General features: G+C 39.0%; 1 protein-coding gene across 1 annotated transcript; it reads right to left on the bottom strand.

Annotated features, from left to right (window-relative positions):
* Window positions 1–33,597: 33,597 nt before the first annotated feature.
* LOC141912571 (inactive phospholipase C-like protein 2) lies at window positions 33,598–109,815 on the bottom strand. Its single transcript, XM_074803855.1, has 26 exons — window positions 109,588–109,815; window positions 52,690–52,839; window positions 51,933–52,145; window positions 47,723–47,765; window positions 46,496–46,625; window positions 45,739–45,857; window positions 45,323–45,389; window positions 44,966–45,059; window positions 44,286–44,403; window positions 44,005–44,090; window positions 43,016–43,136; window positions 42,421–42,595; window positions 41,822–41,917; window positions 41,591–41,693; window positions 40,993–41,172; window positions 40,396–40,574; window positions 39,789–39,927; window positions 39,207–39,353; window positions 38,935–39,032; window positions 38,442–38,546; window positions 37,678–37,863; window positions 35,351–35,419; window positions 35,110–35,163; window positions 34,699–34,791; window positions 34,483–34,578; window positions 33,598–34,041 (listed from the first exon to the last, which is right to left on the bottom strand). The coding sequence occupies exons 1-26, from the start codon at window positions 109,682–109,684 to the stop codon at window positions 33,967–33,969; spliced, it is 3,033 nt and encodes a 1,010-aa protein (XP_074659956.1). The 5' UTR covers window positions 109,685–109,815; the 3' UTR covers window positions 33,598–33,966.
* Between the last annotated feature and the right edge of the window lie 1,634 nt (window positions 109,816–111,449).

The following is a 111,449-nucleotide window of genomic DNA, read 5'->3' as shown; positions in this document are numbered from 1 at the left end:
CATGTTCTATGATTGTGGTGAGTTTCAAGGTCATTGGGTTTTGAATATGGTCACCAGGAGGCGTTGAATAGTAGAATAACTTAGTATTTCCATATTAAATTGGTAACGAGGCATATTTTGTTATCACAATCAATTACAAAATCGTAGCTGCTGACATGTTCTATGATTGTTGTAAGTTTCAAGGTCATTGGATTCTGTATATGGTCACCAGGGGGCGTTGAATATTGAAATTGTTAGATTGTTGAGCATTTGGAACCACTTCCCAAGTGGGCATGGTGTCCCTGGACCCCTAGTTGATGATATTGAAGTAAATCTGCCGCAGCAATGTATTCGAACCTGTCAAAAATCGGCAATTGGCTGCTTCCAACGCGCCTGGGTTCTGAATCAGGTACTTGTTCATAAAATGCTCAGGATTTTTCTCATCACATGACACCAGAATATCAATTTATTTTTTGCACTCAGATCCATCCAGCGTTGACCTAGTTGTTGATGTATTATTGACGGGTGGATTTAGGGAATGGTCTCGGGGTTCAGGATCCCTGTCTTCCCATTGAGGTTGCCTTTTTCGACGAGACAGAGATCGTTGAAACCTGGCACTCATCCACTCAGGAACTGCAACCTTTCGGATGCATTTCTTCAAAAATATTGAACACTGAGGGCGGAACCACACGGGACCCAAATAGAGGCCTTTGACTTGGCAGCTTTAACCGAGAAATGCCTCTTTTGTTCTGGTCCCCGGCCTTCCAATTATCCACCCCTGATTGACCTACCGTAGTTATTATACAACATATGACGTATTATTATGTAGTTTGCTGCATATAAAACACATTTACTCATTCTGTACTTAATCAAAATGAATTAAATAAATATAGGTTTAGTTTGATCTGTGAATGTTTGTGTTTATTTGTTCGGTGTTGTAAGGCTAAAAATCATTCCTCGTTTCTCCGCTCTGCTGAGCTCACAAGTTGACCCGGCCAGCCGCCTATCTACCCTGTACAGTATTTAGAAAAAAAATGATGATCAAGCTAACAATAACAGACCACACAGCTACAGAAATGACCAGATATTTCACCCAAGAGTTCTACAGTTGTATATAAGTTAACTTCATAAGTGAACCGATTGTAGATATATTTCACCAGAGATTTTTTGCCGTGTTCATAAGTTATATTCAATTTAGTCACATTTTACATGTTACGCATTAATAAACTTCCTTCATTCTGAGTGAATTGTGGTAAATTTACACTGGCGGAAATTGATTTTTGTTAAGTGTGGATGATAATTCCGCCGTGTTAACAACACTGAATGACAAATGAAAAGACTAGTCTAATGAATAAGACATTTTGTATATCTTTTTGGATTTATTTCATCTAAATTCGTGTTCCAACACTCGCATCTAAACGGTTCTTTATCCCGTGAATCATGAATTCATGTTATTACCAATACTGCAAATCTAGCGAATCTAGGTGTACATATCAAACGAGATGTGAACGGGAAGAGAACAACTTGACACGAAAAATGCTTTCCTTTTCACTCGACAATATCTACAAACATCTGCAGGACATCAATAACATACTTGTGTGAAGATCTTATAGATCTAACGAGCTTTAGTTCAAACTCGGCTCATTTGAATGCTCAATTTTATCAAGAAATTATAAAGGAGTTACATGTAAAGAATTGCTGATTATACTGGCCTTACTCCCACGTTGTTCTGACACCTTATAGAAAATTTTGTGACCAATGTACAAACTTCATCGGATATGCCACAGCTGAACACTTTCCTAAATGATTAATCGTTGGTGAGCTACTCGGTCAAAGGCTTTGGTTAATCCCCTGTTAATAATGCCCACCTTCTATTTTATCTTTTACGAAATCAAGGTTGATGCTGGTTGGTCAGTTCCAAGTGCGTCATGATCTGATTTCGGAAAGAACTTATCGAGGTGAGGCTGACGGTCTATCAATACGCATAGAACTGTCTGACACTTTTGCTTTATTTCACCACATACGCATTACAGTAGTTCACTGTTACTGATGTTTTGACTGTTAACTCAGTCTCATTGCCGCGATAGCTGGAAAGCTGCCTCCTTTTTGGCTTCAGGATAGCAAGCTCAGTCTATTTGCGCGTGGTGGTGGCTGGAAAGTTGCCTCTTGACAACAATGGACGTATAAACTAGATCTAGTTTATACGTCCATGGGCTTATAGGTCTAAATTCGCTTTATATCCATGTTTAAATCTGAAGTCGATAATTCGAGTGAGTTCAAACCTCATTCTGGCTGCCCGCTTCAAGACGTAAATGTTTTCTTGAACAATTTCTGATCCGTTTCTCAAAATTTCATTTCCACGAACGGATACTTTAACGTGGTTGATAACGATCGGTTCTAGTTCTACAGTTGTAAGTTGATTTAGAATAAAGTTGAACCCATAGAAGATATTTCACCAGCGCGATAATCTGCCGTGTTAGAAGATTATATTTAATTTAGTTGTACATATTTCATACTTTATACACATTGATAAACTTTCATAAATCCGAGTGAATTATGTTAGATTTATAGTGTAGGAAATTGATTTTAATTCACTGTTAACCGTGGACGAAAATAATTGAACGACAAATGAAAAATAGCTCCATGGATGAGACATCATGAATATCTTTGTGGATTGAAGTTCATTCAAAATTCTTTTTTCGATAATCAGCGACCGAGTACACTCACGCAGAAAGATCCCGTGAATCATGAATTCATCTCGGATGCAAATTGGTCGAACTTATTACAGTTATATCGTCATCATGTCTATAGTAAACCGGTCTGGTAGCTATCGTACGCTGACATTGGTACTTTTGCCTATAGTTTTTCTGCTAGGAGCGTTTGGCAATTCGGCTACTTTCCTGATAATGATAAGTCGCAGATTCCGGGGTTTATCTTACGCTAACTATCTGATCGTTTTATCAGTCAGTGATTTAGTGGTCTGCATAAATCAATCGTTGATGCCTGTTATACAGTTTGTTCTTTCGCATGTAGAAACTGGTCCAATATTTGTTATGAATTCACTGATCAGTTGTCAAATCTACGAATTCGTAATGATACTCGCAGGCTTGAACAGTTCCTGGTTAATCGTGGCTATATCTCTAGAACGTGCGGCAGTTGTTCTCTTCCCGTTCACATCTCGTCTGATATGTACACCGAGATTCGCTAGATTTGTTACATTGATAATTACTGCAGTGAATATACTGATTCTTTATCTTCTACCTACTGTGTCGATGCATTTTTCAAACCAGTCTTTCGGATGTTACTATCAATTATCGGACCAATTAACGCATTTTTTCATTGCTGCCATTCACCTTTATATCATACCTTTAACGTTTATTGTTACATCGAATTCTGTTATAATATTTCAGATATTCAGAGGTTCAAAAATGGTCTCGTCTGACAAGAAAACTACAAAATCAAAACGTACAACAATAATGCTTGTAACAGTTTCACTAGCATTTGCAATATTTACACTTCCAACAACTATTTCGGTATATCTGCCAATCTCTACGGAACGGAAAGATTTTTTATTTGATGTTTTCACTCAGTTCCAACAGTGTAACTATGTGGTAAATTTCTACATATATCTTTTACTGGGACGAGAAATTCGTGACTATTTCTGTATGAAAATCCATTGCAAAAATTCAGTCAAATAACCAAATATCGCAGCATGTATTTGCGCTGACCGTCAGTATAAATTACACATTTATTGTGAAACTCTAAATCAATTGGACTCAACTTAAAACATTCGAAGTGAAAAAACCGCAACGAAAGAATAACCAAATGAGCATTTGACGTTTCAATCAACCCCATTCTATATGGGTCATTTTCAAAAACTGTTTTCGAAAATGGCCCATGATATAAAATTGGGTCGAAACGTCAAATGTTCATTTAGTTTTTCTTTTATTATTGCGGGTTTTTTTACTCCAAATAGTATAACACAGTCACGGAAACCAAATTAAAAGTATATTTCAACGGTCCAATTCCGAAAGGGTTATTTAAGACATTCTACACGTCGCCCAAAAGATCTGTCAGTTAAATTTGAAATTTGCTATAATTTCTAAATCAAGATGCACGCCAATAAAAGTCCAAGGGGCAAAACTTTGAAACGAATTGCCGAATAAAATCAAATTTTTAAGAACTGCTAATTCATTCTTAAAAGGTATCAAAACTCACATTCTTTCAAATTATTAGATCTGCGATCACGCCTTTTTCCTTTTGTTCATTCCTTCCCCCTTTTCTTGCTTTGTAACGTCTGCATGGTGTATGTTTGTGTGTATGTATGTGTTTTTTTAGATATATATATATATATTTACGGCCTTATGAGAATATTAATGTTTAGTGGTTAACTATTTTATACGTATAAGGGACATAATTTGAACAGAGATATGAAAGATGTTACTGAGGGTCTTACTGTTGATTACTGATTAATTTAAGCATTTTCTTTTATATTTCAATGAAATGTTACTAAAAACAATTCCATATGTTACTGATAGCAGTTTTCAGAGGTAGGCAGCATTGGGTTTTTTGTGCATGCTCTTTTCTCAAATCTATTTGCATTCATATGTTTTTCGATTTCTTTGATTTTTTTTGTATGAACTTTTGAATCTGAATTTTTTTGTGGCTTTACCACCGGTTGGTACTGAAAATACCAAGCAGTATTATATTAGGAAATTGTGCACCTGTATGCATCAGTTCCAGTGGCGTTGGAAGTTGCAGCGGTGGCAATAATTTACTGACAGACATTTTTTTTCCTGTGGATACCGTGCTTTTGATGATATCGAAGTAAATCTGCCGCAGCAATATATTCGAACCTGTCAAAAATCGGCAATTGGCTGCCGCGATCGAAAACTGCTTCCTGTTAGAATGTGATCTTATTGCGTAGGCACACTAGATTAGTACGACACCTAGAGTATATGTACTGTACTAAAATTTTATGTATGCATGCACAGTTGATTAATAAAGTTAGTTATTCAGTAGTGTTCATAGAAGATACGTCGTAATTGTTTATCCTCTGCTGATAGTCAGAAATGGCTAATCAAAGTCAATCAGTGACCCAGGCTCATTTGTCTAACATAGTACCGTCAACAGGTTATGGGCCCAGGGGCGAGCCTGGTCGATATGCAAGACTTTGTTTCAGTGGAGAAGAAAAGAATTTTGAACACTGGGAGATTAAGATAATGGGTTATCTCAAGTTACAAAACTTGAAAGACGTCGTTGAAGGAAAAGTTGTGAACGATGATAAAAATGAATAGGCATTTGCCGAGATTAGACAATACCTAGACGACAAGAGTTTATCGCTAGTAATCCGGGATAGAGAGGACAATGGCGAAAAGACTATGGATCAACCTGAAGGTTATGAACAGTTATCCGAGACTGGAGAAAAATTAGTGTGGAAATTAAGAAAGAGTCTCTATGGTTTGCGTCAGTCTGGACGCAATTGGAACTCTTTGGTTCATAGTTATCTGTTAGAAAATGGTTTCTTACAAAATGATGTTGACAACTGTATTTACACTAAGAATGTTGATGGTAAAATCGTATTCCTGTTATTTTGGGTTGATGACGTCATACTTGCTTGTAATGACGAGTCTTTGATGAGAGAAACAAAGAATGTTCTCAAAAACAAGTTTGAAATGAAAGACTTAGGGAAATTGTCTTGGTTCTTAGGCCGATTGAATTTTATCAATCAGATGATAGCATTACGATGAGCCAAAGAAAATATTTGTCAAACGTCCTGGAGAAATTTGAGATGTCAAACTGCAAACCTAGAAAAACTCCCTGTGAGCAGAAATTAGTTTTTGATGACTCCAGTGAACCTTGTAATAATACTAAGTATCGTGAGGTCATAGGTAGTCGTATTTATGCAATGACTTGCACAAGACCTGATCTATGTTTTGTGATTACTAAATTATCACAGTACTTGAAAGCTCCTACAGTTGAGCACTGGACATCACTTAAACATGTACTTAGATATGTAAGGTATAGTTTAGACTTTGTGCTGACTTATAAGAAAAGTCGAGAAAATCTCAAGTTGATAGGTTATAGTGATTCCGATTGGGCCATGGATATTGATGATAGAATCAGTATTACAGGTTACTGTTTCAGTCTCTCAGAGACAGGCCCATTGATATCATGGAATAGCAAAAAACAACAATCAGTAGCGCTTTCCACTTGTGAAAGCGAGTATATGGCACTAGCAGCAGCAGCAACTCAAGAGAGTATATATCTCATCCAACTATTGAATTCAGTTGACACCCAACAGGTGTATTCTTCTGCTATAATTAGGGAAGACAATCAAGGTACTATCGCACTGTCAAAAAAACCCTGTGTTTCATAAAAGATCGAAACATATTGATGTACGTTACCATTATGTTAGAGATTTAGTAAACAAAGGTTTCATAGAAATCGTGTACTGCCAAACTACTGACATGGTTGCTGATATATTTACGAAACCAGCAACACGTGACAAATTGGAGAAATTTAAGCCATTTATTTTTGGCGAGTAGATTGTAGATTTTGCATGTCTTTGTGTTATTTTATATACTGCGTAAAATTGTGTGTATTTTATCTCCATTTGCGAATTGTAGAATTTGTATGTTATTTCGTAGGGGGTGACATTTTACAGCCACACTGAAATAAAAGGTTATTAGGAATTTATGAATAATAGGAAATGTAAACTTTGTCTTTTACTACAGATCATACCAGCTGATATATATTTAAGATAAGGTTGTAGTGAAGTATAAATGAAACTTATTAACGGTTATTTTTGTGGTTACTACATTTTCTGAGAATAACTCATGATAATGTGTAAATTAGTGCAAACACATGTTCTTGAATATTATGTATATCCTGTTTTGTTGAAACTTAAAACTTTTTGTGTGGACAACAAAAACCACAAAATCCGGTACCAGTAGTTTTACTGTGTGAATTCTGTAAATTGCCATTACTCATATGAGACGTTTTTTTTAGGTGCTTCATGTTCACATATATTATGTATAAGTATAATTACTATTAGGTTTTAGATGGAAGATAGATAAGATCAAGTGGGGGTGTTAGAATGTGATCTTATTGCGTAGGCACACTAGATTAGTACGACACCTAGAGTATATGTACTGTACTAAAAGTTTATGTATGCATGCACAGTTGATTAATAAAGTTAGTTATTCAGTAGTGTTCATAGAAGATACGTCGTTATTGTTTATCCTCTGCTGATAGTCAGAAATGGCTAATCAAAGTCAATCAGTGACCCAGGCTCATTCGTCTAACATAGTACCGTCAACACTTCAAACACGCCTGGGCTCTGAATGAGATGCTTGTTCATAAAATGCTCATCATATGACACCAGAATATCAATTTATTTTTTGCACTCAGATCCATTCAGAGTGGACCTAGTTGTCGATGTATTAATCACGGGCGGATTTAGGGAGTGGTCTCGGGGTCCGGATCCCTGTCTTCCCATTGAGGTTGCCTTTTTTCGTCAAGACAGAGATCGTTGAAACGTGTTAATTTGACACTCATCCACTCAGGAACTGCAACCTTTCGGATGTATTTGTTCAAAAATATTGAACACTAAGGGCGGAACCACACAGAACCCAAATAGAGGCCTTTGACTTGGCAGCTTATTCCGAGAAATGCCTCTTTTGTTCTGGTCCCCGGCCTTCCAATGATCCACCCCTGATTGACCTACCGTAGTTATTATACAACATATGACGTATTATTATGTAGTTTGCTGCATATAAAACACATTTATTCATTCTGTACTTAATCAAAATGAATTAAATAAATATAGGTTTAGTTTGATCTGTGAATGTTTGTGTTGATTTATTTGTTCGGTGTTGTAAGGCTAAAAATTCATTCCTCGTTTCTCATTTTTGCTGAGCTCACAAGTTGACCCGGCCAGCCGTTCCTACCCTGTACATTACTTAGAAAAAAGATGATGATCAAGCTAACAATAACAGACCCCACAGCTACAGAAATGAGCAGATATTTCACCCGAAAGTTCTAGTTCTACAGTTTTAAGTTAACTTCATAAGTGAACCGATTGTAGATATATTTCACCAGAGATATTGTGCCGCGTTCAAAAGTTATATTCAATTTAGTTACATATTTTACATGTCGCTCATTAATAAACTTCCATCATTCTGAGTGAATTGTGGTAAATTTACACTGGCGGAAATTGATTTTTTGTTAAGTGTGGATGATAATTCCGCCGTGTTAACAACACTGAATGACAAATGAAAAGACTAGTCTAATGAATAAGACATTTTGTATATCTTTTTGGATTTATTTCATCTAAATTCGTGTTCCAACACTCGCATCTAAACGGTTCTTTATCCCGTGAATCATGAATTCATCTCAGATGCAAATTGCTCGAACTTATCACAGTTATGTCGTCATCATGTCTATGGCAAACAGGTCTGGTATCTACCGTACGCTGTCATTGGTCATCCTGCCAGTCTTGTTTCTGTTAGGGGCATTCGGGAATTCGGCTAATTTCCTGATAATGATAAGTTGCAGATTCAGGAGTTTATCTTACGCTAACTATCTGATCGTTTTATCGGTCAGTGATTTTGTGTTTTGCATCAGTTTAACTTTGATGCCTGTTTTACAGTTTGTTCTGTTGCACGTAGAAACCGGTCCAATATTTGTGATGAATTTGCTGATCAGTTGTCAACTGTATGAGTATGCAGTACAACTCGCAGCCTGGAATAGTTCCTGGTTAATCGTGGCTATATCTCTAGAACGTGCGGCAGTTGTTCTCTTCCCGTTCACATCTCGTTTGATATGTACACCGAGATTCGCTAGATTTGCAGTATTTGCGATAAACGGAGTTAATGCGCTGATTCTATATCTACTACCTACTTTATCCATACATATTTCCGACCAGTCTTTCGGATGTTACTCTGAATTACAAGACCATTTAACAAATTCTCTCATTGGTGTCACCCACGCTTATATCATACCTTTAACGTTGATTGTTACGTCGAATTCGGTTATAATGATTCAGTTATTCAGAGGTTCAAAAATAGTTTCAACTGATAAGAAAACTACAAAATCAACGTACAACAATAATGCTTGTAACAGTTTCACTCGCATTCGCAATATTTACACTTCCATCCACTGTTACTGTATATCTGCCAATCTCCACGGAACGGAAATATTTCCTATTTGATATTTTCACACAGTTCCAACAGTGTAACTATGTGGTAAATTTCTACATATATCTTTTACTGGGTCGAGAAATTCGTGAATATTTCTGTACGAAAATCCGTTGCAGAAATTCAATCAAATAACCTATGATTTCAATCTGTAGTTGATCTGGAGCGGACCGTCAGGAAATCTACACGTTTATTGTGAAACTCTGAGTCACAATCGGACAATTGAAAATAAGTAAAACAAAAACCCGCAATGAATAGCTGAGTTACTGAATAGCGTTGGGCCATTTGTGAGAAGGTTTTATAGATTTTTCGAAAGTGGCCCATAGATTGGGTCGAAAGTTCAAATGTTCATTTATTTTTACTATTATTGTGGGGATTTTACTCCGAATAGTAAAGGACAGTCACGGAAACTAAAATTATGATTTAATCAACAAATCATTGGGTTTTTTACTTTAGCTGTCAATCTTACAAAATACAGGCCGAGAATTGAATCCCCGTATATGTCAGCACTCAACTTTTAAAACCCTTTTTCTTGGCAGGCGTCGATTTGACTCACTGAACCGTAGCTAGTTAATTAGATCAGACACAATCTCACCTTGTACCTTTCATCACATAGAACAGGGTGACACCAAAAATCTGGTTTTATGGGTAATTTCTTAGCCTCCAAGATTTTGGGGGTTAGCATGACAGTGGCCATTGAGGCAAAAATTTCTATAAAGATCTGCAGGACATCACTAACATACTCGTGAGACCGTTTTATAAATTTAATGAGCTAAGTCCAGACTTAGTTCAAACTCGGCTCATTTCAATGCTCAATTCTATCTTTTTTTTAAATAAAATAAAATAGGAGTTAGACATGAAGATGACAGACCATTCTCTAACATCGTTGTTCTGACACCTGATAGAAAATTTGTGACCCATTTACGGTGAAGGGGTTCAAAGGCTTTGTCAATATCTGTGTGAATAATGTCCATACATCTAACTTTCATCTTTCACCTTTCTCAAAATCACGTTGATGCCTGGTTGAACTCCCTTCCAAGTGTGTCATGATCTGATCTCTGGAAAATATTTCCATAACATATCGAGGTGAGGCTAATTGGTCTAAAATCCACGTTTTCGCTCCATTTCCATGTTTTTATCTAGAGACAATATAACCTGAAAGATTACAAACCTGAAAGATTAAAAACCTCATTCGGGCTGCCCACTTCATGATTTAACTGTTTTTCGGAACAATTTCTGATTCCTTTCACAAACTTTCAGTTCTATAAACGGATACATTTACTATGTTTTAATGCCAGATATTTCACCCAAGAGTTCAACAAAATGTATATATAATACATTTATACTATTTCTACTTCACTCATAAATAAACTTTCATCAATCTGAGTGAATTATGCTAAATTTATAGTGTAGAAAAATTTCAATTCTCTGTTAACTGTGGACGAAGCTCTCATCGTATTTACAATAATTGAATGACAAATGAAGAATACCTTCATGAATGAGACACTATGTATATCTTTGTCGATTTATTTCATCTAAATTCATTTTCTCACGCTCGCTCGTAGACAGTTATTCAACCCGTGAATTATGAATCTAACTCAGATGCAAATTGGTCGAGCTTATAGCAGTTATATCGTCATCATGTCTATGGCAAACAGGTCTGGAAGCTTCCTTACGCTGACATTGATCATTCTGCCTATATTGTTTCTGTTCGGAGCCTTCGGAAATTCGGCTACTTTCCTTATAATGATAAGTCGCAGATTCAGAAGTTTATCTTACGCTAACTATCTTATTGTTTTATCAGCATGCGATTGTGTTTCCTGCATAAATTTATCTTTGATGCCTGTTTTACAGTTTGTTCTGTTGCACGTAGAAACTGGTCCTATATTTGTGATGAATTCGCTGATCGGTTGTCAAATTTACGAGTACGCAATAATACTTGCGGGCTTTGATAGTTCCTGGTTAATAGTAGCTATAACTCTAGAACGTGCGGCAGTTGTTCTCTTCCCGTTCACATCTCGTTTGATATGTACACCGAGATTCGCTAGATTTGCCATATTGGTGATAACCGGAGTGAATGTACTGATTCTAAATTTTCTGCCGACATTCTCGATGCATTTTTCCAATCGGTTTCTAGGATGTTACTACGAATTATTTAACCAAATAAAGATTTTCATCGCAGTCGTCATCCACGCTTATATTATACCTTTAACGTTGATTGTTATATCGAATTCTGTTATAATATTTCAGTTATTCAGAGGTTCACAAATAGTTTCGTCCGATCAGAAAACGACAAAATCAAAACGTACAACAATAATGCTGGTAACAGTTTCACTCGCATTTGCAATATTTACACTTCCAACCACTGTTACTGTGTATCTGCCAATCTCTACGGAACGGAAAGATTTTCTATTTGATATTTTCACTCAATTTCAACAGTGTAACTATGTGGTAAATTTCTACATATATCTTTTACTGGGACGAGAAATTCGTGAATATTTCTGTACAAAAATCCGTTGTAGAAAATCATTTAAATAATCATGATTTCAAGTTGGATTCACGCATATTACGGTTACACATTTGTAGACATTTTACTCGTTTAGTAACTTTGATATCCTCAAAACTTAAGTAAACATCTCGTACTCACAATTTGAGCACCTCTACATGTTCCGTGTTCGATTATGACCTATAGATCAATATCCACAGTTAAACTCAACTCACAAGAGATATTGAAACATCGATATTGATTCATGCTCGGACAAATTATATCCAATTCGGTTAAGATTTATATTTTACTCGTGAACATACTTTCACAAATCTGAGTGAATTGTGCTGAATTTAAGAGAACTAATTTTCATTTGCTATCGACAATGAATCTGTACGGATTTATTTCAATCCAAAGTCATATTCCAATACTTAACTCGTTGCACATTTAAAAAAAAATCTGGTTTTATGGGTCGTTTTTGAGCTTTCAAGATTTTGGGGTTAGTAGTGGCCCTTGTCGACACGAAAAATGCTTTCCTCTTCATTTCACAATGTCGACTAACATACAGGATATCACTAACATACTTGTAAGAAGGTTTTATAGATTTAACGAGCTTAGTTCAGCTAATTGAAATGCTCAATTTTATTACGTGATTATAACGGAGTTACATGTTGACTACTGGCCGTTCACCCTCGTTGTTCTGACATCTGATAGAATTTGTGACCAATTTACAAACTCCATCAGATATGGCACAGCTGAACACTTCCTTGGTAATTTATCGTTAGTTACTCGATCAAAGGCTTTGGCAAAATCTCTGTTAATAATGTCCACCTTCATATTTTATCTTTAATCAAGGTTGATGTTGGTTGATCAGTTTGTTCCCTTCCAAGTGTGCCATGATCTGATCCTTGAAAGAACGTATCGAGGTGAGGCTAATGGATCTAAATTCGCTCTATTTCCATGTTTTATTTGAGGTCGATATAACCCCAGTGAGTTGAAACCTCATTCAGGCTGCCCACTTCAAGACTTAAATGTTTTCGTGAACAATTTCTGATCCTTTTCTCGAAATTACATTTCCATGAACGGATACATTAACGTGGTAGATAACGACCGGTTTTAGTTCTACAGTTGTAAGTTGATTTAGAATAAATTTGAACCCATAGAAGATATTTCACCAACGCGATAATCTGCCGTGTTAGAAGATTATATTTAATCTAGGTACGTATTTCATTTTTTGCACATTAATAAACTTTCATTAATCTGAGTGAATTATGTTAGATCTATTGTGAAGAAAATTGATTTTAATCACGAAAATTTCTTCGTATTAACAATAATTGAATGACAAATGAAAAATGAATGAGACATTATGAATATCTTCGTGGATTTATTTCATTCCTGATTCATTTTCAGATAATCAGCGACCGAATGCGCACTCACACAGCAAGAGTTCTTCGTTTCGTGAATCATGAATTTAACTCATATGCAGATTGGTCGAACTTATTACAGTTATATCGTCATCATGTCTATAGTAAACCGGTCTGGTAGCTATCGTAAGCTGACATTGGTACTTTTGCCTATCGTTTTTCTGCTAGGAGCGTTTGGCAATTCGGCTACATTTCTCATAATGATAAGTCGCAGATTTCGGGTTTTATCTTACGCTAACTATTTGATCGTTTTATCGGTCAGTGATTTTATGTTCTGCATCAATTTTGCTCTGGTGCCTGTTATACAGTTTGTTCTTTCGAATGTAGAAACTGATCCAATATTTGTGATGAATTCACTGATCAGTTGTCAGATCTACGAATTCGTAATACTACTCGCAGCCTGGAACAGTTCCTGGTTAATAGTAGCTATAACTCTAGAACGTGCGGCAGTTGTGCTCTTCCCGTTCACATCTCGTTTGATATGTACACCGAGATTCGCTAGATTTGCAGTATTCATAATAACCGGAGTTAATGCACTGATTCTGTATCTTTTACCAACCTTATCGATACATTTTTCAAACCAGTCTTTCGGGTGTTACTATGAATTATCTGATCAATTAACGTATTTTTTCATTGCTGCCATTCACGCTTATATCATACCTTTATCGTTGATTGTTACATCGAATTCTGTTATAATATTTCAGATATTCAGAGGTTCAAAAATAGTTTCATCTGATAAGAAAACTACAAAATCAAAACGTACAACAATAATGCTTGTAACAGTTTCACTCGCATTCGCAATATTTACACTTCCAACCACTGTTACTGTATACCTGCCAATCTCTACGGAACGGAAAGATTTTCTATTTGATATTTTCACACAGTTCCATTCGTGTAACTATGTGGTAAATTTCTACATATATCTTTTATTGGGACGAGAAATTCGTGAATATTTCTGTACAAAAATCCGTTGTAGTAAGTCATTAAAATAACAATGATTTCAAGTTGGATTCACACATATTACGGTTATAACTTATTGATCCATTTCAATTTCCATTTACATTTATTCCTTATTGCTCCAAATTGTACATAATTTTTCGAGCACAAAAACAACAGTCATATACATAGAAATAAGATTTTACATACTTTTACATAATATTTTAACATAAACTGCAAGTTTTCTTATCACATTTCTATCATTTGTGTTGAATAATTTCCTAAATTTGTAGGTAGTTGGGTTTACTGTGAAAAATTCGGGTATATACGCATTTCGCAAGTTAAAAAAGTAGTTACATTCCAAAACATAATGGAATTCCTCACCAATTTTGTTTAGGTTACATTTGGTACATAAGCGATCGCCCCTTGGTATGTTTTGGTATCTACCAGTTTCAATAGGTAGCGGGTGATTAGAGCATCTAAATCGGATAAGAGCCAAACGTAAATCCATTGGTAGTTTAAGTAAAAATTGCTCTGTTCCCCATTCTAATTTAATGCTACGATATGTGTCTAATTTTGAGTAATATTCGAGAGATTGATGCCAATTTTGTTTAAACCATCCTTTAGTCGTTGTTTGACTAACTCCGTTAGATATCGAATGTTTGGGAAGGACTGCTCGTACCAAATGTAACCTAGGCCACAATTTTCTAACGTTGATTTTACGCATGATATCCATTTACTATTATTGCCATTAACATGATTATTTAGCAAAACTCTATACATTTTCCCAGAGTGAGACGACTCATGCATGATGAGATGGCCCCAGAATTTAACCATTTTTATTCTTATTTGATTTTGGATAGGGAATCGCCCTAGCTCTCCGTATACCATTGCACTTGGTGTAGCGCGTTTCAGCTTCGCGAGATACTTACAAAACATTAAATGAATTTTTTCAACGGCATCAAAATTGATAAAACCCCAAACCTCGCTACCAAACTATTGAACCGACTAGTGCATCAAAAATCTGGAACGAGGCATCGATATGCAAACAGTGCCTCTGTACTTGCTGTAATACAAAAAATATACACGGTTACACATATTACGGTTACACATTTAGACATTTTACTTGTTTATAACTTTTAGTACCCTCACAACTTTCACGGAACTTTTTAAATAAATTTTATTAGAATCTTCACGTATCTAGAAATATTGCTGTATTTCGGGTTGAGGAAAATCCGTACCGGCATTTTACTAATCAGACTCGTTTACTGCCAGAGACTGGAGATACTTCCCTGCGTTGACGATAAAAGAATTTGAAAGTTTTCGCGAAAATCTGCTGTAAGAAATACACCAGCTCCAGCGATTTACAAGCCGGAGTCTAGTGCATTTTGTATTGTTCTTTATTTCAATTTCTCTGATATTTCTGAATAGGTCGAGAAATGACACTTTGTTTCAGAATGTTTCACTATGAGGTATGGCGGAAATGAGTCTTCAATACGGTGCGTGTGTATCTTAATATTGCTAGATGTTTTAGAATTGACCGTTTTCTGGGACCAACCCGTGTATTGTATTAGAAATACGCTGAATTTTTTGATTTTATGTATAAACAAATTATAAATCATATTTTTCAGTTCAGAAGTTTACAAGTCGCATGATTAGATCAACGCCCAGCAGCGTCGCGCACTATTAACTAAACCGTGACCGTGACCGGTACGTGTCCAGCTACATTCAGTACAATGGTTATCATACGACACACGGACAGGGCCAAATTTCGTATCTATTCGACTAGTGGTCGCAACTATAACCGAATACGCCTAATTTCCGAACTATTTCCGGAATATAGTTCCGACTAACTGACGGTATTCGGTTTCACTTAGTTCGACTATATAGTTGCCCAGATAACCGAAGTTGGGCCAGGCTTACGTTTTAGTTGTAGCGATTGCGGAATATTAGCTCAAAGCACAGGGCGGGAGACTGGATCGCTACAGTTCACCATCAAACTTCAAATACAATACGAGCCCCGAGACTCAAAGCAGCTGCAACTATGGGATTCATTTTTTGGAATACGAGTTCATCTGAACCATCAACTTATCGTTCACATCTGGATTTACAAAACTGCAACGATCAGTCAAAACTGTTATCGCAGAATACTCGCCGAATAAATGCTGGATTTCGTTGAAGATTGTGAGGCTAAGAAATCTGTAAGGAATAAACTAGTGCAATATCGGGATATAATAATCTGATAGTGAATCGGACAATGCGCGTGTTCAACGGAATAATAATCAAACGCGATCGCTCTTTGAAGTGAAACAGACTTATGTTACATTACGTGCGATATTGATAAGATATGATTTATTTTCAAACCGCGGTTGTAAAGTTGGATTCCTGTTTGTTGTTTGTAAACTGATTCCTGTTTTTAACTCGTACATTTAAACTCATCGTTCACATCTGGATGAAAACTGCAGCGATCAATGTAAGAACTTTGATCATAGAATATAAACGTGTGTATTCTCGTGCGATTATACGTTCGAACAATGTTGATCGGAATGATTTTCAAATGTGATCGCTAATTGATAAAAGCCTTAATGAGAACATGTGTATTACAGCGGAACCTCGTTACAACGAACTCGTATACAATTAAGATTCATCGGATAATAACAAATATAGAATTTTGTCCCTAATTAAACTGGACATAACGAACTATCGGTCATAACGAACATATTTTCCGGTCCCGTAGAGTTCGCTGTAACGAGGTTCCACTAAGTGATAGTGTTATAAGCGTTGACTAGGGTTCATTTATCCTATGATATTAAAACTGTGAGGTGAGTCGGATTCCTGTTCTGTTCGTAACCATTTTCAAAAATAAACATAAATTAATCATAATTGATATTTTATATTGGTTGTTATCATTGTTTTATTCGTTCCGCTCTTATTGTGAGACTCGTAAAGATATTTGATCGGACAATACGTGTTCATCGGAATAATAATCAAATGCGATCGCTCTTTGAAGTGAAACAATGACAATTATCGTGGTGGACTTTAACTGAAATTTATCACAGTTTTACTTCTTCCGTCAACTTCTTCCGGACAACTAGTGAACTAACCAGAATTTATGTGAACTAACTGGACTATTTAGTCAACTAACCGGACTATAAGTGGATTGATACTCATAAAAACAGTCAGTGGTGGACTCCAGGAGGTGTGGAACTCGGTATGTGGATTTGTGGAACTCTGTGGACTACCATTACTGCTAATATTAGATAAGATTAGATTTATATTAGACAGCGGCTAGTGAATGTGTGAGTAGAATTTCTTATAAGTTTCCAAAATATTAAATTTGATTAAAGTGATATTGAAAGATAATTGATTATTCGTTTACTATAAATGTAATTGATTTTTTGGGGTGTAAGGTTGGTAGACCGTTTGCTCAAGGGTGAAATGTTGAGATTCAATCATAAGCTATACACTAACGTGCACTGAGTGCTAACGTGTTTTTAAATAGCCATTAAAACCCAGGTATCGAACCAATAGAAATTAGTATATGCAGCAATCTGTTAATGACCATGGATCCAGCAGCCATTTTCACCAAGAACCTAATTAGTCATGAGTGTCTGATTGATTTTACTGTTCGCTGCATAAAATTGTTGTATCCCGGATTGCTCTATCTCTCAGCTTTAACGGTTCCTGTAAATGTCAATATTACTCAAATCCGGGTTGTTAATCATTATTTGGAAGTTAGCGAAAATTATTGTATCTTACAATCAAAGACTCAGATTGAACTTGATCCACGATTATTGAAAATCAAAATGATCTCATCTGAAAACTGTACATTCCAACAAAATACGATCATTTATAATAAAAGAGAATAGCTTTAATGCTCTGTTTAAAAGTGCGTGTTAATCATATTCAATTTTATAATCACGAAAACTGGTGGTAAATTCTGTAACAATTCCTCCTCGATATTTAAAGTTTCTTCAGTCTGTTCTTCCTCGGAGAAAGAGACCTCCTCCGTATCAACATAGTGACGTCATAGGTAGAGTTAGGCCGCGTATCGAAATCTGGTAGGCAGTCTACATCGATATTGGATCCGTGGGCGTCATAATCAGTGTTTGTATCGACAGTTGGTAGACTGTCTACATCTAAATCAAACTCAGGAAATTCTATGTTTTGTACTGGTGGTAAACTGTCGTAGCCAAAATCATCGTGAATGATAGGACCACCAGCCTTACGTATATCGTTTGGTCAGAAATGACCTTCTGTTTTGTTTAGTCAGTCGCTGCTGGCGCTCCTCCGTCCCGGGCGTGGGGCGTAGAGAAATCCGGATTTCGTGTTCATGTTTAAATTACATTTGAAATATATTTATCGTCTAGATTTTAAGCGTCTTAAAAAGTTGAATAAATGAGTATGTTGTTTTTTTTTTCAAAGAAAGCATTGTATGAATTCCTAGAAATCTAGTGATGTGTACCCCAGTGGTACCGTAGCTGCGAAATTCAAATTTGCTCAGAAACGGACGATTTCAGTCAGAGTCGACATCGTCACGGCGTTTGACCATTGTGGCGTCCGAATGTGAATGGCCGTGGAATATGTTCGAATGTTTTCCTGTCACAATCGGGCGGACCGGATGGCGTAGTCGGTAGGCGACTTGCGTGTCACCGCTGTGGCCCAGGTTCGAGTCTCGGAGGAGGCGGGTCAGGATGTGGCAATGAGCTCCGGTAAGCGGACGGTGGCTACGCGCAGCACTGTCCTCCCTGGAATGAGGTTGCTAATGCGTGAGTCCTACAAAATAACTGGTGTGGGGTAAATTATGTTTAATTCAGTCGTTTCTGGCTGAATTATTTATTTATCCCACAATACCGGTCCCGGCAGCGGAGTAATTCCACCAGGGGCTTCGACTTTTTTACAATATTAGTTTGTTATTTTAAGTTGAGTGGTGAGGGTTTGGGAAACTTTTATATTTATTTAATTCCTCGAACGTAAGAAATCCAAGCGACTATTCGGTGCAAGCAGCGCGCGCGGTGATCAATCACAGTTCTTTCTCAACTGATGATAAAACTTTGATAATTCTTTAACGTCACCAGATTTCAGTTAAAGAAGATGTGTACGCGGCGATGTCTGGTGAACTTGTGTATAAATTCGGATTGAAAACGATTCTATCCAATAGAGAATCACTCTCTGGAGACCTGCCATACGCTCTACTACACAATAGTGCCGCGTCACTGCACAAACCCTTAAGCAAACTTCAATATCCTAAAGCAAAACTCGAAAAAAGTAAAATTAAGCCGGTATTACAGTTCCAAACCAGACTTAAATAGAAGGGAAATCTACACTAAAGTTTGTTGGAGTTTATCTAAACCATTAGATAAAATTTCAGCATACAATTTTAGGCTAAAATCGTAGCATTCGATATTTCTATCTTTAACAATGTGTGCCTCTATGAATAGTCGAATTAAACTCGATGACCTGTAGGCCCCATTGAAAATGTTTGGCACGAATTGAATGGTTCTTGCGGATTAGCGTCACGGACTCGGGTCTGTCACAGGAATGCGCGATCGAGCTTTCTGATTGATCCAATCCGGTCGCATCGATGATGCACCGTCGCTGATTGGTTGACGTAGGTATTAGAAGCGCGGTTCGAGCCGCCCGATGCCAGTCCGAGAACTGATGTCCAGCGATGAAGGTCAACCTATAAGAGCTCTGCAACAAGGCGTGAAGAAAGTGTGGCTTCAAGCGAACAACCAACTAATAAGCGGCTGATGATGTAAGGAGAGACTGGAACGTGAAGGAATTTGTGACGCCTAGCGATTGAGAACGCAAGATGAGACTGGCGGCTGATGGTGCAGATGATCGCAGAGGAGATCCCGATACTGCTGCTGCTGTTACTGGTGTTGCTGCTGCTGTTGATGTCGGATTTCAACTACAAACAGATGACGGCTAATTTGCTGATGAAGACGAGTTGCTGTTGTCGCTGATTTCCGATGTTCTATTTCGCGCACATTCATACATTATGAATATTGTGTCTTTTTAGGGTTAAACCGAAACCAGTTCGCTACTACTGACAACTACATGTACACACAATTCGTTTGTCGCAACGTCCTGAACTAGTCTGCTGCTGCTACTGCTGCTGCTGCTGCTGCTGCATTGGGAACCGCATCAACTCACATTTTGCTGTTTCGGTATCTTTACATTAAGATAAGGTAATTATATTAAACTATACCCATCCGTGCATTTTGCATATTCAATCTTCTTCATTAGCTTGACGATTATCCGATTTGTTTTTCAGCTGGCAATATTTGAGTGACGGCAACATCTTCAAACCTCGAGACGCAGACTCTACCCCGACTACAGAACAATCTTCAAACCTCGAGACGCAGACCCTACTCCGACTACAGTACCATCCTCAAACCTCGAGACGCAGACTCTACCCCGACTACAGAACCATCTTCAAACCTCGAGACGCAGACCCTACTCCGACTACAGTACCATCCTCAAACCTCGAGACGCAGACTCTACCCCGACTACAGAACCATCTTCAAACCTCGAGACGCAGACCCTACTCCGACTACAGTACCATCTTCAAACCTCGAGACGCAGACTCTACTCCGACTACAGTACAATCTTCAAACCTCGAGACGCAGACTCTACTCCGACTACAGTACCATCTTCAAACCTCGAGACGCAGACTCTACTCCGACTACAGTACCATCTTCAAACCTCGAGACGCAGACTCTACTCCGACTACAGTACCATCTTCAAACCTCGAGACGCAGACTCTACTCCGACTACAGAACCATCTTCAAACCTCGAGAAGCAGACTCTACTCCGACTACAGTACCATCCTCAAACCTCGAGACGCAGACTCTACTCCGACTACAGTACCATCTTCAAACCTCGAGACGCAGACTCTACTCCGACTACAGTACCATCCTCAAACCTCGAGACGCAGACTCTACTCGTCATTATTTCGTTTTGCCGCATGTTATAAAAAGTAACGTAAATAAATAAACGTCCATATATATATAAAATGCTCTCTTTAATAAAATCTCTGTCTCGGGCACTTTGCCCCGGAAAGGACTCCGCTTACAACTTCTCACGTTCAAGGAAAGGACAAAGGCAAAGTACAAATCAAAGGATTTATTCCAAATTCAAAGTAGGAATTTGTTACAGCTTGTTTGCAAAAGTAAAATTCAACATTTTATTGAAAACAAAATCAAAATTCAACAACCAATAAAATATTATTTAAAATACGGGGTTTGAACCACCAACCACTGGTCTAGCAGCCCAGCACCCTACCCACTACGCTATAGGGACGTACTAGCCAACCTGCAGGGGAACTCATATTTATCCATTGCTTAAGCAAATTTTATCAAAAAAATAATGCCATCTACCGGGCGAGACAGGAACTAGTTCCTATCACAACCCGGTAGATGGTGAATGAGACCAGAGTGAGGATGAAAGAGTGAGATGAGTATGAGATGAGAATGAGAGGAGGATGAGTATGAGAGATGAGTATGAGATGAGTATGAGAGATGAGTATGAGATGAGAATGAGAAAGAGTGAGATGAGGATGAGTATGAGAGATGAGTATGAGAGATGAGAATGAGATGAGTATGAGAGATGAGTATGAGAGATGAGTATGAGATGAGGATGAAAGAGTGAGATGAGGATGAGTATGAGAGATGAGTATGGGAGATGAGTATGAGAGATGAGGATGAGAGATGAGAGATGATAGAAAGAGACAGAGAGGGGATTGTATATCACCTGAACTTCTATGTTCCTCGTTGTTTTCTATCCGGCAGATTCTAGATGCCGTCAGTAGTTTTAGTTTTACAGTTTTTAGTTCAAACAGATATTTATCCCATCAGCAGCAAAGTCATCACATAGTTAGTCCTCGTGGACATAAAGTTCACTATAACTGAAGTCAAGTTCTCCCAATATTTGTTCGTTTGTTTGTTTATCCTCCCGGTGAGTTCTAACACTGCCAAAACATATTTATCCAGTTCATCTGATCCTGATCATTAAACACAAACTTCAATAATTCCATCCTAATGATGACAAACATCCTAAAAGATATAAATGAAACTTTATAGATTTGAGGCAACCAATCAGTTATACACAGTGTAGAGTTAAGTAAAGTTACTGGTGTATCAGAGAAATGGCAATCTCAGGTAGGCTACTCCCCAAAATGATTGTCAGGGGTCAAATATTTTTTGTCTCCGAATTTTTCGGATCTGAGGCCCAGAAAATGAGAAATTCGAATTATTGGGGGACCCCCCTAAATTTTCAAAAGGCCTTGGACCCCAGAGTTTTCGAGATATTCAAAATCTGATTGCAGATTTGGAATCAGCACCCCTGACAATATAAATGACTGAAATTTCAAGCAAATCGAAGAGTTTCGATTTTTTGGCAAAAAATGGCAAAAATCTAAGGTGTTAGTTAGTCCAGGAGTTTTTTTGGCGAAAACTTTTTTTTCTCTGATTCCTTCGAAATTTGGTAGGAATATGTATTCTGAGGTGTAGATTCCGGATCCGCAATCAGATTTTGAATCGGAATTCATCTTCATGGGCAAATAAGGGTTTTAATGCCCAAAATATGCACCCCAAAAATGGGGTACAAAGTCAAAATATTTTTTTGGCCCAATTTTAATGAAACTTAGTGCAGACGTGTTTTTTGGGGTGCTGACTACGAATATGAGGTTACATTTTGGATCCGAGGCACCTAAAATGAGATATTCAGGATTTCGTGTTTTGAACCCCTTAATTTCGTCACTAATTTTGATGAAATTTGCCTGAGAAATTTGGCCCAAAAACGAATTTTATTCAATGATGTCAAATATTCAATTAATTTTTAAGGTAGAAATTGATGCTCTTACTAAAACCCTGGGCCCAGTTGCACAGTCGTGACTTAAGTCTAAAGGTGGTCTTAAATCTTAAGACTGGTCTTAAGTTGTTAGATTGGCTATAGAACTAAGTTGGTCTTAGACTGGTCTCAAGTCTAAGCCACGACTATGCAACTGCCCCCTGAATTATAATTCCTGCTACACAATTACAGGCTGCTTCAAATAACCCCATTGACAATTCTCATGAAATGCAGTAAACAGTGTTTACAGATAAACTGCTTTCTCATAATTGTTTTGGAAACTTATAACAAATTCTACTCACACACTCACCAGCCCTTGTCTACCAGTAATGGTAGTCCACCGAGTTCCACAAATCCACATACAGAGTTCCACACCTCCTGGAGTCCACCACTGACTGTTTTTTTATGACTCTCAATCCACTTAGGCCCTATAGTCCGGTTAGTTGACTAAATAGTCCAGTTAGTTCACATATAGTCCGGTAAGTTCAATAGTAGTCCAGTAAGTTTACTAATAGTCCGGTTAGTTCACTAGAAGTCCAGCTAGTTTCACTAGTAGTCCGGAGGAAGTTGACTGAAGAAGTAAAACTGTGATAAATTTCAGTTGAAGTCCACCACGTCGAGTACTACACCACAGCCCGACAGAGGAAAACCTGAAATATAAAATTGAAATCACATTAACAGGGAGACTGACTGAGAGGTCGGGGGAGGATGGGATGAGAGATTGAGGGACAATGGGATGAGAGGATGGGGTGAGAGGTTGAGGGAGGATGGGGTGAGAGGTTTGGGGAGGATGGGGTAAGAAGTTGAGGGAGAATTGGGTGAGAGGTTGGGGGAGGATGGGATGAGAGGTTGAGGGTGGATGGGTGAAAAGGGAAGCAAAACAGTACAATTACTCTGACATAGTAAAGGCTTAAGCAAAAGTTTTCAGCAGTTTTCAGTACGGCACTGGATTAACAGATTCTCGTTTTACACAAGAGCCCAGCCTGTGGCAGTGGGAGAAAGCTGGTGTAACTAACTGGTCGAGTCAGCTGGTCTTAACCAGCTGAACAAGATGTGGTGCCGGAGGAAGTTGAAGAACAGTTCATCAAAATTTGTGAAACTATCGCCTGCACCATGTGCATTGCAATGCAAGCGGCTAAGGGTAGTGCGGCCCGTGTAGGCTAGAAAGTAGTTTTTGACACCGAGTGAGGTATCTGTTAGTCTAGTACCTAGCCGTCGTTCCCCAAACAACCCGGAACTCGTAGTAACAACGACTGACTGATTTAGACTAAATTTGAGTAGGTCCCGGCCTCACTGGACTGCCGTGGTGAAGTGTCTGCGAAGTCACTGGAGTGAGCCCCCTTAAGTCTGTGTACCTGAGGACATGAAAATGAAATATCATGTATGAATTCTTATCTTTTTTACGAATATCAAAATTCGTACATTTAAAATCATCGTGGCTTTAAAGTCTTTATCAATTGTTCACTGTAAATAAAGAATTAGCGATTGAATTGAACCCGCTCCACAGTAAAATAGCTCGATCAATTCAATCTCGACCGTCTAGTGCTGCCGCTATGTATAACGATAGCGTTGAAAACGTGAACTAACATAATACTCGCTTGCCAGAGTCTTCGAACGGCTTTAGTGGACGAACTAATTACTGATTTGCGGGCCGGATTCCGCAGAAAATTCTTAAACTCTGAAAACTGCTCTAAACGTTTGAACCAAACAATTTTTCTATTAAAGAATAAGCCTTGAAAGAGTAAATTTGACTCGGGGTATTTTTAGTATGGTCTGGGAGAGAGCGACAGGTGTTTGTATGTTCCCTGATTATTTGCGCGCAATTAGAACATATCGAAGAAAAAATATGGACATTTTGTCAATTCAGATGATAACTTATCAATCAACAATGTAAATGAATCAGTTATTCTGTATATAAATACTATATTAATTGATAAGTAAGTGAATTTTAGTTAAAAAGAATTAAATATGTTAACTAAAAAATAAGGCAATACCATATGAAATTCAGAACGTTTTCATAGTATCATATTCAATCAGAATTAGGCGCCACACTGGTCCGTATTGTACGTAATAAGGAAATTTAAATTCCGGCGGTAAATTTGCGCCACTATTTTAGTTCACAAAAATTCCGCTATCGTAATTCATTGGGGCAGCACTGTACGGTAGATATCTTACTCAGCTTTGCTATCATACTGTGGCATGCGAGTAATAAAGATATTTTTCTTAGCCGAATTTCATTCAATTTTTGACACGATTCCATTGTATATAAATAATCCTACTATCGTTTAAGGTTTTTCGAAGGGGAACATCTTTTTTAAACGAATTTCAAACCATTTTTGATAGAACTCTTTTGTCAGCGGAATGTATTAGCATCCGGTAAAGCGATAGGCTCACATGCCAAGGAAGATTTTCAAGCAAATTAGATTTTATTCTCTAAAATAGTGCATTCAACTACTAATAACACTGTAACCAGAAAAAAATGCTCTGAAACTATTAAAGAAACAATTTTCTATGAAAGAATTAGGCTTAAGAGGTAAATTTGAATCGGGGATATTCCTAGTTTCGTCTGGGAGAGAACGACAGGTTCTAGATGCCACGAGCAATTTTTTTTCAGTTGCCCCGTTTTTAGATCAAACATAGCCAATCGGTAGTGTCACATATCTAGTCCTCGTGCACATTAAGTTCACTATAACTGAAGTCAAGTTCTCCCAATATGTGTTCGTTTGTTTGTTTCTTTATCCTCTCGGTGAGTTCTAATACTGCCAACACATATTTATCTACTTCATCTGATGTAGAGTCTTGATCAACAAACAAAAACGTCAACATAGACATGAAGTTCCTAATGATGACAAACATCCTAAAAAGTATACATGAAACTTAATAGATTTGAGGCCACCAGTCAAACGTACAGAGTTAGAGTAAAGTCTGGTTACCGGTGTATCAGAGAAATTGAAATCTAAGGTAGGCTACTCCCCAAAATGAGTGTCAGCGGTCAAATATTTTTTTGTATCAGATTTCGATGAAATTTAAAATTGAGGTTGAGGGAGGATGGGGTGAGAGGTTGAGGGAGGATGGGGTGAGAGGTTGAGGGAGGATGGGGTGAGAGGTTGGTGGAGGATGGGCGAAAAGGGAAGCAAAACAGTACAATTACTCAGGCTTAAGCAAAAGTTTTCAGCAGTTTTCAGTACGGCACTGGATTAACAGATTCTCGTTTTACACAAGAGCCCAGCCTGTGGCAGTGGGAGAAAGCCGTTGTAACTAAGTGGTCGAGTCAGGGCCGGGCCGGCCTCACTCACTGTGTCGTCACGGACATGTCTGCGAAGTCAACTGGAGTGAGGTCCCCCTGTGCGTCCCTGAGGACATGAAATATCATGAATTCTTATGTTTTTACCGAATATCAAAATTCGTACATTTAAAATCATCGGGGCTTTAAAGTCTTTATCAATTGAGGGAATAGTTCACTGTAAATAAAGAAATAGCGATTGAATTGAGCCCGCTCCGCAGTAAAAATAGCGCGATGAATTCAATCTCGACCGTCTAGTGCTGCCCCTATGTATGACGATAGCGTTTTAACTAACATAATACTCGCTTGCCAGAGTCTTAAAACAGCCGTAGTGGACGAACTAATTACCGATTTGCGGGCCGGATTGCGAGGAAAATTCTCAAACTCTGAAAACTGCTCTGAAACGTTTGAACCAAACAATTTTTCTATAAAAGAATAAGACTTGAAAGAGTAAATTTGAATCGGGGTATTTCTAGTATGGTCTGGCAGAGAGCGACAGGTGTTTGTATGTTCCCTGATTATTTGCGCGCAATTAGAATACATCGAAGAAAAAATATGGACATTTTGTCAATTCTGATGATAAATTATTATTCAAAAATGTAAATGAATATGTTATTCTGTATATAAATACTACATTAAATGATAAGTAAGTGATTTTCAGCTAAAAAGAATTAAATATTTCATCAAAAAATAAGGCAATATCATACAAAATTCAGAACGTATTCATAGTGTCATATTCAATCAGAATTAGGCGACACACTGGTCCGTATTGTACGTAATAAGGAAATTTAAATTCCGGCGGTAAATTTGCACCACTATTTTAGTTCACAAAAATTCCGCTATCGTAATTCATCGGGGCAGCACTGTACGGTAAATATCTTACTCAGCCTCGCTATCATACTGTGGCATGCGAGTAATAAAGATATTTTTCTTAGCCGAATTTCGTTCAATTTTTGATACAATTCCATTGTATATAAATAATCCTACTATCGTTTAAGGTTTTTCGAAGGGGAACATCTTTTTAAACGAATTTCAAAACATTTTTGATAGAACTCTTTTGTCAGCGGAATGTATTAGCATCCGGTAAAGCGATAGGCTCACATGCCAAAGGAAAATTTTCAAGCAAATTAGATTTTATTCTCTAAAATAGTGCATTCAACTACTAATAACACTGTAACCAGAAAAGAAATGCTCTGAAACTATTAAAGAAACAATTTTCTATGAAAGAATTAGGCTTAAGAGGTATATTTGAATCGGGGATATTCCTAGTTTCTCAAATACAATCATTCTGATATAGAATTTTTCAATCTTGGCTACTGGGATTTCTCTCGTCATCATCATACACGGATATTGTGTATCTTCTCGTCTAATACACCAGTTTATTCCTAACAGATTTCTTAGCCATCGTCAGAAATCGAGAATCCATTCTACGATATCATTAGTTCTAACACTGGTTGCTGTAGTTTATCCAGATGTGAACGATGAATTCGAGAATTCCAAATTGTCTTTAATAGTCGAGTAGCGAATTCCCGTTTCAAAAACTTATCTTGGCAGCTCCGGAGTCAATGTCATCCAGATACGAGCGATGGTTTATGATTTTATGCAATTACATTCCACATCTGTGAATTCAGAAAAAAAGCTAATTTCTCGTTTATAAGCTAAACATTTTGTCCTTTTATGGTTCAGTGAAAAACCTAATAGATTTGGCTCGTAGATATTTGTTAATCAGGCGACGTAATTTTAATATCGTATAAGCGGCGACTGAACATATAAAAAAAACGACTGTATGTTTTCTGACCTCGAGGGGCGAGTTTTATTGAGTGGTATCATCTTTAACCCGGGGGCTAACTCAATTCATTTGCAACTGAGTTAACCCCCGGGTTGAAGTTAATGCCAGTCTATAAAACAGGCCCTAAAAATTGATAAATATATATACGTATTCGTTTGCATTAATTCAATAACAAGTTAGACAAAAATTACCGTCACGTTACATTACTGGGATAGAGCTAGGGAAGTTCAAACCGAAGGATATCGATAGCGTCAAAGTTGTAACTGCGAAAGATGTTTATGTTAATGAGCTGCCCGCTTCACTTCGCATACCAGGACCGAACTCTCATCTGGATGATTTGCGTTTCGAAATGTGCTTATTTTCTAATCTAGTCGACACGCGGGTCGGGGATCGTCAAATTAGAGGACTTACAGCTACATCAACATCGACCCGAGAAATGAATCACAATAAACTCAAGGACGTGTCAATACAAGTGGAAAACGACCACATAACGTAAACGAAATGATCTTCAACCTTGTAATGAAGTTATTTCCAAAACCTCGATGTATTGAATTAGGCGGGTGTGGTGGGCTTGTAAGGGACCCTAAATCAAACGAAATCTACCAATTGAATAACTAACACGGTCAATCCGGATTTTAAGATCGAAATGTTCCCTCAACTAGAAAACTGGCGTAGCGGAATACACGCGCTGTAGCGCAAACTTAACAGGTTTATACCGGCTCAAAGGGCTTGATCGTGTAACCGCAGTGATAGTGATGCACCTAGTTCTACAGGTGACATTCGAAAGAAAAGACGCACGAAGACGACGATTAAAAGACCAGTCATTTTTATTATTTAAATATCTGGATTGAGTAAAATTATAAGTTTTCGTAACACCAACAAAAAAAGTTTTTTTTCCATATACTATTCATTCATGGATTTGAGATTAGATATCTACATATAAACAATGTACCATTTATATTGAATTACTACTGGTTGAACGTAGATTGAACAAGTGACATCATTAATAGTTATCGTTATATCTTACATGATGTTTCCATTATTTCTATACGTGAATACGTTTCTCCAGCTTAGAAGACGATGAAATATTATTATCATTAATATTATTATTATTATTATTATTATATACACATAGAATTGTGAAAATTCTACAGCACAGCTGCCACACATGCAACTCCTTATTGTACACACTCCGAGCCTAAGAAACCATTTCGTGTAGAATCTAGTGTCCCAACTTATTAAAGTACGGTCTAGTTAGGACTATTGATGAGCCACGATCACTCTAGCGTTTGACCCATGCTAGATTAGGCCCGGGCTAACCGTTCACACAGGTGCCTGTGTTTGGCCAGGGCCAAAGCCCAAGTGATATCCGTGTGACTGACTGTCGTTGTTTTAGAGTCTGTGGTCGTTTGTACAACCTCCATCACTGGCAGAAAATTAGGCAAAATTTGAGAGCATTAACACGAGGCAAGTCACTTCCAGAACTGATAACAAAGAATAATCTGACCCTCACTTAGATTTAGCACCAACCTGGCCATTTTTGCTTGGGCCAAATTTGGTCAACCAGGCACGGTACCATTTGGTACTAGTGTGAACAATTGGCCTGGGTCTAATCAGGCACACGCTAAACTTGAGCCGGGTCAGGCGATCGCGAATTAGTAAACAACATTTCTCAAAATTAGCCGATAAGAAGCCATTTCTTGTAGAAATCTTTTCCAAAATTAAACAGTTTCGTCGGAGTTGACATTTCCGGAGAATGATGTGTTGGCGACCTGCGGAATACTAAAACTATCACTGCTATTTTAAATACATCACTTTATATACAGAAATACATAACAGTCGAATGTATTTCACGCCCAGTTAACAGCCATCAGAAGTCTAAAAACGAGCAACTCGCCGTTCGGACAAGTGCGGATCACAGCAATTCAAAAAAACGATGAAATTCATATTTACAATGTACACGCACGGACATATATACTATAGCCCTATTTGAGGTGAGGATGAAATTTCAACAGTCCACAATCATCATAATAATCAATATTATTCATAAATTCAACAAAAGGACAATATCATTCATCAATGCCCAAAACATCGTCTAAACATTTCATTTTCAAACAGTAGAACTTTCATCTTTATAGTAACTGTACTACAGCGTAACGGCCTAGGATCAGTCAAACTCGGTATAGTAAGCTTGACTGGTACGTTTTATCCAGTGAATAGTTCCAGGGCAGTCGCAGTCAGTGATCGGTCATCAGTGAATGAACTGCAGTAGGACATTTGAAACATTTTTTCTCAATAGGGGTCCTCGATTATTGGCTGAGATATTCGACTCAGTCTTCTGGACCCAGTTCCACGATTTGTGAGTTAATTCGACTTAAAGCAAAAAAAACAAACAAACCCATCATGAACGTATCGCACATTCATTTACCGAGTCATCTCGTTATCATTTGGGGGGCGCTAGAAATCCTGACAAATTTACGAATAATAAATAATCCTCACGATAAACAATATATCAGCAATAGAATCGCATTTCAAGCGCGAATGAGCGCAAGCAAGTACCAAGAACGTGATCTTTGAAACACCTATAAATCAGAATAAATGTGATACACGACGACTCAGTTCCACAGTTGTTTGATTTCAGTCATGATAAGCATGGGCGACACCAGAAGGGGATCAGAGGTTTTTTTAAGTTCCAGAATTATATTCTTTCACATTCCGGAGATTTCATAAATATTTTGCTGTTAACGGTCCAGAAAACGCCCCTCTCAAGCTTTGACACTATTTCCGACCATTCAAGCGATTTCAAGGATTCAGAAACGTTCTTCTGCGTTCGGCAGATACGCTGCGAAGTATGGCGAATATAGTTCTGCCTGTATCAATTCTGACCCCCTTTAAAAATCCTAGTGGTGCCTCTGTTAATTAGTTAATTGCCGATACTTAAAAAACCAAGGCCCGGTTTTATAGACGGGTATTACCTTTAACCCGGGGGCTAACTTAATTGAAAATGAATTGAGTTAGCCCCCCGGGTTAAAGGTAACAGCAGTCTATAAAACCGGCCCCGAACCGGGTGCAAGACTATAAATACATAAACATACGAATGTATTGTACAAATCTAGCTGCCTATAATAATCAGTTTGACTCTGAAGACTTTCTCTAACATATGATAGTCAAAGCAAATAAATATATATTCATATTTTCTTCTAAAAAAAACTCTCGAAGGTTCTCGCGACCCTCTCGGAGAAAGCGCCAACAAAAAGGGGACGACGAATACACCGTATAAACGTTAAAACAAAAAGCCATTTCATCTGTGAATTTGTACATACACCTACTCTGGCTTGCGGCTTTAAATAATCACAACCTTTTGATGAGTAAAAAGCATAAAACAGTTAAAGCACCCAGTCTTACACAAATAAATATTGAAATAAAACATATTACACCGATCATTTTTTTAAAAGATTATCTAGTAAAAGATGTGTTGGGGGCCGTTCGTAAAGTAGGTAACCGTATCCGAGCGGCTCCTCCCCCCACTCCCCATAACATGATGCTTAAAATTGCGTAAATAGGATGAGGCTGGTTGATGATTAGCAAAATTTTGCTAATTTACATTAATGAATGACCACTTAAAAAGCTTTAAATATCTTACACAGAAAATAAGTTAAAATTTATATCAATTAAAACACCTTACCGATTAACGATTAATTCAATGATAATATAACGATTAAAGATTTTTTTCATAATAAACAGATGATAAAAGCTGCGCTCACGAACGTGTGACTTGATTTTCTGTCGGTAGATTTAATCATTACGTAAAATGATTTAAAAAAATATTCTCAGAAGATGAATAAATATACACGCATATAGAATACGATGCGATGTAAGATTTGTGAAATTATCGAGCACCAAAAACTGTTACAATATTTAAGTTTTAAAGAATGTAAAGATAAAAACAGTAGACTCCGCGGTTAACCCTTTCAGTGCGTCTACACCACAGTGCGGTGTATAAATCAGTGATTGATTTTGCTAGTACATCGCACTGCGGTGTATTGATGTAATTAGTAATTATCTCTTTAAAAATGGCAGCACCTGTCAAACATAGTGAAATACTAGTAACTAACGATACACCGCACCACAGTGTAGACGCACTATAGTGGTATTCCCGTTATTCAACACACAAGGGTGGAATTTAAAAAAGAATTCCAATTATCTCCAGCACTATAGGGTATTAATTAGTCAGCACTGAAAGGGTTAAGTCAGATCCGATCGACTCGGAGATCGCCGCGTTAACTCGAATGATTTTCGAAATATTTTTCCGACCTTATATTTCGTGAACAATTAACCATCGTTCAACTTGGATATGGCACTGAGGTCGTACAAAAATTTTCCGAAAGTTACCAAAACGTTCGATTCGAGCGGAGTCTACCTCAATTACATTTTCGGCACCAAAAAACCGGCGCGATTATCATCTGCGCCTCGATATAGTTAACTATTGGGAATATAGATATTTCATGAAGTTTGACTTTCGACCGAGACCAAAAAGGTTTCTATATATGGAAGAATTTTCTGCATGAATTTTACTAAGAAAAGCGGAGTCTACTAATTTTTGTTGCATCTAGGAGAAATAAAGGAAAACCAGTTCTGCTCTAACTCAGTACTCTGTAGATGTTTAAGTAAATATATTGATACCTGCGATGAATTTGCTCCGCTAAATATTTCAATGCAATAAACAGTAAGTCAATAAACGTCGACGATATCACAAAAAAAAAAAAAACAAAATTCCTCCCGTCGTAAGAGAAATATTTAAAATCTACGTATAAATAATATATATCAAAAGACTAGTAACAATAATGCGTTCAACACACACTCGTGATAGAAACTGGTTAACCCTTTCTGTGCGTATAACTCAGTGATGGACTTTGCTAGTACATCGCATTGCAGTGTATTAATGCAATTGGTAATTAGTTTCTTCCTCTAATGAAAAATGGCAGCGCCGTTCAAACATGTTGAAATATTTATGGTAACTAACGATACACCGCACCACGGTGTAGACGCTATAGCGGAATGCTTGTTATTCAACGCACTGGGGTGGAATTTTTCAACTATTTCAAACTATCTCCACCACTTTGGGGTAGTCTGCACTGAAAGGGTTATAAGCCGCGATACCACAACCCTGTGGCTTCGAATCGCGCTACAGCACAATAAATAAGAACTGAGAGAGTGTGCTGTATGTGAATGTTAACGCTGTTAAAATGCGAAAGGACACAATTTTTCCAGAGCGAACGCGGTATTCACAGTTCACCGAAACGGAATCACAGATACCGTATTCTACGAGATGAAAACCGTTTTCTCTTTAATTTCACAGATGTTTCTCTGTCTCCGTCTGCTTCATTCGTATTGACCCACGATCGATTAAATACGCGTGCATGATGGATGACGAATCTATCCATGATTACAGAGGTCTTCTTGAATTGATTACACCATATTGCAGGTTGGCGAACACAAAATGTGACAGATCCTCAAAGTTAGTATATAATAAACTTGTAGTTATTACTTACTCATTGAAAATGAGAACTACTTTAAACTCAGAATTACCCTAACTCGCAGCGGTGTAACTGGTTACACTTAAATAAAATACCTTGTTTCTCCTAATCGGCCGGTTCACTTTCGCAAACGGCAATAAATTTTGTAATCAGTTCATTTCTATAACTGCTTATTATATACAAATATTCGAACAGAAAGTTTTAGGCTATTTTGCGCGCAGCCAGCACGCCTAGAACCGCGTTACGAATGACTTCAGCTTCGCCCCAATTCGTAACATTTTGCGAGATGAAGAATTGAATCATGTTCCAGTGACACCTATTCATGTCCTAATAATACCCACGGCCAGTTCGAGCTTGCGTTCGCACGTCGTGCAACCCGCAACTAGGTTTTCACCCGTTCATCCTCAGATCACGAGTAGTGCGCGCGGGATATACCGTTAGTTATGACCACCACTGCTACTAGGTGGCGTGACTAGATCAAATACCCGTTTCGAGTTGGTGATGGGTTTTCGATTCTTTGATCAGACCGGTCGACACGGCCGCCTCCTGAACCTGAAAAATATTTCGACCTCGTTGAGAATTTTGGATAACGATTGAAAGGAAAGGATTGAAGAATTCCGATGATTTGGCACCAAACTAATCCTGTTGATGGGAAATCTGGATTAAAATCATATTTTACATACATTTATGTATAATAATATCTGGATTAGACAGGGTTTGATCAAGGGGTAACATCTGAGAGTCTCACCTAATATTTTAGGGCATATTAGTAAGAAAGGGTAATTATGGTAGCAATCTCTTCAGCTGTGATTATAACTTCAGACAAAAATGTGCCTTTGCTGTAGGGAAATTGCCATTTATAGATTTTGTTGAAAAAAGTGCCTCTAAATGAATGGACACTCAAAACTTTGAGGGCAAGTAGGATCCTCATCCCCATCAATGAGGTCAAAACAATGGATACATGTGTGAAAATGCTGTGAAATGTGTAACTACCTGTTGCATGTATTGCTGACATTCTTGTTTTGCCTGCAAAATGAGATCCGCTTGACCTTTTAAAACTCGAATATTCCACGCGAAATTCTCCGTCGCCTGCAGAACAAAAAAATGGCAAATACAATCAAGGCTTTAAAACTATAAAGCAACAGGTTTCCGATTAGAAACTCCTGGTGAATCATATTTAACAATAATAAGGGGACGTCACGAACAAACCTTGTTTAATTTTTTGCCTTTAAGTCCAGCCTGACGACAAAGATTGTCTAGTTCTTCGTACCATTCTAGACCGGCCTGTTGACAATGCATTATCTGTAATGATGAACAAACTATACTTAACTTCTATGTGCAGCCCACCAATGATTTACATTCCCATCTAGACTTAAGTGGTTATATAGTAGACTTGGCCTTGCTCTGTCCCGGTCAACTCGGTGAACTGTTCAAGTCAGGGAATTTTTAATTTTTAATTTATTTGGAAAATCAAAAATTTCCAACATTTCTAACTTGGTATCCAGTGAGATATTTACACTCAGTCCCGACGCTAGAGAATTGGGTGTAGTTTTCTATACGAACACAATTAGAGCATCCGGAACAAGTTTTTCAGCATGAAAACCTGAAATCAACACTTACCCTATGATTGACTGAGTCTGCACTCTGTATGAGATTCCTACATGACGCGACAAGCTAAAAATACATAATTGATTACATGAAGATTCATAATCAGGGATGGATCCAGGGGCTAGATTTGAGAGTCAATGGCAATTCATTAAAAAAAGGTTGAATACCCAATTAGTTTAACAGAAAGAGCCTGGGCCAGCCCTAGTTATTGAAGTATTATCATCTAACAATAAAGATATCCATAATTTGTTACCTCGTCGAAAGTGATAAGCGGGCGTTTTAGTATTTCAGGAATGCTGCCTTGCGCCTCTAATGACGGGTACTGAAACAGAACAAATGATCATCCATGAATACGCATCTATTACATATCTATCTCAAGAAATGATGATTAATTCATTAAGTACACCTGTATAAAAAAGAAACCTCGTGGTGCGCTGTATTCGATTAACCCTTTCAGTGCAACTACACCGCGATGCGGTGTATTGATGTTATTAATAAATAGTTTTTATCATCATTGAAAAATGGCAGCACCTGTCAAACATGGTTAAATATAAGTTACTAATGATACACCGCAATGCGGTGTAAAGGCACTATAGTGATATTCCCATTATTCAACGCACTGGGGGAATTTTTTTAAAATTTCAAATTATCTCTAGCACTTTCGGACATTAATTATTCAGCACTGAAAGGGTTTTAACACCTATATAACATGTATGTAATGCTACCATTCATGCTGTATTAACCTTCACCATTGTTTACACGTGTTTGTGTTTAATTGCCTAAAACCGACGTACACATGGAGTGAGTCTACCGCAGTTAATACATGCACCAGTTCATATCCATAACGCAGGGAGATTATTACAGTTTAAAAAACATTATATCGCAACGTTAAGTAGCGCAGCATCTTCAGAAACGTTTTCAAAATAATCTTGGGGACATTTTTCATGGTATTTGGGGAAGTTTTTGACCAAATATACATCGACAATACATTATATTTTTCAACTTCAAGTACTCAAACACAGCAACTGAAAAACAGCCGGAAACAAGAAGCCATATTCCATTCATTCATAAATACAAATACATTCTCAACTAAATAACTGAATTACGATGAATTACATGTACAGTCAACTCTGAATTGTCTTGATGGTGGATCATCTAGGATAACTGAACATCAGTTTAACTGCTCAACAAACATAGCCAAAGTGGCTCCCCCTAGTGTTCGATTAATTCGGCGAAGTTGCCCGTTTTTGAAAACAATGATTTATGCGTTTAAAGTTATTCGTGATTATCTAGAATGATCGGAAAAACACACTTTTGATATTCTAGATTTTAGATCATTTTTTGGGCCCACGGTGACTTGGGGATGGATTAGGAATTCATTCTGCTGCGCAGGAAGCCTTGTCACCTGTAGCCATGCTAGCTGAATAAAACCACTGGTATCACCACTTATTAGCATCTGCACTAACAAAAAGTGAAGCAAATGAAATAGCAACAAATGAATTTGTTAAAAACACAAGCAGGATCAGGTCTAGAACTGTGAATTGATTGGTCGTAAACGGAGAGGGGAACAGTTGGTTTCGACACTAGTCACTAGTTCAAAATAGTTTAGAGGATAATCGACGATGAACTAAATCTCTATAATTAAGGAAACAAAATCTGGGGAAAAACTGATGATGGCGAATAATTGAGGGTCAACTGTTAACAAGAAAGCGTGCATTATGATGATGATATACTATATTTTAACCGGATCTCAACCGCATTCGTTTTCCTCGTTACATATAGGTGTCGCTGATATCTCTTCGTCGTGTGGAATTTCGACGAAGCGTTCATTTTTGAACGTATCGTTTGTGAAACCGATCGACTCGAAAAATAATACATAACACATCTTTAGCAACATCGGCGCACAACTGATCATCACTTGCCGTGGAGCGCGCGAAGGGCAGTAGACTTTTCAAAAAGCGACATCAACGGTGCATACAGAACAAGACGTGAGAGTAGTTAACAAATTCTTTTGGCCGAATCAATTGGAAAGAGGTATTTTGGTTTCAGTAAAATGAACTCGACATTTCGGAGCAAGGCACACAAGCATTTCTATCTTATGTCTCGCTGAGCGCTAGGCTTTGCATATTCCGTTGTCTCATCTACGAGCTCGGGAGGAGATTCAGGCAAGCGACGATAAGTTGTTCGCATTTAAAATAGATACAGAATACATAGCCACGTCGTGATTGTTGGTCGTTTTTGCGTTTGAAGTGTTTGTTGTTGTGTTATATACCTGAACGATGACCGGCGGACGAATGAGAGTCGTTTGAAACGCGCTAACGATCGCCTGTTTGAGGAAATGACCGTTGTTGACGAAGCCGGAATTCGGCAATGGTGGAATCGCCTACAGAATACGCCAGCGTCAATAGATATATATATACAAATACATGTACGATATGTTACTATATCAATAAAAATGCGAAAAAGGCAAAAAAATAAAAAACGGGATGAATTCGAAGCGCGTAAGAACTAGAAATATTAATAAAAACTTATGTTAACCCTTTGGTCGCTATTCGCTACGTATCCGGTCGATGGCCTTACCTCTGATTTGATGGTTAGTAATAGATTGATTCGTTCGCCGGACGTGGAAATTCTCGATGACAGCGTGCGTATACACTGTTTAATGTTCGATATCGGAGCCAGACCGCACGCTTCTTTAAACGACCCGAGCGCCACCTGTACGTTGTCGCGTAAATCAGCAGCATCTCGTAACGGTTGAATGGCCATCTGTGAAATTAACGAAACATTCCTCTTACGTAACGCACAACGATGAAACATCGGTCAAATACATACAATAGAACCTCGTTACAACGAGCTTCAGAAAATGTTTCAATAGGTTAATGGAAACTAATGAATCTGAAACATAGCACGATCATTGAACCGGCTATCGAAGGGGATGGTGCAAGGGGTGAACAGCCCCCTAAGAATGTCAAGTTGCTGTGAAATCTTAAAGGAATATGAATTTAAGCCATGGTTTAGAAGTTTAAATTCGTAAGCTTTTTCTCTGTATTTCCAAAAATGAGTTACCATTTCCTGATGAGCTTTCTATCGCGGTCCCCTTTAAATTATATGATATGTTCTATTCTAGGGGTGCACCCCTCCCTAAATCAGGCCCTAGATCCTCTCCTGTTCTGTGTCATGATTTACCGGTAAATGTTTGGTAAACTGGTAAATACCAGTAAAAAACACATTCTTTAATAAAGCACTATTCGAAATTGAAGTCGTCAGTCACAAAGGATAGGCTTGCATCCTTCCCATCAGCGGATATAGGGTATAAAACTCTATCACTGAAAGGATCAACTCACTTTGAAAGTTTCGTCTATGCTCTTCAGCCCTATGTGCTTCATGCTCGTGTATTCACGACGTTTTCGCCCGCGTTTTTGATGTCCGTAACCACGGCGACTGCCTTTCTGCAATACGTCATAAGAAAACGGTTTCAGAAAGTCATCAAAACGATGACCTCGAGTCATATTCAAATATATCCGTGGTCAACTACAACATAATGGATACCACTTATGGCAAGTGAGGTCAGTTATTTTTTCAAATTCAATAACGCACAATTAAATTCATAAAGTGATGTTTTCCAACGCATCGTGAGAATACAATATTTCTAGATTTAAGATTCGTCCTTTTTTGATAATCAATAGCAAAAAAAGTTAATAGAATATGCACTAAATTTCAATTAACCATGTCCTATTGTTAGGCGTACCAGCTGCTGGCAGAAGTCCTCATCATTCTGATGGAAATATCCACATTATCTAAATTGATGATTAAATTTGGATTGCATTCCGTACTTACCCCACCCCCTGGTTTGTTGGTTATTGCTACGTGTACAAATAGAGTGCAGTTTTCCAGTAATTCTCCTGTGTTTGAATACAAGCGCACGTGACGATAACCTGCAAAATCAGAAACAATCGCGCAACTTTAAACATTGAAAAAATATGAAAATCAAACCAACGACCAATCTTAAAATTCTTTTGTTCCCTTTACCCTTCGATTTCGTCTTGAAAAAGAAGTCAATGTAATTAAATGGAAGGGCTCTAACTAAAGCTATTTAAATCGATATTTACCAGTTTGCATGCATTCGAATGGTATTGTATGTTGACCTATAAACTCATCTCCGATGTATTCATCGTCGAGAACAGCGAACCGCACGAGAGCCAGCTCTGGCAAGTTAATCTGGAACTCGAAACTTTCATCAAACACGGGATTATGACCTGAAATACCAAGATAACATTTTAAAGCGTAAGCGTGCAAATGTATGGCTCACGTTAGCCAAATCTAAGTGAGAACTTTGTTTGGCATGGAATCTGAAGCATAAAATGCAGTAAACAGTGCCTTATTCAGAAATTTTGAACAAAATATTCTAGTTGACCAGATACATCGTTTACCAGTATCAGGGAGATTAACAGTTTTTCCAAACTAATTTTAGTAAATTTCACCAACTGTATCTGTTTAGCGAGTAAGGAGGAGTCTACTAGTTTAACTGCGCCTTACTAAGTAGTTGGGACTGTGAATATTTCACGGAGTAGAGCAGATATACTGAGAGTCAGGCAAGTATGAGTTTTTCAAAATGAATTCATCGCATTGATTAATGTGTTGACCCAGTACCGAGTAAGGTGCAGTCTATTGTCTATTGTATCTATAGTTACCATTGTGCGGTACAGTTTTGGTTCTTTCCTCGGCACAATCAGCAGGAATGCCGAATATTTCCACGGTAACGTACGGGTCCGTAGTGTCACCTTTCGCCCCCGACCCGCGAGGTTTTGGAAATTGGTATCCACTTATTATCTGAAAAGAGCGTGTTGAGCAGTGATGAAATACTAATGTACAGTATACATAGTTGATCAGAATGTTCTCATTTCTCTGAAAGTCCGTTCTCAAATCATTGCCACTTCCAGTTCTTACAGGAACAGATCCAAAGGGAGAGTGCTTCGGGTGCACAGCCTCTCCCCTGAAAATGTAAGTTTGCCCTAAGCTAGTTCTCTCATTTCCAAAAATAAAAGGTAATGTTTTCCGTTGAGCTTTCTTTCAGGGTGCCCTTTTAACCATATATGCCGTATTTTGGAGGTGAGCCCATCCCTGAATCTGACCCTAGATCCATCTGTCTACCATCATTGCTACTGCGACATATCTCATACTTCCACTTCTGCCACTGTTACCACTATTCACTCATACTGGACAGAAATGGACTTAAAGAGGTCCATGGACGACAGTATGATCATTAAGAAACGCTTGGCAAACATACCGATAACGTACCCGTATATGTAGTAGTTGCGGTGATACACCTGGTATCACGTCGCGAGTATTTGCACTGAAGTACGCGATTTCCTCGCGCATGATGGCTGGTTTCAGCATGTAGCCACAAGCACCATTTTTACGAAAATGTCCGTCGTTCAAGTCCATCATTAATCCGGGAGTTTGGTAATTTAGAGCCACTGGAATCGACGAATAACTTCACTTAAACCAGCTTTTATAACATTGATAATATACAAGATCACCAGTACAAAGGAAATCATAAGCGAAATAATCCACGATCAAAAGAAAAACTATCATAGGATTTTCAACTTGAATTGAGTCTAAACTTCAAAGTTATTCAGAGATAGTTAGACTTGAATTGAGTCTAAACTTAAAAGTTATTCAGAGATAGTTAGACTTGAATTGAGTTTAAGCCTTTACGATCTCCATATACCCCGTTACGCAACTTTCATACTTTTTTCTGATCATGGGTTTTTTCACTTACGTAGACAGACTGACAGACAGACAGACAGACAGACAGACAGACAGACAGACAGACTTGTTGTCTGTGAAATGAAATTCATGTGACCTCACTAAACAATATCCGATGCTACTAACCTAACTGGCAACCGCAGTTCCACAGATCCTGAGGATTGTAATTACTGGAATCGACTCTCATACCGTTCGGGTATATGCGTGATAGATAATGTTTATTGTGATTGACGAATTCTTCCGGGCAAGAATTCGCTAATTTCAAAGCGGTCGCCTCGGAAAATGAACACATTTCTGTGTATTTTTCTGCACACAAAAACAAAAGAGATGAGATTAAGTAGATGTATTTTTTCAAAAATTTTAAGTGGGAACCTTCCTCGAAACAACAAAAGTTTTTCATTCAAATTCAACATTGCAAGTCACTTCATGAACAAATTAGCATTCACATGGAATAATTTGACCAGTGCTAAAATTTGGCATGCAAACCATGTGGCATAGGTGCAACGAATCAGGCACAAGCCAAATTTGACCATGGTTTTCTTTAAATATATGAATTTTATTTCCATTAAATCATGTACAAAAAATTGTCAATAAAACTCACATTCATCACAAGATGACATTAGTGAGTTTGGATTTTACCATGGTCATAAAGCACTAGGAAAATTGTAAAGCCAAGGTCCAGAAGAAATGGCATTTTGAGAAGCTATTCGAGATACGAACTTACGTTTAGATTGCGAAACAGAGAACTCTTCGAATCTTGTAGACTTGCAATAGATGACTAGATCGGATAACTCTTTGGCTAATTTCACTTTTTTCATCGATCCTTCCTGTAAAACGATATCGTTCATATCATCGCCATCGTTAATACCGCGTTTTAAAAAAGACGAACGTTATCAATAACTCGAGATCAAATACGACGACGAAGATGTTCGGATGAGAAAAAAAAAATACGTACTCGCTTATTATTTTTCCTTCTTTCGATGTCCGAATTCTCATCTTCGTCGGTGACGTAGCCTTCAGATCCTTCGAAATCATGAGCCAACTTTTTACACTGAAAAGGGACAGCGGTAAATAGGAGTTAGGAAATTATCAATTATGAACTGAAAAAAAAATCCAATCATTGCACTGCTATCGCCATAACTTCAAACCCTTAAGGTGACAAATGAATGTAACTAATATGTACTCCATGACCTTATAAATCCATATTTCATTTGTGTTGAACACATTTAAACCTGTCTTTACTCTCACGTCAAGTTTCATGGATATCCATCAGATATTGCAGGCTAACAAGAAATCAAAGATAGCTGCCCTGGCGCCATATTTGAAGGCCGATGACCTCCATTTTCGATATGGGTAGCCAGCTTACCCGCCCTAATCCTCACACCCAATCCTCACACCCAAGTTTCCCCACCATCATTATTAGCTAATCACAAAAAGCTTTCGACAAAAGGCACAAGAAACAAGGTAAATCTGCTTAGACCTAACAATGGCAGGGGAGAGTCGGCTAATGTCTGAAACAATTCCGGAAAATTGACAAGAAATTTTTCTGCTTACTTTGATGAGTATTTTGCCTTTCATATTTTCCGGTGACGGCAGACGTTGTTGATCGTTGTCGTGTTCAAGCGGCGCTCGTAACAGTTTATCGCCGAACGTTTTAATCATGTAATTCGCCATCGCTTGTTGCTGTTTGATGCTACAGTGATTCTCGATGGACAGTATCACCGGATATCTACAATTATACCAATCACACATCGGTTACAATGTAAACGTGAAACAATAACAAGGATTAGATCACAAGGTGCGCCACTTTTGAACCAACTAACAAATTCCCTGAGTTCCCTGATTTTTTTATGTTATAACATAAAAAACCTTGATTAAATTTGAGGAATTTCTTTGTTTAAAATGTTACATTTTTCATGAATCACGTATTGATAAAGAAATACTTTGTCATTAGCATATTCAAATTCTCTCAAGTTTTTCCTGAATTCTGACAAAGCGCCTAAAGAGCAATCAAAATCCTTAGGTTCTGGCGCAAGTCTTGTACGACCCCTTCGGTCTGCGTTTGATCGTTTGGAGGCGGATGCGAATGCTTCAAAAATTGGTTGTTTGTTTTCGTTGAGTTTTGATCGGAATAAATCTAGATACTTACTCTGAAGTTATAAATGCATGTTGATCAATAGTCTCGACGACTGCCTTGAATGATATCTTCGTCGTTAACGTATGGCCGTGGTATATCACAGGGTCATCGTTTGGGCCATCCCAACAATCAACTGCGTGTTCAAGAGACGAAAATAATAATAATGAAATCATAATTTTTTCAGGTTGGATTCCATTGTTTCATTTATAGATTAATGCTATCAATAAACAGGGCTGACAACCTCAGCAAAGTGTGATCAGTGTCTAGTTGAAATTTTTCAAGAATATTTCATTGAAATATGAGAGAAACGTTCAAACTAATCAGTAATGAACATTAAGACCCTCAGTAATATCTTTCCGTCGGGATAAAAAAAATCACTAAGCATCAAGCATCTAAGTATTTTCCGTGACAAAAAGCTCTTAAGAAGAAAGCTTTCAAGATAGCACCAACTAACAAGTTAATGCAGTGATCATTAGGATGTGAGCTCTCGTCTCCGCTCGTCTCCTAACCATAATTGATTTATTCGGGGAAATGTGCACAGGATAAGATTAAAACCCATTTAATACAAATTCAGAACATTAAAATGAATAAACATTAAAAAAATTTAACAAATTCAGAACATTAAAATGATTAAAGTGACGGTCTTTAGATTTAAATGATGATTGTCTGAAACGTCGTTATCTTTAGGTATTAATTTCTGATGAATAAATTTTGTTTATAATCTTACTATGCCCCGCGGGATATCCGCTAGCTGTCCTTTTTTTCTGATTGTGTGAATTTGATTTGTCTTTCATCGGTAATTTTTGCCAGAAACTTTCAAACGCCGAAAACAATCAAAAGTGAAAGTAGATACACGTAATTCCTTTTTCGTAGAGAGCTCAATCAAACGGGGCCGAACACTCCGAGCGCATCCTCACTCGCCGCAGCAGCATCATCGGGGCCCCATTATTATCGAGAACCGGGGAGCACGAGAGAGAGATGAAAGAGAAATGCATGCTTACGCTCGACGCATCGACATCCTTTCCTCAAGGCACGAATATAACCATCGACACTCGACGGACCTTTCAACTGGTCTTCCATTAAATATCTATAAAACATTGCCGAATAAATCAAGCGATATTGCCGAGAGACCGTAGATTGTCTCCGGTCTGATCACGTATCAGGTATTATTCGGAGTCTCTTCAGTAATCCGAACGGTTCAACGTTGAATTGTCGGTAAATTGCCGGTAAATTGATATATCTCATCGAGTAACCCCGTAGAGGGTATCGTATCGTTACTTACGTGTTATGTGAGCTGGCGATGAAATAATGACAAAGGGGATGAGTCATATCTTGGCAAACTTTCTTATGCTCCGGATCGAATATATCACATTCTTTGGAAAGTAAATAAGCCGTAAATCCTGAAAAAAAATAATAAAAATAAATATAGCCGCAAAGCAGCGACAACAGGTTTTCTGCACAGAGTTGCACTATTCGAATCAAACTGATGGGAATAAATTTGCCGGGATTCAAACCTCGGAAAATAATTTGTGAAATATGAGATGCGAACTGCGTTTAACTTCTCAAGTCAAGTTACGATTTTTAAGTCAATGAAGAATAATTGAATATCTGAATATCAGTTTTCAGCAACCGGATACAGGTTAGCAGCTCTGAGCAACCAGTACGTGCAAACAAGTCCCTTCTGGGGAGTCATATTGGAATTGGTATCTGCCCCAATTTTTTTATTCCAATCCTAGAATCTAAGGATCTTTCATAAGACCCTGTTAGATCAAAAACGGAAAGTCACATAATTTCTGGCTGATTGGTGGTTTAAACCTATATCCTTGAATCCTATATTCTTATTAGTTTAACATAATTTCTGATGCCACGAGGTTCCTTGTAACAAGGTTCCACTGTATATAATCAATATAAGGGAATGCGTTTTTCAGTTTAAAGCACTTTATCTTAGCGTATAGCACATACCGTCTATCCCGAGTTGTCCTTTCCGTCGTCCTTCTTTTGATGGTTCGAATGTATTCACTATGTCCATGCATTTATCTTTGGTTACCCGAGTCATCTGTACAAAATGCAAACAGAGTAACATTGTACTGTTACTTGCCATAGAGCATTTCGCATGCAGGGGCCAATCCAGGGGGTCTAATATGAGACTTTCGTAGATCCATAGATTGCATCTTTTAACAAACTAATTTTCTCTGGCAATCTAGTCAGAATTTTTAAAAATTTTCAACTAGCCCTTAAAAACTTTGTCAGACCTTCGCATTTTACCCCTGGATGCACCTATTGAAGTCTAGAGGTATGAAGGAGCTATACTAAACTTACCCCTTGTTCCGCCTCTAAAAATAGTAATAAATCATCTGTAGAAAGGTAATCAGCATTACTGGAGTATCTGTCAAATAAAAACATCGGTATATTATTATAGTGCTTCATCTCTGAAAGATTAATTCAATTGTCTTATCACAGCAGTTGAACCTGGGACTAGTTGCTCATAAGTTCGTTCCAGTGATTTTCTGATAGTTTGGACTAAATCATCAGAGAAATGAAAGTAAACCATTGCGAAATCATCGTTTGTGGGTTTTGCTCAAAAACAGATAGATAGGATATTAACGAGCTAAATGAATTTTGAGCAATTAGGCCCACGTTTCTATATCCTATTTGAAATCGTCTCGGACCTGGTCAAAACAGTGATGTTCAATCAATCGTGTTGGGGAAGGGGGGGGGTGAGAATGATGACTTACTTTACTAATAAAAAATAGATTTCTGGCCTGGTTGTGACTTCTTTGAATATACAACTAAACTCCTCGCTAGAGAGTCTACCTCGACCCTCGATATCGCTATTCATATAGTGTGAGTGTTCCTACAAACGATAAAACAACGTGATGGAATAGTGAACGTTGATATCCTACTAAAATTCACACTCTAGTGACAACTTAAAAACCTCGTTCGCGAAACAATTCTCAACGATTCTCTCGCTCCGCAGTTCCGCATTTCAATCCAGGGTCAAATGATACATAAGGTGTCTTTTTAAATTACTCGGATAACAGATTTTCTCAAGAAAAAATGAGAGGAAAGGCAAAAAATAAAAGGGGGAGAATTAATTACTTTTTTATGTCAGGCATTATGAAATAGAAAGAAACAGGGAAAAATAAAGAAATACATTTTTTCATCATTCGAGTATTCTAAACATAGAATATTGAGAGGACTGCAGAAAAATTGTATAATTTGCAGAAATAGTAATGAAAATTATGATGAATTGAATTCAAACCATACAAAAAATGAGGAAAACTAACACTTTTTGAAAAACGATAGATCAAAAAGTGACATGACAAAAATTGATTTTTTTTTTGGTGAAAATAATGAATTTTTCTGTGGAACTCCGGGGTGGTAGGTCTGTACTCCAAGCAATCAAAAAAGGCCTAACCCATAACATAAATAAACCTAGTGATCAACCAACTTTAACTGAGGATGAAAACTGTCTACCGTCTATCGATTTACCTTCAGTTTTTGTAGAATCATCGGCGTGCTGACGTTTTTATTCAGTTTTTTCATTAAATCTATTATGTCATATTCGGCGAGAAAGCCTTCCTTTTCCTCGTCCGCTTGACTGAACACTTCCTGTAGCCACCTATCAACGTAAAGTCGTCAAGGAAATGAACCCGGTTTCTGGACCAACGTAGCCTATTCAGAACGTTGCGTGCTCATTTTTTCATTTCAAAAGATTTCTTAATTATATTTTTTTTTTGCCGTGAGGTTGCTGCGGTTTCTGGACAAACATAGTTTTTTGACGGCGTAAAAACCGTTTCAACAATGTATTTGTATATTGCTAATCACTATGCATTAAATAAGGGGTACTGTGTGAGTCGAATGTGCACTACATCATCAATATTGGGACTAGTCCGTTTAGACTGGTTGCCAGTCAATGCGATTTTTGATATTCAAATTCAAAATAACTATATTGATCATTAATATCACGCGTATGCGTCATTTTACTTCAAGGCGTCAATAAACTGCTCGTTTTTAATGATTTCATCAAAAAAGGATGTCTAATTTTCCAATTTTTGAAGTGACTGCCGACGGGTTTAGACGGCGAATAGTTTAAGCGGGCCCCATTATCAAAATTTTTTCCTGATCTTTGAATTCCTCGAAAATAACTTATCACAACCGAGTAGTTGCATCAATACGCGACGGACGAAGGGAATGGAATTTTCAATTAAGCCTAGCGCGCAACGACGTTCGTAAGTCAAAAATTGCAAATGATTATCACCGCAGATGTTGAGAGCTAAGATCGTCTGCTGTGGCGGTATTCGTACTTAGTACGTGTCACATGAACGACAGAATGGCAGCCATTTTACATGTTCTCCTCTCATTTTAGGGTATTTAAGGAAGAACTATAGAATTGGAGGGAGAAATCAGATATTTATCTGATTTAGCCCTCTATATGGACCAGTAATCGAATATTGCAAAGAACTTCGCTGGGGAATCAAGCCAACGAATATAAAAAAATTGGCTGGATTTTGGCGCTGATATCATCCACAGTCATCCATTTACAAATCCCCTCCAGTTTTCATTGATTTTTCCAAGTGATTACACAAAATTCACCAGTGTGAATCAGAGATTTCTAGGTTTAAAATGTTAGAATTCATTCATTTTTCATCGAATCACGTACTGATAAAGAAACACGCGGTCAATGGCATTAACCGAATTGTTTCTTCAAAAGGATACCTATCTCTCATCTGTTGTCTGTCCTCTAAGTGATCCGTTGAATCTGTGGAAAAGATAAATCAATAGTTGAATTAGATTAGAACTAGCAGAGACAGTGGTAAAGTGTCTAATTATACCCGAATCAATGGCCGTCACACCTAGCGCATATGGTACGAAACAGAACATGAAACTGAAATGTTTTTCTGGCTAGTTTTATCGCTGTGCGAGTTGCTCTGAAACAAGAAACACAGTTCACCCAATGTGACAAACATTGTTTCTATTACTGTGTGCGATGTAATAATAGCTCACCGTGAAACACTGATGAAAAAAACAATCAGTAACAATGATACATTACAACTGATCAAATTCACCACCGGTTTTGTTTTCAGTGTTTCTTGTTTCACTGTGCGTGATAAGCCTAGCGCATACCGCAAGATATAAACCCAAAACATGAAACAACTTTGTGCAATAACCGAATCATCAAACCACATAAACATTAATCTGTTTCGTGGTGATTTCTTGCAGGAGTTATAGGGCGCAAACTAGACATCAAACGCATTAACACAAAATATACTTCTTGCATAAAAATTTTTCTTTCCGACCACGCAAAAAAAATCTATGATCACCCATCAATGAAGGGAATAGCTCCGATAAATCAAAAAAGAACCACGTAAATTATGAGAGGAGTGAAGTAATTTGAAAGTCTATCTGATGCGGGTGTCAGATCTGTGACTGGAATATCACCGTAAATTCGAGCGTGCACAGATTCAATCAACGCGATGCGCAATTTTCAATCGGTCTTTTCATTGATGTTGAATCACGATCCTCGCAACGAATACCGGCGAATAATAGGACGAAACGAATACCGGCGGATGATAGGACGTACGTACGATGAATATTCGGTTTCAGCAACGAAAACGTGCTTGGATTGATGAGAAAAAATAGTCAACCGTCGATTTGAGCGTTCAATGGATTTTCGACAGATAACTGAACACACTTTTATAGAGGACCCTACAATACTGTGGCAAGTGAGGATCCACCAGGTGGTGCTAGTGCGCAGTACGCTGGATTAAACAATTCCACTCCAGTGCGTTAAATAACAAGCATACTGTTATAGTGCGTCTACACCATGGTGCGGTGTATCGTTATTTGCTAATATTTCACTATGTTTGACAGGTGCTGCCATCTTTCAAGAGTTAAAATCTAATTACTAAAAACATCAACAATAGTCCATCACCGATTTATACACCGCACAGCGGTGTAAATGCACTGAGAGGGTTAACCAGAAAATCAATCCGTAATCCTTCCTTTACTGGGGCCGTATTCATCTGTTTTCCTTTGGTAAATCATCAGTTTTTACTGAAATGCGACTTTCGACTGAAATATCACCTACTATTAATTTTAAATAGTACATAGAGGGCAGCACCTTACTGTCTATGAAGATCAGGCGAGTATACTGGAAAATGTGATATGGTCAAAGCGACCTTACAAAGCAGGTAAAGATAACTAGATGCATGGTTTGACTGATGCATGATTAACTAGATGATCAAATTTATAGTTCGGGGTTGAACTTATCGAAAATGCACTAAATTATGCGTTACGATCTAGTGGGATAGCGGGTGTGGCGGGTCGTCTTGTAATTTTGGCGGAACGCGCCGAGAACGGCTGATAATCGAATGTTATACGATGTGTGGGAGTTAAACACGTGAAAGGTCTGATGACTCCATTAGAAGAGAATGTCTCGAGCCCCTCGGGGGAATTATCGCACGGCATTTATCAGTTTGAATATAATTGTTTCAGTAAGATAGAGTCATCGTTGTGAGTTCGTTTAACGCATACGATCAATCAGGTTAGCCGCATATTTCGAAAGTGACGATAATTTCATCCGACAATAATTTCATCCGACGAGGACCTGATTTCGCGCGGTTACGGTCGAAATTTCGAATCGAAGAGCGAAGTTGAAACGAGGTTAATTTCGACTGAGTTTCAGTCGTTGGAACGATCTTTAAAAAATTAAACTAATTTACAGACAGCAAGATGAGAAAACGTAACAAGAAACGTATTTTGCGTTTGCGCGATTTTTGGATAAGAACGCCAGAAATCTAGATCGAAGTTGTTGATGAGAAATTTTGATCGAATACGTCTGATATCGCAGTGGCGCCATCTGGCGGGATATCTGGCACACCGATAATCCATTGATTTTTGTATTCATCCGTGACATAAACGAATATATATATATATATATATATATATATATATATATATATATATATATATATATATATATATATATATATATATATATATATGTTGGTGACTGCCTGCCTGCTGCCACTCAAAAACAATCATCTGCAGTCAGTCTTTTCGTCCAAGTCAGCCGTCGCCGCCGCTGAGCGTTACGTTGTCATGGTAACATGGGGGTGGGGCGTAACGACGAGGACGAACCGGTTTAAGATTCGCGTCGTTCGGCAGACGCCGCCGCCGAGATCTGAGAACGTCGTTTCCAATTATACCGGCATCGGTTTCTCCCGTCGTTATCGATCGCGCGACACGCGAGATATCGATCGCCCGAGATTCCCGACCCTCCCGGAAATTGTTTTTGATCAACGACGAATCGACTGATCAAAGCGAATTAAAACGTTACCCCCGTCGTTTTTTTTTCTCATTCAATAGAATCAGGCAATGCGGAATAAAGAACGAACGTCTTCGCATATTCGCCGTTTAGCGACGAACGTTCATTGGTGCGCGGCACGACTGTATTTGGCCCCGATATGGTCCAGATTTTCCAGTTCCCTTGAGCCAATGACAGACCGTGACAGACTCGGTGAATTCACTCAGCGAGTGGATTATTTATTACTGTAGAGTTAGCTCTAGAAATATCAATAGTCAAGTTGTTAATCCTCTGCAGTTGATTGCGCATTTGTTAATGCTTAGTAGCTTCAGTTTTCACAGGGTGGCCACTTTTGTTACTTGCTTTTACCCTGACTATTCACCAACATACACTCTCTGATTCTGCCGTTTTCCCTGACTTGATCTGCTAAGAATCCAATCAATTAATACAGTCAAATACGTAAGACATAGACGGAAACTGTTAGATTTTACACGCGATCTAGCAATCTCATCTAATTTCCCTGACTTATCCCCTGAATTTAAGCTTTTTTACCAACTTCCATTTTTTTGAAGAAAAGAAAATTCTCTGACTTCTCCCTGATAAGTCCGATGAAAAAATATACATCGAATAAAGTGATTATAAAGGGGAATCGGTCTTCGTGTCGAATTCGTCAACCTCTCGAATTCTATCATAGGCCAATCAAATGATTCACTGCAGAAATTTGTCAAGTCGTCTGAGGGAGGAATCCCTAAGCCCTTCAGTATTGAGCCCGTGTGGTAATCGCTTTGGTCAGGATGAATATAAATGTAACTTTTCCACCGTTTATAGCCCCTATCATCGGGGAAGGTACTAGTCGTATCAACGTAGATCTATTGAATGCGTAGCTGATTTATCTATCGGTAGTAATTGAGATCAAAGCGAGATAAGTTGAATCGAGTAAATTGAGCCTCCGCGTATTTTTTCAGACTTCCCAGTTGCGAGTTTAATTTCGATAGATTAGATTTTACTTGAATAGTCGATAATTGGACCAACGGTATTTGGATGGGCGGAATTTGGGCGAGACATTGATTTCTTCAGCAAAAACATCGCGCGATAATGTCTCTTTTATTATCTAAATTCCAGTTGAATAATGATTCAAAAGCGCCGAAGTTCCCTCCGTTGATATTAATACTCTGATATTATCGTCGATTCAATTTTCAATAAACTAAGCTCCATATTTTATGTGGAACTAAAAGCGATTTAAAGGTGAACTAATGGAAGGCGATTACCGTGAATACGATTAATCAATCTCAAATTTTAATCTCAGTTTTACGCTGAATGAATAAGCGCGCAGTGAGAAAAACATGAAACGAGAAACAGATTTAGTGTTTATGGAATATTTTTCGATGTTTAGTTCACCTGCTATGACGCACAGCGAAACAAGAAACACTGACGCAAACCTACAGCCCCACCTAGTGAGCATATGATATACTAGTAGCGAATGAATGGTTATTATGCCAACGTTTCTTGTTTAGCTTCTCCGACATCGCATACCGCAATCCTAACGTTTCTTGTTTCAGACAAACGCACAGTAACGAAAGTGAAGAAAATGAGCATCACCGTAAAAACGTAGGGATGTACCTCGATTATGTTTACCGGAAAGCAGACACGTGAGTCCGGTGACCCAGATATTAGCCTCATCCGGCGTGTTAGCGATCAAATCCAACGAGTCGAATCCGTCGCCGTAGATAATCGAGAACGCGCATTCGTCCGGGTAGATTCCGGCGATATCCGGATTCCGGAGAACATCGGTATTTTTACCGCTTCGTATTTCTTTTATCTGTTCGAGTTGGACTGAAAAAAAATCAATACAGACAAATAAATGAACACGTAAATAATCCGAGAATATTCCGGGAGGAGGTATGAAAATTTCTAGAATCAGCGCCGAATGCGAGGGGGGGGGGTCTAGGATAATTGGAAGGGCTGGGTCCAGAAGAAAAGGAACTTCTCACATAAAGCAGCCAAGTCGAAGACTCTATTTATTGGGTTTCCGCGTGGTTCCGCCCTCGGTTATAGATATTTTTGAAGACAGACATACAGTGTCTTGTAAGCCGCCTTATTATAGGCTGGCTTGTTTATCGAGATGACATGTTAATAAAATATATATATATATATATATATATATATATATATATATATATATATATATATACACTCACATACATTTGAAAGGTTGCAATTCCCGAGGATGAGTGCCAAATTTACAGGTTTTAATGATCTGGCCACCTCAATCAGATGGCAGTGGTCATTTTTGGACCTAGTGGTTCTAGTAATATGGAGTGGGCATTCAATCAAAGGAAGATAGAATTCTAGGTCGTGTATAATGAATAATACGTACTGCGAGCTTTGTGCGGTTTTTTCGAACTCGGTTGCCACCTGATTTCGACGAGATCGTTGTCGAGCGTAAACAACCGATGGTATTGTCGACTGTTCGATCGAACTTTGATTAATTCGCTTCCGTTTTGCATATAATTCAAACAGTCTGGCGCTGAAACGATAAATATACCACTAGAGGGCGCTGTAATGATACATGATAAATATACCACTAGAGGGCACTGAAACGATAAACAATATACTACTAGAGGGCGCTATAACGATAAATGATAAATCTAGCTGCAAAGCAGTGATAACGGGTTTTCTGCAGTCAGGTGCTGAAATGATTAATAATTAATATACCACTAGAGGGCGCTGTAACGATAAATAATAAATATAGCTGCAAAGCATCAATAACGGGTTTTCTGCAGTTTGGCGCTGAAACGATACATAATACATCTCGAAGCATTGAATAAACTACTAGCTCAAGGAAACATTTTCAGACTTTATAGTATTTTTTTGTTATCATTGTGGGATTCTCTATGGATTACACTACAGGTAAGTATGGATAGAATGAGCGATGGAGTCATTGAGGCTCAGGTGTCGTCGTGTATTTTTTGATTCAATTGTTTAAAATTGAAGTCGCTAGCTTAGTCGACGATGTCGAGGTACATGCACGCAGCCATCAATCATCGCAGTCTCCAGCGGTTCTAACAACAACTAACAACAAAAAACCGACCCATGGTTCATTTTTCTGAAGATGGAATTAAGAATAATTCATCAAACCGTTGTTTATCATGTGAACTCTATGTGCCACTTTATTAAGGCCATTCTGCGTACAGAGCATAAGTTTCGAAATGGCTGAAATGGGCTTAGACCAGTCTTAAGTAACTAAGACTGGTCTTAAGTTTCTAGATTAATTATAGAACCCTGGGGCTGGTTCCAAAAATGGTGTTAAATTTTAAGACTTGTCTTAAGTTGTTAGATTGGTTATAGAACTAAGATGGTCGTAAAATTGGTCTTAAGTCTAAGCCATGACTATGGAACTGGGCCCCAATGAGCTTAGACTGGTCTTAAGTTACTAGATTAGCTCGATATATTTTTCAGAGCAAAACCTAAGAATCATTAAATGCATGTCAGAACCAAAATGAGCTTAGACTGGTCTTAAGACATTAGATTGGCTACAGAAACAAAATGAGCTCAAGTTTCTAGATTAGCCGTAGAGCTAAAATGGAATTAGACCGCCGAGTTAACGACGTTATCAACTTGACTTAACAATCGTCGCCGGGGGGGATGGTTTTAACGTCAAAACCTGCGCGCCGATTATAAATACATTTATACGCGGTGGATTTAATGAATAATTTGATTGATGAATTCAACGTTGTAGGAATCCCCGATTTATAACGACGACGACGTCGGACGTCCGTCTGCCCGAATTAATCAATAATCACCGTTATATAACCGTTATATTGAGCGTTTTCCTGGTTATCTTCATTAATCGACATTCGTTAATAATTTCAATAATGATTCACTGGAAAATCACAGGTAGGCAGTGTTCTCCACATTTTGAGAGGGGCTACCACCCCCTTAAAATATTCACCACAACACCTCTTTCATTTTTACATCCAACGAAAATCATATATGAAATTCAACCGCCCCTTATAAAATATCTAAAAAATACTTATGAAATATCAATACTTAATGTATGTTTTTGGATCAAAGATAGCCACCAGTCAGCCATCTTGGATGGCATTACGACTTAATTTCATACATATTGTTCTTACATCCTTACAGGTATACAGGCTTACAGGTATAATATCATTACTCTATTTAGAATACTTTCACAGATATAGGCAAAATATACATTTTTACATTCAACTGTGGAACTGGGTCCAGATTGATGAGTTATGTCCCTCTCTCGGTCTCTAACTAGGTTTCTCGTGATTCCCTCAAAAGTAGGCTTTCTTTTTCTTTCCATAAGCCGCTCCCCAATCTCTTTCCCCTCCCTCCTCCTCCCCATCCCAAAAAAAAATCTATCATCGTATTCTTATCTGAAAATACATTTGCGCACTATGTAAACACTATAACTCAGTACTTATCTCTCTCTTGAAACCACTTTATAATCAGATTAACGAAATTATAGGAAAATTGATCCGTTGCAAGAACGCATTTACAGCAAGATATATCACTTATACTCAGCGCGAAAGACTTGACGCTCTGCCCACTGTTAGACTGCACGTATCATATTGTATTGATGTCAGTGTTTTTATAATCTATATCGCATTAGAGGGAGTGACGGACTGTTAATTAGGGGCATACATCTCCCACAAAGATTGACTCCGGCTTTTGGTGTTAAGAATTGAGAATGAGGAACCGCAACACCGACTATCCCACCAGATGGCGCGACAAGCACTCAAGTATTACGTCATCAAAATCAGTTTATTTCAATGAAATTTGAACTGAACTCTTAGTGTCTCAAATCCATAAACTATAACAGGAACTACTAAATATACAATGAATTCATTTTTCTTCTCAGATATTGGTAAAGTTTTCATAAATAATTGATTCATTTAAGAGAAAAAGTTCATTCAGTGTTGATTGAAATGTAGAAGGAAAATTGAATGCGGATGACCAACTATCTACTAGCGACACCTGGTGGATCCTCGCCTGCCATAAGTGGAATCCTAGATTGCCACAGGAGGCTCCGCATTAAGCCCATCATGTACTTTCAAAGCTTTATGGCATTTTCTACTTTTAAGTTCGATTGCGGAAGGGGCACTTAAAAACCACCGGAGCATCAGTAATTAATGGCTGAAATCAACAGAGGAAGTGACTTCATTTTGCCCTCTAGCTGTGGCAGTCATCTTCCTTGTAGAAACTCATTAAACACGTTTTACATTTGGAAAGTTGAGAAAAACTTGTCGAGACTTTAATCTGCGCTCTCGTAAAGTGTCAAGAGACCTGCGCGTCGTTGTGAACCGCGCGGAAGTTGATGATTTAATAATCTGATAAATTACAACAAGAGTCGATACAGCCAGCGGCGGCTATCATATAGACCAGCACAGCTAGTAGCACAGGTTAAGATTTCAGACAAGTCTTAAGACCAACTTAGTTCTATAGCCAATCTAAGAACATAACACCACCTCTAAGATCAATAATGGACTTACGGAACTGAGTTTAGGAGTCACTTGCTTAAAAGTTGGTTAGAGTTAACAGGTGGATAGTTGACATCCAGTCTTGAAAATCCAGTCTTTCTACAGTACTAACCTAATGGTTATGTTTATAAGTCATAAGAGAATTCTAGGCCTGCATCGCAAGGGAATGTGACGGGTGCAAACAACCCTCTCCCTGCAGAAACTCAAAGTCCACATTTGTCCAATTTTTTCCAAATGCCATTAAAGATACTACATCTCCGTGAATGTATTTTGTCCTTATTACGTTACATATGTCTGGCCTTATTTTGCAATCTGTCTTTTCTATCTATCCTCATTGCTAGCCTAGCAATAGCTTCAAAATGCATCCTCCCAAAATCCCTGACCCTCAATCATTGATGCTGGCAATAAAACGTTCACTTTCGTACATGTCGCGCACCCCTACGAATACCGCTGACCATCCGGCATCATCTTCGCGCAACGCGCCATCGTCCGGAGCAACGATAAACCGCGTGGACGGATAGACTTCGATTTGATGCGGGATTCCGGATATTCACCGGGGTTAATTCATCCGACGTCCGCAGACGTCGAACGCAATAAACATTGACTGACAAATGATTGGTCGATGATGATGATTGGCCGTCGTCTGCTCTCGAGTGAACGCAGTCAATTTCCGTATAACGATCACCGGTGATGATGAGAATTTAATATCGCCGGTAAGTGATGCTAAGAGTGGTCACCGTGTGAACACGTCCGCGTTACCGACTGATAATTAGATTCCGTCTGCCTCGAATATCATCAACGTCATCACCGCTCGAAAAACCGCTAGAAACAATACAAAGTGGTCACTTTTATAAGACTTGCTTTTTCCCTGACCATTTCCCTGACTGACAGGCACGTTGTTCCCCTGACCATTTCCCTGACATGCACGTTGTTCCCCTGACCATTTCCCTGACATGCACCCATTGTTTTCCCATACTGCTAAGAATCCAATCAATAAAAATAGACAAATATGTAAGACATAGGCAGAAACCGTTTCATTATAGACACAATCTTAACAAATTTCCCTGAATTTCCTTGAATTTAAGCTTTTTTTCACAAAATTCTCCGACCGTTCTCTGATTTCCAGGCAAGTGGCCACCCTGCTATTACACTGATAAATATATGCAAATCAAGATCGTTCTATTGCTAGTTAGTTGGTTCTAATTTGGTCGATACTTGGAACGTACCAATTCAAAATGGACCGAATCGACACTGTGCGTTCACATGGATTTTCTAACTCAGCTGCTCCAGCTAGACGCAACACTCAGTGATTGACAGACAATATAAGTAAAGTTTCTACACACATAGAGAATGGGTCCATTCTGAAATAAACAGACCTGGATCGGGTCATTTTGGTCGGTCTAAATTGATTCGTGCTCATTGACATTCAGTTTCACTTCAGTTCGCAAATTGTAGAGACCAACTCCGATAACCTAAGTTCACCAGTACGGAGATCGAAACCGAGACACAGACACGACGTTGTTGTGAAGTGTCGACACCTAATAAAACGAACCCCGTCGTCTATTTCTAAAAAGCGGAACTTTCTGTCGCTCTTCAGTCATATTCGTAGCTCAGTCATCCATTAGCTGACTTCGTCCACTTCACTCTATCTGATGTGTTCGGTATTTAGAAGGAAATAACACATTACGCGGTACAGTGGCTAAGAGACAGTTGTCGCCGACTTTGCGTTTATCCACGACACAATCGTGGATGTTTGTTAAAGCACAGAATTGTGCCATGTCTTTCTCTCTCTCTCAGAATGTTCATCGTGTCGATTTGGTGTAAGTAACTACTTTTACATCATAACGTCAACACTTTCCAATACTGTTTAAAACCCTTTCAGTGCCGACTAATTAACGCCCGAAAGTGTTGGTATAAATTGAAAATTAAAGATTAATTTCCTGCAGTGGGTTGAATAACCTGTATACCACTTAACTACTACTTTATCAGTATAACTAGTTACCAATATTTTACTATGTTCGTTAGGTGCTGCCATCTTTCATTAGAGATAAAAACTAATAACATCAAAACGCCGTGATGCGGTGTACTAGCAAAGTCTATCACCGATTTATACACCGCACTGAAAGGATTAAGGAATATAGAAGCGATTTGATGCATCTGACCACCAAAAGTTAATGCTACAGTTGCCAGACGATGTATATGACTTGTGAAACTAGGCGTTGAACTTCTGCAAGAACATCCCTTGAGGGGAGTGGGGCAGGAAACTCTCTTATTCGATAATCAGTACTGTTTTTCCGTTCAAATTATAAGACAACCCTTCTTGCGATACCGAACTGATTGCTTCAAACCTATGGCACTTGCTATTGTTTGAAAAAATCATCGATCTGACCTTTCGACGATCCCGAGGATGCCCGCATTTTCGTACGCTAATTTCCCCGTCGACCGCTGAGGGCGGAACGAAAATGACGAGCGAATAATATTTCAGCCGAACTAATTTCCGCACCCGGAGGCAACAGATTTAGCTTTACAAACTTCGTCAAACAAAAACAACAGTAAATAGCCGCGCATTGTTATCAACTCCTTGAAAATCTGCAGGTCGGATTTCATTTCATTTGAAATAAATCGCTATAAGCTAATACCGCGTAGCACCAACAAACTGAGACCAAAGTCGCAACTTTCAAACACACTCGAGACCTATAGCACACACCGCGAGACACTGAGACGCTTTTAACGCTAGTTTCATGACTGGTGTTGCTCCAAAACATGAAACTTGGTTTAAGGTAAAAACTGTTTTATGTTGAAAAGCCTTTTTCCTTGTTTCTCGTTTCAGGTTTGCGACTTGCTGTGGGCTAGGTTTAGTCAGTCACCTACGTAATCCTAAAGCCAATCCAGGGGCCGGTTGCATAGTCATGGCTTAGACTTAAGACCAGTCTAAGACCAACTTAGTTCTATAGCCAATCTAACAACTTAAGACCAGTCTTAAGATTTGAGGCCACTTTTGGACTGAAGTCACGACTGTGCAACTGGGCCCAGGTAGATACACTAGATAATTGAAAGGTTGGATCAGGGGTCAGCTAGGGGTGAGTACGGTAGTAGTGTGTACATTTCTGGCCAGCCACACAGATCACGACGATTATTGTCAATGTTTAGGGAGAGGTATAACAGGGGAAATAAGTTAGGGAATGGAATTGTGAACAAGGCAACCCACGATAGCACCGAGCCGAGCCATCAATCTATCATCGAGTTGAATCAGTTGTTTTTGTCGACGTTAATAACGAACAATTGAATGAACATTTCCGGCCGAGGCGTTGATTTGCCGTCGATCGGTCGTGATGTGGAATCATTCGTGCTCGGTTATAGCGACAGAAATTGTAGGTGTAATCGACGCACGATAATAAATTATTTTAGCCGGATGAACGCAGTAACGCTGTGGTGGCAGAGGTGGCTGTTTTACTGGTGCTGGTGATCTAAGCTGGTGATCTATAATGATGATCTATGCTGGTGGTAGTGGTGATCTAAGCTTGTGGTAGTGGTGGTGGTGGTGGTGTTGGTGGTCTGATCTAGCTGGTCTTGATCTTAGCTGGTGATCGGTAGTGATGATATATGCTGGTGGTGGTGGTGGTGGTGGCGGTGATCTATATTGCTGGTAGCAGCAGTGATCTAAGCTGGTGGTGTTAGTGATGGTCGATGTTGGTTGGTGGTGATGGTGGTGGTGATCTATGCTGGTGGTGGTGATGATCTGTGGTGGTATAATTGTGGTAGTGATCTATGCTGGTAGTGGTGTGGTGGTGATCTATGCTGGTGGTGGTGTGGTGGTGATCTATGCTGGTGGTGGTAGCGGTGGTGATCAATCCTTGCAGTTATCTCTACAGATCATCTTTCATTATACGCAATATATTATGTTGTCAACGAGTCGGTTTGTGAGGTGAAATATCGCCACACGACGAATTATCGCCTGGAAATCTAGCAGCATCTACAGGGACGCAACGGCTTAGATTTCCAGCGCGAAACTATTAATATTCTCGATGTAACGAGAGAAATATTGGATAACGTTTAAATCTCAGTAGTAATGATCTCCTGGAACGACCGTCGCAGCAGGAGCAGTTTCGTATTTTATTTATGCATGCCGCGTCATAATGACTGATTATATATATATATATATATATATATATATATATATATATATATATATATATATATATATATATATATATATTATATATAGGTTGAATTATCTCAAATTACGAACGAACATCAATTTCACCTCATCAGAATTCAGAGAGAATATCGGCAAAAACCATGAAAGGGTACATATAGCACTCAAAGGTAATACTGCTTAGTAAATCACAGGCTTGTAGTGAAACCAGATGAAAGGTCAAACTATCGTTTACCCAACTATCAAATCCAACTCTATATCGACTGACTATAATAATAATAATAATAATAATAATAATAATAATAATAATAATAATAATAATAATAATAATAATAATAATAATAATGAAATTTATTTTTATATAGCCCCAAAGCTAAATCTCCTAATGACTCAGAGCGCTTTAAAGAAAAAATATTCAACAAGATTCGCTATTCTTTTTCAATCCTGGCCAACCTAAACTTGAAATAGTGATTCTTCGATTAAGACGCGAATTGCTAAATGGTAGAGATTTTTAAGTGAATTTGAATGATAAACAGACGGATAGAGATCCCTGCCGTTTTATCGACAGACGGATCAACGACGATGCCATTACGGCTGTTAAACCCCGTGGTGATAAGATGCTTTTTACCGGGTAACGCTAGCAGTTGATTCTAACTCAATAACTGAAATGATTAATCCGTAAAAAATTCAAACTTGCAGCGCACCGCGGTCGTCATATCACTAACTGTCACTGTGATAAGAGAACGATGTTCCTCGATTATTACAATGTATAAATAGTTGGTGTGTCAAATCAGTAGACATAAAGACAAATATTACTCTGTTGTGCTTTCGCTACCTTCTGAATCTGAACCTTCTTCGACCGTGAAAATTTGTCCTGTATCTTGAACGATATTTTCTTACTTGAATATTGCAGGGTTGTACGAAATGTTTCAACAGCTATCCGAGTAAAACTTAAATGGTAATCTCGGCGAGTTTATCTCCAAGCCGATGAGATTCAGAGCGGACGTTAATGTAGGCCGATGATAATCAACGATCGCGACCATTAACAAAAAAAGTTCTAAATTCTCGGAAGTGTTCGCATAAAAATCATCATCATCATCATCATCATCATCATCTGCATAAAATCATCATCGTTATTTATTCATCATCATCATCGATTTAACTAAAAATGCAAAATGCGAGTGAGTGAGCGAGCGTTCACTCTCTGTCCTGAGGGGTAAATGATGGATTACGGAGTCTGTCGTTAATACGGCTAATGAACTCGGCTAACTGCTAAATTCAACTACACGAAATTGAAACTTAGTTTCTCTTTTTTAACTCTTTCAACCTCGATCATCGACAATGCGTTCACCAGACACTGGGGTTTTTTTCAGTTTCGGCCCTTTTTCTGTACGTACTGTCCGTTCTATTTTAAAAACTCATCATTCACTAGAAAAAAAAACCGCCGTCCAGAAATAAAGCACTGTCATGAGTGTTGCATCGACCTTTCATTCATTTATCAGTCAAAGAAACAGGATGGCTCCCAGAATATCCAAATCAGGGCATCCGTTGCAGTGACATTCAGCGTCCTGTTGCTCAAAAGTAGGATGTCACCATTATCAACTGGTTTAGTAAAAATGAGACACCATGTGTAGAAAGTTGTTTGTTAATACTTGGTTTTTTGGATTTTATATATAATGCCTCTTTGATGGTGATTTCAAAGCCTTTTTTTTCAGAATCAACGATTGAAAAGTTGTTTTTTAAAGAAAAATTTGATGCACAATTTTTACATGATGTTAAATGTTCCTTAATTGCTGAAGGCGAAGTTCCATGCTCCTTTACCCTTGTGGCCAAATGATTATTATTATTTAACTATCTGGATACTCTTCCGAAATTATATCAACTGGTTTACTGTAATCAACTTTTCAGCAACACTGACCCCTGTATTTTTTCCTGTTATAATATCATTCCCTGGCAATGACTCTTTTCTATTTCTATAATAATTTCCTTCAGTTCTTACATGTGCAGGAAACAAATTATCGCCGTTTTGCAGCTATATTTTTTCATGCTTTCAATTACTACGATTGCTTTTTAGATTCATTATGATCAGAATTTGAATCGCCATTGAATATTCGCTCCTACGATGTTATCTAATCGGGTTCTTGTTGTCTGCGCAATTTAACGCAATTTATTTCGGTGGTGAGTTAATACTCTACGCTACGCCGCAATAATATACCACTATGTCTGCTGTTGTATATTTTGTAATGATATCCGCACTGATGAAGTCTGACGGAATCTGTAGAAACTAATGCTGCGGATTGTAATGTTCTATGTGCATATAGATACTGTATCTAAATAGCAAATTCAGATGTCAACAAGTTCAATTCCACTTTAAATTACGTAGCGCAGTCTTGGCATAGATTTAAGACCATCTCGGGGTCCAATCAAACGGCCTAAGACCGGTCTTGATAGAGACGACCACACAGATGATTTGGCACAGACCAGACCAACCCGAGAGGCCGGTTTCCATTTTTGGTACCTCAGGATGTTTTTCGCCGGGCGTCGTAGCCGTATATGGTATGGTAATATCGTATAACACCCGGTCTTAAAACCCACGATCACACTTAGATGATTTAGTCAGAGCTAAATTGGCACGGATCAGAGTCAAATTTGCCTGTGCCTAATTAGAGAGCGTGTTCACACATATACTGAACATGAACAATCCATAGCAAAGTGAATCACAGTTATAATTCACACGTCATAATTTGACCTGTGCTGAAATTAGGCTAGGACCTTGTCTATGATTTTTAGTCAAGCCAAATTTGGCCTATGTCAAACAGGCACGAGTCCATTTGGTACTTGTGTGAACTGTTACTGGCCGAATTTGACTATTTGAATGCTTGTATGATTGCGGCTAGTATATATAAGATCACTTTTGTACCTAAGTCGAGAATGTGCACACAGGCCCTCGGGAATAACATGGTTTTCTGCGATAATAGCATATAGAATACCCTAAATATGAGATCGGTTAGTTTTTAGCTGGACGCAGATGCACGTCGGCAGACAGCTAATAGCATACAACTAGCTTACCCTCGCGTGCGCGACTATCATACAGTTACTAATGGTTTACAGATTAAATCACTCCCGATGGACTGATCAACAATCCAGCCACCGACTTCTCATCAGACTTACAAACGGTCGAAATGAGAGAATTTTTACCATCGAAATATTGATATTAATGATAGTGATATCGTGTACACGCCAACATGAATAAATTAGTAAACAGTTTCGAGGACACCCCCACGAGGACTGAAATGCTGAGTAAAACCATTATATATTTATACAGCTTTAACCCTTTCGGTGCTGACTAATTAGTACCCTATAGTGCTGGAGATAATTTGAAAATTTTGAAAAAATCCACCCTTGTGTGTTGAATAACGGGAATACCACTATAGTGCGCCTACACTGCGGTGCGGTGTATCGTTAGTTACTAATATTTCACTCTGACAGGTACTGCTATCTTTCAATAGAGATAACTGATTACTAATTATATCAATACACCGCTGTGCGGTGTACTAGCAAAATCCATCACCGATCCATACACCACACTGCGGTGTAGACGCACTGAAAGGGTTAAATCTAATTTTCTCGTTTATTTCTTGAATACTTTGACCGATATAGATAAGTTTTTACAATCGGAATTCTAAGCTGACAACTTAAGCACATTCTGAAGCAAATATAGCCGAGATCACACGGAGATGATACGGCCCAGGTCAAATTGGCGCGGATCAGGCTCGAGTCTTGAGGCTGAAATTTGGCCCGTGCCTGATTAGAGCGCGCACGATCGCACGTAAACCACTTGATAATCATATCATTTGTACCGTGCTAAAATTTGGCCCATGCCAAAAATGCTCGTGTGATCGCGGCTTATGTGACGCCCTGCATCCATAAGATAACTTACACCTAGCTGAATAGGTAATACTTAATTAGCGTCAATAATTGACGTGGTAATGATTACTTATCCGATGACAACTTCTACAAGTTTGACTGCGTAATAAGCTAAAACAAATCAACACAAAGAGATAAAACTTGTTTTGTCGGGTATTATTGATGACCAGCCTACGAAGCGTTTTCATCGTTTTCATAATTCCGTCATTTTATGGGGAAAAACAAGTGATTTTTGCCGGAAAAATAGCGCGAGCGATCACAAATGGAAAGTCATTTCGTTTTACGAAGGAAAACAAATCGTTTTTTGCCGGAAATACGGCACGAATTAGAAACAAACGGAATACGATTTCGAGTAACACGTCTGCATCATAATTATAGACATCCAACACATTACTATGGTAACAGGTTAAAACACACACGTCAGCCAGACAATGCAATTACGGCAGACGGTATTTTTCGATAAATTTAGTTCCAATAGAGTCTATTCAACTCTATAAATATCGGTAAAACTTCTACTTTCTTTTTTTTCGAGTCGAATCGCTCTCTGACGCAGAACGCAACTGCAGGGCGTGTTCACATTTCAAATTTCAAGCCTTAAAAACTGGACTGAAAAAGTCGCGAGTTTTCGAGTTGAAATCTTTCATGATTTCAAGGGGTCATTCTACCCCAGAAATTTGATACACCTTCTAGAATCCTACAGTAACAATTGCAATTCAGTGATACAGAAGCGCGACAAGCAGACATTATACATGGCTATTTCGAGTTACGGCTATTTTTTTAGGAAAATGGACAGGCAAAAGGGAAAATGGTTACAGAAATTCATTTTCAAGTAAAGTCGAGTATACGAATGTATAATGCTAATTTATTGGACAAATAGAGAAATCAATAAGAGAATTCAAATATATCTTCACAATCGAGTAGCGCAAATCAATTAGCGGTAAACAATGTCACCGCGATATAGCGCCGACAACATTGTCACTTCTACTAACTACTTCAAATCCGTAAATCGATGTTCATTTTCAAGCGAAATGCAGCCTTATTATCGGGTCACGATCGATTGTTAGTATCATCATCTACAACTGCTGTTTATATTCTCACAGTCACCGAGTACGACGTAAGTATCAGTGGTCAATTATCAGTCTCCAACACTTCACAATAGAAAGATATGATATGATGCTTGAGCCAATTATGAACTCTGCAGCCTGAATACCAGCCAATTTTACGGGTTACCCCTAGAACAGTGTGAATACCAGCTGATCTTACGAGTTACCCCTAGAACGGCGTGAATACCAGCTGATCTTACGGGTTACCCCTAGAACAGTATGAATACCAGCTGATCTTACGGGTTACCCCTAGAACGGTTTGAATACCAGCTGATCTTACAGGTTACCACTAGAACGGCGTGAATACCAGCTGATCTTACGGGTTACCCCTAGAACGGTTTGAATACCAGCTGATCTTACAGGTTACCACTAGAACGGCGTGAATACCAGATGATCTAATGGGTTACTCCTAGAAGAGTCTGAATACCAGATGATCTTACGGGTCACTCTTAGAACAGTGTGGTTATTGCTGTGATTTTCATCATACGTGGTGTCTCACGCCCAATAACAATGACAGGGTTGTTTGTGTATTTCTAACACTGAAAGGCAAAATAACTTACTAAACGCCTACAGCTATTTATTTCTGGTTTTATCTCGCATAAATCGATTAACAATAAAAACATAGCTAAAAATACATTCGAATCGATGGGGAAAATAGATTTTACGAATAAGAACAATATTGGAAACGGATACAAGAGTGACTATAAATGTCACAATACGATTATTAAACACAATACCGCTGTCCAGCGACACGTAGCAAAATCTCAGGGGATTCGTATCTTCAAACACAGATTAAGAGAAACCATAATAGTGTAGTTTGAGACGTTTCGATATTCGTATTATTTTCAAAATAAATTTTCACGGCTCATAGCATTCGATACAAAACGCCAAACTCATAGAACAATTCTATTAATTATGGGTTTTTGTTCTATTCTCATCGGCTGTATAGTGAAGGCTTAGAATTGAGACCAGGTTTGGTTCATAGTATGACCTATCGAACAAAATAAGACTGTGGCCAGTTGCCGAAAAGTTGCGTTACGCATCTAGGACAAGCTGTATAACCACTGGCCAATTAGTTCTACTGGTCTAGCGCGCTTGCCTTCTATACGTACGGGACCCGGGTTCGATCCCCGGTGTGGGTGCGTAATTTCACTGTTACTTCTCTTAATCGTTACGCTTGATTCGAGTGAGGAACTGGATGTGGACGAACACGATGGGTACCATGCAACGCGATTAATTCTAACCAACTTTGGAGCAACTGCTCATGTTGGTCTCACACGACCACATTTGAGCTTAAGTGTTGACTGTGCCACCGGGTCCTGAGCTTGCTGTCCTGCAGCATCATCAAGCTTCTGACGATACCAAAATACAATTAAACCGGAATCGAATCAACAGTCCCAGTGACGGACACATACGGGATTCTCAACTCCAGATAGGGATGGCTCCTATTTGGACATTCTAGGAGCTATCCAATACGTGTGCGAAAAAAAACATTACGTCTACAAATTACATTCACGGAATGAAAACAGCTGTACAAAAACAAGCATCACCTGGGTCGTAGAATTTAATCTTGCGCGTGCGTTTATAGCCGGACGCTGCGCTTTCGTCGAGCGCGCGGAATTCCACCAGTCGCACGTTATTACTGTTACCATCGACTGCATCCATCGTAGCTGTCGACGCCACTGACGATCACGATTCGACCGGTGAATTGATATCGATGCGACGACGACCGAGTAGTTGGGTGCGGTCGGATATATTTTCCGCCGGCGCTTTTCAATCAATACATCTATAACGGATATTCGGTTCCATTTATAGATGTCCCTTCGATGAAACTCGTGTGATATTTATATGTTCATATAAAGTCTCCATAGATGACATCGATATATCAACGACCTAGTCTCGATATCCAGCTTCATCAAAATAACTACCTACACACTGACATATCCATATAGTCCACCGATATTGAAATTGAAATATCCACAAAGTCTTTATAAGTTACATCAATTCATCTACCTAGTCTCAATGGATTACATTCATCTATCCAGATACATCGACATATCCACCTAGCGTCATTAAAATGTCTCTACAAGTTACACCAATATATCCAACTCGGTTTATATTGGTACATCCACTGACATCAATATATCCATTAAGTTTTTACAAGTTATATCGATATATTCACCTAGTCTCAACGGATTACATCTAGCTACATCGACATATCTAGCGTCGTTAAATTGTCTCTACAAGTTACACCAATATATCCACCTCAGTTTATATTGATACATCCACTGACATCAATACATCGACGAAGTCTTTAAAAATTACATCAATATATCCACCTAGTATCAGTTTACATTGATACATCCACTGACATCAACATATCCACCAAGACTTTACAAGTTACATCAATATATCCACCTAATCTCAACTGATAACATCGATGATGCACTGAAGTTTGATGATACGTAGATGAAAGTTCAAGACAGTTTGATAGCCGATGATCATATATCGATATCGGACAACGAGTGCGACTTCATTCCGCAACGTAAAAAAATCATCGGAATCACCAATACGTCTCCTATACACGCTTGAAGCAGTAAATGATATCGGTTTTTGAGAGCAGCGTTGACGTGAACGCGCAAATATTAATATACGCGCATGAAATGTTTGCGCTCAATGGATGCACGCGTATTAACATCAGGTCTAGTCGTTCGGCGATTTATTTATTCATGTTAATTGACATGCGACGATGAAAATGAATTGAAAAAAATTTCGCAACGACGATCGAAATTGAATTCTGAGGCGGGCGTGAAATCAAAGCTATATATCCTAATAGTCATCTTCAAGAATACTACAATAACAGTTTCTGCCCATCCACAAATCAGTCCTACTAACCCTTTCAGTATCTACACAACTGTGCGATGTACTCATCAGTCTTTGACTTCGCAAGTACACCGCATTGCAGTGTATTGATGGTAATAAGTTTCTTATCTCTCATGAAAAATGGCAGCACCTAAAGGGCAGCACCTTTTGTCAAACCAAGTGCATTATTTAACGATACACCGCAGTGCGGTGTAGACGCACCAAAGCGGTATGCCCATTATTGGACACACTGGGCTGGTATTCTTTAAAATCTTCAAATTATCTCGTTCACTTTTTGGTATGAATTAGTCGGCGCTGATGAAAGGGTTCAAACCGTGGAAAGATTAAAAAGATGATTAAAAAAATACGTTTTTGGCGAAAACATCCGAGTTTAATCAGCCGCGGAACACAACTTACTGCGCGATGACGATTAGTATTCATCTAATCACCGCGTATTGTCAATCGAATTACCGTATAGACTTAAACGTGACGTCGCATATGATATTACTACGACGACGACAAAACAGACGAGGTTGAATAGAATACTAGCTGCAGGCAATTAGTTGCCTACAATCCGACTAGATACAACGCTCTCCACTTGAGTCGTCGCAATCGTTCCGTATGAAATAGCGATTAATAATTGATATCACGAAAACGCTCTTTAATTTTACACTAATTGTATCGACAATAATGGCTTCATTAGTATAATGTACTATCATGTACTCCTGATATACACCGATATATACAAAAGACTCTGTTTACGATTTACAAGTCAAGTCAATTAACTAGTCAAGTCGTTGCTTTATTATGACAATATAGCCACGTTCATATTGAGACGATTTTGTACAGGTCAAACTGGTTCATCAGTAAAAATCTATATTGAGACGATTTTGTACAGGTCAAACTGGTTCATCAGTAAAAATCTATTGTTACAATACAATTTGTATGACCTCATTCAGTCCACATGAGATTCAGCCAATCAGTACAAAGCCATTGTATGACCTCATTCAGTATTCATGAGATTCAGCCAATCAGTAAAAAGCAATTGTATGACCTCATTCAGTCCACATGAGATTCAGCCAATAGATGTTAACTATTTAGTTAGGATTTGTGACCTCATTTAGTCATTACGAAATCTGGCCAATCAGTACAAAGCAATGTGTGACCTAATCCAGTCTTCATTAGATCTAGCCAGTAGGTGCAAAGCGTCTTTGTGACATAAGCGAGGAAGCAACTGATGGGAGATCATATCTAGCAAGTCACGAAAATCCTAGTGCGGCTTCATGAGCCAAACTATGATCAGTTTTCAGTTTTACCAGTATCCGACACATCATCACCGACCATGAAACGCCAACAAAAAAAAACAGCGTACAAATTTGTCAGATATTCTTGTCACACCGACAGATGGGCCGCGCTGTAATACGATTTGTAAACCAATCGCGGGTGACAATCTGAACAACACTAATAGCATCGTATAATAAATAGCTCGGTGAAATATTGATATGGGAAAGAAATCTCGCAATATCAGCTGCACATACTAACAACGTTATACACGTTTCTTTCTCCCTCTCTCCCTCTCTCTCTCTCTCTCTCCCTCTCTCTCACGGCGGTCGGCGATGCTAGGCGTCGCTTTTTAACGCGTCGATAACCGCCGAGATACGAAAAAAAATAAACATCGATAAGACGAAATCCCTTGTACAAATATCATATACAAAACTATCGATCATTTTAGCGAATTTATAGCGAAATAATGTGTTTAATTTTCGACCAGAAAGCGTTGCTAACGATTCATTTACGGCTGAAATGGAGCATCGGCCACTAAAGCCGTATGTTTTCTAAAAAAAAAAAAAAACGTTTCGCTGCTTGCAAACGATGTGATGAGAATTGCACATGGCATAACACGTGGTAATAAAACGTTTTTACCTCGGCGTGTGCGTTGGGCTATAACTGTTTGTCCGACTTGGTGGACCAAAATTCTGCCCATCGATCCTAAACCAAAGCTATACAATCCAAATGGTTTATGGTTGACGGGATATCATTTTTTACTTCCAGAAATGTTAGGAAGTTCTCCTTCGGATGCTTGCTGGGCAGCACTGATTAGTTGTTTAGATATAGTAGGATACTTTCCTCCCTCCTCCCTTTTCTCAAAAACCTTCCACAGCGGGGACATAATTGAATAGATATAGATTTAGGATTCCCTTTGTCACTCAGTGTATCATGGTATAGATGTCACTGAGAATTGATTTACTAATCAGAAAAGTTGACACCTAGTTGAAAACTCTCCTGCCACAGTATTATTACTGGTACCCAATTGGTTCATTTTAAAGCAAAACTCAACAATTCAGAACAGACTTGTGTGAACTCGCTCGGTCCTTTTAGACCGTTGAAACCGGGCTAATAGTTTGAACTTTTGATTGCTGAATGATCGTGATCGGGTTGAACCCGGGCGGCGTGGCGTGGTGACATACGGGAGCGGGCGACATGGCGACGTACGGGAGAGACGAGCCACCGACATCAATCATTCATGGCCGGGTTAATTGGATATTTTTTTCGTCAATCCAAGCGGGCCAGTGATGATTATAAATAGCCATCGCCGGTGATTAACCACCCACCGCCGATCGATGGAGAGAGAGGATGACGGAGACGAGATAATAAGGCAGTAGGTCGGTCCGTTAGGTCGGTTTAGTTTCGGTGAATGGGCGACTGTGTATGCCCTCCATTAAGATTAATATCATTATCGGCAGACGGCAATTTTTCATATAGACCGTTTCAATAATTATGCTGCGTTTGATGAGATCGGTTGTGTGTATGATGATCGATATTGTCGGGTATGACAGCCGATTGCTTCCATAAAGTCATCTCTCCGACTGATCTCGCGGGTTTTTTTCGCGCTGATGAATTGCAGCCTTCATTCCGCGATACGAGAACGTATCCATCACGATCAATTCAAATCATCTACTTTATCGATATCGTTTGACGAAAGACAATATCAAGACGGTCTCGCGTTGGCTGGGATGGTCTTGTGTTGGGGCGGGATGGCTGGGGCGGTCGTGCGCTGGGGTAATAGGATTAAGGCCTATCGAAAAAAGGATTTGATGCATATGGGACCAGTCGTCCTGGTCCGGTATCAAAGTTATCCCTAGGGGTAAATACTCAATCTGGGTGAAAACCACCATAGTAACAATGAGAAACCATGGTTATAACTGACAAATTTCACACTGATTCTTCCAATTACCAGTTTCATATTTAGGGAATGACAGGGTTTCTGATTGGCTGGCAATGTGAATTCAGCTTCATTCTCAATGCTCATTGGTCAATTTCAAACGAAGGCTGACTTTGTAACAGCTCCAATGCCAACCTTTGAGTATACTCATAGTGGCACTAGGGTGCAGCACAGTATTATCAAGCTACCAATCAAAACCATCAAACTATAAAACATAGAATAGAATAAAAACCTATGACATATTGGTCCTCTCCTGTCGGGACTGAGAGATGCTTTTCCGTGGCAAGTGAATTACAGGTTAGTCAGAGCGAAGTATGGGACGTAATCAGATGAACTAGGAAAACCACAACATTTTGTCCGAGGCACGCGATATTTCCCGGCAATCTGAGTCTACAACGTTTACCTTAGTTGACAACGATATGTTCACGAATTCATCTACTTCCAGGCAATCTCTGTCGGTTGATAGACCTTACTGCATTCCCATCGGCTATGATTGATAAACAGCAATTCAGAAATCAAAAATGGAAATGTTTCTGCCGCGAAACATAATAAACATGATTTATTGAGACCGAGCCTTCGTTTGATTGTCGTATACGTAGATGGTTTTATTTCGAATATCGTCAATAGTTATTTGTCTGACAGATGAGGTTGGACAGATCGCTACAAATCGCGTATCTGCACGCTATCAGTTTAATCGGTGTTCATTCGACATTGTTAGAAATTTCTATATTGCAGTAGTCTGTACTACGAGTCATTTTGACATTGTTTCAATTTCTATATTGCAGTAGTCAGTACTACGAGTCATTTTGAAATTGTTTCAATTTCTATATTGCAGTTGTCAGTACTACGAGTCATTTTGAAATTGTTTCAATTTCTATATTGCAGTAGTCAGTACTACGAGTCATTTTGACATTGCTTCAATTTCTATATTGCAGTAGTCAGTACTACGAGTCATTTTGAAATTGTTTCAATTTCTATATTGCAGTAGTTTGTACTATGAGTCATTTTGACATTGTTTCAATTTCTATATTGCAGTAGTCTGTACTACGAGTCATTTTGACATTGTTTCAATTTCTATATTGCAGTAGTTTGTACTATGAGTCATTTTGACATTGCTTCAATTTCTATATTGCAGTAGTCTGTACTACGAGTCATTTTGACATTGTTTCAATTTCTATATTGCAGTAGTCAGTACTACGAGTCATTTTGAAATTGTTTCAATTTCTATATTGCGGTAGTCAGTACTACGAGTCATTTTGACATTGTTTCAATTTCTATATTGCAGTAGTCTGTACTACGAGTCATTTTGACATTGTTTCAATTTCTATATTGCAGTAGTTTGTACTACGAGTCATTTTGACATTGCTTCAATTTCTATATTGCAGAAATCTGTACTGCAAGTAATTTTGATATTGTTTCAACTTTTATATTGCAGTAGTTTGTATCATGAGTAATTTTGACATTTTTTCAGGCAAGGCCCTTAATTGTGACTCCCTTCAGATCAGATCAAATGAAATGAAGTTGACAGCAACAGCTCTGGTCACGGAGTGTCCAGTTAATCGTCCGAATATAGTCTGGACCAATTTCATCTCAGAAGCCAACGAGCAAAAATCGGCTTAACAGCTTTAACAATCTCTACATTGCAGAGGATTTATTGTGCTTGATAACCATGGTAACATTGTTATCTCGGACAACAATTTGTAGCAGTTGCTCTATGCGATGCTGATATGTTGATTTTGAGAGAATATCTTATTTCGTGTATGAAAAAAAATGAAAGAATAACAGCATAGTTGAGGTATGTATTACTTCAACTCTTCCCTAACTATTCCCTGACATGTAAGTTGTTTTCCCGCACTGATCTGCTAAAAATTCAATCAATTAACGCAGTCAAATACAAAAGACATAGATGGAAACTAGTTGATTTTACGCGCAATCTAGTAATCTCAACAAATCTACCTGACTTCCAAGTAAGTGGCCACCCTGTTAAAGATTATCAACACGGAGTATGGATAGCTAGTTATACCTGACAGTATGGGAGACTTGCCATACATCACAACAAAATATAACATGGTCATTTGCAAGATTTCGAGGATCGGTCCTTTCATTATATTAACTTTCAATACGGGATGTCGAAAAGAACCACTGATAGACCTCTTCAGTTAGCGCTAATCACTATTTGTCCGGAAAGTAAACATAAAAATGCCGATGAACTTTTTCCCAGCTGGTTCATCGCAGTTCTGAACTATTTCATAATCTGCAAAATCATCCGTAGCTACAGACAAGTCGAGACAATCATCATATCTAATCCGGCATGTTAAACCCAAACCCATCATAAACTTTAAATTAGTCCGGAAACTACTTAAGGATTAGAAACTAGTCGTCATAAAACGAGAAATTCGGATAAGTGCGATTTGTATTACACAATATTAATCCCTACTGACAGCGGCTTAATTTCTTTAGTTTCTTAATTCATTACAAACAATCGAAAATAGAAAATTTAGCAATCACTAAACAATGTCTTTGAAGATTACATTATCGAAAAACAATAAAAACAGCTAGTATCATGTTACGTTAACTAATCACTAATAGTGCACAGTGGCTTCATTGGGTAGATAATTGACTAAGCAATATTAGTCCATTCTTTCACGTATTCATTAACCATTTCAGTGCTGACTAATCAATACCTTTAAGCGCTGTGCAGATAATTTGAAAATTTTGAAAGAATTCCATCCCAGTATGTTGAATAACAGGAATACCACTTTAGTGTGTCTACACCACGGTGCGGTGTATCGTTAGTAACTTTTATTTCATGTTTGACAGGTGCTGCCATCTGTCAAGACATATTGACTAATTACTAATAACATCAATGCACCACAGTGCGGTGTATCGTTAGTAACTTATATTTCATGTTTGACAGGTGCTGCCATCTGTCAAGACATATTGACTAATTACTAATAACATCAATGCACCACAGTGCAGTGTATCGTTCGTAACTTATATTTCATGTTTGACAGGTGCTACTATCTTGCAAGACACATATTGACTAATTACTAATAACATCAATGCACCACAGTGCGATGTACTAGCAAAGTCTATCTCTGTTTTGTACACCGATGTAGACGGACTGAAAGGGTTAAAAGTACTTCATTCCGGAATATCTACTAGCTGAACCAGGCTGATCCTTGCTCGTCACAAGTGGAATCCTCTATTGCCGCAGTAGCTTCTAAGTATGAATTCTATATGTTGATACATAGCCAGTTCGCGGAAAGAGTTAAAGTTTTAACGACGATGTAAGGTAATATTTTGTCAAGGGGAGCAGCAGCAACGTGACTGAACTCTGTAACGCGTGAAACTCTCAACTCACAACCAGTAGAACATCTAGTTAACGCGTATTTTAAAGCGTCAGAGGAAATGGATGAGCGATAAATATATCGCATTAAACTACACACATCCTCCATTATAAGAAAACAGCTCAAACTAAAACATGCTGACCACGTTCACGCTGGAACTACACTCGCGAGACAATTCATTCATCAGATCGAAATAAACAAATTCCGCCATTAGACTAGTAACATATTAATGACTTATACAACGCATAAGACGCATGAGAAACACAGAATCAAATATCTTCATATCTCGGAAACATGTTTCTCGTTAAAGCACAAGACAAAGGAAAACGTTTAAAAAAAAATGCGTCTGCCTCCTGTTACCTGTCGTCTGTGTCGTGTGCGACAGGCTAAGTCTAGAGGTACACGAGTGTAATACTTCCAATCAATATCGATATTTCGACGTTGTACGCCCGGCTATACCCCTGATATCAACAATGCATCCTATTGGTTTACAAAATCTGATCGCTCGACAATGTAACCAGAGTTCGGGGCCAGCGAGTGGATCTCTCCGGAGTGAATAATCTGTTGTGTCCTCGCTGCGATGGATACACGGGCAAATTTTTGGGCATATCCTGAAAAATATACTTTAGCACCCCTAGGTAAATGATGCCTATATGGCGAAAAAAATGTCGAAACGATAAACAGATTTTGTGTTTTCGACGTTAAGTTCACGCCGGTTTCAACAAGTTATGCACGAAAAAAAAAAACTCTAAAAACTGTCAAAGAAATCAAAATCGGAGACGACTTAATGAGACTAATTTTCGACTTCGAAATCTAGAACCGGCGAAGAAGTGAACTATTAAACCCAAACAACTGCGAGACGTTCAGAAGTAACGAAGCCATATCGACACCTATCCGTAAATGTGAGATAGCGTATAACTGCTCGTTTCGTCTATCGGCGATGTGAATTAATGTCAAAAATTATGTCTTCAAATAAATCAAATTTCACTTTTTTAAATTGAGTTTGAACCGGGTGGCGCCACTTTCCGCCCACTCACGAATCCCCTAGAGCCGGTTTATTGACTTTTTTCACTGATTTTTAGATTTTATAAAAAAGAAAAAAGAATTCCCCAACTCTCCCAGGTCAGGTGAATGACCACTCATATGATGTATGTGTCTAACAGCGGCCTAACTGTTGCTGTGAAACAATGTTTGAGTCGAAATATTTTCAAAACAATGTTTGTCGTGCGATTACGCGCTGATCTACAGACAGTAGTCATGGTGCATTCGTTATGTCTAGAAATATTTCTCGACATAAATGCAATTGTCTAGCCGGAAATTTACAATAATCAATCAATCTCCCGACGGGAAATTTTCACGATAGCTTTCAGAAATGATGAGGATTGAGAGTGTGGCGGTGAGATGGGTTTTTACACGGGGTGGTGCGGCGAGGGAGGGGTGGTGCGGCGAAGGAGGGGTGGTGCAGCGAGGGAGGGGTGTAGCGGAGAGCGAGGGTGGGAAAATGAAGGCGAGTGGCAGCTCCACGACGGAAACGGGTAAAGGATGATATGTGGGAGAGGGCAATAAGTGTCACTAGTCAACATCAACTTGTTGATAACTAACACTTGTTTCAGGGATAGAAAGCGAGCCAGTGATTGATCGGTAGGATTCACGGGGTTTTATGAGTGTTGTAAGACCCAAAACACTTTAATCCATCTGCCCTTCATATCATAAGAAGCACCGGAATATTCTATAAAACAAAGTCACAATCTATCTATAAAAGTCACACTTTTGTTGAAAATGCCTAAAAAAGGGCCTTTCTTGTCAATACAGTACTGCCTGAATGCAATTTTTTCTAATAAATTTGCCCTCCCCCTGAAAAAAAGACCCTCATTTTAAGACCCTCACACCTAGCACATGTAGTTAAGGTTTGGGTTTAGGATCTAGAGGGTTAAGGTTTGGCTATGGATTTATTGTAATTATAAAGAGGTCTAGGACTGGCATCTGGCCTCATAAGCTCTATTGACTGCGACAGTGGTACTTTTGTGTTCGATTGCCATGGTCATTACTTGGAATTTTCTTGTAAGCACAGCAAATCCACAATGTTGTACCTGGATATGGGAGTTAAAAGAAAGTCGTTCTCCTGTTCTGTACAGTAGTACACAAAGTTATTTGATAAATTATCAGATAAACAGCTGCAGGTTGTGTTGTCACCCTACAGCTATCCGTACACAGTCAGTCAGTGAAAATACACATCTAATATCTACTTTATCGATCACAATCTGACAAGTTGATACCGAATACATACGCATTTACTAACAGAAAATCACGGTTCGGACTCGAGGGAAGGACTGGAAATAGAACCGATTACTTACAGACTTGTCCCTAATCAGGGATACTTACCCTTCAATACGGCATAAAATGACATTGACATTTGCGTAACCTTTCGAATTGATATTTTTATCTTGAATGCCGTATTGCTCCAAAATTGATGACAGTGACAATAGAAAACAAGCACATACAAATCCATGAAGACAAAACCTACAAACTATCTATTTTTTTATCGATCTAACGGGGTATAAATGAATTTTCACAGATTCGTATAAGGTCCACAAGGGTACGCCGTAATAATGCCCTAAGAAAAATCCTATAGGTAAGTGCCATAGACAAAATATGAGAGGTAAAAATTCCAAGGATAGGCCTGACTGGATCCGCCCATAGAAATTAATCTGAATCGCGTCGTTCTGTCTATTTACTATTGACAAAGCGGTAAAAATATCCAATTATTTACAATAATGCGCGTCGTCCTGGTATAAACCAACGCGGTGATAGAAATCAATTTTACAATCAGTTTACAACCTCATCAACGACGACATTCGATCGGTCCTACGACTTCTGACAGTCGTCATTTTCTAGTTGCCGTTGACGACGATGGATAATCGCTTCCGAGGCAGCGGCCGCGAACGGTAGAAAAAAAACCGTTAATAACCAATGGAGCGCATGACCTTCACCTCGACCCCCTGATTGCGAAGGAACGCTTTCGTCGACGAACGACAAAAAACACGGAACAATTTGACTGTTAGAATTGCTGGCAGACGACACCTGAATGTCACTTTTTATCGGTCTCTGGTTTCTCGCACAAGTCGACTTCCAGTATTAACACTTTCAATGCTTCTACACCGAATGGCAGTGTACAAATCAGTGAGGGAGTTAATTAGTACGCCGTATCGCAGTGTATCAATGAAATAAGAAACTCGTTTTTATTTCAGTTGAAAGATATCAGCATCTGTCAAACATGGAGAAATATTAGACATTTACGATACACCGCACTGCAGTGTAGATGCAATAAAGAAGTATGCCCCATTATATAACACACATTTGGACTATTCATTTATGTCAGAATATTAGTATATTCAAAGGTGGACCATGGAGTCGAGAAAAAACTGGAAACTGGAGGGAATTTCAATTCTGAATCCAGATTTCACAGCAAATTAATATTCTGATTAACCTCAGAGGAAGAGTTGTTTTGTTGCTAATGTAGGTGGGTGGGTGGATGGGTGGCCGGTGCGACTACCTTTAACTTATGCATAGCAGCAGCGGAGGCGCCATCACAGATGAGTCTTAATTGAATACATGTTTTATGAAGCGTTTCTGTCCTCCATGAATAGCGATGAACGTCGCCGCCGCCAACAAACCTGCTCGATAAGACAACAAAGCGAGATTAATAATTTTCGTTCTCAAACAATTTATTCCCATCAGCGATGACTGAATCGCAAATTACGTCTGTTTACAATGTACAGGTGAGGTGATGATTTAGCAAGTCCGATCGTAGTGAGGGACTTTTTTCGAAGAAACTTGATGATCAACTATTCCACAGTTGCAAGCCACCATGTTTCTAGGGTACTTAGTCCTGTTTGGTTGGTCACTTTTTAAAACTCTTCAATTGTTGAATAATCAATACCCTAATGTGCTGGAGATAAATTGAAAATTTAAACCAAGATCAACCACACCTTTACAATAACAACAATACAAATATAAATAATAGGTTATGTATATGTTTATATTAACAACCGCATCAAGTCAAACGTTCAGAGTCAATAATGACCGCAATTACACGAACATAAAACCGATATTAGCCGTCTGATTGGAAATAAATATACAACTGATTAATAATTCACGGTCACACCCAATGTACTGGTGGGTAATAGACGTACATTTGTCATTCGATATCCGAGTCGTCAGGTTTTCATCCCGAACGAACGACACAAGCCAGAATAGAATTTCAATTCGTCATTTGTTCGCGGATTGTCCGCGTTATTAACTATGCAACAGCTGCATAGATTCATCATCGTCGTCGTCGTCGAGTGTGTTTAACAAATGACGCAATCAATGACTGGAACAACTACGAAAACAAATCCATTATAAAACAATTGATGAATTACCCTGTCGAGTAGATAGAAAATATAACATCATCCCACAAATAAGAATGAAAAATAGACTCTGAAACGTTTCCTTGAGCAAATATCAGTTCAAAATTTCGACTATATCCTCAAAGTCATCTTCAGGGATACTGGATTACTTGAGTTAGTGGTTTATTCAACGTTTCAACTACATGTATATCCTAATAGTCATCTTCAGGGATACCGTTTTCTTGACTACAAGAATAAAGAATTGTGGAGCAGTGTAAACTTGATGTTCCTGCTAATGTAATCTGCATTAACTCGTCTAATTCCCGTAATCTTGGTTTTGTTTTTGTGCTCTTAGTCGACCGTATTTATGTCAATCAATTAAACATATTCCATCCTATTTTATTGAATCAGTGAGGACAAATAGTACTTAGTAGGTTAACTAGATTTTGTTGCAAGTTTGAACTTCCGCTTGTAGTGCATAGTAGCTTCATCAGCTAAGTGGGTAATGATGAAGCTAAGTGGGTACCTGATGAAGCTACGATGTACTAGTGGCGAAAGCTTGTACTTTCAATGAAATCGAGTTAACCTACAAAGTACTATTTGTCTTTAAGTTTATCCAGACGAATAAGCTTAAGCTAGAGGTACACAAGTGAATCGATAGCTAAAGACTGGCCAGCAACTGTAAAAATGGTTTCATCATCAGATTTCTCCGAAACAATGCCTCATAAGGCGTATAGTAATTGTGGAACCTGTATAATACATGTTGTGTCTTACTATGAGGAGCGAATACAGCTGGGAATAGGACGAATGGACAGCTACAAATTGGACGAGTAATTCCCTATAGACACTATACTTCGACTTAGAATTACAAATGTACGAGTTCGATTTCTTAAGGGACAAGTTGATCGACGTTTTTATCCGTAAACTTGACGCGATCATCAGGAGGAGGACGGACGAAACGTGGAGCGAGCACCGACTACGAATGAGCGTACGTCAGCCGTGTGTCAACCTGTATACGACAGTAGGTCATTCAATGTACACAACGTTGCAACAACGCAAATATTAACTTCATTATCTGAATGGCACGCACGCACAACTGTATATACATATACCTTACTTTCTCTGTACATTCTGATGCTTAAAAATACTTTTGTCATTGAGAGACACAGAATTCGACATTCAACAGAAACCTCACATGTTAGCTCTTCAGCGTAGGCTTAAATTACCTGGGGCCCATTCCGGTCATGGCTTAAACTTGAGACCATTCAAAACTTAGACTAATCTTGAGGTTTAAATATTCTGTAAAAATTCTGTATAACGGTCACCAATTTGTGTAGCGCAGTTAATGAATTAAAAACAAAAATACCTTAAAAAATTCAAGATCTATCGTAAGTTGTTAGATTGGCTATAGAACCAAAATGATCTCAGACTGATCTTAAGTTGTTAGATTCGCTATGGAATCACAATGAGCTTAGACTGGACGTATATTGTTAGATTGGCGATATAATCAAAATGAGTTTAGACAGGCTCCGACGTCTCGTCTATGCAACTAGCTTTAGCAGTGTATTATGATTTAAGAACCAATCTCGGACGCGAGTTATCACGCGCACCAACTGGTCCCAGTATTCATTAGCTATTCAGCAGAGCAAATTACGCGAGGAAAAAAACTTCAGCCTAACGGAAAAAAAGTAGAAACTCGTCAGAAAGAGAACTAATTGCGTTCGAGGCGTGTCACCTGCTTGAAATATGAAACGACGGAAACAGCTGTATTTTATTACATCGTCGTCTTCGCAACAAGTTTCATTTATTGAACGTTCGCTTTTTTTAATGCTGCGTATAAAATCGAAAAGCTATAAAGCGAGCAACAATAGGTAATACTCAGCTTTACACACCTAGATCTAGTTCCACATTTTATGAGTTTGAAATAACTATATCGTGTGAAATCGGTTCATCTTCCACGAGGAAACTTAAGTGGGACTGTGCCATGGATGCTGAAGTTACTCAGATATCGGACATGCCATTAATGCTGAAGTTACTCAGATATCGGCAATGCCATTAGTGCAAAAGTTACTCAGATATCGGCAATGCCATTAGTGCTAAAGTTACTCAGATATCGGCAATGCCATTAGTGCTAAAGTTACTCAGATATCGGCAATGCCATTAATGCTAAAGTTACTCAGATATCGGACATGCCATGGATGCTGAAGTTACTCAGATATTGGCAATGCCATTAGTGCTAAAGTTACTCAGATATTGGCAATGCCATTAGTGCTAAAGTTACTCAGATATCGGACATGCCATTAATGCTGAAGTTACTCAGATATCGGCAATGCCATGGATGCTGAAGTTACTCAGATATTGGCAATGCCATGGATGCTGAAGTTACTCAGATATCGGCAATGCCATGGATGCTGAAGTCACTCAGATATCGGCAATGCCATGGATGCTGAAGTTACTCAGATACTGGCAATGCCATGGATGCTGAGGTTATTTTGGAAGTACCCTCAAAAAATGTAAAGCGACGTCACAAGTATTTTAAACTCAATCGACATATCATCAATGTTGAAAGCCTTAATGCTGCACCTCGAGCCTCTTTTCTGCCATTGTCAGCTCCCATGCATATAACCTTAAGTCATAGGGCATCTTAAGCAATGGATTTTAGACTCCATCATTCATCATACAACTTGTCAAATGGTGCCCTTTTCAAGACATATTTCCCCTGTAACTAGGAAAAATACCGTCTACGCACACCCTGGATCCGGGGCCCTGGAACGCTTGGATGTAGTGAAGATCGTACAAATCCAGTCTTCACTATAACTGGCAACCAGCGATCTACTCGAGGGACTCTGTTTACGGGGATTATGGGATCTGGCGTCGAGAGCCGGCTCAAAAAATCACGGCACGAATCTCTCATCACATCGGATTGGTTATATCCCGGAATGTCTCGAATCGGGCTGCCGTAGACAAGCAATAATACAGCGGAGATGCGACTACGCAATAATACAGACGCTGGAGATGCGACTACGCAATAATACAGACGCTGGAGATGCGACTACGCAATAATACAGACGCTGGAGATGCGACTACGCAATAATACAGACGCTGGAGATGCGACTACGCAATAATACAGACGCTGGAGATGCGACTACGCAATAATACAGACGCTGGAGATGCGACTACGCAATAATACAGACGCTGGAGATGCGACTACGCAATAATACAGACGCTGGAGATGCGACTACGCGATAATACAGACGCTGGAGATGCGACTACGCGATAATACAGACGCTGGAGATGCGACTACGCGATAATACAGACGCTGGAGATGCGACTACGCAATAATACAGACGCTGGAGATGCGACTACGCAATAATACAGACGCTGGAGATGCGACTACGCAATAATACAGACATACGCAAATCGAGGAGATACAACGTACTGTTTTTTCTCAAACAGGAAAAGACGGCCATCTGTAGATCGCGTAAAAAGAGCCCGGTGCTAATTCTTTTTTCGACGCAGAACGTTTCATCAACGGCGATCGCCGAGATAGTGTCAGTAGTAAGCGCTAATGACGTCTATATGTAAGTTACATATAATATCCCGAGTCAATACCGTCGGAGCGAACGGGATGATACAGATAATTGGATACGGAATGATTTCGGTCGACTGTGGGCAGTGAGACAGATGTATGACCTAATGGTCACCTCGAAACACAGCCTGCATACAACTAATAATCACGATGTCAATTCGATAGGGAACCCACAGAATCTCGATCGAGTAAGCCGTTCAAACACATCGATTATCAATGTCACGACAGCGCGATATCAAAGGTCAGGCCGTAGCATTTGGGGTCCCGTTTGGTATAAGGTTTTAGTTCCACTTATCTTAAATCTTACAAGATGCTGAAACATATTACATTTACAACTATTACAACCCAATATAATACATATCAAATTTCTTTATCTATTTAGTCCTTCGTTATATCAATGGGAATCGCTCAGAGACCATGTTTGAGCATCAAATATTCAAGATTTCTCTGGGAAACGTCCGCCCCATTCCAATAAATGAAACAATAAATCCACCACATATTTCTCGTGCTATGGGCCTGAAGGTCTAGTGTCAAATGCGAATGGGAATTTCTCTAAATCTATTTATGAACAATGTGACTTTTTGGTCACCAACAAGTTTAGATGAAGTAAAGTGAACTGGTTCAGTTTGGTCACATGAAAATCTTCAACTAAAACCAGTCACATCCTGAGAGTCAAACTTATGAGTTGAGACCAGCACTGGGTAGAGTGAGACAGAACTAAAACCAGTCACATCTTAACAGTCAAACTTATGAGTTGAGACCAGCACTGGGTGGAGTGAGACAGAACTAAAACCAGTCACATCTTAACAGTCAAACTTATGAGTTGAGACCAGCACTGGGTGGAGTCAGATAGAAGTAAAACCAGTGACATCTTAACAGTCAAACTTATGAGTTGAGACCAGCACTGGGTGGAGTCAGATAAAAGTAAAACCAGTCACATCTTAACCGTCAAACTTATGAGTTGAGACCAGCACTGGGTGGAGTCAGATAGAAGTAAAACCGGTCACATCTTGAAAGTCAAACTTAAGATTCAATTTACTATAAAGTTTCGCCAGTCATGGTTCAGAAGAATGGCGCTTCAATGACCTGCACTCGCAGTTTTACCATAGCGCAGTTTGGTGAGATATAGTTTATCACGGTCGGCATTATGCGGGGATTGCGGTAAGCCGAAATTATTTGCGTAATGGATTAATGCAACAATATAAGCGTAATCTCAGCAGAAATCTGTCATAACGCGGCGACGGCTGACTGCAGCATCGACAACGCTGCTGATATTTCATCATCTCATCGCGATATTGGTTTTTCTGATATGCGCAGTTGGATCGCAGAAGTTCATTCAGTACGCACGCGCATAGTAGAATTTCATGTTTGAAAAAAAAACATACGGCAATAACCACGATCGAGTGAGCGTCATTGGCCCGAGTCAAATTAGGCCCATGTCCAATTAGACAAAATGTCAAACCAACCATTGTAGATTGAGTCCAGTTGCACGGTCAAGGATTGTAGAGTCTAAGACCACGTTCTTGAGCCAATCTAACAACTTAAGACCGGCGTAGACCCATTTTGGTTCTATAGCTAATCTAACAACTTAAGCCCAATTAACGTAAGACCGTCTAAGCTCATTTTTGGTTATTAAGTCAATCTAACAACTTAAGACCAGTATTAAGCCTAATTTGGTTTTTTAGCCAATCTAACAACTTAAGCCCGATTCACGTAAGACCGTCTAAGCTCATTTTTGGTTCTTTAGTCAATCTCACAACTTAGTACCAGTATTAAGCCTAATTTGGTTCTTTAGCCAATCTAACAACTTAAGACCAGTCTAATGATTTCAGAGCACCTTTCGCTTATTCGATGATGCACGGGAAAGCCGAATAAATAAACCTAATTACACGAACCATCTGCCAAACGCAATTTTTCAGGATGCGGAAAACAAATTCATCAGGATACGAAGCAACAGTTGAAGAAGTGCACAGGCACCCAATTCATTAGTGACCCTGAATCAGCATTGATTGCTCAGTGACGAAATGAAATCAAGTTACCTGGTGGTCTTCATATAATACAAAATAAATCTCGCAATTAACCGACCAGTGACCTGCGGTACGGCGTTACTAATGCTGGGTTCACACACACAACTTTTTGAAGAGAAAATTGAGAAGTTGTCTCAACTTCTCGATTTCTCAACTTCTGACCCGGTTAGATAAATAAACAAAGTTGTGTCAAAATGTGTGTTCACACACACAGCTTAATTCACACAACTCCAGCTGGGCGTAGATGCAGCAGTGCATAGAAGGCATAGAAGGATGAACAAGAAATTGCAATTTAAGCAGAAATCAAAAAGATAATTGTGATAAAACGACTTTGGCCTATCCAGCATCCATATGGATATATCATGCCCGGTGTTAGGGGATCCTGGTACCGCCTGACTCCAGAAATTTTAAAGAGAATTCATGAGTCTCATATATCAATTATCTGATAGACATGCGATTGATGAGATTTTAAAGGTTTATTCTTTTATTGTAGAAATTGTAGAAATATATTGCCCTCTCTTACCAGAAAGGAAGACTATTAAAATGCGCGCGAATATACTGCATGTTGATTGGTTAGATTTCTCTCAACTCCTCGACTGAGTTGAGAGAAATAGAACATGTTCTATTTCTCTCAACTAGTCGAGACTAGAGTTGTGTCGAGGAAAATCGAGCAACTTTTTCGTTCACACACATGACTCACTTCAAAATAGTTGTCCTCGACTGTGAGTTGCTCGATTCCTCGACGAAAAATCGTGTGTGTGAACCTAGCATAATTGCGAACAATGACCACATGTACCCTACATTATCATTATTGCCATATTGCAAAAACAAGGCATTGCGGAATTCAGCCCACATTGGACGAGATCTTCAAAATACCACAGACATGCAACAATATACCCAAAACAACAACTCTGTTGTGAAGTTTCATTAGAACACGAGAACAAACCTGAGAGGAGTTCTTTGGATTAAAAATGGCCACCAGGCAGCCATCATGCAACCATAAAACAAGTCGTAGATGCATAAATACAACCAAACCAATATAGCTCTGAAGTCTCATCAACATCATTCACACGATGATTATTTCAGGAAATCTCTTTCATAAATCTGTCGGGAGTTTGGTTATATATAGATACAAACTAAGCGTATCAAATTTTGATCGCTCAGGTTTTCATTGAAATCAACATCAGGCGTCGTCGTTCAATGCGTGAATTGTTGATAGTAGAATTGTACGATTTTGACACACGCGTCTAGCGTCGAATTACCTTCGACATCTTCATTATTAGATTCTGTTGAAATTCAAATCTCGCCGGAGACTAATTTCATCAGGCACGAACTCCGCAAGAGAGACGTCGTCGTCGTCATCTCGTTTAATGCAATAAAAAATCAAAACAGATCGACTACAGCCAGTATTGATCGACCACAGCCAGTATTGATCGACTACAGCCAGTATTGATCTACTACAGCCAGTATTGATCGACTACAGCCAGTATTGATCGACTACAGCCAGTATTGATCGACCACAGCCAGTATTGATCGACCACAGCCAGTATTGATCGACCACAGCCAGTATTGATCGACTACAGCCAGTATTGATCGACTACAGCCAGTATTGATCGACTACAGCCAGTATTGATCGACTACAGCCAGTATTGATCGACTACAGCCAGTATTGATCGACTACAGCCAGTATTGATCGACTACAGCCAGTATTGATCGACTACAGCCAGTATTGATCGACTACAGCCAGTATTGATCGACTACAGCCAGTATTGATCGACTACAGCCAGTATTGATCGACTACAGCCAGTATTGATCGACTACAGCCAGTATTGATCGACTACAGCCAGTATTGATCGACTACAGCCAGTATTGATCGACCACAGCCAGTATTGATCGACTACAGCCAGTATTGATCGACTACAGCCAGTATTGATCGACTACAGCCAGTATTGATCGACTACAGCCAGTATTGATCGACCACAGTCAGTATTGATCGACTACAGCCAGTATTGATCGACCACAGTCAGTATTGATCAACTACAGCCAGTATTGATCGACCACAGCCAGTATTGATCGACTACAGCCAGTATTGATCGGTCAACATTGTAAGAAATTTATTCAAACGTTAAATGCCGACTCGGTAGTCGACTGCGGCGATCGACGATACACCAGGTGGCGATTGTGTACATACGATACGATATATCGATATGCTGGATTTCTTCTTTGATTTGAATCAATAATTTTCTCGAAATTCAATAATATTGCATCTCATTCTGTCGAGATCAATCTGAGTTTTATGTGGCGACACGAATCACTGAATATTACATGTATCTGGATGAAAGTTATTAACCCATTCATCAACAATGAATCCTCAATATATATTCTCTTCTTTTCAGTTTATACGCAACGTTCAGTTCATTCTAACGTTGATGATGTTTCCAGCATTTTCTCTTCATTTATCTGCTTACATCACCTCCGGGCTCTTCACAGAGCTTTGATTATCATCAAATAATCATTTCCAGATAAGAACCGTTACAAGAGTTCGAGCAACCTTTAGAGAGGAGCTACATGTAATCGGGTATATTCTACATCGATTTGAAAGTGTGTTTACCAATGAGCTTCAGTGTTCTGTCTTAAAAAGTAATTTTTATCAAGAAGTGCGAAAACAAGCTAAGTCATTTCATTCTCTAACTATTTTCCTAGTACAATAGGTTTGTTAAGACTGGATCAGGCCTCGATGAGCTCTCATTCAGTCTCAAAAGTTATTTCTATCTTATTCAGCGTCTCGGAAGTGAAAAAAAACTAAGTCATTTTAATCTCAAACACTATTTTCATAGTACAATAGTTGCACTTTGTGTTTCACATGTAAACCACTCACTCGCTACTAAACAATGCTTAAACAAAGCGAAGAGAATCATTTCCGGAACCAGTTGCAATTCACGCGGACCCGTGCTAAAATTTGATTCAGGCCTGGTCCAACGTTTTTGGTCGGGCAAAAAATACTCGTCCAATCGTGGCTACATTGTGTTTGAATTTTGCATAACTTTTTATTCATGTCAGAATTATTGTTCGAGCCTCAGTAGGCGGCGGACTGAGTGACCGATCAAAATTGTGTCTGATGGTTTCGATGGCTACTTGTCGTATCGTTGCGCCGCGCCGAACATGTCGCTTACATTTCGAGTAAATCAGTCAAGTACTGTACACGAGTAGCTTGTATCAATAGAAATTTGTGATACTGACAGATGATTGATCCGAACTCAGCTTCGGTTGCGGCGTGTCGTGTTCCGTTCGAGAGATCCAATAAAGTCGATACGAATGACGACGATTACGGCCAAAATTTCAATATATATATATAGCAATACAGCAGCTTTATACGACAAGACTGGCAGCGAATACAAAATAACTATAACCTCAAAAACAATAGCATTCATCCTCCTTCTATCATAAAACCAGAGACAGTCCTGTTCTGTGGCTCGATGGATAAGTTGTTCGACTCACAATCGCGAGGTTGCGGGTTTTAAATCCTACTGAAACCATGTTATTCAGGCAGGACACATATCAGTGCCGGTTGACTCAATGATTTAACAACAAAAGTCTGTACCCGCTAATAATATTCATCTTACGAGTGCTCAGCAGTAACTTATGGAAGTATGGATCTTTATCCACAGATCAAGTAACAAGAAAATTGGACTGTAGAATGGGAACAAGCTCCAAAATTGCTATTTTAAACACCAAAATGGCTGTGGCGGCCATCTTGGATGGCCTTAATATGTCTAAAACGATAAGGCTCATCCTTTTTCCATCATAAAACCATAGATTAAGTAATAGGAAAATTGAACAGACGGATACAATATGAGGATAATACCTACATCCGAGGGGTAAAAAGTCCTCGTAATGCGGGCAAATTTGATTTCCTGAAGCAGCAGGCCCCCTAACGAGCAACTTGTTTTCGTAATGAATCCCGGGTAGTCGCGCCTTGTCAGGATAAGAATCCATCGAGAAAAAAATACTGCCAAATAACGCCGTGGACCGATCGCTGATAATCATTGTGAGTTGTGAGAGGGTTTAGTAATTACTGTAAGGTGCTACAAATACTTGTTAAAACTCGATAACTACACCGTCATAATATAATTGACGATGGCGAAGAAATAATTGTCACGCTAAGTCTCGGCACCTACGGTCTTCAAATTCCGCGTACACGGCCGCCAATAGGCGTGGAGTGTCCATTCTTTAATTTCCAATAAAAACGACGAGAAATAGCATTTCGTAGCTCAGCGACGTCGCTGTATTTCAGCAATGTCTAGCCACCAGCCCTGCATGTGCGCGTTATTTTACTAGTTGCATTTTACAAGTAGAAAATACATTCAGTTTTTGATGCTGTAAAAACCATAACAATAATGTTTATATACAATGATACCTACTAAAAGGGGTTCTGTGTGAGTCGATGTGCAATATGTCATCAATATTGTTGTTTCAAAGTAACAATTATGAATTTTGATGTTTATTTTGTAATCGAATATAGTTTATGACCCTTATTTTCTGTTTTATTTTCAAATGCATTTTTTAAAATAATGAATTTTGAGTGAATGCGCCCTATATATCATCGACATTGGGGCTGAACTGGTGACCGGTCAATTCAATTAAATTCAATTCTCGATATATTCAAATTCAAAATAACTTAATTGATCCTTAACACTCGATTTCATCAATTCAACATATGCTATTTTTCTTCAAGGCATCGAGGTTTGTTTTCTTGTTCATATCTCGGGGAGTGCGAACCTAGGTTACGCTCCCAAGTCGGCCTAGTCAATCGAACCCGCGATTTAGATTCAGCCCGCGCAATCCGACCGAAACTCTTTACAGATGTTCACATACGATTAGTTCTTCTTCGCGCGACAAAAACGAAGTTTCGAGTGATTCGTTTATCGAGGAGATTATCGTCGGAACGAAGCCGGCCGCGACGATAAAAGCCTTGAACCGGCCGCATACGCCGTCAACTAGTCGCAGCCATATTAGATTGACGACGGGATTACGTCGCCGGGTTCGTAAATCTTCACTTCGATCGCCATCCACTCAAATCAATGAAGACCCGAGGAACGCTTACTGCGGCAAGCGACGATCCGTCAGTTCGCTCGTATTATACAATATAGACTCTAACGCCGGTATTCTCCAAGATTGAATACAACTAACATCTCATTGAATTCAAATGAAAAAAAATTAAAAAGTATAGAAAATAGGGGGCACACACCGACGCCCCCTGGATCAGCCACTGACACACTACAACATACGAATGTGTACTTATATGCGATGTGGCGATCTGATGTAAATAATCTGGGCATCAGAAATAGAAATGCAGGTAAAATTCCTCTGTATCCAGTGTACGATTATCAAACGCAGCCTTTTAACAACAGACTGGCAACAATATGTTACCACTACCCACATCCACATGAGAGGCCAGAGAGAAGAGAGGAAGAGAATGAGGAAGAGAAGAAAGAAGAGAAGAGAGAAGATAGAGAGGGGAGAAGAGGGAGGAGAAAGGAAGAAAGAGAGGAAGAGGTGAGAAAGATGAGAGAGGAAATAAGAGAGAGAAGAAAGTGAAAAGAGGGAGGAGTAGAGGGGAGAGGGGAGAGGGGAGAGGAGAGAAGAGAGAGGAGAGGTGAGAGAGAAGAGCGAAGAGAGAGGAGGGAAGAAAGAGGAGAGCGAAGAGAGAGAAGAGAGGAGAGAAGAGAGAGGAGAGAGGGGAGAGCGAAGAGAGGAGAGAAGAGAGAGGAGAGAGCGAAGAGAGAGGAGAGCGAAGAGAGGAGAGGAGAATGCTCATAGATCAAGAATGAAGAGAACTGTCACTGGAGTGAGTTAATATTTGTAGTGCATTCTACGAATCGATCGAAACAGATTCGAAGCATTAATTGCGTACTCGGTAAGAACACGAATGTCGAATGTCGTAGTCTGCACGAAACACATCGTCACCACTCAACAGAACAAACATGCCGAGTAAGACAAGACAACACTGCTACCACCGCTGCTGCTGCTGCTGCTGGGAAACCGCGCTGACCGACGCAGTCGTAGTTAGTAATTACATCTATACCGAATACCGATACCGCCGTTCCCCGACCGCGCCACGGTCGCTGCCATCATCGATCACCGATACGTAATATCTAGAGCAACTGAAATATCATACGTCAAATGTTATTGACTGTAATTTCTACCGTCGTCTAATACGTCTTCATTCTGAGCGATTTCATCGCGCAATGATTCGTAACCGATGCGATCTCGCGGCCATCAATCCGTTCGAACCGGAACCCGAAACATCTAGACCGTGTCGCTCGTATCATCGTCGCAATCATCCGTGCCCTTCTCTCAAAAGTTTCGAAAAGCGGTTTAACGACAGTTTTCAGACAGTAGATGTTGATTTTTCTTTCCGAAAAAAAAAAAAAAACGAGAACCGAATTCATCGACGACGCGACAACCTCGATATCTTAATGAAGAAATCTTAGAACGCGTGCGCACGCGATCCGAAGAACGAAAATTGAAGAAATCTAACGCAGCTGAAGCAGTTTACACACGACTCGTTTCAATTCGCTTCGTCGCAGCTGAATAACAACAACAACGACGAAGAACAGAGGCTTTGAAAATTTAATAATCCTCATCGAAATTAGTCACGCGTTCAACTTTCCGACACATTTACGAAGTATATATACGACGAGTCAGCGTGCTTTAACCCATCTTTTCAGATTGAATCCATCATCTTCAGAACCAAAAGCAGCCAGAAAATTCTGATTCTTTCCACCTATCTATTTGAAATCAGTTCAATACGCCTTAACCCATCTTTTCCCATACGCCGGGATTTTTTAAATCTTAAAATAAGGATTGACCCCTTTATTTACTTAGTTGGTAAATTTCATTTGATTTTTGTTGATTGCGTGTCCCTTACAAAGCCACCACACCTGCCGGGAGCGAAAACAGGGGGTTCGATTTTAAATCGGATATCGAAATACAGATAAACCGTAGTTGTGTGGTCGATTTTACGGAATTTTTTGTTTAAATCGAAGTACAGGATTTTAGGAGGCTACGTTCAATCACTGCATGCATACACTCTAAGGCCTTGTCGGTGACAAGAGATTATGCCCTTTTCAAGATATATTGCCCACCCTGGATTCGACCCCTGGAGTCGCGCAATGGGAGAAAAAAACATCAATATTGTCACCTGTACATTTTATATCCTGAAAGGCCCCGATAATGAGAACGCGCTGATCTTTTTCCCCGCCGTCATATGCGAGACACGTTTAGCAAACAACATCGTCCGCGACGACACAAATAATCGAATGCATATCTTGATTTTCGCAGTGTCCTCCTCACATCAGAGCCGGCTTTGATCAGTCAGCCTCGGCCGAGCCGACAGGTCAAACGACATTCGCGTCTCTGCCAGATGCACGTACACACAGAGCTGCGCAGATAATAAATTCACCTCAGAGAGGGCTGCGACCGACCGAGGATCTAATGATCCAAAAGACTGACTTAATTTAGTGTTTCTTTGGATATATATATATATATATATATTTATATATATATATATATATATATATATATATATATATATATATATATATATATATATATATATCCCCTAGTTGATCGGTTACAAGTAGGGACGGAACGTATTCAGACAACATCAAACATTAAGTCCTATATATATATGTATGTATGTATGTATGTATGTATGTATGTATGTATGTATGTATGTATGTATGTATGTATGTATGTATGCATGCATGCATGCATGCATGCATGCATGCATGCATATATATATATATATATATATATATATATATATATATATATATATATATATATATATATATATATATATATATATACGTACACAAACGTACGGAAAATATAAGCTTTGTTTCGTGTAAAATCGTCATTGATATCGATGCACAGAAACGGATCCAGCGGCAACATCTCCGAATTTGTGTTTTTTTTTTCAGGGCAAAGCAATTCGATAAAAGGGCATCCCGAGCGCCAATAATGAGTGAATTTAGTTTTCTACGGCTGCATTCACATTAAATCATTTAACATGATCCATATTTAGTCCGTTCCGTTCTAGAAACAGTGATTCATTCCGGAACCAGTTGCAATTCACGCGCAATAATTTGACCAGTACCAAAATTTGGTCAGACGTTTTATGTCGTGGCTTACAGGCACGGGCCTGTTTAACACCCGTGTCGACTGTTGTTCCCGGCCTGACTTGGCACGGGCTGAAAATCACGGCTTACGAATGTGGCTTACTGCATGACCAGGTCGCAGCCAGGCCCAAATCACTACCAGGAAGGAAAGTTCGCGGCGAGTTCGCACAAATGCGATTATGAAAATTATTGAATAATAGATTGAACGTATAGTAGTCATTCGAATTAATTTCATATCGTATTGATTTGATTTAATAGCGAATCATTCTGGTCGGTCGGAGAATGCGTTGATCAGTTATAGGGAAATCTTCCGGTTCCCTGCACGGTATACATCTATTAAGTATGATTCAAGTCTAAACAGCGTAGATGAATAAATTCATTTGTACGAATGCAAGCCGTTGATTTGATTGCTGATTTGATTGCTGATTTAAGACGAATTAAGTGTAACAATTTAAACCTGACTTCGCACATGAGTGACGAAAAATTACAAGCTAAAATTGTTCCAATGCAAGTGCCTCGTTATACTAGAACCTACTTCCAGTGCCTTGTTAAAGCACCTACTTTCAGTACCTGGTTATACTAGAACCTATTTTCAGTACCTGGTTATAGAACCTACTTTCAGTACCTGGTTATAGAACCTACTTTCAGTACCTGGTTATAGAACCTACTTTCAGTACCTGGTTATAGAACCTACTTTCAGTACCTGGTTATAGAACCTACTTTCAGTACCTGGTTATAGAACCTACTTTCAGTACCTGGTTATAGAACCTACTTTCAGTACCTGGTTATAGAACCTACTTTCAGTACCTGGTTATAGAACCTACTTTCAGTACCTGGTTATAGAACCTACTTTCAGTACCTGGTTATAGAACCTACTTTCAGTACCTGGTTATACTGAACCTATTTTCAGTACCTGGTTATAGTAGAACCTACTTCCAGTGCCTTGTTATAGAACCTATTTTCAGTGTCTTATTACACTAGAACCTACTTAGTGCCTTGTTATGCTACAACCTACTTTCAGAGCCTTGTTATACTAAAACAAATCTAATGTCTGGCTTGATCTGTAATCGACTACAGTTGACTACAGTTTTCACTCTCTCGTGCCTCAGTGTTGCAAATTTTAGAAATCAATTTGACATAACTGAAAACTAGAGATTCCCAAGGTTTGAATGTTGCTAAAGTTGTCAAAATCCACCAAGGGACCAGCAAAATATAATAAAACACGTATCATTAATGATCTTTAGAAAAGAAATAGTTCTTAGAAAACAGAGAAAAATGACCCAACAATACGGGACATAAGTCCCCTCACAAAATTGCGGTTACCAATTGTAAAATGATTAATTTGTTCAGAAAGACGTTTGCATTCGGAAATAAACAATGATTTCTTATAAACTTGTTTTTATCCTTATATATATGAGCGATAGTTAACACAGCATACGCTCGCACGTAACGCTGAAACACCAGCTTTCCGGTTTCGTAATAATAAATTTGATAGTACAATTTCAAATTCGAAGTGTGGGATTTCTTCGTTTATCTACAGTTTACACGGATTATAGTGTTTATTCGACAACTAACCAGCTTTCAGCTCGACAGACAGATGGACGCTCAGATAGACACGCAATACATTGTAAATTTTGAAGATTTTCAAACGAAACCTGAATGACGAATAATAAATACCACAATTCTCCTCGATTAAAATCTACACACGAGCCAGCACACAAATACGACTTGAGATGGAGAGATGGATGCGTTGAGCTCCCTGGGAGAAAACATCAATACACTCACAAGATTAGATCAGCATGCTCAACTCAATCGCATTACGAATCTAACCAGGGAGGTTGAAGCCACCTCTCTGATCTAACCGATGACATAATAACTATACCTCATAATCTATAATATCCCTGTAATTCTTTTTGTCGCGAATTCATGAATGCCTGTTACACGTGCCTGAATACTGATAGCCTCCTAAGTAAAATCCTACAGTTGATGATTAGAAAACATTCTGACAGTTTAGTCATCAGAGAAAAAGAATTTTTTCTGAAAAGTTTTTGATTTTTTTTCTCCATCTCTTGGTTTTTTTTGGTTGTTTTGTTAACTTTGAATCATTCAGAAATTGAATATTACAATCATTAACACTGTGGGTGTTTACTTACTAACTCTGAATAATGAGATTAATATCAGTCAGTACCAGTCTGTACTGAGGCTAATAATATTCATCGCAGTAAATCGAATCTAATCTTAGTTCTTAACCTATAGAAATAAGACTTAGAATGACAAATATGGAAAATTGCCCACAACCCCCCCCCCCTCTTCACGGGAGGGGCGGGCCTTAAATGAACAAACAGAAATGGAAAACAAAGTTTTAAACTGTGGATATTATGTAATAATTCTCCATTCGTTTATACTTAGCACTGATATGCTATTTATATATTTATACGTACATACAAGCTACTGTCGGTAAATTGCCTGGTAAAATCTAATAAGGAGGGTTGATGCGGGGCCCGAGCTGTACGATGAAAGATAAAATAAGCCGAGACCTGCTCCGACCTGCGGGGCAATTGGCATTAATTCAATTACTGCCTCTATAGCCGGGGAATGCGGGATACATTGATTACCGCTAATAACAATTAGATCTTCCACACGCTGAATTAACCTGATTCTCAATCTCGCTGAACTGAAAGACTGTGGATTGTTTCAAATGAAATTTACCTATAATGAAATCACAGCCGATGGAAATCTCGCAGTTAAGCCACCAGATGGCGGGTGTAACAGATCTAACCCGATCAAAATTTTGTTCACCTTTTTTTCTCGATCTGCATATCTTATATAATTAGCATATATAATTAGCTTTTGTGTCTTATGAAAAATGGCAGCACCTGCCAAACATAGTGAAATATTAGCAACTAATGATACACCGCACCACGGTGTAGACGCAATAAAGCAGAGTGCCACTTATTCAACACACTGGGATGGAATTTGTTGTAAAATTCAAATAATCTCCAGCACTTTAGGGTATAAATTTGTCAGCACTGTAAGGGCTAACAACCGCTGCATATCTGTTGAATTTTCACGAGGAATGGCCTTGAAAAACATGCCGAGCAGCGACAGGACTATAAATGATTAAATAAACTGGACTCTGTGTTATACGTACAGATGGCAGCTGATTGCCGTGGAATATCTCCAACATGTCATGGAAGAGTTTTTCATGTTCTGCGTGACAGTATATCAGTAGCTATATTGACTACTTGATGCAACGATCGAGTTTCATGAATATTAAGTGCAGCAGGATATTTGCCGTGAGAAAAAAAAAACTACTCTTGATGGAGTCATGATAGACTGTCAAAAATACCAGATGAAACATATAATGAACAGACAGTGTCACTGTGGAAACAGACAGTGCCACTGTTTCACTTAACAGACAGTGTCACTGTGGAAACAGACAGTGCCACTGTTTCACTGTTTCTTGTTTAGCTACTCTGACATCCATATACAACAATTGAAACACGTTTTGATAAACACTGTTTCTTGTCTTGAGAAACATAAGCCAATTTTTCTCAAGTGTTTCTTGTTTCTCAGTCACGTAACAAGACAGAAAATGACTTTCTTTTTTGTTGAATTCTTGCCTAGCTAGTCCCAAAACTTAAACGCGATATAAAAAAAAAACTTGATCATTGATCAGTCAGTCCGTGTGGCATAACTCAGGTGTTTCAGTATACAGTTTGGTGTGAAAAAGCACCAGAAACACAGAAACACTTGTGTTTCGTGTTTACTCATCGTTTCGTGCTGCACGGGCTAGACCGTGACCGGAATCGGGCTCACGTTTCGGTCATTTACCCGAACAAACGCGAACCTATCCCAAACCTATCCCGGTGTCAACACCGTCGAACCGTGACCTGAATTCCGACCGACTGGAAACTTATCTTTAATGAACGCGTGAGCGCGCTGGCTGTCTGGCCGCAGTTGATCATCAGAAGCGCCGGTTCTGGCGGAACGACCGTCTGAAGATAAGACGTCGCTGACAGACGAGAGATGAATCGTTTTCGAGTCGTCCGTCCTCCATTGATTGTTTATCGTCGGCGTTTTGTATCCGACGTTCGAGCGCGCGCGAATCGTCGAACCGATTCAACGAATCACAAAACCATCTTCAGACGAGCGTTACTTCGTTCGACCGACCGACGACACGTACGGCGTCCGTCCCCGTCGTCGGGTGTCGACTGAGATTAGACCGATCAATCGATCATTGAGATCATTAGCGATCAGATTCCCACGCTCCCCGGAGACTCGGAAATTCACTAGAGTGGGGGAAAGGGGGGGGGAACAAATTCTGAGGGTCTTGTTTGAAATGAAATATTTTAGGGAAACTTGATGATAAGAAAGCATCCAGGTAGTAGTGTAGATTGCTGGAGAAATTAAGGTTGTTAAAGATGCATTTTGAGTGCCAATTCACCAGAATGAAAATTCCTTCTTTCAGAATCTTTGGTACCCTTACTGATAAAGCGCCTTTAGTACAAATTTGAGGGTCCTATGGAAATTGCCTGCAACCACAAGAACGACAAATATAGTTTTAACATTTTAGGGGCTGGGGGGAGGGGAGTTGTTCTTATGATTTCACTTCTACTACCAGGTTGTAGGCTGCTATTCTTGTACGATCTCGACTGAGAAATTCCACAAAATAACAGAATTCAGATTCAGCGAACAGGAAATTAGAACATCCGTCACGGTCATCTGGGAAAGAATGGCTGCGCTCCGTGCTGCTGCTGCTGCTGCTGCTGTTGCTCGTGCCGCTGCTGAGCAGAGCGGAAAAAATTATCCGCCGGTAGTTTTGCGTTAATAACAAAACACAGTCGGGAGGCCGGGTAATAAACTGTGCTTCTGATAAATGTGTATTAGCACGAAAATGAACGCTCCGCCGTGAAAACAGAACGGTAATGAAAACAACTCTAACATAGTCAGTCAGTACATACTGAATAGAACAACAAATCACTAATGTACACATACCACACCAAATACAAATTACTCACTGATTTTGGGAAATAGATCATTACTGGGAGCCTGTGTTTATAATCTGGGAGCCTGTGTTTATGATCTGGGAGCCTGTGTTTATAATCTGGGAGCCTGTGTTTGTAATCTGGGAGCCTGTGTTTATAATCTGGGAGTCTCTGTTTCTGATCTGGGAGCCTGTGTTTGTGATCTGGGAGCCTGTGTTTGTGATCTGGGAGCCTGTGTTTATGATCTGGGAGCCTGTGTTTATGATCTGGGAGCCTGTGTTTATGATCTGGGAGCCTGTGTTTATGATCTGGGAGCCTGTGTTTATGATCTGGGAGCCTGTGTTTATAATCTGGGAGCCTGTGTTTATGATCTGGGAGCCTGTGTTTATAATCTGGGAGCCTGTGTTTATGATCTGGGAGCCTGTGTTTATAATCTGGGAGCCTGTGTTTATGATCTGGGAGCCTGTGTTTATGATCTGGGAGTCTCTGTTCATGATCTGAGAGCCTGTGTTTGTGATCTGGGAGCCTGTGTTTATTTGATGAACTGGCAGGCACGGGCATGGGAACATCTTTGGTAAGTAAAGGACCTGGTCTCTACAGGCACAGGACATCTTCAGTAAGTAAAGGACCTGGTCTTCACAGGCACAGGACATCTTCAGTAGAGTAAAGGACCTGGTCTTCACAGGCACAGGACATGTTCGGTAGAGTAAAGGACTTTGGTCTCCACGGGCACAGCATATCTCAAGTTTCCAAATTCCTGAGATCCAACATGGTATTTATAGTTACGGGAGATCACATACCATATAATATCTATAAATTCTTAAATTCATGGTCGATGAATCGAACAATTTGAAGTTCTAGGCTAAAAACCCTTAGATATCACAATGATCTTCTCTCTGGTATCAAAGAAACTGATCATGTTGAGGATTTGTTTACTAGCTCAGCAAAAAACTGCTTTGGTGGCTTCCTAAATGAGTCTTTAATAAAATATGTAGGTATGTGAATCTTAAGATATTTTGACTTGTCTCCGGTAGTGCAATGCCATTACTTAATTAATCATGTTTCTTTTGGTATTTTTTGGTGTCTTATGTAAGCCTTTACTTCACAGGCTGGCTTAACTTGTCTGTCCTCTGTTTCAGACACTAAACTAATACCTATCATGTACATTTCAAAATGATCAAAAGACAGTCATACAATGTTTCAGGGTGAATGAAGGTAATAATCCCCCTATGGCAAATACTGTTATGTTGCAACATCTTAAAAGTGGGGTTTTCATTCGCATTAGCTGTTGTTACCTTTCAGGATATCATAAGCATGCGCGAAATTGAAAATTTTGTACACTTCGAATTCTCAGATTTAGAAATATCAATATGTCATTGACAGCAGCAGCAACAACAACAGCAATAGCATCAGCAGAGCAATAGCAAGATCAACAGCATCAGCATCAGCAGTAGCAGCTGCTGCAATAGCAAGATGAACAGCAGCAGCAGCAGTAGCAAGATCAACAGCATCAGCAGTAGCAAGATCAACAGCATCAGCAGTAGCTGACAACTAATAGCAGAATAGGTCAATTACTTCATATTCATTTCATTAATCACATATTGACACAAATCCAATTCAGCTTCACTGGAATTCACTCCTCTATTATACTTCCCTTCACTCGCCTCACCTCTTCAATATTCCATCAACAAGTACTGGTCGGGCAATTAAAGGTTAAACGTGACTCTCGAATCTGAACGCTCGCTAGCTTGCTCGCTCGTTTCAGCTATACTCCGATACGCTTTGCTGTATGTTAATAATTCAGTAAATGTAAATGTGGTTAAAACGTAATCCGTAATCGACAACATCTAATATAATCTGATTAGTTACGACATAATTACAATTTAGATTATGACAAGATGATGAAATATGTAAGCACAGAGTTTGCCGCAGGCGTCTGTGATACAAGATAGACAAATAACAGTAAGAAATAGTCAACTCATTAATTATTCAATATAGTATATCTACTATTATTCAATACACACTGTCCATATTTATTTGATACAGAGTATTTACAAGAACTTGAAAAGACATTGTGTCCACTATCATTTGAAACAGTGAATCAACTATCATTTGATACAGTGAATCCGCTATCATTTGAGACAGTGAATCGGCTATCATTTGATACAGTGAACCCACTATCATTTGAGACAGTGAATCGGCTATCATTTGATACAGTGAACCCACTATCATTTGAGACAGTGAATCCACAATCATTTGATACAGCGTGAAGTAATCAGTCCACTTACTTCAAGGATACCACGGTATATATATCTACTATTATTTGCTATAGTGTATCTACTATTATTTGCTACAGTGTACCCACAATAATTTGATGGTTTTACATAACTTTCTATTTTCTATTACTTGATATTATTGGATGGAGGACTGACTGGCAGAATATTTTGATCCCGCGACCATGCGTCGAAACGACAGAGTTTCGTAAGAGACGACCGACCGCTCTGATAAAGGTGCCACCACTGATTGCGGTATTGCCAATTTTGACGATGAGACGCAGTGACCGAAAAGAACAGCTTATTAGTATATAGAAGAGTGACGAGCAACGACAGCGAACCTACTGATCAAGAGTACGCTTCTGACATAGTCGATCAAAAGACTCAAAGCGTTCAGTCACAATTGCTTCATCGCGGGGGCTTTCATCATTAGCGAATGAACAACAGCAGCAACAGCACCGATATACGAAAACTATCAACTCTCATTTCCTTTCCCTTTTTTTCTTCATTTTCCTTTCGTTTTTTTTCCCTGGGTGCTTGCGACAGCGGCCTAAAGGGTTTGCTTGGCCCACTCAGAGAGCTACTGTTCTCCTTCTCTTTTGATAATTGCGCTTTTTTAAAAATTGTAAATTTTATTGTTTGTTTTTTCTCTCAGGCTGTATAAATAGCCGGTCATGCTTTCTGTGAAATAAGTTTGAACTTGAACTTGAACTTGAATTTGAACGTATAACGAGTACACTTCAAATTTACGGTCGAATTAAGCGCACATTTCGAGGAGAGCTCCGGCGTACGCGGTTTCATCGCGGAAAAACATCTTGTTTATCTAATTCTTGCAGATCGCGCTTCCACGATAACCGATAATCAATTGAAGTGTCCGACGGCGACGAGGACGATGCGGAGGACTATCAACGAGGACTATTCACCGGGTCATTCCTCGCCTGAGTTCAACTGATTGATTAAACCTCACTCCTTCCCGAGACACGTAGAACTACCTACTGATCAATGACCAAGTTTTTTTTCTATCGCGTTTTAAGCGTTATCTAGCTTTTTCATGACTGAGTCCATTTCACGACAAACAACACCTGAGTTGATGTATACTCGAACTGATCGATGACCAAGTTTTTTTTTTTATTGCGTCCTTGTTAAGCCTAACGTGCAACATGAGAATTCGACAAAAAATCTGTTTTTCTGTCTTTCTATGTGATGTGTGCATCGCTCTGCAACAAGAAACAAGACGGGATTGGAAAATCTTTTTTATTGTGTCAGTGTTTCACGCTGAACAAGGAACACCGTTTCGATCGCTGAGTGCAATGTGAGCCAATCAGTGACAGAAATCATAGAATTAAAACTCGTTTTAGAATTTAGTCCGCCGGGACCAACAAAATTGCCAGGTCCAAAACTATTTTCGTAACTTTAAATACTTTTGCCTGTAAACTTAGTACAGACCAAAAAGCGGAACAATTTCAGTCCGGACCATGTCTGAATGCTGCTAACGATCACCATATGATGACATGACTTTATATCTTAAAGCGTGGAATGACTACCACCATGCTGAAAGAGATATCCTTAGACAAACAACCCCCAGACAGACAAAAATGAGTTTGTTTAACAAACACAATCAACAAGGAAATGAATAATTCATTTCATATGTTATCAACAAAACATGGAATCGTCTGTAGTACTAGACCGTGACGAATGATATAAATAAAAGGCAAAACTTGGCAAAAATTGGGAAGATAAGCATTACTCGTTGAGAGCCCAATCAAAATTCTATGCAAGCCTAGATATCCTATGTCTAATCACATTCATCACAAGTGCTGGCATAACCAAGAAACTTTATAATCGAGAAACAGGCCTTCGTCCTCTCCCGCAAAATCCGATATATACTTGAAGACTTTTTATGACCGAGTAGGTATTTTCTCCTGATCAACTCTAGTGACTTCTGATTCACAAGATAAAGAGGACACAAGATAACTCAGAGATTCAAAGAGATAGAAAAGAAGCGGGATGTGAATGTTATCATTACTACTGTTTGGCTGGCTTCGAAAATTACCCGGTTTTACTGTCGCAATAGTAGCGGGCTAAGAATGCAACCCTGTTTTACTCCTTTCTTAATATTAGTGGTCCAGAATGCTACCCTGTTTTACTCCGGTCTTAATATTAGTGGTCCAGAATGCTACCCTGTTTTACTCTGGTCTTAATATTAGCAGACTAAGAATGCCACCCTGTTTTACTCTTGTCTTAGAATGCTACCCAGTACTATTCTTGTCTTGCTAACACACACTTTCAGCCAGCGTTGCCGCCATCGCGATCGACCGTTCAGTTTCGTTCCGTTATCGGTTATTGTGCATACAGATAAGAAATGTTTGCACACAAACAACGCACGACTACGAAAGAGAGAGAGAGAGATAAACGCACGACAAACGAGAGATCCGACCGAACGATGTTTAGTATCGGGTTTTTTCATGCATAATAATCAGAGCCGTTCTTGTTTTCGCGTGATGAAAGAGTCGATAGACCCGACCCGGGGATGACAACGCGCCGCCGATAGAACGGAGAGAACTGCCTGCGTTTTATTATACTCTGACATTGATACGATCATTCTCCATCTACTGATAGAGAACTGTGTATAACAAAGCCGACCGTATGCTCGCTGTATCCCGCAACCACTCTGACAATACCCGGTTTTCATACGGGTAAAATATCTAAAACGTTCGATATCATCCATAAATCTGATTTATTTTTCAGACTGACGTATCGCGAGAAGACTAATGAATCTGCCATTTGCCATAATGGGGCGAGTACGCCATGGCCTTCGTATACCTAGTTGACGGACATTGAAATGCTACATTAAGGCCTTTTTTTAATAGCGGGGTAGACCTATTGAAATATATACATATGTCCAAACAAATGATTCTTAGAAAGTTCAAATTCTGCACACTGTGATCAAAAAAGAACCTCGCGTTTTTCACCATTCAAGCCAGGATTCCCATTTCGTGGCAAAAATTGTTTTTTTCCTCGTTTTTTCACTGAATTTATTCCACAGACAGAATAAAAATTCTACAAAAAATACTTTTTTATTTGACTTTTCTTCAAATTTCGGCAGACAGTTCCCGTAAACCAAGCTATTAAAAAAAGGCGCATTAAATGAACAAAAAACCCACAGTTGATGATTTAAGAATTCATTTTCTGACAGTTCCGACGTTCTGAGACTAAACTTCATCATCGCAGAAACGAAAACTTCATTTCCGTTTGTCGGAAAATAAATTGTAAAATTATATGATGAACAGCGCGTTCAGTTCCGTAACTCTGAAATACTGACATCAATATCAGTCATGCAAAATTAGACCTTTAATTCATCAAAACCGTGACGCAGTTCGATTATCTACTTTAAAACTAATTTCTCCATTCACCCGAACAATTGCTAAATCTCTACGGTTTCACGTTTCAATTCCTACTTTTGTAAGCTTGAAGAAAAGCTTTGCAACGCAGACGCTTTCATATGACATATAACCAAAAAATAAGCCAACACACGAAGATATCAACGAAAGAATCAGATCGACCGTCTGACGAAACCGATGGATAAAGGTAGAAAATTAGAGGATTCTTTACTAGCTTAACTAAGTTCTTATCCGACAGATTGTGGCAAATAGATGTCTATACATACAAGAGGCAAACAGAATCGACGCAACAGGCCGAGATAATGCGAAGTCGTTGGAGTCGCCGTGACTAATGCCTTAATGGATTCCTAAGACATTAATTCCACGGCACCAAAAAACCACTTTTACCGATGATGTATCGACACAAGAGACTGACTGACGCTGTCTCAATCCTGCGTGTCGGTGCCACCAGATTCGCCGTACAGAATGAGGAACTGCGCTGCGAGTGAGGATTCTGAGAGGATCTGCTAGGTGTCTGGTGGTTATACTCGGCAGTTACAGCGCTTCCGATTTCTTCTATATTACAAGATTCGTAGATTCATGTTTTAGTACAACTACCAGCCGCCAGAAATGGAGAATAGTCAACACGAAGAAAACAACTTGCTCTAGTTCAGAGGGACATCTTCCTCACAAGATGCAAGACTCGATGAAGTCGATGAAGCTTCTATACATTAATAGCGAAAGCTAGTGCATCAAATAAACTAGTTAAACTATATATAGTACTTCTCGTTTCGTTACTTTTATTCTATATTTCAATGAAATTAACTTTTCCAATCAGTAAATCAATTTTCAGCGGAATCTGTACAATACACGGAGTGAGAAAGTGGATCTTATATCTAAGCAATCACTGGTTTGAAAAGATTTGTATCTAGAAATCCAGTTCGTATTCCATTTAACAACTTTTCACACGCATAAGGAGTATATATCATAGCGCCCTCTAGTGTGTGGCTCAATGATCGGGACGCCGATGTCGCCTTGGTAAAATATCAAAGGCTATATCCTCAGTATTCGCTACAAGAAGAGCTCGGAAATAGCCGATCAAAATAACAACAGATATTGACTGTTGCGAACCGCTGTTTATCGAGCGCCATTGGGCGTTGGCTCGCTGCGCGGTAATAAATAAACCATCCACGATGCAAATAAGATGCAGATATTTGTTCCACTAAATTCAATTACATTCTAACACAGCATCACAGAATAGCTGATGTGGTCGATTTAAACAGTTGTGAACTCGAAAACATACCCACAGCAAATGTGACCGAGTTCGAAAGGCCCCTAAGTTGTCCATACAAGATTTACTACTCATATGGGTTATGAATGGCCACCAGTACGCCATTAGGAATACCAAAAGCTAAGTAAACGAAAGACCTAGGAGTTGTATACACATGATTTACTGCGTGGTTACCCGGTCGGACATCGAGCTGGCGTCAGTATACTCCTTCATTTCATTGTGGTGGACGTAAGGCAGGATACGCCGTAAATATGACCCATAGCTGCGGTCAAAGATGTAACCAGCGCTGCAGCTGCTGAAATAGATGAAACTGTAGCTGGAGCTACTGTGGTAGATGCATCTGGAGCTGCAGCTGTTGTAGATGTAACTGTTGTTGCTGAAGTAGATATAAATGCAACTGAAGTAGATGTACTGTAGTTGCAGCTGCTGTCGTAGATGTAAATGTAACTGCAGCTGCTGTCGTAGATGTAAATGTAACTGGAGCTACTGTGGTAAATGTATCTAACTGCAACTGACGTAGATGTAACTGTAGCTGCTGTCACAGATGTAAATGTAACTGCAGCTGCAGCTGCTCTGGTAGATGTGGGAGTCTGGTTGATATTGAATTCATTATAGCGGGGTTATTAAACGGATTAGATCGATTCAATCGGTCTCACTCTCATAGTGTTCACTGAATATAAACGTCATTAATCAAAATGAAATTAAATCATCCGTAATCGACACAATAGCGACTGCGGCGGCAACAGGTGGCGTTTGTTGCAGCAATAAACCGTGGAGGCGAATATAAGACAATAGGTTGAGAGGTTGAGAGTACTGATGTGGATATATACAAATTCCCACTATACTCATAATGATAACAGGTGCGGATCCACAAGGACCACTGACGAGGGAAGCACAACTTATAAAAGGGCATTTTGAAACAAAAAGCGCATTCTGAAATTTTGAAAATCTGTAGTTTCCAGGTAATAAAGACAAACCTTGAAGAAATATGTGCTTTTCGTTTAAAATTATCTAGCTCTTCTTGTAAAAAAAAAAAATCAAATTTGTGACAGTTATTTAAGTATGGAAAGTGTCACTGCGACCGGTTCAACGAAGATCGGTTGCGAATAACCACCGATTACGGCGAGTCGCGTCGTCGATAAACGGCGAACTTCTATTCGCGCCGTCGATCGACAAATTAATCAACGTTCGTTAGCGAGAAAAGAGTTGTTATAACAGTCGTTACCTAAACACTTAGCTTAAACAATACATTCTATCTAGAATCGGTAATAGACTCTATTAAACGAGTGTTCGGGCGGGTCTGATGGTGAAAGCATCGATAACATTTCGTAACAAACTACATTTTGCTGATGAATGAAAATTGCTATGACTCCGCACAGTTTGAGGAGAGTTTAGCAAGTTTTCTCCAGGAGACTTACGAGACTTTTACAAGTCCTTCTTCATTTTGTTAACAAAGATAATTGGTGCATATCGGCGCGGAAGTGCCCTTTAGGGATGCGACAAGTTCTTAGAAATTGGCCCCTCAGCGCGGGTGTACACGAAAGCCTATACATGTGTATTGCCTTTTTGGACATCGAAGAGTCCTTTCGGGATGTGACAACTTCCATAAAAAATTGTCCCACCGTGCAGGAATAGACCTTTTTGGACATCAAAGTGTACTTTCAGGACTGGACAAGTTCTTCTGTTCTACATAGTTTTGACGAGACTACATAACGCCCTGAAAATTGGGAACATTCGAGGTTTATATCGATATATGAACAATAGCGTTAAATAAGATAAGAGTTTTTCACATAAAAATCAGGACCTTACTTTTATAATAGGGTTAATCTTTACTCGGGGGGTCTTTCAACTCTGTAAAATCAAATCTAGCTCCGGGCACAGCTTGACAAATAATGGTCAAACTCCTTAATGAATTTAAGAGCTAAAATAAATCGTTTTCACGGAACTGGATCTAGAAATGTGGAACCAGACCGCAGGAACAGTTCATATTCAAAGCTGTGAAGTCAGTCGCTGAAGCGTTCAGTTATTTTTTTCAGGCGCCGCGAATAAATCGAATCAGATTTGTCAGATGAATAACTAATAGAGACAATCAGGTACTATATATATATATATATATATATACATGAATAATATTGACAGTCGACGCTCGAAGGCAAAAAACACATTGAATACAACGACAGGCGCTATATCGATCGGAACACACGAACGATATACTATAAATCTATATTAGATCGTGAATAAACCGGCGTTAAACTAATTACATGCACGCGCGTCAAGTCACGGAATACTCATACACATAACGCATAACGCCGTTCTCTAGCGATATGAGCATCAATTAATGAATTATGAATACAAGCAAAATATCCGCTGTAGCCGGCGACGCCGATAGAATGGGTAGAAATCAGCATGACGCCACGGCGAAGGTTGTGGACACCAAGGGCCGGTTTTATAGACTGGTATTATTTTTAAACCCGGGCCCGGTTTTATAGACATAGGTATTAACTTAAACCCGGGGTTAGGCCTAACTCAATTCATTATCAATTGGGTAAGCTCCCCGGGTAAAGAGCCCCAGGATTTACCCGACTGCAGGCAGATGATACTGTCTATAAAACCGGGCCCAGGTTAGCACAAACACTTAATAAATACTGAGTGAGTTTGGTTTACAACAAAATAACACAAACTTGTAATACATGAAAATCAAGATTCTGAATAGTGATAGAGGTTTCGCAACTGCCACCAGGGGGCGTACCTGTAGCTTGATTATAGATGATGATATCGGGTATTCATGCTGTCTATGACTGCTTTGCAGCCATATTTCTTTGTTCATACTCGCGGGAACGAAGCGCCAGCCGAAACCCGACAGGATCCGTTTCCATTGACAACAAAGCGTCTAAAATGTCATTTTCAAACTGGCAGTCGGTGAATCCGTCCTTTCATTCATATCAAATAACTCCTTCAAACGCCTGTAAGCTGCCAGCGAGCCAACTCGACTTATTCGCGGTATTTCGGGCTGTTTTTAATCCGCGACGAATCTATTTTCGTTTCGGGGGGTAATCCGTATCCCCGGGGACTCGGATCTCCCACTCCTTCCACTCCCTACTCCCCCGTCAAGTTACGTCAGGTTTCCAGACATATGTCACTCGCCGATATCTTAGGAGTATATAGCAGTTTAGAGGCCTATTCTGTAAGAATATATAGGGCCTTTTTCATTGAAATACTTTCAATCACTTCAGACAATAATGGTATCGACAAAATGTAGATTTTCCGTCAAATCTTTATTCAGATTTTTTCGCTAAATGCCTTTCGTGGTAAGATTCAGTCTTTTCTGAGTGAAGAGGTGGACCCTTGAAAAATCGCAAGCTTTTGGTCTAACTTTGACAGTAGAAAAATCGATGGAATCAATAATGTGAAGTCGGCCTAATCAGCGTATTTACGGTACCAATAGGCTATAGGGATATGACTTAGCGTTCGAATTTTTAGAATAGTTACAACAGAAATGCAGTGGCTGTATCTATCATTACTACCTAATAACGCTCATAAAGGAAACAAGTTGTTAACTCAAAGCTGATCTAATCATCAATTATCTGTTTAATTGGCTCTATCCAGTGTCTTATTCCTGTATAAGACAATATATAATATTGCCTTCGAATAACTTTTTGTAACAAACTAAGCACCATATCCAGGGCAGTACCTAGCGTTGGGAGGGGGGGGGGGGGTAGAGAAACCCGAAAAAGGGCAATTCTATAGGATTAACAATAATTTTTGCAACTAGGGCACTTTTCCAAAATTTGTAACTGAATTCAAGATGTATTTAAGTCTAATAAGAATATATGTTACAGGTAAGTTCATTTTAAGACCAGTAGATTGTCGAGCATTTTCAATTTCAAAATTCATCATCGCAATGACGGTGCATTAGGCACCTACCTACATTGCATTATGTGAACTAGACAGTTTAAAGTGTTTTATCACTATCAGCTTGTCAGAATAATTATTATTACTCCAGATATAGCCTTTAGTAATAGCTCGGGTCAATCTGAACTGTTATTTCATAGCTTTAATAGCAAGCCTGAAAAAAGCCTGAAAAAAGTCAACAAGGATACGCAAATGACAGTTCAATTGATCTAATTGCTGATGCAGTTAATGGAAAACGATTTGTTTCAATTAAACTGCAGTCCGGTTACTGACTAAACCTGCAGTCCAGTTTCTGACTAAACCTGCAGTCCAGTTACTGACCAAACCAGCCCACTGCCTAAAACACAATCAAGTTACTGATCAAACCTGCAGTCCAGTTACTGACCAAACCAGCCCACTGCCTAAAACACAATCAAGTTACTGATCAAACCTGTAGTCAAGTTACTGACCAAACCAGCCCACTGCCTAAAACACAATCAAGTTACTGACTAAACCTGCAGTCCAGTTACTGACCAAACCAGCCCACTGCCTAAAACACAATCAAGTTACTGATCAAACCTGTAGTCAAGTTACTGACCAAACCAGCCCACTGCCTAAAACACAATCAAGTTACTGATCAAACCTGCAGTCCAGTTACTGACCAAACCAGCCCACTGCCTAAAACACAATCAAGTTACTGATCAAACCTGCAGTCCAGTTACTGACCAAACCAGCCTACTGCCTAAAACACAATCAAGTTACTGATCAAACCTGTAGTCCAGTTACTGACCAAACCTGCAGTGTAGTTACTGACTACACCACAGTCCAGTTAGGCACCTACTGCCTGAATTGCAGTGTGGCGGAGCCGCTGACTTAATTGCACTCACTCTGGTTTCTGACAAAACACTGCCGTCCAGTTACTGACTAAAACTGCTGCAGTCCAGTTCACAGTTGTCAATGTCACTGACAAAAAATATATTCCCAGTTTATTACTATTACATCGACTACAACCGGGTATGCCACGGACATGGTAATTACAGCATTGATTGCAACAGTGCACGACACACACCCCTAAAATCCCCGGTAATCAGCCTGACCCCTGTACATGAAGCTAGAAAAATATCACTGTCTTACCGTTAGCTATCTTGCGTTCTGCTGGTAAACATGTACTGGAAAATGACACGGTTTTCTTTCGTTGGTGATGTTGTTGCTGCTGATGTTTCTTCGACATTAAACTACTCCTGCGCAATATTCCTTGATCGTTTAAAGATGTCACACAGTTATTATCCTCGGGACGGAGCAGGTCCGGCCCGCTCGACGATTTTTCGGCGTCGCCGTTCACGAAAACGGCATCGGATTCGATCATTTGCGGCTCGTCGTCGTGATCGGTGCAGTGCATTTTGACAGTAGTAGTGTCGGAGCTGTTCGAGGTGTCCGCCATGTTTGTTTCATGTGTTTAACCGGAGGTCGCGTCCACCGAGCGTAAATAACGCGCGCGCAGGGGTGGCAGGTGCCTCGGCGCTGCTGAGTTGCTGCTGATGTTGCAGCTACCGCGGCGAGGTGGGCATCTTTTATCATCGCTTCGCGTCATCGCGTACAGATAGAAGTTCTCCCGCGACAGGGTTGGTAACGGGATGATCGGCTAAAAATTATCGGCGATTGTCACATTTCGAAAATTTGAAAATGGACTAACCGAGAAATTTCCTGGAAATTTTTCGGAAACGTATTGAAGGGATTGCTACCATGGACATTTCATATCATGATACGCTTCGGCGTCTACGCTACTTGTCAAACTGCCCCCCCCCCCGTCCCGAAGTAAGACGAATTATTGATCGATGGAATTCATTTCTTCTAGGATATTTTTCGGAAAAGTAATCCAATCGGATTTACAGGAAACGCCATATGGACGTGTGTCATGATCTATGTACGCATTGTTCACACATAATGTAATAGTGGCTGATTATGCAATTATTACAATAGGTCTACAATACAGAGAATTCCGACACGTTACGATACCGTTAAATTATCGAGTTTCAATTAAATCGAGAATTCCAAAATAACTTCAAAATTCAAAGCCTCTTTAAATAATTCATAGTGATTCTTTTCACAGGGGCTCATATTATATCACTATATCAGCTAGCACCAATTTCCCCTTCACAGGATTTTCTGTATAACCAAATAGCTGAACTATTTTAACAGTGGAAAGTATCCTATTGTGGCTGTATAAAAGTACGAGAATTTAAGTTAGGTTCTTGAGTATTGTATATTGGTAGTTTACTACGCTGAATAAAGTGGTATGCACGCATTTGACTGGCTCTGATCATGGACGTATAATCTAGTTTATACGTCCATGCTCTGATCTAGTCTTTCCTCTATCTTGCTGCTGAAGCGTGAAGTAAGGGGTTTTCCATTATTAAAATATAATCAACTTGTTGATTGAAATTTTCTTTTTTCGTGGGTTCAAGCGAACTTTATGTAATAGTATCAGTAGTATGTGGTTCCAATCGACAAGTGTTCTTCACTCGAAAAAAAAAAAAAAAACAGATCCTAACGACAAACTGCGAGAACGAAATAACTACAAATGTATTGAAAAGCATTTTCATCTATTTCACAAATTCATACAAGCATTTTTGGCACATAATAATAATGATAATAATAATTATAGTAATATCAAGCACATCAATTTTACTACGCATCATTCAACAAACCACTCCGAACCTACTAGATACAAATATACAAAAATAATTCATTTTGAATACTGAAGGAAAAAATAATTAGTTAAGATTTACGAATTCGAACGCTACATCGAAACAGGCGCTTAAGTCTTCTTGCTTTAGTCATTTATTACGTCAATGAATTATCCAAACAACGACTTACACTTAGGGGTCATTCATTTATTACGTACGCATAAAATTTGAATTTTTCTACTCCCCTCCCCCTCTGTACGCAAAATCGGCCATTTTTTCATATACATTAAGCATTACAGTACGCAATTG

Source organism: Tubulanus polymorphus, chromosome 11 (genome assembly GCF_964204645.1).
Source record: "Tubulanus polymorphus chromosome 11, tnTubPoly1.2, whole genome shotgun sequence".
Classification (NCBI taxonomy): Eukaryota; Metazoa; Nemertea; class Palaeonemertea; order Tubulaniformes; family Tubulanidae; genus Tubulanus; species Tubulanus polymorphus.
The sequence above is the reverse complement of the archived record's forward strand: the minus strand, read 5'-3'. Positions and strand labels throughout refer to the sequence as shown.

What these genes read in the sequence shown, in the direction of transcription:
- LOC141912571 (XM_074803855.1), bottom strand. Translation starts at nt 109,684, where the DNA reads ATGTCGAAGAAACATCAGCAGCAACAACATCACCAACGAAAGAAAACC. An exon ending in AGAACGCAAGATAGCTAACG is followed by an intron (nt 52,840 to 109,587) that starts GTAAGACAGTGA and finishes TTATCGTTTCAG; the next exon opens with CGCCAGACTGTTTGAATTAT. An exon ending in ATCTATTTTTTATTAGTAAA is followed by an intron (nt 45,390 to 45,738) that starts GTAAGTCATCAT and finishes TTTATTTGACAG; the next exon opens with ATACTCCAGTAATGCTGATT.